This window comes from Eumetopias jubatus, unplaced genomic scaffold (genome assembly GCF_037043125.1).
Source record: "Eumetopias jubatus isolate StellerSeaLion01/CBP00866 unplaced genomic scaffold, mEumJub1_p1.0 scaffold_16, whole genome shotgun sequence".
In the NCBI taxonomy this organism is placed as follows: domain Eukaryota; kingdom Metazoa; phylum Chordata; class Mammalia; order Carnivora; family Otariidae; genus Eumetopias; species Eumetopias jubatus.
The window spans coordinates 26,057,409-26,201,587 of record NW_028274822.1 but is presented as its reverse complement, the minus strand read 5'-3'; positions in this window follow the sequence as shown (position 1 = coordinate 26,201,587).

Sequence of the window (144,179 nt, the reverse complement as noted above, 5' to 3'; positions counted from 1 at the left end):
GTTTGAAAAGATAATTTTCGGTACTCGGCTCTGTGAAAAGTTTCCCATAAAAGCAGCAACAGATAAAGGTGCCCGCCCCCACAAAACCGTTTTAGTAGGATCTTCAGATCCCTTTCAGAGTGTGGGGAAGGGAACGGGGAGGAGGGCAGGGCTACCAAAAGGAAAAACAAGTCCCCGGGCCTTGATTTGGCCTTGGTGACCAGGAAAACATATTCTTTGAGGGCACAGTCAATATTTGATTCGCTGAGCTTATCAGCCAAGCCTCGACCTGCGGGGAGAAAGGGCAGAGCCCAGCACAAAACCTGGGATGCTGTGTGAGGCATCCAGGATGAGGGCTGGGCAGGGGGACAGCTGTCCTGGATCTCCCCTGGGTCCGAGGCTCCTTGCAAAGAGGCCCTTGAGAAGTGTTTGCTTGCCGCAAGACAACTTTCTTGGATGTCTGCACCAAAGCTTTCAGATCCTGACGCTCTGGCAAATTTGTGTTTTTGACACATACACGGTCAACGTACAGGTTTTCCTCGGTCTGACACAAAACCACAAGCCATAAAGGAAAACAAAAAGGGATGGATTTGATTAAACAAAAGTCAAAAACTTTTATGTCCTAAAGATAACCACAGTGCAAGTTGAAAGTCAACAGATGGGGAGAAAGTATTCGTGCTTTATGTAACAGACATATGTTTACACCTATGGTATAAAGAGTTCCTGGAAATCGATGAGGAAAAACATCAAGTCTAAATGCCCGCTAAAACCACTCACCCCACTCAATCTCACTAATAATTTTTTTTAAACATGAAAACAAGGGTTAGGTGCACATGAAGAGATAACGGGGCCTTAGCGGAAGGGCCCAGACGAAAAGAATTAAAAACATGAGATGTAGTCATCTGTCCTATGAGAACTCGGGCAGAGCATGATCCCTGTCTGGGGCAGGTTTCTAGTTAATGTTTCAGTGGGAGTTGCATAAAGAATGGTATGGGTTGGTGTTGTGTTTTTTGCATCAAGCGTTAAACATGGCTTTGTAGACCTTCCCCCTTCTCTCAGCAGTTCCGGGATGTTGATGGCACTGTTCTCCACCACCCTCTGCATGCTGGAAGACTGGAAACAGAAGTGTTCGAGGGTCCACTCTCCAGCTGTGCGATCGGAGAGCACGGAAGGGAAGTGGCCGAGCTGAGACCCTCAGCCGCCCTCGGTAAGGGTTACGACTGCTCTGGGGCCCTGGCCCTGTCTCCTCGGGGGTCTGGCTGTGCCAGGAGGGCTGCCGGCCAGATGGCTGGAGGGGGGTGAGGAGGAGTGAGCAAGGGTTAGAGAAGAGAAAGGTGAGGTGTAAGGAAGGAGCACCAACTTTATATTCAGGTGGCTTTGGGTTCGAATCTCAATTCTACCACCTCCTGGCTGTGTGCTGTTGAGCACATTATGCCGTCCCTTTGAGTGTCAGGCTCCTCTTCCATAAAACGGGCACATGCTCCCCATCTCCCCGTTTCCTTGTTGTTACCCGTCCCACTCAACCGGACAGACTTCAGAGACAGCCTCACCCGGCTGTTACTTAACTATTTCATGGACTGGACCTGTGTCTCTGGAGGGGGCAGGGACTCCGGAGGTCAGAGACTGCTGGACTAATGCCAGGGACCTGTCATGGTCACTTTTGAACTTCCAGCCCCTGGCCCATTGCCTTGTACATGAAAGGTACAAAATAATCCCTGCAGAATGAATGAATGAAATTTATGGGAGAGGAACCAGGAGTCAGGAGGGTGAGGTGATACCCTACGGGCCATACAACTCATTAATTACCTAAAGAGCTGTGAAGTCTTCTTTCCTTTTTATCATGGCCAAAATGAACAGGACAACCTATAGCCAATTATATTGGCTCCTCAAGTCTCCTGTTAGCTGAGTAAGTCTCATTTTACACCTGTTTTCCCTTATAATAATGCCCATCTCACTCTCTGAAATGTCCTATTGTGGGTGATAAAACTGTCTGTTCTCCCTGTTATGAGGGAGAGCGGAGGGAAGGACTCTGTTTCCCTGACCCCATCTCCTCCCCCACCCCTCATTTCTCTTAACTTGTCAGATATGCAATTAAAATGTCATTCCATTAGCTTTTCATCGAAAGCCCCATGTGAACTCTGCTCATCCCAAAGGCAGCCTTCCCCCAGCAACACCCATGAGCGTTCAGGTCAGCGATCAAGGGTGTCCTCACTGCCCGCACATGCGCCAGTGGGGTTCCTCATGGCCTAAATGCCCTCCACTGTTTCAGCAGCAAGGAGTGTTCCAAATGCACTGCCTTCGCCAGGTCTGTGCAGAAGCAGCACCCCCTCCCACTGGCTAACTAGCATCTTGCCTTCCTATTGCCCGGGAATGATGGACGGGGACTCACTGGCCACAGCTCCCAGTGGGCCTGGCAGCCTCTCCAGAGAGGGAGAGGCAGGCTGAGATGAGAGCTGCGGTCCTGAGGTCCAGCCACCTGGAGAGATGTTGGGTTGAGGGGAGGGGGAGAAGCATCTAGAACAAAAAGAAATGTTCCCCCCAACACACCCTAGGGAGAGCACACCAAACCAGGGACAGCTCCAGAGATGAGTGTCTTCAGATACATTCAGGTTTGCAAGGCTTGGCTGTGGGACTGGGGGGGTGGGGCTGGCACTCCTGCTGGTCCTCAGACATTCAGAGATGGCCAGGAGGAGAAGACCCAGTAACACCTCAGCAAAATGAGTGAGCACCTGGGAGGGCCATCTATACATCTGTAGAAAGCTCCAAGGCCTGGGTACCCAGGTGCCTGCCCCAGAGCCTTCCTAAGTTAACCCACCCTCCCTGGGTTCACCCCATCTTCCATGCCCATCCTCTCTGCATGACACGACAGATGACAGAAGTCACACTTTTTTGTGGCCACAGGGTCTTGCTGTGGTCGCACAACAACATCCCTGCCCCCAGCGTGTCAGGGGGGTATGGTGCTTTCCCACTGGAGGATGGCCCACTGCCCATCAGGGCAGGAACCCTTCACTTCCTGACTCCACAGGGGGTGTCCCCTGGGCTCTGCATACAGCCCACACTTAACTGGCACTTGTCAACCACCCAACTGGGAATGGGGCATTAGAACCTGGGGTTGGCGGGTCCAACCCTGCTGGGCCTGGGTCCAGAAGTTCCCTTGGCAGCCGCTGAAGACGGCTTCGAGTCTCCCTTGCTCTCCCCCAGCCCTGCCTGCGCCTGTGGACTCCTGGCCTATACTCCTCCCAGGCCTGGCTCTTAAAGCAGGACAAAGCAGTCTCCTGGCCCCTTCCCTAGGCTGGCCTAGTTTCCCCACAGGAGGGACGGGGGCCTGCTTTGGCCATCTCAGCACCTTCTAGAGAGCAATGGGTGTGACACAGTAAGAGCTCTTTTGAGATCAGGAAGCCAGCCCAGTTCCTTTTAATTTCCTCCTCCCTCTCAGCCCTCAATTCGCCCACCTAAGGCAGGGCCTCTGCTCAGTGAGGAATATTCCGGAAATCGTCCATCGCTAAATTCTGGAAGCTGATCTCATCTCAGTAGTGGTATGGTGGGAAAGGGTCTGGAAAACCCACAGACTCCATGATGAGAAAGACTGCTATAGCACCTTGAGGGTAGGGATGCTCCACCCATTAGCATGGTTCCAGCCCCAGCGTGACCCGGGCAGCCTGGGCTCCTTATGTCAGCATGCAGAATTGCACTCAGGCCTTAGCTCATTGAACCCCTAGCTGCCCTGCAGCCTGGCACAAAGAAGGCGCCATAATGAGTGTCTGTGAATGAATGGAGATAGCCCTACTGGTCATCAGGTTCTGGGCTGTGCACGTGGCCTACTCTATTGGTGAAATGGCCTTGTGAGGCAGATATGATCATTCCATTTAATAGATGAGAAAACAGAGGCCCAGATAGGTGAAGGGGCTTCCCCAGGGACACTCAGCCAGTGTCTGGCCAGAGTTCAAGCTTACTTCCTGTTTCTGAACACTGTGGTCTTTCCGTTTGCATTTCAGCAGCTCGACACTGATTGAGCATCTACTGTTGGTGACACAGAGGCGCAGCATTTGGGGGGGGACTCAGAGCTGAAGGAGAAGTAGCTCCTGCTCCCAGGTCATTCACATTGAAAGAGGCAGATGGTCTTGTTCCCAGCCACCTGCGATGAAGGACTGACACGGCAAGGCCCTGAGGAAGCCGAAACCTACTTGTGCAGGCTGCGGGGGGCGAGGGGCACGGAGAGGGGATTCATTCCGATGAATTGAGAAAGGTATCTGGGAAGGGGTGGCACTGGCTTGGACCACAAAGGCCAGCCGGTCTTGGAGCGATGGGCAGAGGCCGAAGAAGCTTTGAAGAAGTCTTTTCAGCAGCCCTCTGGCGGAAAGATGGGTCTGAGGTGGGGGCTTCCCGGCTCCTCTTAAATATCATGATGCAGGTCCTCGGGGTGGCCACTTGCGCAGGCCTGGCAGAGCAGGCGTGGTGGAAGAAGGGGCTGGTGGCTCGCTGGGAGACTCTGCTCCAGGACCTTTCAGATCTCTCTGCCAGATGAGGGAGTGGAGAGCCGGCATCTGCGTGCTCTCCCTCCTAAGCGTGGTCTGGGAGATTCGGCCAACCTCCTGGCCTCAATCATCAGGAGCCCGGGGGAGAGGCAGATAAGGGAGCTCTGAAGGACAAGTTCCAGCCACCGGGGCCACAGACTTATTATTTTTCCCACACACTTGACTGGCCTGCCAGGCGGGAACATGGGGAATGGCCCCATTGGGCCTGCAGCTGAGGTTGGGAGAGGAGGGAAATGACAGGTCTGGGGTCCTTTGGTAGCCCCTCCCTCAGGCATGTGGCCGGGGGGCGGGGGGGCTGGAGAGGGCTGCGGGGCTAGCTGCCCTCCCCCTTCCTGTCTGCTGCCTCCTCCTGGTTTGGGGGCTTTCTCCCTTCCAGGTCAGCACGGTTCAAGAGGAAGCTCTTCTCGCAGGGAGCTGTTGGGAAGGTTCTGTCGGAGGCCCACAGGCACGTGTTTTTCTAGGGCTGGGGAGTGTGGACAGAGTGCTGGGTGGGGGTGAGAGCCCACATCTCTCTTGGGAGGACTCACGGGAGCACAAACATTAACTTCCTGTAAGCCATTCACACGCTGTGAGACCGTCCCTGGGCCTCGGTTTCCATTTCTATAAAATGGATGCCTTGGAGCCGCCTCTGTCAAGTCCTTGAACAAGGCCATCTTCCTCTTCAACCAGGTGAGTGGACAGATGGTTTACTTCAAGTTTTGTTTGTTCGAATTCCTACTCCTACACTGTGGTTTGAACAGTCCCACTGTGTCAAGGGCACTAGACTTGAGACCTGATTAAGAGAATCAGTAGAACCCCCTCCCCAGCCCCCAAGTACAGGGAACGAAGGTTTGCTGAGCTCCCACTCCATGCCAGGCCCTCTGCCCACAGAAAACATTTACGTTGATGATCTTACTTAATCCTGACACTGGCTCTGGGAAAAGATGGCTATCATCCCCACTTTCCCCAATTTGACAGAATTTCTTAAATTTCTTCAAGTCCTGAAGTGGTTTCCCACCGCCTCCAGGATGAAATCTCACCCCTTCTGCCCAGCACCTCGCCACTCCCCCAGTAGACAGCTCAGCCAGGGCAGCTTGAGCCCCATTCATTTTACTTCCTCAAGCCCTGTTCGGCTTTTCCCCAGAGAAGAGCCAAGACCTGGGGGAGGCCAGGGAGGGGCCCGAGGGGCATAATTTAAGGAGGCCCTCACACCCAGGTGCCAGGGACTGCTGCACTGGCTCAGCCCTGAGGGTGAGGCCTCCTTCAACTTTGCCCTACAGGCCGCACTGGCCCCGCCCTAGTCCCAGCCCTGCCCCTACATCCCTCCTCCAGCCCCAAGGACTGGCCTCTCCTTTGAAGTTCCCAGAGTCCTCCCTGGTGGGGCCAGCCATGATTCCTTGCCTGAGCCTCTGTGGCTGCAGGGCAGAGACCATTTTCCTCTGTCAGTCCTCAAACCAACTGGGTGCGGCGCTTTCACACGTCCAACCTCCCCGCAGCCTCCCCTCCTTCTGCCCTCCTCTGCCCTCTGCTGCCCTCCGCTGCATCAGCCTGCGGTCCCAATTCACCTCTTAGCTTCTCGATGGTTTTTCTTTTCAGTGAAATAATAGGTAGCCATTAAAAATTGTGTTTCCACGTGGGCGAATTCTTCTATAACCTCGATGTAAAAAAGGCTAACTATGAAAATCCAGAGGCAATCAAAGAAAAGATTGATGAATTGACTATATAAAAACAAAAATAATTTCTATGGCAAACGCCATAAGTAACGTCAAAGTTAAATAATGAACTGGGAGAAAATATTTGCCACATATATCATAGATAAAGAAATAATATCACTAGGGCGCCTGAGTGGCTCAGCTGGTGAAGCGTCTGCCTTCGGCTCAGGTAGTGATCTCAGGGTCCTGGGATCGAGCCTCGCGTTGGGCTCCCTGCTCAGCTGGGAGTCTACTTCTCCCTCTCCCTCTGCCCCTCCCCACCCCTTGTGCTCTCTCTCTGTCTCTCCCTCTGTCTCAAATAAATTAATTAATTTAAAAAAAAGAAAGAACATCACTAGTGTGTGTGTGTGTGTGTGTGTGTGTGTGTATAGTCATAAAAACTGAGAGACAACCAAAAGAAAAGTGAACAAAAGTATGGGTCATTCACAAAAGCAATATCAAAGTTATCCTTAAGCATATGAAAAAATGTTCAACTTCACTCATAAGAGAAATGCAAATCCAAACTACCTACATTAAGGTACCATTTCATATTCATGAGTTTGGCAAAAATTCCAAAATTTGACATCACCTTCTGTTGGCAAAGTTGTGAGGAAACAGGGCGGAAAGCAAACCAGTACAACCTCATGGAGGGTTTTCTGGAAACACCTAACAAAACTACTATGTACATCTTTACTCTTGAACCCAGGAATCTCACTCCTAGACATTTACCCTGAGGATATGCTCCCAAGCATCTGGAACACACATGCATGAGCCCTGCAGCTTTATTTGGAACTGTAAGTTATAGCACACCACCTCCACGGTCATCTGGAGGAGACTGGGGGCACAAACGATGGCGTGCACACATGTGGAGTACTGTGTAGCTATGAAAAAGAATGTAGAAGGACCTCTATGAACTCGTATGGAGTGTCTTCCAGGACGTAATATTGAACACCTAAAGAAAACAAGTATAAAAAAAAAAGCATATATGATACAGTATCTTTTGTGTAAAAAAGAAAGGAAAATTAAAAAAACATATATAAAAATGTGCTTATCTTTACAAAAAGCAATAGAAGTGTGAGCTTAGAGGAATTAAGCTGCTTCCCAGCAAGGGGGAGTGGGGGTGCAGGAGTACAGGAGAGAGTGATACATCTTAGTCTGGCTTTTTGTGTAGTTCTGACTTGTGAAAGTGTGTTAATGTTCTACCTATTAAAAAAAATTTTAAACCAATAAGAATGGGAACGGGGGGAAAAAAATCCCTAAACCTGAAAACAAACTGGAAAAAAATAAACCTAACTGTATTTCAAGTAAATCCTCTGACCACACTGAAGGGCAAGGAAAGGAAGAAAGAAAGGACTACTCCAGGCTATTTGTGAACACAGCAGGGAGGGAGCGGGAAGGCGAAGGTTTGTCCATAGCGGTGGTGAAGCCATCCTGATGTAACAGGGGATTAAGCAAACAATTGAATGTGTTGACAGCTTTGAGGTTTTCGCTGTGGAAGGAGGACATAAAAATATGGAATGGGGGGAGACAAGAAGCAGCCCTGCAGGGGTGGATTGGAATTGGAGGTATTAGTGAGGATTGTGATTTGTAGCATATGAATATGTAAGTGTATATACATGTATATGTATGAAAAATATGTGTATGTATGTGTACATACATGCACGTATTTCCTAGTTCTGTCCCCTGAAAGGGCTAAGAAGCAAAGACACCCAGCAGCAGTGGGCACACCCAGAGCCCAGAGTTTGGTCTCTAATATGACTCCCCACTAAAAGGAAGCTGACATTTCAGAGAAATGACTGGTTGCAGGGCTCATTCAGGGAAGGTACATGATGAGCCTGGAACCTCTTGTTATCCCAGAAAGTAAGAAAGTGCTCCAAAACAGGGATGGTGGCATTTCCAAATATCATGGGGGTCAGCTTGTAGAGGTTCCCACTGGTCAAGTCTGGGGCAATTTATGCACCAAAATAATTGAGCACAGTGAGAAATAATAAACTACTGGAAAAACAGGAACTCATCAGTCCACACAGGTAATAGACAAATAAATACCATTTTACTGCTTATAATAGTAAATGTATACTGCCTAAATAGATTGTGCTACTATAGCATGCCAAGGGCTGACTGGTAAATAGAGAGGTAGTGCAGGTGCTGGAAAAGCATAATTTTGCAACCATCATGTTAAGGATTGGATCAGGCAAGAGACATCAATGGATGCTACCCCTGGGGGAATTTGACGAGGAGCAGGGTATTCTCCCGGTTTTAAAGGGTCTCTCTGTAGACTGCTTACTAGTTTTAGGAGAGAACAAAGACAATTACCATGTCGTGGAGAAATAGGTAATACTTTGACCTGGAGATTAAAATCAACATCACCAGTGAGGACCAGTGAGGACCAGGAGGCCCTGCCGATGTGATCGTATAGGAAGAACCTAAGATTGCCTAGGCAGGAGGATCTGGCCAAGACCGCATAACCCGGATCTTACCCCAAGGAAACATCGGGCAAACCCCAAAGGGGGAATATTTTATTGAAAATAAGAAGGGGGCATTGTGTTCTTCAAAAATGTCAAAGTCATAAAAGATAAAGAAAGGCTGTGAAAATGTTCCAGATTAAAGAAGGCCAACTAAATCAACCCCCGCCCCTAGCAGGAATCTGCTACAGGAGGACGAAGTGCTCTCTAAAGAACATCAGGAGGCTGACTGGCAACATTGGAATACAAATGGTAGACTTGTAAATTAGATCCACGTGTGTATTCATGTTACGTTTCCTGATCAACCGTACTATGATTATGTCAGAGAATTTGCGTATCCCAGAGTTTGGGATATTTGCAGGCAAATTTGCCTGCCTATACACGTACTGGAGTATTTAGGGGTAACTTACCCTCCAATGGTTCAGATACAATTGTGTGTGTGTGTGTGTGTGTGTGTGTGTGTGTGTGCATGATAGGAAGAGAGCACACATGGTAAAGGCAGTGGAGTAAAATTATAACAACAGATGCGTCTAGGATATAAGGGTATAAAGGCCATCTTTGTATTATTATTTTTGTCATTTTTCTGTCATTTGAAATTATTTCCAAATAAAACAATTTTAAATGTACATTCCAACTTTTGAATGACATTCCCTTCTCTGCAGGTGCAGACTCTCCTCGGCCAGGGGACCCCTGGCAGGCAGCCAGGACAAGAGGCAGTTCTGAAATCAAGCCATCTGGGAAATGTGGCCTCGAGCAAATGACTTTCCTCTCTGTCTCTGCTCCACCTCTGTAGGGCGATACCCACCTCATGGACTGTTGGACAACTAAAGCACATTACCCTGGCAAGCGCTTAGCTCTCTGGCCGATCAAGGTGAGCTAGAGCTTCACTGGTCTTGTTTTTCATCAGCAGGAACCCTTGCAGGGTGCAGGGCTGGGAGCTGCCTGCAGTTCCAAGAGCCATGGGTGGTCTCCAGCAGGACTGTGAACCCAGGACAAGCAAAGGATCTAGGCCTCGCCTCAGACTGGCTGCCCTCTGGCAAAACTCCTCTGTAGGCAGACGGCCCCACCCCCGTCCTGCCTTGGCCTTGGGAACTTGGTGCCCCTGGTGCTCTTGGCCTTGACACACACTTTCCCTCGCCTACCATCAGGCCTCTACCCTCCCTTCAAGGCCCACTCCTAGAGACTCCCCGGCACCTTGCTAGGGCTGCCCCAGTCCCTGCCTTCAGCTCCTTCTCCTGGGGTGGGATCAGGTGTGGCATTTCAGAATGGCCCATCTGTCCTCTCCCAGGGGAATACCTTGAGACAGTATTGTTCTGGTTAAAAGAACGGTGACCCCTGGAGAAGAGGCTGGGGGGAGGCATGTTTCTTTGGGCTGGGGACTTTCCTGGAGACCCTAAAATTGGCCTTCAGACCAGACCTGTCCTGACAAGGATGCTGGGCCTCCCTCTCCACCATTGCTCTGTCATTTGGAGAAGAATCACTGTGCCACTGTCCCCATGTGCCCCTCCAGGACCACTCTCCACCCTGTCCACTCAGCTCTATGCCCTGGAAAACGACCCCTGTGGACCACAGCCCTGGGTTCTTCCCCCTCTGCACTCTTTCCTGCTGGAAGCTAGTGGGGCCCCAGGGGAGGACAGAGGGAGGGAGGCCAGGTGTTGAATGCTTTGTCTCCCTGTCTTCAGGGGCACACCTCAGGGCACAGCCTAGGTAGGGTAGCCCCCTCCATAGCACCCTCACTGTCTCTGCTTCCAGCATCCCCCCTCTCCTTGGCCCTTCAGCCCCAGGGGAGGGACTGCGCGCCCGTGTTGGGGGTACTGCCCTGGGTCCTGCCCTGGCCTTTGGACTCAACTGTCTTCAAACCACTGTTTTGAGGTGCCACCCGCTTCCCACTGGGCCCCGCCTCAGGCAGACCCCTGTGGAGGGAGGCAGTGCCCTCTCCGTCCATCCGTCTGTCCGTGTGTTTCGTGTCTGTCTGCCTGTGAGGCCCCATATTACCAAGCTCAGTGAGGGGACCCACCTCAAAGCCATTCATGCAGGAGAACAAAACCCAGAGCTGCCACTTGAGGCCTCCTCCCGAGGCTCACTGCTTCCTGCTCTGACTTTATTTCATCTTTCCGTAAGTTACTGTTAACTGAGAAGCATTACAAGAAGAGAATTAAAAGAGAGAAAAGTTGGTGGAGGAATGCCTTTTTTTCCCCGGTTTAAACCTTTTGTTATCAACTCTTTAGGAATCCGTCTCAACTAGAGGAGCATGTGACTGAACATGTTCTTCAAAATTAGCTCCAAGAGACACTTGGGGCTCTTTATTATTCATTCTATGAAAATCAAAATATTAGCTAATGCCTCTCGCATCCTCCAAGCGGGCCTGGCAGCTTGTCTGATGTATTGTCCTACTTGAAAGGGAAGAAGAAGGCCTTTCCTGCAGAGGCCTCCCTCAAGCCCCTCTGCCTCCTGCTCACACAGGGACGCCGTGCCTGAGACCCTTGCAGGCCCGGGCCCAGGCAGAGGTGTACCAGGGCCAGTGGCCTCCTCCTCGGCCCCACCCTGCACTGGAACAGCCCTCCCCCCCACCCCTGCTCCTGAGGAGCCCAGGGGGGGCCTGCATCTGCATCCCGGTGGAGTGGGAAGGCCCCTCCTGGTCCCGGGAGTGTGGTTTCCCACATCCAGAGCCAGACGGGTTTGGAAGGAGGTGAAGGGGGTGATGACTCAGGGACCCCAAGGCTTAGAAATCAAAACTGTTGTGTATGTCTTCTTGGATCCCCACTGCTGCCTTCGTTTCTGGAAGGAATACCACAATGCAAACACATTTCATTTCTTTAGCAGCAACACAGAAATCTGGCTCTCAGTACTCTGAGCTCTAGAGTCACCCAGAGGTGTCACAGTAGCGTTTTTAATAAGGCCCCTAAGAAGACGGGGAGGTTCTTAGCTGGGGAGGTGGGGGAGGAGTTCATTGGCCTTGCAGACCATGGGTGGGACCAGAGCCCCCAGCTGTTGGCTAAATGGCTTCTGTGCATGGTGGCCCCCACTGCAGAGTAGACCAAGTATGTCCCTCGGAGGTGGGGGGGGGGTACTTCCAGCTAGCTGGGAGCAAGGGAGACTACACAGGGCCCAGTGTGGGGGCTGCAGCCAGTCAGAGGAGGCAGAACTTCCCAGAGGTGGAGTAGACCAAGGAGGGCTTCCTGGAAGAGGTGATATTTGACAGATGGCTAAGCACTGGAAGGGAGAGAGGAGAGGGAAGGGCAAGGAGGAATGTGAGTAGGCCGGGTGGGAGGGAGGCTGGCAGGACATGGTCAGAGGTAAGGCTGGAAGGACCCTGACCTCAAGGGAAGGTATTTCTTCTTTCTTTTGTTTCCTTGAGCAATCCTAAATTCGCTATTAATCTCCAAAGACCTATCTTGTTGATAAATGTTGATTTCCCCTGCACACCTGTTCATGTTTCTGATGGAAATGTATTATATAATCACTCCATTCGGCTGGTGATTACCATGGTAATCAGGCACACTTAGTGACAGGCCAACACTCCTCTTGAAAACAAGATTCTGAAGATAGGGGCTTTCATTTCACTTCTGTGGTGCCTGGCGAGTGAGGGGAATGAAGCAGGCATGGGGCAGGTGTGGAGGGATGGGTTCCTTCTCTGGGGAAGTCTTGGCCCACAACGCAGCCCCAAGGGCCCAGGAGGGCTCTGCAGGAAGTCGGGGGGAGAGCTAGACAGGCGGCAGGTAAATGGGGGCAAATCCTGCCTACCTTAGGGCTCTGCAGTGTGCATACAGCTAGGGACAGCTTTGCGGGATCCCAGGTGAAGAGAGGGTCAGAACTACCGGGTGCCCATGATCAGGAGCCTCGGCTAGAATATCATTCAGCCTCCCACCTCCATCTCAGGAACCACCCCTGTGCCTTGTGGAACATTACAAAGATGTTTCTCCCTATTACAGGATTATAGTTTAAGGTCTGCCGAAAGCCCCACGTGTTTGAACTGTGTTATTTAGTCCCGATGCTCTATTTTAAGTTCGCAAGAGCTCTAACCAGACTGTTTGGCTTCAAATCCCAGTTCCACCCCTTTACTGGCTGTGTGACCTTGGGCAAGTTACTTAACCTCTCTTTTCCTTCTCACAGGCCAAGAACAGATTTCTAACGCACAGGATTGTTGTGAAGATTAAGTGAACAGATGGGTGTAAAACGGTTAGCATACGCCTGCCACAGAGTAAGCCCTCAAAGATGCCTGGGACACAGCAGTGCCTCCCTTCTCAGTGAGTGGGGGACAGGGAGGATTGGGGGTACAGCCAGTATCCTGGACTTAGTACAAACATTGCCTCGCCTCCTTCTCCTGACACCCCCACGTAACCCTCTCTGAACGATGAGCAGATGGTGGCCCCCGAACCCAGAACCCCTGCCTCCCTGCCCACAGGATTTTCAATTTCCTTCTCAAAGACATTGGTCTGCTGGCCTCTGGCTGTCCCCCCAAAACTAGGACCTGGCCCTCCTTCTCAAGCACAGTCACCCCCACACTCTAACTGCAGTCCTGGGAAACTCAGGCCTAGTGGGCACCAGGTTCCAGAACACTGACATCCTAAAAGTAGATAACATCTACAGCTTTTAGTCGCTCCTGCAATTGCCCATATATGTTAGATGTTGCCTAATTAAAAACCACCACCACAATAATAGTGGTTGCGTTTCTTGCTCATGCTGTTCCAGGTCTACCTTACCTGCTCACTTTAATAGAATAACTTCTGTCATTAATGGAATTATTGTACATTGCCCCAGACACTGTATGATCCAAATCAGGCCAAGAGCTGCGGGCTCTGCCTTACAGAACCGCCCACCAGAAGCAGCTGACAGGCCATTATTCTGTGTCCTGCAAACTCTGTGCACTGATAAGGAAACCCCACCAATTTGATGCTTTATCTGGTTGCAGGTTGAGGAAAGATATTATTTCAATCAAGATAATGATTCCATTTCTTGGAAGGAAATGAGATTTTTTGTTGTTGTTGCCTCATGGGGGTGCCACCAAAATCTGTCTCAGGTCTGAAACAGGTCATGCGCAAGTTAGAGGATTTTTCTGGCAACCTCAGAGAGAGTGTGAACATGAAGGAGAATAGAAAGGCGGGAGTTCACTTGCAAGAAACACACACACACACACACACACACACACATGCACGCACGCCAGGCCTATGAGATTACAAAGTCAGCTCTATTTGGCCATTTATTGGCATTAGATAGCACCCGTGAAACCAAAATTTGGAAGATAAGCTCACACAGTGTGAGCATGATTGCCTGGATTTCAAGCAAGGTACACAGCCTATGAAGGCGATAATAATAATGAAGCTCCAGAGACCAGACGCTGAGCAATGAAGGGCCTGAGTAGTCAACCTGCCCAGCACCTAGGGTATATTTCCTGTGTAATTTTGTAGACACATGTCCCAGCTACCCCTTCACCTCCTATGACAGGGAGCTCCCGACTGAGGGGACTCCTCCATCACTGACCAGCTCCTATATTGAGAAAGCACCTCTAAATCATGGTAGGGACTCCATAAAAGGAAACCATGGTGAAAATTCACAAGGTGCTGACACTAAGGTGCATCTAAACACACACGGGCCACAAGACCCGTTTCGGCAAGTCATCAAACAATATGCAAATGACATTGGGCAATGAATGCAGTGAGACTGGAATAATTGGAACTAAATAGTGAATTTAGCAAAATTTTACATTATCTTAAATATTTGAGAATTTCAAGCATCTCAAACTCTTTATAGATGATTTGCCTTAATGAGGAAGTAGTAATAATTTGCAATTCTGACATCAATTGTATATGTAGTAACTTTAAACAGTTTGGAAATGTTTGTCAAGTTTGTATGCATTTGGAACATTCCGTTAAGAGCTGATTTGGTGGGTTGCTCTCTCTCTCCAAAGAAAAGGCACACTTTAGCTCAACTACTTCAGAAGAAAGAGCCCCAACTGCTGACTCTTGAGTGTTTTTTTATTTTGTTTTTGTTTTTTATCTTACTGTACCGTATCAGACTCCCCAAAACTTTGAAATCTACATCACACCGTTGTTGGTGTGCATAGACTATCCCTGGAAAGTAATCCCAAACTCTGGTAATGTTGGTGCTCACCAGGAGAGGAGGCAGGCTGCTTGCGGACAGAAGTGGGAAGGGGACTTTTCACAGTATACCTTTTGGTACTTTTGAATTTAGAGTCACGGGACTGTATGACCTATTAGGAATAAAATGACGGTTAAAAAAGCACATACTTGTTTCAGTGAAAACAGACTTTGCTACTCATGATGTCTATTTTAATACCTATACCCTTAAAATGCACCCTTACTACAATGAAAATTACTGCCAAGTCAGGTGAAAACCACATTTGTCTGTCTTCACGATAGTGATGTTCACAGGCATAGAAGTAGATGCAACCGAGGCCCCACTCAGATCCACTTTTCTGGCTGGGACACCTCCTCCCCAGCTGCTTTCACCTGTGATGTTCTCCGGACCCTTGCTCTTGGTCAAGGGCATGCCTTGGAGGTTACACCTGCAGCACCATTCTGGGAGTATGCGGGGGTGAATGAGGGGTTACTTCAGGCCTGCCCCTTGCTGCCAGGTCGCGGATATCAGTGCTTTGCAATTCACATGGATCAAGCCAATGAAAGACACAGGCCCTGGCACATCCTCCTCTTTCCCTGACAAGTATTCCCTAAGAGCGCTCCCTGGGTACAGCACATGTCCCTGAATCCCTGTCTCAAGCTCTGCTTCTAGGGAACCCAACCTAGATCAGCCAAGCAACAGTTCCAAATGGAACCCTCTTGCATCTTTCCAGAGGTGGTAGAAACACACATGAGCCTTCCTCTTTGAGGGTAGAACCATAACCACCTTCCTGCCTGGCCCAAGCTCACCAGTCGACACAATACACCCCATGAAAGCCAGCACAGCAAAATGCTGGCCCGCCAGAACAGAGAGCTCCCACAACCAGACCCCTGTGGGATGACACGAATACTCTTCTTCTCCAGGGTGAGTGAGCAGGAGGCAGGGGCAGACTCAGCAGGCCTGTCCCACAATCAGATATCCAGTTATGTGCAGCAGAGAGCGTGAACATCAGCTCTACCACTTACTGGCTAGTGAACTCGAGAGAAATAGTTATTCCCAGCCTCAGCTTCCTTACCTGCAAAATGGCAGTACCTACAGAGCCTCTGTGAAGCTCAAACAAGACGATCCTGTCAGGCGCGGTGCAAGCTGGTAATGCAACATAAATACTGGTTGTGATTCTTGAGAATTAGGACATGCTAGCTTTCCCTGCTTGTTTGGAAGAAATAGTTACCCTTGGTCAAATAAATAAATCTCAGCTGCCCCTCATCTTGGGCATCGTACCTAGAGCTCTGTATGTGGGAAGCAGCTCCAGAGAAAAGCAAGTGGACATTGGGAGCACTGTCCTGGTGACTGTCCACTTGGAGCTCAGAGGGCCTCCTCACTGATCTCATGGGCCTCTGGTGGCCCTCAGCTGCAGCTGTCTGGACAAGGCCATCTCTCTCTCTCTCTCTCTCTCTCTCTCTCTCTCTCTCCTCTCTCTCTCAGAGATCTAGGGAGGATCCCCAATGTGAATTTCCTATAACGTATCCTGTGTCTGTACTCTTCTCAAACACAACCTCAAATTTGGTGAAAAATCCATGCGGCCACTTTCATGTGAGTCACAGACAAACTGGCAGAAACGCAATTTTATTTACACAAATGAGGGAAACCTTATTCCGTCCTGATGCTTTGCACATTGACCATTCATGAAGCCACTTCCAGCCCTTTACCACCTGGTCTGGCCCAACGTTACCAGCATTTTCTTCCCTCCCCTTCAGAGCCATGTCTGTGACACCCTCCACATAGGCCTTCGGGTGCTCCCATCCTGGCACCTGTTCCTTCCGCCCTGGAATGGCTTCCCTCCTCCATCAGCCTCTCCCAGTTCAAGTCCCCCTGCCCCCAGGAAGTGTGCCCTAACCACTCCTGTCACCAGCCCTTCTGGCTGTGGTGTGTGCACCAGAGTGGACCATACGCTCGTTCATTAGGGTCTTTAATAACCTCATCTGCGGGTTTCTTCTCCTCCCACACTGGATCGAAAGTGCCTCCAAAACAGAGCCTAGGCCACTGTTCCTCTTGTTATTTCTTAGAGCCAGCAGACAGCGCCAGGCACCTGGCGATTAATAATATTCTCAGCCAGAGTAATGGATTGGGTTGTATGATTGCTCTTAGTTGAACACACTGTTAAATGGCCTGTATGAGAATTTGCGGTTCTAAATAGGGCCAACCTATTGAGCAAACTCAGAAGTGTACAAACTGTGTGTGGCTCCAGGGCCAAAAAAATGCACATCTTCCTTTATCCTCCAGGAGTCCTGCTCTCCCCCAAACAACAGCCAACCACAAGGGAGCGACTCTCCTGAGCCAACGGGAGGGCAGAGCCTGGGTTCCAACCATCCACCTTCCACTCCAAGGAAGCCTTACATTCCTGGGTCCAGCCCCACCCAGCCGGACACACCTTCCAGAACCAAAAGCCGATTCCATCAAGGTCATGCCCCCTTCCCCAGACGGGGAAACCCGCCCACTGCCAGGAACAGTGTCAAACCATAGACCTAAAAAAGCAAAATTCATACTCACAAGCAATGACGCCTTCCTCTTAAATTTCAGGCCAGCAGTTTCCCTGCAAACCTGCTCATTTCCTGCAAAGAGAAGAAAGGGATGGAGAAGCATATTAGCATCTGCTCTGGTATCCTTCAGCAGTTTGCTGGCCGACCTCGGGCTTCTGCACCTTCTCTCCTCCTTACTCCACACAGCACTCTCCCCTCCCAGGAACCCTGTGTGCTAGCTGGGTGGGCGCCCCTGGCTCCCCACGCGCCTCCCTCCCCCTCCGCGGCGCCATGCCAGTCTCAGATTGACCACTGCCTTCAATTCCCTGAAGGCGCTGGGCTTCTTCCCACTCCGGAGTGAGGCCTCCTCTTCTGTAGCATGGGGTTGCCTAGCAACCCGGCGCGCCGGCTCGGAAGGCCCTCCTAAATTGGACCTCACAGCACAGGGCATCTCCTTGTACAGCTGCCTGAATCTTAACAATCTGGCTCTGAATAATAACACAATGGTAATTGCATGCATGGGCCCCAAACTACATTTAAATAATGTTCAAGAGCTGACACACACCAACAAAGGCCAGAAAATGCATTGCGGGGGTTGACTGTAAGGCCAGGCGGGACGTTCAGTGCGGGAGGGAGATGACACCAAAGACTTGAGTTAATGACAATGCCAACCTGAACTGTGAATTCCCCTGCCTTTCTGCCTGAGTGTGTCACCACTTTAATGCGCTTTAAGTGAGTTTGGGATCTGCAGAGGCAATTAATGCCCAGAGGTAGTGATGCTTCGAGACAGGATGCCCTTTAGCTCCTCAGCAGCACACGTGGGTTTTTGGAGGGAGCAGGGGAGGGGAGGAGAGAGGACAAGAAGGGAGACCTGGGCATGAGAGATGTCCCTTGGCTTTTATAGTCGCGGCTAAATACATTTTAGAAGGTGGGAGAAAGAACTTGCCGCGTGAGAGCACAGAGCGCTTGCTACCTCAGTGAGGGACAAATTCAACACGACTGATGTGTTTTGGGATGAGAAGTGAAGGCAAAGAGGCTCGAAGCTGGCTAACACGCGGACCAAAGCCGCCCAGCGTGGCGTGGGGACGGCCGTGCACGCCGGAGTCCAGCCTTCGGTCTGGGTGCCTGGCAGAGTGTAACCCGGAGCTCTGCTCAAGGCACCAGAGTCTTAGCCTGGGGAGACGGCCTGCTCATTCGAAAGCCCAAAGCACTTTTTCTTTTAAAGAAAAAAGCTCAAAATCCTCCTGCAAGGGACTTAACCAGATACTTGCATGGCCATGTTCACAGTAGCATGATTCACCATAGGCAAGAGATGGAAGCCACCCAAGTGTCAGTTGACAGGAGAATGGGTAAGCAAAATGTGGTCTGTGCATACGATGGAATATTATTCGGCCATACAAAGGAAGAAATTCTGGCACGTGCTGCAGCAGGGATGAACCCTGAAGGCACTATGCTGAGTGAAATAAGCCAGCCACAAAAAAGACAAATACTGTATCACTCCACTTAGATTGATATCACAGAGACAGGAAGTAGGAGAGAGATCACAAAGGGCTGCAGGGACGGGAGATGGGGAGTCAGTGTTCAGTGGGGACAGAGTTTCCTTGTGCGAAGGTGACAGAGTCCCGGGGATGGCTGCACAGCAACGTGAATACACTTCACACCCCTAAACTACACACTTAAATACGGTTAACATGATAAAGTTTGTGATATATATTTTGCCACTAGTAGTACAACATACACAGTCAACGAGACTTTGGTCCATCTTCACCTTGGAAGCCAAAGTAGCCTGTGTCATTCACAAGCTCAGCCAGGGAGGCTGCCACCAGGACTCAGGGACGAAGTGGACAGTATGACTCTGGGCCAGGGAACCCCATGGCTCGTCAGTGTGGTGTTGGCGCAGCACTGCGTCAGCTGGAGGTGGCTGAGCATTGAGAAACAGGATTTGCTTACGCCCACCTCCTCAAGTCCAAGCACCAGCATCCTCCAGAACGTGGCCTCCTTCCACCCCACCACCAGTCCCATCCATCATGTCCTCTGCCTGCTTCCTCCTCCGGGTGCATAGGCTCTGAGGACACACTCTCACTTTTACTCTATGCTCCCTGCCTAGAAAGCCCTTCCTGTGCTGTCCACCTGACCTGCTCCTCCTCTTTCTAGGGGGTCCACATCAAGGACCGCCTCCTCCATGATGCCTTCCAGATGCTCCCCATCCCGCTGTGTCTGAATGCTGCAGACTGCAATCAAGCATTTGCTTAGGAACTTACATTCACATCCAGAAGTCCTGCCTCTCTTGATACATCCCTGGCAGGACCCCTGCATAGGGACTATCACTGACCTTTTCTGTCTGCCATCGGCCCTAACTCAGAGCTGAGCATACCACGGGCCATCCCCTCAAGGCTCTTGGAGGGACAGCCACCCTGCACCCCTTCCCAGGGACTCTGACCACAACCCCCCTGCCTGGGGTGGAAAGCATGACTGCAGGTTGCCGAGTCCTGAAGCTCCGAATTCCAGGTGGGCAAGTAGGTGCCTCCAGTCACTTAGAGGTGTAACTTGATATGTGCAATAAACAATTGAGCATTTACAGATTTTATTAATTTGGAAAGGTCATTAGAACTAACAGCTTCTCCAAGTGAAAGTGAATAAATAGCGTGGATCGGCTTTTTTTTCAGGGTCCTGAGTTTTTTTCTTGGAATGTGCTTTTAAAACCGCAAAAAACAGTGTTGCAAGTGAAAAAATGAAAAAAGGGGAGAAAAATCCAGGCTCCTGAGGCAAGAGGAGGCCTACAAGAGCTCCAGACAAGCCTCTGCCTTTCTCTGAGCCTGTATCTCCTCATTTGTAAAAGGAAGGAGTGATCGCTAAGCTGCCTCCAACTTAAAATAAAATAAAATTATGATATGAGGTAAGCATGTGAAGTTAGCAACCTTCCGAGCAAACCGTTACTCCCCACCCCCAAGCCTACCCATCCTCCCAGGTGGTGGACACCCCTGCAGCTCTGGGTAGCAAATGTGGGAGTGCCCCAGCAGCCAGGAGAAGGGCCTTAATGATTTCAGGTGCCTTCGCAGACCCTGACCTGGAGGCTCTCAAACCCGACAATCTGGCTGCCTCACTCTCCCTCATTAGATCATTAAGGAACACTCTGGACTAATGACTTGTTTTCTCGAATCTCCAGGAATGGCTGGAAACGGGCCAAAGGGTAGCATCCAGGCTACGTCTCCCCAGCCCTTGGCTCCACGACTGGCCGGCATGGTCTGTCAAGAGCCAGGCCTCTGCGGGCAGATGCTGCTGGTTCTCCCCGAGGCGAGAAGGAAGCAGCATTCAAGAAGAGGGGTCTGGCTCCAGCTTGCTGTCGTGAGGAGAAACAGTTGGCCCTTGACTAGACTGCGCCATCCCACATCCTCCCCTTCTTCCTCGTCGCCTCTTCCTTCTGCCCCAAGTGCTGACAGACACCAGAAGGCGGGAGGCCCACATCGGCCCACGCTCCCACCTCCAGATCACTCATGGCTTTTAGTAGCAAGAAGAAGACCACGTATGAATCAGAACCGTGTGACTCACAACCCAATCCTAATATTAACATTAGCGTTAGTAGGAGTTAATATTAACGAATATTTGTGATACCTTCTGATTACGAGAGTATGTTCCCACTCGTTTGTCAGGCAGGTAGGAGAGCTTCAATTCATCTATTGAGCACCTGCTATATCCCAGGGTCTTTGCTACCCTCTGAGGATGCAGACACGAAAAGGTGTGTTTCCTGCATGCAAACTCCCACCAAGATGGTTGAAAGTCGGGAACATGGAGGCACAGGGAAGCTGAGTAACTTTCTCAGAAGTAGTGCTTTCCCCCACTGTTCCTGCAGGGCCCGTGAGTTTAGTATGAAATTGAGCCTGCACAATGTCACCCAGGAGGGACCAGCCAGAGGACAGCATGGCCTGGGGACAGTGAGGGTTGATGCCCAAAATGAACCAAGGCCCGGGGGTGTCAGGCCACAGTGGCCCTGGACGCCACAGAGGGGCAAACCCTGGACTGGGTACAGGTTGGAGCCTACTGCAGACATGGCCTTGACCTCTCATGGCCTTTCTGCTCGTTGATAAACACCCTTCCTCTCATCAGAAGGGATGCAGAGACACTGCCTTGAGAGCTGATGCAAATTAATGAAATCTATTTTTTTTTTTTTTTTTTGTCTGCACTAATCTTTGTCTTCTAGGAGCTGCCACAGCGCTTACAATCAGCATGTGACACAAACTGGTATTGTTCTTCTGAGGGTCTTCATTGGCTTTTTGAAAAATATGATGTCCATGCTTGGAGGAGCCCTATAAATCCTTCCATTTACAGCCAGGGCACCCAAGCCCAGAGAGGGCAGATAACTCACCCCAAGTCATGCCAAGGATAAGGGCAGACCAGAACCAGAACCCGGGTCCCCAGATTCCCAGGCTCAGGCCTGCACACACCTGCCCTAACTGGGGGGAGGGTAGGCTCAGGCTGTGTCCAGCCTGCGTGGCTGGGATGGGGGCTCTCTGATGCTGTATGGTGGCTAGCACAAGCAGAGTGCCCTCTCATCCCCTCAATGACACTCGAGGGATCAGCTCTGCCTCCTAGCCTTGAGTCATGAGCCTCACAGGGAGGGGCAGAGGCCAAGAGGGGTGCCCTTGGGGACAGCAAGGTCACAGTCTCTGTTGCAGGGCCCTGTAGCTCTCAGGAGGCCATCCTGCATTTTGGTTTGGAGCTTGGCTGATCCTGCTATGCCACCTTAAGCAAGTGACTTAACCTCTCTCCACCTCAGATTTCCCCCAGCCAAACGGGCAGAATAATGGCACCTATTTCCTACCTCACAGGGGGTGAAGTGAGAATTAAATGAGAACATGGAGGGAACATGCAGCACAGGGCCTGGCATCTGGGTGTTCTCAGGTGTAGTCAGTGAGACCAGATTTCCCCTGGCAGGTCAGCTCCATGAAAAGGGAGACAATCTGGAAAGGCTACACACCAGATGATGCCAGCTATATGGCATTCTGGAAAAGGCAAACTCAGAGACAGTGAAAAGATCAGTGGTCACCAGGGGAAGAGAAGACGGATGAATTGGTGAATCCCAGAGGATTTTTGGGGCAGTGAAACTATTCTATGATACTACAATGGTAGATACACGTCATTATACATTTTCAAAATCCATGAAACTGTACAACATGGAGTAAACGCTAATGTAGACTATGGACTTTAGTTAATAATGACATATCAATGTCGGCTCATCAATTGCAACAAATGTCCACCCTAATGTAAAGTGTTAGTAATAGGGGAGTCTGGGGAGGAAGGCGAGGCTAGGGGGTAGATGCACACTCTCTGTTTTCGACTCAATTTTTCTATAAACCTGAAAGTGCTCTAAAAAATCAAGTCTATTAATTTTTTTTTAAAGATCAACCACACTAAAACACAACACTCAGGGCCAATCTGTACATGAGCCATCACCAAGCCCCCCTGGGCGTCTGCCCCCGCCCCCAAGGGGGACTTAGAGTTGAACCGAGAGACTAGCAAGTTCTCCCAGTGTAAAGCACAACCACATCTTGTGTCCAGCCAAAATATCAGAGGCAGCGTGGGGAGGCCGAGGGGGGAGGCCAGCTGGACCAAGCGCCCCGGCAACCCGGATACCTCTGGCTACGGGGCGGTGACTCAGCCTTCATTTACTCTTCTTGAGCACCCACCCTGTGCCTGCCTCACCCTCCCTGCCTTCCAAAGGGGGATCAAAAAGAGACTCAGCCCCTTGCCCACAAGCCATACCCCTCCCCGTCTTTTCCCGCCATCCTCCGCCTCCAACACCAATACCGTAGGTGCTCAATAAACATTTACAGAATTCAGTAGTGATTATCCGTATGCCTTTTACTCTCCTCGTGCAAGGAAAGAATCTGACTGCGAGCCTCCCTAACCCCCCAGCAAAGTATTAGCTGAACAGAGCGAACAGCAGAATTCAGGCGGATGTAACACACCACGGGGGAAACATTGTGTTTGGTCATGGGGACCATCATCCACAGTCCAGACAGCGTATCTCTGAGGGGCCTCCCCAAGAGTACCTGGCACACTGGCCCGCTCGGCCCTGAGCCCCCAACTAGCAGAATGCACAAGCCTCTACTCCACCTGCGAAGGACAAAGAGGCCAGTGTGCCCTGAAATGGGGTGGCAAGTATGTGAAATCACCTCCAAGCAGCCTTGGTGGGCAGCAGGGAGGTCGAAGCAGAATGAAGGCCCTCGGCCCGGGGGCACAATATGGGGGTGCCTCGGGAAGCGTTGGAACCGAGGTCCAGCCCATCCCACCTCGAGCAACAGGGCAACAAGCAGTCAGGTCTGGTCTGATTCTGAGAAAGGAGGGGAGTGTGTGTGTTTGTGTGTTGCTGGGAACAGCATCCTCTAAGGCAACCGAATCCTCCTTCAGTCACTGCTTTGGGGGTCATGGCTCCTTAGAAGTCCGAATTTCTGTGACCTTAGCCTCAAATCTTAAAACACTCCCAAGAAGGAGGGAGGGCCGAGACCAGAGCCAAAGCCAACAGTAGGGCCTGGCCTGAGGAAGCAGGGGAGGGGAGGAGAGCCTGTCCAGGGATCAAAGGCCCAATCTCCCTGGTCAGGCTGCCCGGCCCGGGCCTGGCTGTTCAGTCATGCACATTTTATTTTTTCTGGCCTCAGGGAAGTGTTCCTGGGGCTGGGCAAATCTGAGCAAGGTCTGCCAGCAGGGAATGGCCTGGAGCAGCTGAGAGAGTGGGCAGTGGCTGCCCACAACCACCCGCTGGCCCCCAGCAGCCCTCTGCCCGACTGCCAGGGTAGGAAGGGGGAAGGTGCCTGCTGGGCTGGAGGTGGGGGGGGTCCTTCCCCCTGCTCTCTGGCTGGTGAAGCAGAAGAGATTCTCAGTCACAACATGGGCAGGCCAAGAAAATTCAGTTTTATAAGAGTGAATAACAGTTCTTGTTTGGAAAAAGGAAAAGGTTTCTCTACCACAAGGAAAAGAAAGCAAGCATGTTCAGTCTTCATGTCCACTGGGCGCAAGGCAGCAGAGCTCCTCCCCTTGCAGGGGCGAGATGAGATGGGGGCGTCTCATGGGCTTAACAAGATGGTTCTCTGTGCCTGAGCTCACTGGGGGTGGCTCTCCCAGCCCGGCCTGCCCGGTTCTGCTGTCAAGTGCGGCTAGGATTTTGAGGCTGGCGGTGGGCAAGCGTTGGGAGGGGGAAGCAGAGGGCAGGGGGAGCACGGCCTGGTCAGTCTGAGCAGGGAGTGATACCAGACAGATGATGGTGGCATTCAGAGCTCCAGACAGCAAAATGGGGAGGCAGGCCTGTTCTGTCTTCATGACCACAGGCTTCCCCTTGACGGCGGCGTCTCCTGCCTCTTGGGTCTTGCCCCTGGCCCTGACCTGATGCCCTGAGTCCTGTTATGCCCTTTCCTTCCTCTAGCTAAACCTGTTTTCCAGAAAGTTCTATCTCCACCTGGTGTTCATTGTGACGGAACTTAATGCCAGCTTCCCTTTCTCTCAGAGAAAAGGCATTTCCAGCCCGCCCTCAGGTGGGAAAGTTGTAACCCCCAGGAAAGGGATTTATTTCACTTTTTACTTTTGAACTCTACTGTCTACTCTGCCTCACATTGACGACGAATACGTAAATGACCTACCCGAGCCAATAATACCGATGCAATGTGGATGGTGTAGTGGGTGTTTGGAAAGAGGACAGGGACGCTTACAGCAGAAGGGACGCCGCTGGGAGAAGGCTGCCTCTGCAATCGTCTCCTCCAGCTCCTGTCCCTTACCTTCTCGGGCCACTCCCACCCAGCATGGAACATGGGTAGGGAAGCCATACGTTTTATTGTCCCAATAGGGACACTTTTGAGAGTGAGAGGGGATACTATTCGTGATCTAGGGACAACAGGCACCAAGGGGTGTTCCTAGTCAACCAGTGTGTCACCCAACCTTTGGGGTTTGGGAAAACCTAGTCAGAGGTCTTCTCTAGAGCTTCCATGGCATCATTTAGGGAAGAGAGGTCTGCCTCTACCACGCAGCTTCCCCTCTTAGGAGGAGGCATCAGAAATGATCCTGAGAGAGGCCACCAGGCCTATCAGGGCCCAGAGGAAACGTGACATGTATCTGTGTGAAATGCAAGCACTTCTCTGTCTGGCCCTGCCAACCCTCAAGGCTCCCCACTCAGATCCTTGCAGATCCCACCTCCTCCAGGAAACCTGCCAGGATTGCTCCATTTCCCTTAGCACTGTGTGTGCGTGAGAGAGAGAGGGGGAGAGAGAGAGAGCACAAATGACAAAGGAAATGGGATACAGTTTTAATAACGGGTGAGTCTAGGATATAGGGTATCTGAGCTCTGCAGGCAGGTGGCCATCTCCCCACCAGTCCATTGGCTCTGGAGTGCAGGTACCACCATGAATCCTTTGTCTCTGGAGCCTCCTGTCCACCCCCTCTCTACCCTACCCAGTACCTTGATTACAGAGAGCCTCTGATTTAAAGCTGCTGGGAAGAACTGAGTTGAACTGAATGCCTGCAATTTCCCCCTTAGTGCTAGGGACCCAGGGCTCTGGGAGGGGTCCTGTAGCCCTTCGGGGGTTCATTGATTCTCTCGTGTCAGCTTATAAGTCATCTTCAAGGCAAATACTCCTGAATCTCTGTGACCACTGCAGACTGTTCATGGTGCCATTTTTGCAGTCCTGCTGGGTGGTCATTTTTGGGTAAGAGTGTCTGAAATAAAATCCAGAAAGGGGCTCAAGAAGAACTCTATTTTCATAGCTGGGGGGGGAGGTGTGGTTTGGCCAATGAGCCTGGGTGAGAACCTCCACTTACCCCCCCAAAAATCCCCCCATATCTTACAAAGAGAACAAGGCAATCAAGACTAAGTGTAGCGGGGTGCCTGGGTGGCTCAGTTGGTTGAGCGTCTGACTCTTGACTCTTGGTTTCGGCTTAGGTGGTGATCTCAGGGTCGAGGGACCGAGCCCCGAGACAGGCTCTGCACTCAGCAGGGAGCCTGCTTGGGACTCTCTCTCTCCCTCTCCCTCTGCCCCTCCCCACTGCGCATTCTCTCTCTCTCAAATAAATGAATAAATCCTTAAAAAAAAAAAAAAAAAACTAAGTGCAGGAGGATGGAGCACTCAGTAAGTTTAGGGGGTAACTGGGGAAGGCTTCCTGGAGGCAATAGACAGTAAGCAGAGGCTTGAAGGAAGGGGAAGATACCGACCGTAGGGGCAAAAGGCAGTCTAAAAAGAGGAGAGTCCGAGCAAAGATGGAGAGACAGAAATGGGCGCAGCATAATCAGGGCAGTGAGTTACCAGGTCTGGCTGGAGCAGATGGTGTGTTCAAAGAGAAATAGCAGATGCAGCCCTGAGGACAGAACCCCAAATGCCAGCCACCTCCAGGCTTGAGTCCCTGGCAACTCTGGAATCACCCCGGCCCACTCGGATAGTTGTGGGGGTGGGGAGTAGAGGCTGGACTGAAGCTTCTTGCTCAGGCCCCCAGGGAAGCATCTGGGAGGGAGCAGAGGGACTGGCCTGGGCTGAAGCCATCCCTGACTTCTTCCCTGGCTATTTCCAACCCTGCCTTCTCTGGGAAACCCAGCCAACTCAGCATCTGTGGCCCCGGAATGTAATCTCGCCCTGCATACCCCTGATTCAGAGGGGTGGGGGCGAGTTTCCAGGGGCTGAAGGCCATGGCAAGCATGCCCCGGGTAGCAGCCCTCTGAGCTCACATCGCACGTCTGCTTGGACACTCATTCACCAAACTGTGGATGGAAAAGCCAAGGCCTTTTCTTTAACCTCGCACCTCCTGGATGGAATTGTCCCTATTGTCTTTCTTGTACAGGTCACATTCCTACAGCCTTGCCTACAATTTCCAGTTACCGTTTTTCTAAATTGGAATGAGAAATTAAATACACTGGCAAAATAATCTGAGTGCCAAAGTCTCCCTCGATTTAATGGATATTTCCCCGACCTTTCGGAGTTACTTCATTCACACCTGACCCAACCACATTTTGGAAAAACGACTAGTCTTGTTAAGTCTTTCCAAAGCTTTAACTTAGTGTTCATTGAAAACAACTCCCCCCCGCCGACTTTTTGCTATGCTATTTAATTAGTTTGTATAATACTTAATCAAATTGCATAATTACAATAGCAAGTTCCACCGGCATAAACAGGTTTGGGAACTAAGCCAGCTGCCTCTAGGAAAGCATTCAGCTCAGCTGTGGGTGCACAGGGTGGATATTTGGGACAGCCATCTTCCTGCCCCACCCAAGTGTCCTCCAGCTGTGGGCATCAGTCAGAGACAATGAAGAGAGAGCCGGGACCCTGGCAAGATGGTTGACTGCATGTCGAGAGCGTCTAGTGCTCCTCTTATCAGGAGACCCAGGTGAAGGTTAACTCTCCAGGGACTAAGGACCTGACGCTGTCCTGCCCCCGCCTGGGTCCTCACCTCCACCCCTGTGCTGAGTGGGCCCTGCCCCTCTGGCTGCTCTCCCCGCTTCCCCTCCCACAGCGCGGGCTTCTTCTCATTACAGCTGTCTGAGAAGGATTTGGCAAACTAACTCCACAGCTTTTGTGACAGGTAATAGCCAAATGCACCACCCTCCCAGAGGTCATGGGAATTTCTTACACTGAGATGAGCTTCTAATGATATCATCTCAGGTATCTGCGGTAGGTTGGCTGGGGAGAGACGTTGGAGTCAGGGGAATGTCTAGAAATCATCCCTCAATCACACAGTCTTTCTGAGGCTGTGATTTTATACCATGTCCAGCTGAGTCACAATAGTGCACACTTCCCCTAAGAAGATGGGGCTATAGACTCACCTCTGCCTTCTATTCTTCATGTTTCCAAATCCCTTACATGGCATGGGATGCCATCCCCCTTTTAACCTTCCTTATCAAAGTCATTTTCCCTATATCCAGGCTTCCCTATTTCACAGATCACAGAGCAAACCAACCAACCAATCAATCAATCTCAAGTATTAGCAGGCATATACAACTCATAAGAGAAGAAGTACTCTCCAGAGGAACACATCTGTAGTGGACATTTCCTATTTTGAGCCATTCACCATTCTTTGCTCCTTCCTCTTGGTAAGAGAACCCCCCAATTCCTCCCCCAAATTACCCCCTGCTTTACCCATAGACAGTGTGCTTCAAGGGTGGTCATGGTCGGCTTAAGCCAACTCACTTAGCTCAGCAACTTGGTCATGGTGACTGGACAAATTCTACGATATAAGATGCAAGGAGATGTTTGCTGGGGACCTCTTGGGGAGAGAGCTCCATATTTAGAGATGTGGAGGGTGCATGCAACGCCTGATGCTGCTGCAGCTATTTTGTTACCGTGAGTTCAGAGGGCAATACTGAGTTACAGAAAAATGGAACTGGAGGCTTGAAGAAATGACTTCTGAAGATCACCCTGCTTCTGGACTTTTCATTTACTAAGCCAACACATTCCCTTTTAGTGTTTTTTAATTGGTTAAGTTTAAAAGATCAAACTAATACATATGTATGAGATGAAAAATCAGAGGTAATCAAAGCCCAACCATGAAAAATAGCAGTCCCAGCTCCAACTCTCCCCATACTGAGTCCCGGTTCCCAGAGATACCACTCCCAAATGCTTTAGCTCTCATACGTTCTTTACTGCCGTATTTCTAAATAACATGCTGTGTTCATCAGCTGGGGCTGCCATACCAAAATGCCAAAGACTGGGCTTAAACAACACAGTTATTTCTCACAGTCCTGGAGGCTGGGAAGTCCAAGATCAAGGTGCCAGCCAATTCGGTTTCTGGTAAGAAAGCCCTGCGTCCTAGCTTGCAGGCAACCAACCACCTTCTCGCTGTATTCTTAGTAGAGAGTGAGCTCTCTGGTACCTCTTCTTATAAGGACACTAATCCTATCAGATCAGGGTTCCATCCTAATGATTTCATTTAACCTTAATTACTTCTTTACTCCAACTATAGCCACACTGGGGAGGGGGGGTGAGGGCTTGAAAATATGAATTGGGAGGGGTACAATTTATTTCATGGCATATGCTATATGCCACTATTTCTGGATTTCCCACTTTGGGCTGTTGCCTGTTAATACCCCATAATGGAAGCTAAGGTTTTATCTCTCTTATGCCACCTCCGCTAAAGACACATTTCTGTTCTCTGCATCTTTCCAACAGAGTGACACCACTACTTTTGCTTAAATCAATTGTCAGTGTTTCCAATGTTTCTGGCTGTGCAGATACTGCTCACGGATGAGCCACCTGATAATATTTCTTTTCTTGCATTCTTCCCCCTAGTATTAAAAATGGCTTTCTATGTACCTAACACTTATTAACACACAAACTGACTTCCAGAGTTGTTCAAATCCCTCCTCGAATAGCTCAGTGCATGAGGAATCTGTCAGTTCCTCTTTGGTCTTGGCGGCGGTGGGGGGGGCGGGTAGAGAGTCATTCCATCCAGAGTTCCCCACCCTCCAGTCTGGAGCTGAGCCTTCTGCACAGCTGTCACCTGGGAATTCTTAATTAAATCCCTTGTTTCCTGGATCCCATAGTGCATTCATTTCTATCGCTACTGTAACAAATTGCCACCAACTAAGTGACCTAAAACAACATGATTTATTATCTTATCGTTCTGGAGTTCAGAAGTCTGAAATGGGTCTCACCGGGTTAAATCAAGGGGTTGGCAGGGCTGCATTCCTTCCGACGACTCTAGGAAAAAGAGGATCCGTTTCCTTGCCTTTTCTAGCTTCCGGAGGATGCCCACATTCCTTGGCTCATGGTTCCTTGCCACCACCTTCAAAGCCAGCAACCTTGGGAGAGCCCTTCCCCTACTGCATTACTCTGACCTGCTCGCCTGCCTCCTTCTTTCCCTTCCTAGGTCTCCTGGTGATTACACGGGGCTCCCCAGGACAATCCAGGATCACCTCCCACATCAAGGTCAGCTGATTAGCAACTGTCATTCCATCTGCACCCTGAAATAGCCTCTTGCCTATAACTTCACATTTTCAAAGGTCCTGGGGATTCAGATGTAGACATTTTTGGGGGTCTATTCTTTTGTCTCCCACATATACCATTCTTGTTTGTGGCTAACTCTCTTGTGTCATTGGTGCAAATCTTCCTCGAGTACTTTGCTGAGAAAGGGTACGTAGGAGGGACATCATCTGAGACCATGCCTGTCTGAATCAACTTCATCCCCTCTCCTTCCTGATAGCCTGTTTGGCTGTGAACAGAAAGCTAAGTTGAAACCGCTTTTCCTCAGAAGGCTGAAGACATTCTCCTAGTGTCTCCTAGCTTCCAGGGATGCTGCTGGAAAACCCAATTCTGGTCTGTGCCCCACCTTTTCTATACAACCCACTTTTCTCCTCTCTGAAAGTTGTGTGATGTTTATCCCTAGCATTCTGAAACTCCACAGTCACGGGCCCTGGGGCGAGTCTGTTCCTGGTCACTGTGCTCTGGAAGTGTGCATCCCTCAGGCCAGGGAACCTTCACGAATTGCTGTTTCCGGAAGCCCTCCCGGCAGCCCTCCTGGATTGAGCTTCTAACATCCTGATTTTTTTTTTCTTTCCTACTTTCTACAGTGTTGTCCTCATTTCCTACTGACTAAGTCCCTTGACCCTACCTTTAAAATCTTCTACTGAACTTTTAATTTCTGCTATCATATGTTTAATTTCTCAGAGTTGTTCCTTATTCTTTTAATATTCCTTTTTTACAATCCCCTGCTCTTATTTTATGGATGCATTATCTCCTCTTCCTTCTCTGAGGACCTTAATTACACTTTTATTCAAGTTTTCTTCTGCTCCTAGATTTGACTCTACTAACTCTAGCTTTTTTTTTCTGTTAACTTGTTTTTTTTTTCTCTTTTTCTCTCTTCTTCTCCTATGTTACAAGTTTTCTTTTTAACAAATGCCAGGTAACGCTTGGCCATATTAATATTTAAGAGTGAGACACTAATAAGTTGGTGATTTCTCTATGGGGTCATGTCTTTGGGGGACTGTATGTATGCATGCACATATACACGCACGTATATAAACATACATACAATACATACACCTTATACATCTACACACACGTATATATTCACACATACATTTGCACACATACACACACACATTCATCCATTGTATGAGGAGGGCTTTTTTCCTCTTGGGCCCATCAGTTTACGCTTGCGAGGCAGCCCTGAAGCCACCCTGCCCGGGGCACAGACACGGGGCTCTCAGTAATCCAGTAGCAGAGGTGCTGGAAGTCCCACCGCTCAGGATGCAGTTTTTTTTTTTTTTTTAAGATTTTTATTTATTTATTGAGAGAGAGAGAGAGAATGGTAGAGAGAGAGCATGAGAGGGAAGAAGGTCAGAGGGAGAGGCAGACTCCCCGCTGAGCAGGGAGCCCAATGCGGGACTCGATCCCGGGACTCCAGGACCATGACCCGAGCCGAAGGCAGTCGCTTAACCGACTGAGCCACCCAGGCACCCAGGATGCAGTTTTGAAATGAATTCTCTGGCGCCTGGGTGGCTCAGTTGGTTGGGCGACTGCCTTCGGCTCAGGTCATGATCCTGGAGTCCCGGGATCAAGTCCCACGTTGGGCTCCCTGCTCGGCAGGGAGTCTGCTTCTCCCTCTGACCCTCTTCCCTCTCGTGCTCTCTATCTCTCATTCTCTCTCAAATAAATAAATAAAATCTTAAAAAAAAAAAAAGAAATGAATTCTCTCATTTTGAGTTAAGTGCTCAAACTTGCTCCCAGTTGTCTCCGAGTCCAGAACTTCTCTGGGCCCTATCCTTTGGGAAAGCAACCTCTAGTCTTTGACCAAGGAGGAGAGGAGAAGTTGTGGGAGGGGATCTGTGGACTGATCATCCATTATGCAGATTTTCAACCAGTTCCCATGTTTTCAAACCCGTTCCTCACCTCACCTTCAGAAGTATCTTTTAAAATTCCTGCTTCTGACCTGTTTGAGAGTTTGGGGTGGGACCAAGACTGAATGCTTCTGGAGGCTTCTTCTCACTACCCCTGCTTGGGTTCCAGCTGTCCTCTCTGCTACATGAGTGAACATCCCCCTATTGACTTCTCAGCCTCCACAGTTCTTACTGACATTTCTCACCTGCTTCCCTGTCCTTGTGGAGTTGGGCTTTGTCATTTTCCCTAAGGCCATGGGTATGGGGGATGATTAGAAAGGGGACAGAGATAAATGTCTATGGCCAAGTCACCACATTTATCTGGCAGGCTCTCCTTGATCTTTGGGATGCTCTAGGTGGGGTTTCCGGTGCGTGAACCAGACCGCATCCTGCGTCTCTCACCACTGCATCGTGGCTCCCTGCCACACTGCCCAACCCTGCCTGGGCAGCAGTTCCTAGCACTGCTCACTTTGGGGTTCAGAGGCCCCCCTCCAGTGCTCACACTGCCCCTGATGGCAGCGCCAGGAGCTTCTAGTAAGTTCTCCTTGCTCTTGTTAACAGCTCTCAGCTCCCACTCCCACTCGAGGTGCTTCCCCACTCCAGCCGCATACAGGAAGTGGAGGCCCCTGTCCACAGCAAGCAATGCCTCCACCTTGAAGGCACAGGGATTTTCCAAGAGTCTCTACTGAGGGGATCCGTCAGATCTGTCAGAAGAGCCACCAAAGAACACTTTCATACTCGCAGGTGACACAGATTCATCCACATCTCCCTTTCAGGTTCACACGTCAGAAAGTCCCACCCAGACACAGTCTGAGACCACACTACGTGTGCAGTGCTGGTGAACTGGGGAACGGCCCAGTGTGGCCAGTGCTCCTAGCGCAGGCGACATCCCTGGGCAAGATGAAGAGGGTGGATCAAACCCTGCCTGAAGGGACAGACTCTTACTCAACGCCAGGCTCATCCAAACACCACCACACCCACCATAGGCAGGGCAGGGACGACACAGCTAATGCCACGGGCCCCAGGTGTAAAATCTAGACCCAGGAGCCGGCTCCTAGCTGGCTACTGCAGTTTTCTCATAAATAATATTAAAATCCCCTGAGTCATGAGGATAGAGTCTTCCAGCAGAAAGATGCCGGTTAGCAGGAGGTGGATCCTGTTATCAGAAATACCCTGTCTCCACAGAAGCCTGGCCCAGAACGGCCATCAGCCTCGCTCTCGTGCCCACTCAGCCTCTGTCCAGGAGCAATCTCAATCCACAGCCCTGTGGTCCAAGTGGCCTCGGGGGCAGGCAGAAAGTGGGTGGGTTCCCTGTAGGGCAGTCGACATCCAACGCACGTTCCCCCCCCCCCCACCCCCGATCTTTCCTCTTGAAAAGCAACACATGTGTCTCCTCCCCTGGGGGAGCAGCCGGGGTGGGGCTGCCTCCTCTGGGAGCCCAGCGCAGGTGTGGACATGCTCAAAGCAGGACAAGCTCATGCCCCCGTGCAGGTGAACGTCCCTCTCCCTACAGCCTAACACCTCAAATCCCATTCAGCCCACCCAAGGCTCTGTTATTAAGTATGTCATTTTCATGAAGCAAATCATCCCCCCTCCAAGGTGCCCCCTCTTCCCCAGGATACATGACTTATCTGTTCCTCAGAGATTCAGATCCTGAACACCAGGCATGCTCAAAAGGACATTTACCTATTTTTTAAATGATTATTTTAAACAACAATGATAAAGGAAATCCCCACCCTCTCCCGACAGCCATGCCTAAATGCCTAGAAGTGCATTCACAAAATAAAAATCCAGGGGACTGGCAGGCACAGAGGGGATCATTTTGTATCCTAATAAACGTGATCAAATCTCCTTGTTGGCCATTCCCATGATGATATCACCCCTGACTCCAGCCCCGTCCACACTCTAGCAAATTCTTGACAGAGCCCCGGTCACGACTTTGGGTTTTTGGTGCATCTTCTTCCTTCCCCTTTCTGGAACCCTGCCTCTCCTTCCACCTAACATCCAGGGGCTCTGTCTTTCCTCATGCCCCTTCCTTCCATCTTTTCCAGAGTCACTTCCTTTGTCTTGGCCCTCAGGCACCTCTTTCTTTTAAAAATTCATTATGAAATATTCTAGACATACAAAAAGGCATAAAAATACTGTACAAACACCTGTGTACCCGTCACCCAGCTGCCTGTTTAAAAGGCAGCTCTTCTTTACCCTGGGCCAAGGTCCCTCACTGACATCACAGTTCCTAGCAGTCTTTGTTCCATTTTTTTCCTTGGAAAAAGCCCAGGCTGCTGCATAAATCCAAGGCATCCCCAGCTGTCACCTAGACTCTCTGTATTAATTCTTTCTCTACCCTTTGTGGGTGCAGCTCCCCCATTCTCCAGCCTGCCCTCTTCCTTTGTGATTTGACCGCTTCCCCATCCCGAGGCGGGGCTTGCCCAAGGTCCCCGCCTGGTCAGAGGTCGCCAGCAGGTCAGTGGAGAGCTGGGAGTTAGAGCAGGGATTTTCACCTGGGTGATACCCCAGGGTGGGACCACATGCTTCCTTCCCATACCACTTTGTGCATCAGGAACGGGGTGCAGGAGCTGGGGATGAGGCGGGACAGGGGGACACTCTGCCTTCTGTGGTCTTGCATTCTCTTGGGGACAACAGTATGTGCACAGAGGCAGCCCAAAGCCAGGTGGGCAGGCTGGAACCTGGGGGTGGTGTGTGGGCGGGGGTCCACCTGTGTAGTGAGAATGGAAGCTGCTGAGGCTTGTGGAGGTTGAGAAAGATTGGAGCCCGAACCCCCTGGGCAGGGGGGTGGAGATTGAGAGAGACAAAGGGACAAGTTGAACCTTCCAGGTGAGAGAAGGAGAATTAGCTGAGACAGCTGGGGGTGAGGGCAAGAGTGGTGCAGAGAAAGGGAGCCCAGCCAGGCCGGAAAGGCAGGCAAGATGAGCTAGCTGGTCAGAGACTTAGGTGGCAGTGGGCTGGGGGGAGGGGGGTGGGTGTTGATGCTAAGAAAGCTAGGGCACCCCACCTCTGCCAGGCCTGCCCTTGTTCTCAACTATGGTTTAGAGGAGGGTATGTGTGTCTGTGAGCCCTTTGTCACTGCTTCCCAGCCCTGCCCCACCCCGCCACACACAGCCCCATGGGAGGATGCAGAAGGGCAGTGCCAACAATTGACCATGTTGTTGACATTGGCATTGCCTGAGCAGAGTCACCCACAGCCCGCTCCAGGTATCTCCCGTGGTACCTAGCACCCATGGCCCTCTGGGGAGAGGGTACCCTGGAAGGGTCCCCCCCAAAACATCAGGCACACTGGGAAGCTGGCCCCCTCCTCACCACCCACCCTACTCTTCCCCTGCGCAAGCTCTTACTCAAGACCTACCACTCCCATGACCCTTCCCAACACTCAACTCACACTGATCTTTCTGGCTAAATATATACTGTTCTTACGGTTCCTACTGCTCGCTTGGACACTGGTCATGAATGCTCCCTTCTCGACTGTGAATAAGGTAGACCCTCAGAGCCGAATGGCACTGTAGAGAACAACTAAGTCCCCTTAGAATTTCACTGGGAGCAAGGCCCATGTAGAGTGGGAAGGCACATGTTGGAAGGGTTCAAGCTCGTTGGTGATAGAGCCAGAACTTGAACTCAGGTCTCCTGACTTCAGTTTAGGGACCCCTCCCCTTTGGGTGGCTTGGGCTTTGACTTCTTATCGATAGCACAATCCTGGAAGATAGAGACTGTGCTGTATGCCTTGCCTTATCCCAAATTGAGGACCAAGCAAAGGGTTGCCCAGATTAGGACCTTGGTGAATATTTGGTGATTGGTTGTGTTATGTGTTCCAAGGCCTAAAATAACCTCCACACACCCACTCCTCAGTGTCATTGCCACCCTTTCTGCCAACATAGCCCGGTCCAAGCCAGAGCCTCCCACAGAAACCTAGCTGAGATCCCTCAGAGGAGGGGAGAAGGGTGGTGTAAATTTCCTCTCCTCCAGGCCCACTGGTGATTTTCGTTTGCTCTGTTGCCTGAATTCTCTTAGCCATTAAGCAAAGAGACAAATACCCATTTTAATGCTGGCAAGGGACTGCAAGCAATAAAACAGAAAATCAGCTTGAGAGTGAGGTGGGAAGCAAGCTTGAGGGGGTTTATGTCTACCTCGGGACCAGTGATCAAGGTCTCCAAGGTCCCCAGGATATGCCTCTTTCCCTTCCTCCTGCAGTGGTAAGATTCTCAGGACAGCCAGTGAGTATTCATAGAGGCATAGCATTCTGCAGAAGGGGCTGGGGCTGTCCTGCTCCAGCGAGTTTACCATTTGGTAAGACATGAAATAGTAAATGAAGTTACCAAGGTTGCTGGATACACGGTCAATAATAAAAAATCAACTGTATTTTCTCTAGACTAGTAACAAACAAATGGAAGACAAAGAATTTTTAAATAGTAATTAAATAGCAACAATGAATACATACATACATACATACATACATACCTAAGAAAGAAACCCAATAAAATATAGCACAACCTCTATACTAAGAAATATATAACAATGCTGAGAGAAAGCAAAGACAATGGAGATACCGTGTTCATGGATTGAAACAACCAAAGAACCAATAGTGTTGTCTGTTTTCTCCAATGTGATTTATAGATTCAATGCAAGTGCAACAGATTTAGCCACATGCTTGTGTAATGTGTATGTGAAACTGAGTGACTTAAAAATTACATGGAAATTCAGAGGACCTAGAATAGTTGAGACGATAATGAAGAACAAAGCTGGAAAAATTTCACTACTGCACATCAGGACCACTACCATAAAGTGTCAGTAATAAGGCAGACTGTTATGGGTACAAGGATAGTAGGCCAATGAACAGATTCCAGAAGCAGACACATTCGTGTGTTGTCACGACAAAGGCTCCACCATAATTCCGTGAGGAAAGAGTGGTGTTTAAATAAATGCCGCTAAGTCAACTGGAAACTGTATCAAAAATATAAACCTTTATCTCCTCTTCACACTCAACAAAAATTAATTTGAGATGGATCATAGACCTAAACATGAAAGGTCAAACAATAGAGCTGCTAAAAAAAAACATAGGAGAATATATCTTCATGACCTTGGGTAGGCAAAGAGTTTCCTTAGACAAGGCAGGGAAAGGACTAACCAAAACTGAAAAAAAAAAAAAAAACACAACATATTAGATATGATTAAAATTAAGAACATCTGTTAATCAAAAAAAAAACACCATTAGGGGATAAAAAGGCAATCCCTATAGAGAAGTTATATGGGTGAGAACTGACACCTAGAATACACAGAGAAAGCCTGCAAATAAGAAAAAGACAGACATGCCAATTAAAAAGTGGGAAAATATTTGAAGAGACACTTTACAAAAGAGGCTATCAAAATAGCCAAGAGACACATAAAATCACGCAAATGCAAAAATAATACCATAGTGACATACCACTACACCAACCAGAATGGCTAAAATAAAACATGGACTCTTAAATGACTAGTAGGAATGTACATGTATACAACTATATACTTCAAAAAAGTGATTGGTGATACCTATGAAAAATAAATGTACACGTACCATAGGACCCAGAAATTCCACTCGTAGGCATATCCCCAATGGAAATGATATTTATATAGACCAAAAAAATATCAGTAAGAATGTTCATAGACTTTTTTTCCCCAAAATGTTCTCAAACTAGAAGTGACCCATATGCGCATCAACAATAGGATGAGTAAATAAATTATGGTACGGTCATACCATGAATACTATACAGCAACAAAAAGGAATGGACTTCTGGCATAGTCTACAAAATGGAACTCTCACGGATATCCCGCCAAGGGAAATACAAAAGGAGTGACTGGGGCACAATTCCATTTATATGAGTTCAAAAGAGTAAAATTATTGTATGATAATAGAAATCAGGGTCTTGGATATACTTCAGAGAGGGTACGTGCCAGATGGAGAGAAGATGCAACCATCTGGAAGACTTGGGATGCTCTTTAACATGGTCATGGTTTGATTATAAGGATGTTTGCCTATGGAGAAATTCTTCAAGCTGTACATTTTAGATTTGGGCCCCTGACCAAGAAGGTCGGGATGGGGCCCTGGAGAGGGGAGCAGGTGTGGGAGGGTAGGACGACAATGGGAAAGCAGGAGAAGAATAAGGTGATACTAATCAGGGTATAACTGGGGGTGAAAGCTGGCCTTGGGTGACCTTCCCTGTGCCCAGGAGCCCTGGGGGATGGAGCAGCATTGCAGTAAAAAAGTTAATGCATCAAGCGTCAGTGGCAAGGATAAAAGGCACCTTTCACCAGCACTTCCTTCATTTTACAAGAGAAACGAACAAGAGTGGCTTTTGGGGGGGGGTCATCAGGCGTGGCTGCCACCCTGTGGTAAACACACACACACACACACACGCACGCACGCACACACGCACGTGCCACTGGGAATGACAGAGGTCTGATGCTCTGGCCCTGGTCTGCGTCAAGTGGGGCTCTAGAGGAAATTCATAAGGTGCGTTTTCTCTTCTTCCTTTTTTAAAAACCCCAATCTGCAAACTCACTTCTCTCTAACTTCTACTCATTCCCCAAGAGAGAAAGAGGAGAAAATATCTTAGTTGGCGCCAAGCCTGGAGCCTTACCCAGATAAGAGAGATGTCACTTTACGTTGCATTTAATTCCTGCAGGCTCCTTAATGTCTCCACCCACTACGTGTGGAATTTGTCACCTGCGCCAGGAGGCCTTTGTCAGCACTACTTTTTCATCTTGGCCAGATCGGGAAGCCCCTGGCAACTTGGGCTCCCCCACCCTCCCCCACCCGCCATGTCAGACCCTTGGTGGCAGAAGGATGGCTTAGGTGTACCACGTCCTTACTTGCGCCTCCTTACCCCCACATAGTTTGAGATTTATTGATATTTGTTTGCTTTTAGCAATCCGGCAATCTGGTTTTATCCCCCACCCGAGCCTAGTCACTTCTATTAGGGTGGCTCTGGAAGTCTGTTATTTGGATTTGCTCTCCATCTGTCCTGCGCGGAGTGTTGCTGTTCTCCATGTTAAACTGTTTAAAAATAAAGTCGAAAAAGTAACAACTAAATAGATGACAGCCTGGCAAAAACAGCAGCTGTTGCCCATAAGGCAAAATAGAAAATATTCCCCTGGATATATTTATATAGAGATGGATATTATAGAGTAAGAGAGAGAAGAAAGAGATCTCATTCGATGCAATATTGTTTAACCCTCTCTGATGCCGAGGAGGTGCTGCCTGTTTCATGCTGATGCCTGTTACTCAATTCTTGGGCTCCCAATGTGAATGTACAGCGTCTAAAGAGTCTGAAGAGGCAGCTGGTGTCTGGGAAGCTCTGTGAGGTGAGCGTTTGTATTCTGACACCAGGTACAAGTCAGATCCAAATCGAATCAACAAGTCCAGATGCTGGAACGGACACAACAAAGAATTTCGTATGAATTCTGCCCTTGACAAATGTTAACATTCGGTTGAGTTAACATGGCAGAAACTTACCAAAAGTTTCATTTAAAAATCCAAGTCATATGACACCAAAAGCACAAGTGACCACAAAAAAAAAAAGGACTTCTTCAAAGTTTAAAGTTTTGGGCTTCAGTAGACATCATCAAGAGAGTGAAAAGACAAACCACAGAACGGGAGAAGACATTTGCAAATCATACACCTGCTGAGGAACTTATGTCTAATATATAGAGACATCTTAGATCTCAAAAATAGAAAAGAGCACAACTTTTAACACACGGTCAAAATATCTGAGTAGACAATTCAAAGAAGAGACCCAAATGGCCAATAAGCATACGACATCATGAAAAGATGCTCACTGTCGTTGCCCATCAGAGAACTGCCAATGAAAACCACAATGAGACACCACTTCACACCTATTAGGATGCCTAGAATCAAGAAGTCAACTAATAACAAATGTTGGCAAGGATGTGGAGAAATTGGAGCCCTCATGTACTGCTGGTGGGACTGGAAAATGGTGCAGCCACTTTGGAGAACAGTCTGGCAGTCCCTTGAAAGGTCACATACAGAATTACTGTATGATCCAGTAACTCTACCCCTATGCATATACCCAAAAGAAATTAAAATATATGTTCACACAGAAGCTTGCCCATATATATTTATAGCAGCATTATTCAAAACAGTCAAATGTGGGATCAAATGTCCATCAATTGATGAATGGATAAATAGGATGCAGTATATCTGCACAGTAGAATATTATCCAACCATAGAAAGGAATGATGTTGTAATACACGCTACAACATGAATGGACCTTGAAAACCTTATGCAAAGTAAAAGAAGCCACTCACAAAAGACCATCTATTCCACGATTCCATTTACATAAATGTCCAGATAGAGACAGAAGGTAGATTAAATGGTTGCAGGGGGCTGGAAGAGGGAAGTGACTGTTTGTGGGTATGGGGTATCTTTTGGGAGTAATGAAATGTTTTGGAATGAGATAGCGGTGATGATTGCACACTTGGTGAATATGCTAAAAACCACTTAATTATGTTTTAAATGGGTGAACTGCATGATATATGAATTACGTCTCAATTAAGCTGTTTTTGAAAAATCCATAAAGTTTATATAGAGAAGCAAAAGACCCAGAATAGCCAACTCAATATCGAAGAACAAAGTTGGAGGACTGGCACTTCCTGACTTTCAAGACTTACTATAAAGCTATGTAATCAAGACAGTATGGTATTGGTGAAAGAACAGAGAAATAGATCAGTAGAAGAGAATAGAGAGCTCAGAAATGGACCCACATAAATATAGTCAACTGATCTTTGACAAAGAAGCAAAGGTAATACAAGGAAAAAATAGTCTGTTCCACAAATGGTGCTGGAACAGATGTACATCTGCATGCAAAAAAAAAAAAGAATCTAGACACAGACCTTATACTCTTCACAAAAATTAACTCAAAATGGATCATTTTCCCAAATGTGAAATGCAAAACCATAAAACCTCTAGAAGAAAACACAGGAGAAAACCTAGATGACCTTGGGTATTGTGATGATCTTGGGAATGGTGACCTTCAGTACGGGGATGACTTTTTAGATACAACACCAAAAGCATGAGCTGGACTTATTAAAATTAAAAATTTCTGCTCTGTGAAATACAATGTCAAGAGAAGAAGAAGACCAGCCACAGACTGGGAGGAGATACTTGTAAAAGCCACCTATGATAAAGGACAAGGATTCAAAATACACAAAGAACTTTTACAACTCAATAATAAGAAAATAAACAGGCTGATAAAAAAAAATAAGCAACAGACCCGAACAGACAACTCAGCAAAGAAGATATACAGATGGCAAGTAAGCACAAGGAAAGAGATTGAACATCGTATGTCATTAGAGAATTGCAAATTAAAACAACAAGATGCCACTATACACTTATTAGAAAGGCCAAAATCCCAAACACTGATGACCCCAAATGCTGGTGAGGATGTGGGGCAACAGGAACTCACATTCATTGCTGGTGGGAATATAAAATGGTACAGCCACTCTGGAAGATGGTTCGGTAGTTTCCCACAAAACTAAAAATACCCTTACCATATGATCCAGCAATTATGTTCTTTGATGTCTATCCAAATGAGTTGAAAACTTATGTCCACACAAAAACCTGCCCAAGAATGTTCATGGCGGCTTTATCCAAAATTGCCAAAACTTGGAAGCCACCAAGATGTCCTTCAGTGGGTGACGGGATAAATAAACTGGTCCATCCAGACAATGGAATATTATTCAGTGCTAAAAAGAAATGAGCTACCAAGTCAGGAAAAGACATGAAAATTAAATGCATATTACAAGGGAAAGAAGCCAATCTGAAAAGGCTACATACTGTAGGATTCCAACCATATGACATCCTGGAAAGGCAAAAAAAAAAAAAAAAAAAAAAAAAAAAAGAAAGAAAGAAAGAAAGAAAGAAAGAAAACGAAAAAATCAGTGGTTGCCAGGGTTAGGCGGTAGGATGCATGAGTAGACAGAGCACAGAGGATTTTTTAGGGCAGTCAAATATTACTCTGTAGGATACTGTGCTAATGGATACATTTGTCCAAACCCATAGAATGTACAGCACCAAGAGTGAACCCTAATGTGAACTATGGACTTTGGGCGCTAATGATGTGTCAATGTAGGTTCATCAGTTGTTACAGATGTACCCTCTAGTGGGAAATGTTGATGATGGGCGAGGTTGTACACGTGCACAGGCACGCGTGCGTGCATGTGTGTGCGTGGATGTGGAGACTGCAGGCATATGGCAACTCTGTACTTTCTGCTCAGTTTTGCTGTGAACCCAAAACTGCTCTTAAAAATCAAGTTTATTAATTAATAAAAAATCTGAGCCAAGAGAAGATATGAGGCAAGTTAGTTTTGGATTCATTGCTGGATGGCTGGTACAGCGGGTAAGGCAGGAGGTTAGAGCAGAGAGAGCATCCATCCCAGACAAGAGAGGAGAAAGGGTGGAATTCGGAAAGGAGAGTTAATCCAGGTGTGGGCCAGGAGAATATAGGTCAAGTTCAGGGGTGTCCCAACTGCTCCCCTCTGCCCCCACAGCTTAGACTATCACCAAAGCTTCGAAAGTCTCTGAGACCTGACTCCAGCCAGGCACACGGTCTGGCCCCGATGCACATAGGAGGGCCTCTCCCCCCAGCCAGTGGGAGAAGCTCTGCTCTGCAGTTCTCCTGGCTTGCCCACTAGGCTCCTTTCTTGTCCCAGGAGGAGGATCCAGTCCTCCCTTTGCCAAGAGAGAATGTCCCCTTGTCAGATGAAATAACCTGGTCCCAAGGATAAGGAGCTAGCCTGACTCTGACTCACTGATTGTCAGGCGCTCTTCAAAGCAGCCCAAACACAGCATGAATGAGGCAGACAAGAGGCCTTGCCACTTGCAAGGACGGGGAAACAGACAAGAAAGGCCACAGCAGAAGTGTGAAGTGCTCTGTGTGAAGTGCTCTGCAAAGGACCAGAGCAGGGTGGTGCTGAGCTGGATTGGTGGTCAGGGAAGGACCAGGCGACATTTGAGTGGAGACCTGAATCCTGAGGATGAGCAGCCTATGAGAGCAGAACAGCATTGCATCAGCGGGAGCAGAGACCTCTGGGAGGAAGGAATGAGGCCGGTGTGTCAGAGGGGCAGAATGCAGACCAGGGCGGCTTCACACCCTGGACACAATCCTAAATGCGTTGTCATCTAACGCTCTCCATCTCCAAGGCCTTGGTGTTGGACTACACAGGTGACTTGACTTTGGTTTCTCTACCTCCAAACCACCCAGTGTTGGGAAGTTAACTCGGCCCAGAGAGCTTGCTGCAGAAGAGCCCTCCGCCGTGGCTTTGCTCGCTCCGGGGGTGATGTTTGCACAACTGAACGAGAGCATCCTGGCTGGCATGGCACAGGACCCACTCTCGCCCTGGAGTTCAGCATCTTCGGGGGCCTCTCCCATGGCCACTGGGAGACAAAAGGCTCTGACTCGACCACCTCCTGATAACACCTCCATTTTTGTTAGCACCTCATCGCTTTTGACATTAATGACACAAACACCTTAACTCTATCACCTCTGAAAAGCAAGCGGCTAAATTGTAGACAACCAACAGCAATGAGAACAGGGCACCAAGAGTGGGAGCTTTACCTAAATGTGTTAACCTCGCTTGGGGTGCCGGTCCTGACATTCTGAACTAAAAGCAGCAAATCCTATGTGGTGAAAAGAACACACCCAAGGATTTGGGCCAGGAGGGGAGCTGGCACAAAAGTACGGGGAGAACTGGCTAACGGGCCACGTCAGGGCGCAGGAGTCCCTCCCCCAGGCTGAGCTTTCCAGTGTGGGTGGCCCCATGCAGCTGTCAAAATGCAGGGCTGGGGTGAAAAATGGCCTCCAGAATGCACAGCTGGGACGATGTGTGTGGCAAACGAAGGACCAGGTGAGGCAAAAGGTACCGCTTTCTTTTCAGACACGCATCAGGCCGTCCGTCGGGGGCAGCGGACGCTGTGTGTGGGCACCACTGCACAACGGCAGGTTGGAAAGCCTGGTGGCTTCTTTTCCTCCACACCTTTTCTTTTTTAATTGTGGTAAAATACAGGTAACATAAAATTGACTGTGTTCACCATTTTTAAGTGTACATTTTGGTGGCATTAAGTACATCCACGTACCATCCACTTCCAGAAGTTTTTCATCTTCCCAAACAGGAACCCTACACCCACTGACCATGAATCCCCCAGGCCCCCTCCCCCAGATCCTGGCGACCAGCAGTCTACTTTCCATCTCTGTGAATTTGACTACTCTAGGCACCTAGGTAAGTGCGATCATGCAATATTTGTCCTTCTGTGACTGGCTTATTTCACCCAGCATAATGTCCTCAAAGTTCATCCATGCGGAAGCACATGTCAGAATGTCTTTCCTTTTTAAGCCTGAGTAATATTCCATTGCACACGTAGACCGCTTTTTGTTTATGCATTCGTCCACCGATAGACACCTGGGTTGCTTCCACCTTTTGCCCGTTGTGAACAACACCCCTGTGAGCAGGACTGCGTGAGCACCTCTTCAAGTGCCTGCCTTCTCTCCTGTCGGGAATCCACCCAACAGGGGGCTGCTGGATCCCATGGTCTCCACGTCCATTTTTACCTATCTGGTCATATATCCGTGTTTTAAAAACCCAGAACACCACCAGTTTTCTTTTTTGTCTTTTGAAGTGGGTACAGGATAAAACAATAAAATCAATAAATCTCCTCCAAGATTCGGTTAAAAAGACGAGTCCCAATAATCCTGCTCAAGGAATCCTGCTCAACACCATTAGTCAACCAACACTCTCAGGCCCAAAGACCCCTCCACAGGCCCCACCCCCCCACCCCCGCCAGAGCATGGTCGTTCACACCGGATGGGGGGTCTGCCAGTGATGGGGTGGGGGCTCGCCATCTCAGCAGGCAACCGACTGCACGGTGGGCAGCTTTGATGGCTTTTAAGTTCTTTCCCGTGCTGAAGAGAAGTCTGTTTTGCCAGACAACCGGTAAGGAGGAAGAGCTATTCTGTGGATTTGCTTGGCACGAGGGAAGCCCGAGGGGGTAGAAAATGCTGCTCTGGGCTCCACTCACAGTTTTGTTGCGGAGAGACTGACGGCTGATGGGGATGAAGTTATGGAACCACACTGAGCCGTTCAGGGTGGAGTATCGGCAGCCACGCCGCCGTTGATGGGAAGTGAGGGGAGAAAGATGCAGGTGGCAGGTGGCGCTCACTCCCTGGGGGACAGAGGGTGTAAGAAAGGAGACCCCGCCCACTGGCAACCCCCAAACCCAGGTCTCCAGTCCAGACTGGTCTCCAGGCCTTGGGCCCGTTTTCCAGAGTGAGCGGAAATCCTTTCCTCCTGGCTCCCTGAGACGATGGTGCTCAGTCAGAAGCCAGGTCATTCTAAATGCCCTCTCCTCAGCCCCACCTCCATCCGCCCTGAGTCTGCAGAGCCCAGCTCCTGACTTCTGTGGAATCCAGGCCTCCTCTCCAACCCATCACCCACTCTGCCATTAGACCCTCACCATCTCTTATGGGTTGAATTGTGCCCCCCCAAATTCACATGTTGAAATCCTAACCCCCAATACCTGTGAATGTGCCCGCATTTGAAGATAGGGTCATTGCACTATCCTCGGAAATATTCCTAAGACACAGATCTGATGCTCAAAGCACACAGGGGCCTCTCCTAGCATGGAAGCACAGCCCATTTCACAGTTGGTCTAACTGTCACCCGTCTGGTCTCCTCTCCCTCCTCCACTCTGCGTACGGCCCACTGCCACCACACTGGCATCCCCACAGCCCGCTGCGGCGGCCACACCGTCTCTGACACCCCTCACCCTCCGTCTGGCCCTCCTTGTCTACCTGTGAAGCCCCGGTTCACCCTGGGAGACTTCCCCAAACATCCCCCTGAGGGTCACGCACACTCCCCCATCTGCGCCTGTCCATCACTGCGCTGTCCCCACAGCGCTCTGTCACCCTGGAGCTTCTGCCTCCTGGCCAGTGCTGTCTAGTCCAGCCGGACAGTGGTGGCCTCGGAAGCCCAGGGGCCACCGGCTCAGCTGCGTGCCTCCTGTGTCTGTGGCAGAATCGCTCCAGGACAGGGAGTATGTACTCACAACACTGCTAACCCAGAGGGGGCCCCCGAGAGGAGCCACAGCCCTGCCAAACTTGGTGCACCAAGGCAGACAGAGGGGATCAGAAAGGACAGATGGCGCTGCAGGCAGGCAGGCTGCCGTCCCACCACGGACAGGATGCGGGGGAGCTGCACCTGCACGTCCTTCCTGCCCCGGCCCTGCTCTTCCACGGGCCTGGTTTCAAACCAGCATCTGAGTCCAGGCTTTCGGGCTGGTGTGCTGGCCCTGGCAGCGTCCACATTCACCTTCCTCCCATTGTCGCTGCCCCTTGTGGGGTGAGCTCCCAACCCTCACCCTCGGCCTGCCGTCACAGGCCATTCCCCACAGCATCCCTGGTGTTTTGTAGAGAATCAGCGCTCCCAAAGGGCTGCCGAACCAAAACGAACTGCACGACTATGGCCCAGCACACGCCAGGGGCCCTCTCCTCGGGAACACTGTCTCCATCCCCTGTGCACCACGGGGGCAAGGGCAGAAGTGCACTGCATTCCTTGAGTACCCCTCTGAGAATGAAAGCCGCTCCGGGACCCAGGACCCAGCAAGGGTGAAGGGAGGCCTGAAGAAGACCATTAGTGCATGCTTGTCAGAGGGGTAAATGCGTGAAGGATGAGTGAAAGTGTGGGGGTCATATGGCCTGGCTCCTCTCCACACAGGACAGAGAGGAGGTGCCTGGTGAGAGGCCTGTGGGGACTCGGGTCATCAAGGTGTCTACTGGCAGTGAATCTGTGTTGGTTAAGCTAAAAGCAAATTTTCCCCTTATTGCCTTAAAACACTTTATGTCCCGGGCGCCTGGGTGGCTCAGTTGGTTAAGCGACTGCCTTCGGCTCAGGTCATGATCCTGGAGTCCCGGGATCGAGTCCCGCATCGGGCTCCCCGCTCAGTGGGGAGTCTGCTTCTCCCTCTGACCCTCTTCCCTCTCGTGCTCTCTATCTCTCATTCTCTCTCTCTCTCTCTCTCAAATAAATAAATAAAATCTTAAAAAAAAAAAAAAAAACACTTTATGTCCCCTATGTCCTGGATCTGCTCCTCTGAGAACTTCTTTTTCAGCTCAAGCTTTGCTTTACTCCCAACTCCCTCCCGCCTGGGCTCCCCACCTAACAGTCCTCTGTGTGAATTCCTGCACCTCACCTGGGCCTCAGCATCCTCTGCCCTTCCCTCAGGCCCTGGCCGGTGGGGGCTGCCTGGTCAGGAACTGCACTTAGGCCTTGAAGGCTGCTGCCTGATACCAAGAGTGGAGGTCTCAGCAAAAGGCACATAGCAAAAACCTATCACCCCCTAGGCCCCTGACACGTAGTGCCCAGCCCCCTCACCCCATTCCTATGTGCTCACCGCATCTTGTCTGCCAGCCACCCCCCTTTCATAACACTAACAGCCCCTGCCACAAAGCCCTTTCCAACAATTGTCTCCTTCGACCCTCGTGCTTGCGACTTGACCGGGGCGCTGGGCGAAGGTGCCAATTCTCTCTTGAGGGGCATGAGCAACACACTGTCGAATCACTATGTTGGACACCTGCAACTAATATAACACTGTATACTAAGTACACTCCAGTTTGAAAGAAAGATTCTGATTCTCCCTTATTTGATAGATGCAGCAGCAAGAACTGGAGGGTGAGCCGTCTGCCGGCAGCAGCCAGAGCCAGTCCCCCCATTCCGCAACCCATTCTCGCTGCACTGGACACACAGCTGCCTCCTGCCCTCCCCGGACACTGGCCCGATCTCCGCCTCCCAGCCAAATCTGGCCTCGTGAGCTGGAGAAAATAGGAATGATGATGACAGCAACACTAACATGTGACGAGAGCAGGGCGACGCGCAGAGCCCCCATCTGAGCATTTGTACGCAGTATTCATTCATTCCTCCTGCCTCCCTGGGAGGCAGGTTCTCCCATCACCTCCCTGTTCTGGGCAAAGACACTGTGGCACACGGTCTCAGTAACCGCCCGCCCCCCCCCACCCTCCCAGGCCACACAGCCTGCAAGCGGTGCAGAGAGTGAGGTCCGGGCGGCCGGTTCAGCTCCACGTGGCCATGCATACCCAGGGACTGATAACCGATCAGGGCTTGCTCAGGCCCTGCATTTTTTTTTTCTAAGATTTTATTTATTGATTTGAGAGAGCCTGAGTGGGGAGGGGGGAGGCATAGGAAGAAAGATAAGCAGACTCCCCCGCTGAGCAGGGAGCCCGATGCAGGACTTGATCCCAGGACTCTAGGATCATGACCCAAGCCCAAGGCAGACACTTAACGGACTGAGCCACCCAGGTGCCCCTCAGGGCCTGCATTTTAACATGCAGCGACGCTTTCACCTGTGGAAGGAGCACCTCAAATAGTGGAAAGGCAGGCGTGGTAGCAGGATGGGGAAACAGAGCTAAGGAGTCTTGCACACCGTATCCCCCTTCCTTAACCATGGTGGCTCAGAGCACTGCAGCAACAGTGACTGCATCCGGCGCTTGTTTGGATACTTGGTGTCAGAGCAGAGCGCGGGATGAACAGAGAGAGACGCAGGCCGGTAGAGCTGAAGGACTCTGGGGATAAAGAAGAGGCACCCAGTGTCCCGACGTAGCCCCAGCAGACAGCCTGGCAGCTTGGGGTGCTGGCCAGCATTTGTCCCACGAGTTTCTGTGGTCTACAGATGTGGCACTGAGCCTTGGGGCCCCTCACCAGGCCCATGGTCTGCTGCTGCGGGGCCCGGGGCACCAGACAACATGTGCTCCTAGACCAGAAAGCCAAAGCCCTGCTTCACCCAGTCCACGTACGGGAGACGTGCTCGAGAAGGTGCCAGACCAGAGCCCTCAATCCACCGCCAGCCCCGGCTCCCTCTCAAGTCCAGCACTGCTAGATTCACTCCTGGTCGGGCACAGATCTAGGACAGAAAGGAGATGAATTAAGGCACATCCGCCTCTTGGCTGAGGCTGGAATCCCAGCACCAGCATCTTGCCTCTTGGGTGGGAGCCTTGAATTTGCTCAGTGATGCGGGGCTGCAGCTCAGACAGTGGTGATGCTTTACCTCCTCCCTACAGACATGGGGAGAGCGAGGTTGTTCTAGGGAACCGAAGGGGACGTAACTGGAGCCCAAACTGCCGCGGGCGGGCCCCATGGAGCTCCAACGTCACCTGCATGCAGTCCTGAGGTCCCCGGTGCCCAGGATCCCAACCTTCAGACTTTTGCATCCAGTCCAGTCTTAAATCCAGGTTCAGAGGGTCTCTGCCCAACTGCGCAGGAAAGTAAATAAGCCAACCAAGAGCTCCCAATGAGAGTTTCAAGTTACTCAGTGCCCGGTACTTTGCTATGTGCTTTACAGGTGTTAACTCATTTCATCCTGGGATTAACCCAACGAAGTGAAATAGTATTAATAAGTCCACCTTCCCGCTGAGAAAATGGAGGCCCAGAAGGCCTAAGCTGTTGGCCTCACATGTGAAGTAGGTGGCAGAACCCGGGTCTGAGCCTCCTGCCTCCTACCTCTGCCCCTAGCGTCCTGTCTTCCCTCTCTCCTGCCCTCTCTCCCGCCCCTAGCAAGCACTCCTCGAGCCCAGGCTACGCTCAAGGCTGCCTCTGAACCAGGCCAGCTTCTGCTCTGGATGACCAGGGGGGTGCGGACTGACCGCCCAGGTGCAAGATGCTTGCCCAGTGAGGGACCTTGGCCTCAGGCGGGAAGAAGGAGTGGCAGGAATAACGGCCTTGTGTGGAGGGCAGGACTGGACCATCTTTGTCCGAGAGTCTTCCACATGTAAAAGACATTTCCATGTCTATTCTTTCTCACCAACCCCAGAATGTAACTAAGGCTGATGGTTGTGGTATCATCCCCATTTCTCAGACGAGAAAATCCAGGGTTGGGGAAGCTGGGGCTTTACCCAAAGCCTCCCAAAGCTGGTCCTGGGTGCCTCCCTTGCACACCATGTTCCCAGAAGGAAGGCGAGAGCCTCCCACACAGACACAGGGCACCAGGAACATGGGGGCACTACCAGAGGTTACAAGCAGCACCCTGCTCCAGAACAGTGTGAGAAAGTATCTCCTTTAGCTTCTTATCACCCCGCAGGACCTAGCAAGCAACCAGCTCTGGCAACCTTGCACCCTGTGCTCTGTTGCCAAAGAAGAACTCCAGGAGAAACAGCTAGAAATCTGAGAAGGGGAGGAGAGGAGGCCAAGGTGAGCTACAGCATCTAGGTCCAGAGGGTCCCTGCCCAGCCCTGGGCCAGCAGCACTTAAAAAACACACCAACAAATCCTGAAGACTACATCAATGGTATAATCCCAGCCCAGTAACTGCCCATGATTCCACACTGGGCCCTGGACTAAAGAGCTTCTCGGCTTCCTCGGGGCAGAACTGGAAGATGGTATTACATCCCCCTTGCAGAGGGGATTTAAGAAATGCAGCCTGGGTCAGCACAGAGCTGAGTAGTGTGGGTGCCTGGTTCCTGACCTGTGGGTGATGGACCTGCCCCAGCAAAGGCCCCCAACCAAGGAAGAGGTGTCAGGATAGAGGTGAGGGATTTCACCACAGGCCCCCTTCTTCCAGCCACCACCACTGGCACATCCTGGCTCTCCCATACATCCAGCCAGCACACTGAGGAACAGCACGTGTTTAACAGAAATGGCCAAAAAACTAGCCTTTGTGGGAATGGGGACTTGGGGGTAGGACACTTACTGGATCGAGAATATTTTTTCTACTTGAGCCCATTGTGATGGGCTTGTCACTAAGGACCCAGATCACACATGAGCACACATGAGGATGTGTGTGTCGGAGGGGTGGGGGAGGTGTCCCTCCTTGCTTCTTCAATGGGCGGACCAAACAGAGACATGACCAGGAGTCCCACGTCTTAGTCCCAGTTCTGCTACCATGACTTTGAGTAAATCACTTAGCCTCCTTGAGCCTCAAGTCTTGCATCTACAAAATGGGAGAATTGTCTGTTCTCTCCTCCAGTCCATGTAAACAGGTGGGTCTCAGGAAAAGGGTCTGTTTTGGAGACTGCTGTTTTGTTGCCTAATAGTGGTTCTCTCCTTATGATTTAGGAACCTGGATGACTTAGAAACCTGGAGAATTACATTTCCAAGACAACCTGGCAGATAGAGGTGGCTAAGAGGACATATGCTGTAGTTTCTAGGTGGGACCACAAGACAGGTCTTTAAAAGTCATGATAGCTGGAGCTCCAGCAGCCATCCTGGACCACGAAGGTGCTAAGGCAAGGACGGTGGAACAGTGTGACCAAAGTCCCAGATAATTGTGGATATTTCATACTGGCTCCCAGTTGCCTGCCTCCGGGATTCCTTTACATGAAAAACAAACAAAAACTTTGAAATTATTTAACCCACTGTTGTTTATGATCTCTGTTGCTAACTCGGTCTTCCAAGTGATACAGGGCCTGCATGCATTTACACTAGTGACCTGTTTATTCAGTGCACATGGGTGTAGCATTCTGCGTCAACTCCACAAAAGTCCACAAAGGTCACAAATCTAGAGCCAAGGAAGGAACCTCAAAACACAAGATCTGATTCATAAAATTGAGAACTAAATGCATAGGAGGAAGGAGCTGCCATCAGCACAAGGAGAGGTGAAAAGCCTGTGACAGAAGGAAGCCATGCATGGATGCAGGGGCTGCAAGACAGGGAGGGCCTCACAGGAGGGAAGGAAAGCAAATGAGGACAGCAAACACCCCAGGGGCCTCAGCTCCGGGGCAAACGTCTCCACCCATGATGTCAGATTCCTAGGGCACCACTGTACTTCGCTAACGCGAAGTGTGGTAAAAACAGAGTTTTCTAGAATGGTGTGATGATATGACAGGCTCTATCAACTAGGTCAATTCCTAAATTATGGTAGCTGGACAGAGTTGGGTACCAACGCCTGTACCACTGCTAAGTAGCTGTGGACAAGTCAACTAACCTCGCGAGGCTCCTTTCTTCATCCGCGAATTGGGGATAATCATAGTAATTGTTCAGAGTTGCTATGGGTTACAGATAAAGTATATAAAAATACATATTTTGCACAGTGCTTGGCATGTAGTAGATGCTCAATAAATAATAGCCACATAGCCTAATACATATTCTACCCAGTCAAGGGCAATTATAATGAAATCATTAACCTGGATTCCATACACTCAGGCAGGTACTTTTATTGCATACACGGGCAAAACCTTTCCAACAGACTATAGGCTGGCCTCGTGCCATGCTTTAACCACCAGATTGCAACAAAAGTGACTTGTGTGACTTCTGAGCCTTGGGCTCAAGAGGTCTTACAGCCTCCATTCTCTCCTTCTTCAAATGTTACCCTTGTCACAGGAAGACACACAAGCTAGCCTCCTTAAGGATGGGAGACACATGAAGAGAGAAGCCCAGTTGTCTTGGATTGTCCCAACTGAGCCCAGACACGTGAGTGAACCCAAACAACACCCCACAGAGCCCAGCCCCAAATGCTGGCCACAGAATAATGAACACAGAAGTGCTTATTGTTTTAAGGCATGAAGTTTTGGGACTGTTTGCTACACAGCTGTAGGTAACAGATAGAGGTCAATCCAAGAAACATCTCCAAGGTGTCCTGTGAGCTTCTCCATCTAGGCTATGATGCAGTGACAACCCCAGATGGCTACCCTCTCCCTCCATCTTGGCTCCCACTTTCTCCCAACATCTTCATTCTAAACACAGACACGCAACAGTCAGGATGCTAGGTTGTTAAGGAGCTGGGGGCTCATCTCTCCATCAAAGGCTTCTAAACACTGGTAGGGCTGGAAGGGGTAGATTGGAGAAGCATCTAAGGCCAACCCTGTCTTCTTAAAATTGAGCAAATGGAGGGCCAGGGATGTTAAATTGTATGTGCGTGATTCTCCTCTCCCCACCTGGATTGGGAACACCAGTGGTGGGTAACTCATGCATGTCCCACAGCTTCGCATCGTCCGGGTACCACCTGGGCCCTCACCCACAGTAGGTGGCTGGTGTATGTTCCCGGAGAGAGTGACTGTCCTCATCCGCCTAGTTAGGATTCTACTCTGGACCCCTAATGCAGAGCGACAGCCCTCCCTCTGTCTTTAGCCGCAGAAGAGCTCCCATCCAAAGAGCCCTGACAAGGCCATCTGGGCGAGGAGGGGTCAGACAGCTGCTTGGGAACTGAAGAGCAGTGCATTCCATGGACAGCTGGAGGAGGGTGAGGTGCTGCTGTGTCCGGCAGGAATGCTGCGGCCGCCTGACATCTGCAGCACCCGGCAGTTCAGAGGGCACCTGTGCAAACTTCCTCCCACCAATTCTCACTCCACCCTTGTGGGCAGGTGCCTTTACCTCTGAGACTTAGTCGGGGAGCCAGCTGGACCCGTCCTGTTCCTTTTGGCTGGTTTTCTCATCACTAAGGAGAAAAGGTGGTCTTGCTGGCGATGTCCTCCACCAAACACTAGGAATGATCTTCAGATTTCATCCACCTGTTTGCTCCTAGTTTCTCTCTTGCATTGCAAATGATCCCAACAGCGCCAATGGTTGTTCACATTGTTGTTGTTTGTTATTATTATTGCCGGAAACCGACAGTGCTAGCGAATAAGCTGATCACCTTTTAGAGTTTGGCTAATTCTTTCAGACCCTAGTTAAACACAGGAGTTCTGTTTTACCACAAGGATTTTCACTGGACTAGTCTTAGCCCTCTAGTAATTAAAGAGGGTAGAAAAAGAAAAGAGTATTAAAAAACAGCAAAAAGAAGCTGCCTGGATGGTATAATATCTGCAGAAGGGTCCCCCTTCCCTGTCTTTGTCCCCTTCCCTCCCATAGCAAGAGAGCAGGAGCTGAGATCGAACATCTTGCCGAAGGGGACATTTAAGGGCACAACTTCTTATTCCACACGTGAAGCCCACCTTGGACCGTTGCTGGACAAGGGTGGACCAGCCCTTTCAGGTGCTAAATATAGCAGCGAGAAAAGGGGAATGGGCCCCAAGGAGAGTGCGGGATGGCTGAGAAGGTGCTGGAGAGAGTATCTGGGAACTGGGAGCCAGAAGATGCTCCAGCCTCTCTGTGAATGAAGAGTATGAGCAATGGTAGATGGATCCGGGGGTTCTCCATGGCGGGGCTCCTCAGCCGGGGAGAAGGCCCAGCAGGATGGCAGGACCTCAGGCAATAAACAGTAGTAACAATCATATGAACCAACAGGCACTTCACTCACATCCTTGCATTTCACCTGTGTGGACCTTGGTCTCCTCATCTGTGCCACCGGAGGAATAGGCTAGAAGTTGTGCAAGGCCTTTTGTTGCTTCTGACCATGGGTGACTTTTTTAAGGGTGGGCCCGGGAAGAAATCCTTTCCCAAGCCTGCCTCTGGAGGGGAGGGTTTTGCTGGCCACCGGCTGGCACAGGGGGCACCGGGTCCGTGCCCTGGGAAAGGGTGATGGGACCGCCAGCCTTCTGCTAACGGGTGGGGCCGGGCCTCCTATGTCTTTGGCTTCCCTCCCTCTCGCCTCCCCCCCCCCCCCCCGGCAGGCCCCCTCCTCACTGCCCCACCCCACCCACTGGCCTGACAGCCGATGCCGAGGGCGGAGGCCACAGCAGGAAGAACAGAAGCAGCCTTGGTGTATTGTGGTTGCCTCCCCTCACCCACCCACAGCCCTTCCTTGGAGGCCAGGAGTCAAGAGGCTCAGAGCAGAAGTAAAACCGAAGATGGAGGTGGTTTTCCAGCTTTAGAGGACATACAACGCACGCGCACACACTCACACACGCAGTTACACACCCACACTCACACACGCAGAGATACACACATACAGATGCACATATGCCCACACATACACGGTTACACACCCACACATTCATCTGCACGTGCGCACACACATATACACCTACATATACGTATGCCCCCATTTATATGTGCTCACACACACACATTCTTACACACACAGACCCCGATGCTACCACATACTCAGACACATTCCCACGCTTTCTCACACACACAAACACGCATGTACTCTAGACATATCTTCCCTCTTCCTTCATGCCCCGCCCCCACAAAAGGAATCCATCTGGCTTTCCAGTGGCAGCCACAGAGCTCCAAACCATCTGGAAACATGGGCCCGGAAGAGCTGCGCCAGGCTGGAGGCAAAGACAGCCGGGGTCAGGGGAGGGGAGGGCTGAGAACTGGGCAGCTGCCAGATTCCAGTCCAAACAACATGCCCGCTCCCCCTCACATCTGCCCAGCCCCCACACGGCCCCTCACGGGCCCTGTGTCCACCTGGGCATCTCCTGCCACCCCCACCGTCGTCCTGTGGTCTGCTCCACCCGCTCTGCCGCCCAGGCCACCCCAGCACCCACTCTGGTGATGTCTAAAAACAGCCCCACGGTCTAATTTTAGCTCCAATCTTCCCTGGCTATGGTTGTGTGGTTTCTAATTATTTTATTCCCAAGATTTACCTTGATGGATAGTTCTACATTTTCCAATTTACCGTACAGTATCTTGTAAAGTGCCCTTTAAAAAAAAAAGTGTGTGGATTAGTCCATGTTGTTAATTTTGCCAATCCTAAGGAGAAATCTGCAGATAATCACCTGCCCTAGAAGCTCTGATTCAATCCTCATTTCCTTTAATACTAATAAAATGGACAGTTCATTTATAAGAAGTTCCCTAAAAGAAGGTATTGAAAAACATTATATTTCTTTTAAAGTTGTTAAAGGGCATAAATCCATTACTCAGATAGAGATCGCTTAATAATTTAATGCCTTTGGCTTGGCATTGTTCCCGGAATATTTTCACTTTATCTGTCTTTATTTTCAGGTTGGAACAAATTGAGGAATAATCAGCTCTGTTGGCGGGAATTGTCGAGGATCCCCGGGAAGGAGCAGGGAAGAACTGGGGGGTGGGAGGGCGGGCAGCCTCCCTCACAGGCCTTCAGTCAAGAGCAGCATGACTGTTGCGCACTGAGCTGGGTCCAGGGCGAGCCAGCCTTACCTTTGCCTTTGGGCCTCCTACACATTGCCCAGCAGTCTCAGCCTCCTGGGAAGCCCCGGAGCTGCATGGGAGGCGCCGACCCCACCTCCCTCCTTCCCTCCCTCCACCCAGCCCGGCAAGCAGGTGGGAGGGTCCACAGACAGAGACTTTCAGCAAAGGGGATTAGTTTGCATTTTCTAAATAAAATCATTTACATGATGTATTAACCCAAACCCATAATTAAAATCATTAACGTTTCTTTGTGCAGATTAGCAATAAAGAGAAACTAAGTGCAGGAATCAACATTCCTTCTTACAGGCTCATCAAACGACTCCCCCTGAAGAAGGCTTAGAGGCTTCACCCTGCCCACCCGCTCAGCACAGTGCACTGAGTTGATCCCCTAGTCAAGGACCCTCAGCTGACTTGTCTAGAACTGCCTGGGGAATGTCTGCCCCAACCCAGCTGGAAGCTGCAGAAGAGCAGGGACCAGGGGGCTTGGGATGTAGCCCTAGATGCAAAAGGAGGACGATTGAGTTTAAACCACCCCTCTCTAACCGAATCCCTGTTTCCTTCCCTCTCTGTTCCTCAGTTTCCCCTTTAACATGATGCTTCTAGTCTCCTTCCAGTTCCCCAATGCCAGGGCAGGTGTCCTACCTTGTAGGTAGGACAGATTTTTGGCCATGATAGGTATTCAAGACATGTTTGTTGAAGGAACCATACCAGACTGTGAGGGGATGGGCTTGGGGAGGTGGGGACATCACCACTTCCTGTGCAGGGGTGTGAGCCATCAGTGGGCAGAGCTGAGGAGCTACTGATGCTCCACGGGGAAAGAGTGGCCCAAGGCCAGCAGCATGGAACCCCACTAGGGTGTCCCCACCTCTACAGGCCCTGCCTGTGGAATAACCTCATCTAGACTCAGGACACAGCAGCAGAGTTAATTAGGCTGCTACAGGAAGGGGAAGCAGGGAGACCTGGCAGGCAGGAGGCCCGTGATCCAGCCTCCTCCCCCAGGGACAACAGCCAGTCCCCTTGCACAGGGGAGCACACCTGGTGAGGCCAATGGCCACATGGACCAGAGCCCAGGGCCGCTGGATGGGAAAAGAGGGCTCAGTTGTCACGTGGTGCTCCTGGTGGGGAGTTTGGGTCCAGGGAAACCTTACCACTGCTATGGTTACCACAGTCCTGGGCCATCTGTGGTACTGTAGGCACAGAGGGCTCACCTTTATTGAGTCCCTAGGTTTCTGGAGCAGTTCTAGATGCCGACCTAGGAGCTGGCTCTCTTTTCTTTCCAGGTTGGTGTCCTGGAGGGGGCATACTTTAGAATGGGACAGCCATGGGCTGGAATCCTAGCTCCAGAGTTCACCAGCCATGTGGCTTTGAACAAGTTGCCTAATCCCTCTGAGTTTTGGTTTTCTCACAGGAAGGGTGAGTAGAGCCTGACTCCGGATCGTTAGGAGGGTTCAATGAGGTAAAATGTGAAAACGTCCGCCATGCTACATGGAATGGAGGCCTCTATTAAAATCACCCAGTATGGCCAGTTAAAGATGGCCACAAATTCTTTAATGTTCCTTTAGTCAGGAGGTGGTTTCTAATCCTTTCTGCTTGAATATGAGCTGGCCTGTGACCCCCACTCAACAAATGGTATGTGGAGGAAATGACATTCGGTGACTACCAAGGAGAGATCATAGGAAGCTTTGCAGCTTCCACAGGGGGTCTCTTGAGACACCCTCCTTGAGAGTCCCCAGCCACTACCTAGGAAGCACAGCTACTCTGGGTTACTATTCTGGAGAGGCCACGGGCAAGGCACTGAGCCCAAACTACCAGGTGACCTTGCTGCACTGGGTTGCCCCACCCCACCCCCCAATCCATGTCTACCCGAAACCTCTACATGTGAGCTTATTTGCAAATAGGGTCTTCCTTGCAGATGTAATCAAGTTAACCTGAGGTCATACTGGATTAGGGTGGGCCCTAAATCCAAAATGGCTGGTCACTTATAAAAAGAGGGATATTTGGACACAGACATAGAGACACAGAGGGAAGAAGACCATGCAAAGATTGAGGCAGAGATGGGGGTGAGGCATCCACAAGCCAAGTAAAGCCAAGGACTGCTGGCAACCACCAGAAGCTAGAAGAGGCAAGGGGGGACCCTTCTCTAGTTGCCATTAGAAAGAGCGTAGACCAGCCAACACCTTGATTTCAAACTTGTAGCCTCCAGACTTAAAAGAAAAGAAATTCCTGTGGGTTGAAGGCACTTTCTGCTATTTTGTTACAGCGACCCTAGGAAACTAATCTACCAACCAGGATACCAGACCTAAGAGTGAAACCGTCTTAGGCCCTGCCTCTGGACCAGACCATCTACCAGCTGAGTACCACAAAATGACCTCAGTTGATGTCACGGGGAGCAGCAACATCATCCAGCTGAGATCTGTCCAAATTCCTGAGCCACAAAATCATGAGAGACCATAAAATAGATTGTTGTTTTGAGCCATGAAGTTGTGCGTAATGAGTTTTGTAGCCACATCCAAAGAAACACACAGTAGGTCTGTGGCCAAACTGAAATTAAAATTCAGGTCTCCGGTCTCCTACTTCATTCAGTGTGACTTTCCGTTCTACCATGCTCTCTCCCCGTCAAACACTGGTTGTTACTCTTCTTAGCTTCTTACGCATGCTCCTCCTAAGTCTTACCTCAGGATCCCAATGACGTAAAATGAACTGAGGACAGGTAAATGAGATTTCATCTTTGTACACTTTCACCATGACCCACCCCCTAGCTGAGTGTGTTGGGAGTGCCACAAACCAGGCGAAATAATGAAAACAAGCAAGGAGTAGGAGGAAGGGCGTGACGGGGGAACAGGTCTTGAGGTGGGGGAAGCAGGGATACTGAACGGGAAAGGAAAGCTCAGCTCGTGAGGGGCTTTGAATGCCACACTGGGAAGTTCAGATGCAGGCACACAGTAAGTACCACCCCCACCCCCACCCCCACCCCCGGACTCCAACAGGAAGGCCGGTGAGCCGCAAACGGCCAGGGCGATTTCACTGCCTACATCACCACCCCTGTTCTAGCTGGCTGGACACCACCTGCTTTCCCCAGCACTTCCCAGCAGTTAAGGACACTTGTGAAACACTTATCTGTACTCAGAAACCCAGCCGCAACACAAGCAAATTGATAGCAGTTTTGAAAATCAAGGGCTGGGTATTAAGAGCCATGTTGTTTTCAAATGAGTCTTCATGGCTTCCGGGAGAGGACTAATGTTCATCTGTGATTCTGCAATAAGAGGAAATGTTTGGCTAAATTATCTCAGCGACTGCAGGGAGATGGGAAGCTGCTTGTGGCAAAGGCCAACGGCCAACAAGATGCAAAAATCCACTTAGGAGATTCCCAACATTGCCACCTCAGAACCTCCCAAAATGGGGTTGGCCTCTCCTTTCAGGATGGTGGGTCAGCTCCATGCACACACGTCATTATCCCCACTCTGCTGTTTCTAATAGCAATCTGTGCCAGTGACAGTCCCTCCCCCTGTATCAGTCTCCAGGGTCATTGATCGTAACACAAGAGCCTCAGTGGAACTGCTTACAGATGTTTAAGGACTCAGAGTATCTTCCTTTCTTTTCCTAATCTCAATCCTACTCGAACCTCAAGACCTAGCAAAAATCCCTTCTTCCTGAAATTCTTCTACAACTCCGCTGGTCCACAAGCAGCCTGGTTTCTGACCAGGTGGCAGATTGTTTTATAATATCTCTATTGTCTTAAGCAATCTTTTACAGCTGCCTAAATATATTTTTAATTTATGATTTTAGTAAAAAGTTAGATATACCAAAGGCAGAAAACAACTGGAAAATAAACATATATAAGATGAAAAGTAGGTCTCTGCCCAACCCTAACCCCCAGTCCTCTTCCCCAGAAGAAACTATTATCTAGATCCTAGAAGGAAATCAATACAATTAAGTTAATCCACACTTTGGTGTAAAGACCAACGTCAACTCTCTCAGAAGCCATGTAAGCTCTTATCTGGATATCTGTCCTCACAAACTTCAGCCAGGGCCTTGGCCATGATAGGGCTTGATAAATTCCTGTTGCTTACATGTATCAACATTAAGGAAACAGATAAACTTAAAGCTCAGGAAAGCAACAAAGGCACCACATAAAACCCTCTCCAGCCTCAGGGAACAGAGGAGTTCGGGCTCTTGTTTCTGCTGGAAGAAAACTTCACAGAAGAAATAACATTTGAACCGGACCTTGAAATATGAAGAGGAGATTACTATGTGGAAGGGAAGGAGGGAGAGCTTCAATGTTTTAGGCTGACCTACCTATAGCAAAGATGGCGGTGGGAGGGAGGGGACCAGTCCAATGAGGGCAGTAGGTGGGATCTGCGAATAGTGAGGGTCAACTGCAGAATTTTAAGGTGGGATTAGATTATGAAAGTATTAAATAAGAGGATTTCAACTCTATCCTATTGGAAACAAAGAATCTGACAGTTCCTTCTGGGGGAGTTTGGCCCAGAGAGCCTACATCAGTAAAAGTCCAGGCAGAAAAACAAAGCCCATGTGAGGTAACTCCACAGAGGGAATTCAATATGGGGGATTCATTATAAAAGTGTTAGAAGGATTGAAAAGCCAAACAGAAGATGATGAGGTAATTCAGAGATTAGCAAGAGCAGGAAGTTGCGACCACTCCAAGGGATGGAGGGGAAAGGGGGAAGGTGGTGTTGCTGGAGCTCAGCAACTGGAACTGTGGGCTGGAACTGGAACTGAGGACTTAGGAAAACCACAGCCTTTGCTGGAGATGCGGCCCAAAGCAGAGTGTAGGCAAGAAATATTCTGGCTTCTCCCCTCCCAAAATTCCTTCAGTCTCCATTTAGTGTATTTCATTGACCAAACTTAGCAAAAATCCAGTTGCCAAGGGAACCTGGGGAATTCAGTTTGAAGGGGTCATCCCTCTGCAATGTAGCACAGAGAGGAAATCAGCAGAAAATGGTACAAAGAACAAATTAGCAAATGACAAGGACAGCCCATCAAGGATGAACTATGAGGAGGAGCAGAATGGCTACTGAGAGCAAGGAGACCAGCTGGAGAACTCATAGAATAGTGCACACATGGGGATGTAGGACTCCAAACCACAGAACTGGCAAGGGGGAAGAGAAAGGGAGGAGGGGACTAGAATCCCAAACAGCCAATAAATATAAGAAGAAGAGATGCTTAACTTCAGTCATCAAGGAAATGAAAACAAAAACCGTGTTATACACGCATCAGAATGGCAAAAATTCAAAGACCTGATAATACCATCTGAGAGGGTGAAGCAATGGTGCATATAATTTTGTATGCAGTCTTTGCCTGCTTGTGGGAGCATATTTTGATATAACCACTTTGGAAAAAAAAGTTTCATGTTATCTAGTAAAAAGGAAGATGGGCATACTCTATGATAGACAATCACCCCTAGCTATATAGCCTATAGAGATGTGTACCACACAGTTACATGCTAAGAAGATTTATAGCAGTTTGTTTGTATTTGTCCCAAACTGAAAATAACCAAATAGCCAATCAAGAGTAGAAGTAATTAAAAAAAATTAGTCTATATTCTTATATATTCATACAATGGAATGCAGTAATGAAAACGAGCCCAGGGGCACCCGGGTGGCTCAATCGGTTAAACATCCGACTCTTGATTTCAGCTCAGGTCATGATTTTAGGGTTGTGAGATCAAGGCCCACGTCAGGCTCCATGCTCAGCAGGGAGTCTGCTGGAGATTCTCTCTCTCCCTCCTTCCCTCTCCATCTGCCCTTCCCCCACTCAGGCTCACACACTCTCTAAGATAAATAAATAAATCTTTAAAAAAAAGAAAAAGAAAAAAGAAAATGAGCTACAACTATACACAACCAAATGGATGATTCTTCCAACATAATGTTGAGTAAAAAACAAGATCTGAAAGAATACATATATAATGATTCCACCTTCTTTAGGTTCAACGTTAAGCAAATATAAATGATAAAAATGAAAATATAGTTGGTAAAATAAAAGTAAGGAAATTATTACCATAAAAATAAGGTTAATAGTTACCCCTCAGGGGAGGGGAAGAGTTTCTAGGGGTTCTTGACATTGATGGTGGTTACCTGGGTGTTGCATTATAACTTCAGGTTAAATTGTATTACAAACTTTATTCAGTTTTCTATGTGGTATATTATGTTTAAAAGCAAAAAATAAAAAAGGACGGAGGGACAGAGGAAGGAAGTGTTTCAAGCGCCTTTTCTCATAAAGCTACCAAAGGATGTGTTCCATTAAAATAAGAGAGCAAACCGAGAAAGAAGATAACGGATCCAGGAAACAGGAGTTCCAAACAGAAGACAGAAAAAGAGAATCTTTAGAATGATGGTGAATGATGATCTCAGGCTGACAGCTGTGCCCCAGAGAGCAACCATAAAAGAATGGAGCCGGTCAGAAGCCTCCAGAGAGATTTCAACAGGAGATGAAGTTGACAGATTGTTTGATATAATAAGAAGGATTGGGAAGATATTTACTCAATTATGGGAACATCTGGATCTAAATTAATGATAAATACACAGGAAACTAACTAAACAAACATATAAACAAAACCAAAGGTAATGATTAACTCCAGGGAAACAATAAGTTGTATAAGAAAGGAATCGTGGAGTGTACTACATAGTTCAGGTGTGACTAGCATACATGATTACAATAATGTACATATTTATCCAACCACAATTATAATGTAAGGATGGGGATATGGGAAGCTTGTGTTTCTGGTGTGGATCTAAGGTAAAGGGAGCAAAATCATCATTCTCTACAGAGGAAACTCAATAAATAATAATGTTTAAAATAGGAAAATGAAAAAGTAGCTGCAAAAGTACATTACTTAGAGTCAGAGAAATTAAAATTTAAAAAGAAAGCAACAAACAGGAAAAAGCTGCCTGTCTCTGTCAAATGGGAAATGAGGTAGCATGGAGAGAGGACTGCTATTTTTGTAATAAGTCATATTAAACTCTTTGATTCTTTAAACTATGGACACACATATATTAATAAGAGCTAAAAATAAAATTAAAATCAAAAGGGGGTAGGAGGGACTATGTCTTGTTGAGGGTGTACACTGAAGGCAACATCATCAGATGCCTTCAGTCCCGCAGCCTCTGCCTGGCCATCTCTGCCCCAGGACTCCCTCAACTACAGTCAGAGTCAGGATTGAGGCAGGGACAAAGGGTACCAGGCTGAACTGACCCTGAACACAGATAGGACAGTCTTAAAAGAATATCAATATATTCAATACATTAAAATTATACCAGGATGAGTAGGGTTACCCTAGGGCTGCAAGCAAGAACTGCTTCATACAAGTGTCCTATTAACATGGCACAGCATACCAAGACACTAAATAGGAAATGCATTTTATAATTTTGATGCATACTTAACTGATATTTTATAAAATTCAACAATCATTTCTTTTGTTTTTTGAGAGAGAGAGAGGAAAGGGAAGGACAAAAGCAGAGGGAGAGCAGGGCGCCTGGGTGGCTCAGGCGGTTAAGCGTCTGTCTTCAGCTCAGGTCATAATCCCAGGGTCCTGGGATCGAGCCCCACGTTGGGCTCCCTGCTCGGCAGGGAATCTGCTTCTTCCTCTCACCCCTCCTCATGCTCTCTCTCACTCTCTCTCTCTCAAATAAATAAATAAATCTTAAAAAAAAAAAAAAAAAGGAGAAGAGGGAGAGAGAGAATCCCAAGCAGGCTGCATGCCCAGCGCAGAGCCTGACTTGGGCCTGATCCCACAACCCCGAGATCACAACCTGAGCCGAAACCAAGAGTCAGATGCTCAACCAACTGAGCTACCCAGGTGCCCCAACGATCATTTCTAATAAAATTTTAAGAATAAAAAACTTCTTGTTAATAACATAGCATCCATTTTTAAACTAAATTAGTAATAATTCCTCTAAATTCCGGAACATGTAAGGATGTCTGCTACTATCATCGTCACTGAAATATCAATAAAAATATAATTCTTTAACATTGTCTTGAAAGTTCTTGTCAAAAAACAAGAGATAAAGATGGCATAAGGGAAATAAATATCGAAAAGGAAGAGATAAAAAAATGTCGTTTGTATATGATGTGATTATATACCCAGGAAAATCAGCCAAAATGATTCAAATGTAAAAATATCTAGTGATCCTGTTAAGGTGTAACAGGTTGTTTCTCTCATGCTCTCCCAACTCCAGTGGAGTCCCGTCTCGCTGAGTTTAAACCTGGTGTCCTTACAGGGGCCCCAGAGTATCTGATGACAACCCCCATTCTCCACCTCCACTGCTCCACTGCAAACACAGGGCTTCCTTACCTCCTCAGTATGCTGTGGGTGCCCCCCATCTCAGGGCCTTTGCAAAACTTGCTGTTCCCTCTGCCACCTCATTCAGGTCTCTGCTCAAATGATACCAACTGACATTAGTCCTCTCTATGTCAAATGTCACTCTGTGAATCAGCCTTTCCTGAGCTCTAAGTCTTTCCTTTGTCTTTATTTTTTCTTTATAAGATTTACTGCTACTTAACATATTAGTTACATAGTTGCTTATTGCCTCTCTTCTCACTAGAATGTTAACTCTAAGAGGATGATGGAATTTTGTATCTTTGGAGCCAAGAGGGATATCTGGTCCATGAAAGGCATTTGTTAACTCTGTGTTGAATAAATGATTAAATGAAAGGCAGACAAAATACTCAAAAGATCCATAGAGGAATTACTTTTTCTTCTTTGGAAAAATAAAAAGTACTCACAGATGAAGAAATTGACAATCCCCATACATAACAATATCAACCTTCTCCATAATGAAAATCAAAATTAAAAATAGGATAACAGACTAGGGTAAATATTTGAATCAACAAGACAAAAATGATTAATTCTTATGGTCTATAAAGAGCCCACTTAAATTTATAAGAAAAACACCAAGACCATAATACCTAAATGAACAGATAATTCACAGATAATTCAATACAATATAAACAAAAACACATTGTGAAATAGTAATATTCACTAGTAAACAAAGGCATGTAAATTAAAGCAAATCGGGATACCATTTCATCTGTCAAATTATCAACAACAAGAAAAAATGTTTTTGTTAACTGCTATTGAAGTTGAGATAAAATTAGGAGATGCATTCCAGAGTGATGACACTATATTAAATCATGTTTTTGGAAAGCAATTCAGCAATGTAGAGGAAGAGCCATATAGATGTCTGTGTCCTTTGCCAGTAATTCCTCTATTAGGAATTATTCCTATGGAAATTCAACAGCAGCAAAAAGCTATTTGCAAGAAGATGCTCACTGCGGTGTTATCTGTAAAAGCCCCAAACTGAAAACATAAACGGCCAACATTAAAGGGAATGGTTTAATAAATTACAGTACCTCAGCACAATGGAATATTATGTGGCCATTAAAATGGTAATTATGCATGTAGAAACATGAAAAATGTTTATGATCCACTGGTCATTGAAAACATACAGAATATAAAATAGTAGGTATGTACCATGCACAAAATGCCCAGGATGTGTATACATTCATAAGATAATATATAAAAATAATATAGCCGTTAGATTGAGGTTAGAATTTTATAGTGAGTTATAAGAAATATTATTTTTTAAACGTTCTCTTTAAGTTTCCACCCAGCAGCTCCCATAATTTCTAACAAGTTAAATGAAAGACTCTGTGCCTGAAGCAATACTTTATAAACTAGCACATTGTATATGTCCCTGTAAGCCTTTATTATCTTTACTTGTATTTACACACCGTAGTAGGACCCCTCTTACCACTGCTTTCAACACCCCCTCTGCTACGGCACATAGTGGCAAACATGCAGAAATATGTCAAATAAATAAACAAAACCGTGCTCAGGCTAGAGCAAAAATGACTCTCATAAGCACTCAGGCCACCTGCTGATAGCTGGTGGCGCTTGTGTGATTTTTGCCTGGGCCACATATTTCTCTTGTACCTCTGAAAGTTTCTGGGTGGAGAGAGATCTCCATTCTGCCCAAACAGGAACACACGGTCTGAAAACCCAGTGGGGAGTTGATTCGGCCACCCTCTTAAGCCAAGGACACATGCCCAAAGGAATTTCCCCATCCTCGTGCAGGCGAGGCAAGGAGACCCCCTAGTCGAGGCATTCTGCTCCCCTGACAGCCAGAATGGCTTGATGGCACAGAATGGGGTGGAGGTCCAGTGTCTTACTTTCTTCCTTTGTAAAAATGCGGATAATGAAAGCTCCTACGCAAGAATAGCACCACACAAGAATTAAATGAGTTAAAATCTGCCAAGCAAAGTGAAAAGGACCTCGCATATAAAAAACACTCACACTATGTTAGTAATCATTGTGTTGTTGCCCCTAGGTGGAATTCACCCCTCCCTCCACTCTACTCTATTCTGTACACAGACCTAATAAAGAAACATGGTCCCAAACCTGGTATAGGACAGAACCTTTTTGTATGATGTAATTCCTAACCTCCTTCTGGGAAGAAATTAGCGTTGATAAAATGCTTAAGCAATTTTCTGATAAACTTTAATGAGATTAAGACCTTTTCTGGGAAGCCAGTTACCCACCCACTCAGCTGACTGTCAGTCAGAATGAAATGATCTGGAAACAATCCTTCTTTCTTGTATCCAGTCTAAGAGTGATAACCTAATCATTCTGTTTTCCTATAAAATTTTTCTGTGGGACAATCTCTGAATAGGCTTGCTTAAGCCTCTTTTCCTTGTGACCTACTTAAACTAAAATTTTGATACATGTTTAAAATTAAATGTCTGGAAGAAATTAGCAAACCTAACAAACAAAGTACATAAAATAGCTTATGGCATTTATTTGTATTCTTTTCTAATTTTTCTTACTAAGTTAAGGCCCCTGGAAGCAGGCACCATACTTGGTTTTACCCAAATTTTTACCCAGAACTTAACATTGTGACTGATACATAAAAGATAGTCAATAAAGGTTTGTTAAGATAATAAATTAATGAAATTACAAATAAACCTTTAAAAACAAATGAAGAGAGCACTTCTTATCCAGAAGAATAGGGACACTGTATTATAAAGCACCAAAAGATTTAGATTCAATTGTAGGTTCAAAACTAGCTTTTAGCTGTGTGATTTGGGGAAAGGTTCTTCACCTTCTTGAGCTTCCGTGTTCTCATCATACTATGGGGCTAATAATGCACTGTAGACCTGTCAAGAGTTGGGACAACTTACATACACAGTGTAATACAATGTCAGGTGCCTTAGGGCCTCAAAACATTTTACTTCCCTCTCTTGCTACTGAATCTCTCTGTGACATTGAGAAAGTCACTTCCTCTCTCCAGGTCAGATTCCTCATCCATAAAGTGAGATCTAAAAAAAAAATCCCTCACATGCCAAGAATGTCAGGACAAAATAAGATAATGAACATAATTCATTCATGTTTTCAAAAGTAATTAAACCTCAAGGAAGGCTTCTGCTTTTAGCCAAGATGGAGAAACAGGGACCAGATTTACCTTCCTGCTTGAAATAATCAAAATACTCGGCAAAACCCATGAAGCCTATGGTTTCAAGACACTGCGCATCAAGCAATAAAAGACAGTGATACCTGAGAGATGAGGAAGAAAATATGTGAGTCCTGCAACTGCCCCAATGACAGCCTCGAGGGAGTATCCAGGCCACAGAGCAGGAAGGTGGAACTGAGGCAGAGCATGTTCTCCCTGAGCCTATGAAACAGAGCTGAGTGAGAGTCCAGCAAGATCAAGGCAGTTCAAGTTCGCAGACAGAGGACCAGAGAGAAGAGAGTTGCACAGACAGAAAACCCTAGAGATCTACAGAGAGGTCCCTCGTGGACTCACCAGAATACTGATCAGGACACACATATGAGGAAAATGCCCGAAGCCAGAGAAAGAGCCACCCAAAAGGGCTAGAGAAAACAGTTTCTGACACTCACACATGGGACAGAATAGTGCTATTCACGCTGGTCAGACTGGAAAACCCCATAATTCGCAGGGCGGCATCGGTTAGCGTGCACAGAAAGGTCTTAACAGAGAGATGGGAAACAATTAGTCCTAGACTATATGCAGATTTAGTCCCACCTAACAAATCTTTAAAGTAAGGTCCTATAGGATCAAACTCTTTCCAATAACTTAATTGAGTCCCAGAACAAAGATCAAAAATATTTAAAGAAATGCAAAAATATTCAGCACACAACATGATTAAACTGATATCCAATAAAACACCTGATATCCAATAAAAACTTACCAAGTCTGGAAAAAAAGCAGCAAATTATGACCCATAATGAGAAGGAAAAAAAAATTAATCAAAACTGAGCAAAACTAACAACAGAATTTAGAATTAGTAAAGGACAATTAAACAGTTACTATAACTGTATTCCATATGTTCAAAAAGTTAAGATATAAAAAAGACCAAAATCAAATTTTTGGAGATGAAAACTATAATGTCTAAGATGAAAAATATACTGGATAGGATTGGCAGCAGACCAGACCTTGCTTAAAAAAAAAAAGAAAATAAAAAGAAAGAAAAGAAAGGGAAAAAATAGGGAACTTGAATACATAGCAATAGAAGCTACCTAAAAATAAAAACAGAGAGAAAAAAAGAATGAAAAAAAAAATGAACAGAGCATCGGTGCATTGTGGGGATCACCTCAAGCAGACTGATATATGTGTAATTGGAGTCCTCAAAAGAAAAGAGAGTGGAAAAAAATATTTGAAAAAATAAGAGCCGGAAAATCACTAATTTGATTAAAAAATAGAACAGAACAAAACTATACACTCACAAATCCAAGAAGCTCAACAAATCTGAAACACAAGGAAAGTATGCCAAGACACATCATATTCAAATTGTTCAGGACCAAGAATAAACTGAAAACCTTAAAAGCAGCCAGAAAAGAAAGACACATTATATTCAGAACAACAAATAGAAGGATTACAGCAAATTTCTCACAAAAAACTAAAGCAGACAGAGGCATCTGGCTGGCTCAGTCAAAGGGCAAGTGACTCTTGATCTTGGGGTCATGAGTTTGAGCCCCAAGTTCTGTGTAGAGATTGCTTAAAAATAAATAAATAAATAAATAAACTTTTTAAAATAATGCAGGCCAAAACAGTGGAGTGGGATCTTTAAAGCACCAAAGGAAAAAAAAAATGTCAACCTAGAATTTTCTACACAGTGAAAGTATCTTTGAAAAGCAAAGGTGAAATAAAGACATTTTCAGACATACATAGCTGAAAAAAACATAATCAGCAGGCCTATACTACAAGAAATGTTAAAAGACATTCTTCAGGCAGAACAAAAATGATACCGGGGAGAAACATAGGCCCACACAGAGCAATGATAGTATTGGAAATGGTAACTGAATTTATAGCTTTATTTTAAAAGGTATTTGAGCATACAAAAAATAATAACAACGTAGTATGGGGCTTATAACATATGTAAAAGTAAAATATATGACAACATTAGCATTAAAGCCAGGAGGAGAGAGATGGAAATGTACTACTGTAAGGTTTGTATACTCAAAGTGGTATAATGTCATCTGAAGGTAGACTGCGATGTTAAAGATTTATATTACTAACCTGAAAACAACTATTAAAATAACAAAGCATCACAGATAAAAAGTGAACAAAAAAGATAAAATGGAATCATAAAATGTAATCCAAAGGAAAGCAGGAAAAGCAGGAAAAATGGAACAGAGATGGAATGAATAGAAAACAAATAGGAAGATGATAGATTTAAACCTACATCAATAATCATACTAAACAAAGGGGTCCAAACACTATAATTAAAAGATAGAGATGTTACAGTGAATAAAAAAGGAAGACTCAGCTGTATGCTGCCTATACAAACCCACTTCATTTATCTTTATTTATTTATTTATTTATTTATTTATTTATTTTGAGAGAGAGAAAGTGATCAAGAGAGAGCTAGAGAATCTTTTTTTTTTAAATGTTTTATTTATTTATTTGACGGAGAGATAGCGAGAGAGAAGCAGGGGGAGTGGGGGGTGAGAGAAGCAGGCTTCCTGCTGAGCGGGGAGCCTGATGTGGGACCCGATCCCAGGACCCTGGGATCATGACCCGAGCCGAAGGCAGACGCTCAACAACTGAGCCACCCAGGCGCCCCGAGAGCTAGAGAATCTTAAGCAGGTTTCCTGCCCAGCAAGGAGCCAGACAAGGGGCTCAGTCCCACAGCCCTGAGATCATGACCTGAGCCGAAATCAAGAGTCAGACGCTGAACCACCCACTGAACCACCCAGGCGCCCCCAAACCCACTTTAAATATAAAAAATGAAATAAATAAAAATAGAAAGATCAAAAAAGATACGCTATGCCAATACTAATCAAAAGAAAGGTAGAATAGTTATATTAATGTGAGACAAAGTAAATCTTAAACCCAACTACGACTAGAAGAATGAAGATTATTTCATCAGGATAAAGAGGTCAGTTTATGAGGTAGAGGACACAACAACCCTAAATGATTGTACACCTAATAGCAGAGTTTTAGAAAACTTGAAACAAAATCTAAAGTAGAAAGGAAACCTTAATAGCCAATACACCTATTAACATAATTAAATTTAAAGTTAAAAGCCTTCCCATAAAGACAATCTAGAAACATACCCATACATATATGAACAACTGATTTTTGACAAAAGTGCAAAGGCAATTCAGTAGAGAAAGAATAGTCTTGTCAACAAATTGTGCTGGAACAATTAGATATTCACATGTAAAAAAAATGAACTTTGATATACACCTTGCACCATATAAAAATTAACTCAAAATGTTTACTGTCCTAAGTGTAAAACCCAAAACTATAAAATTTCCAGACAAAACCATAGCGGAAAATCTTTGTAACCTTGAGTTAGGCAAAGGTGCCTTAGATATGACACCAAGAGCACTACTCAGAAAAGAAAAAATTGAAAACTTGGACTTGACCCAAACTTAAAACGTCTGATCTTTATAAGACCTTGTTAAAAGAATGAAGACAAGCTGTAGTCTGGGAGCGATATTTTCAAATCACACATCTGATAAAGAAGTTGCATCTGTAATAAAGAACTCCCAAAACTCAGTAACAAGAAAATAAGCAAGGCGTACCCGGGTGGCTCAGTCAGTTAAGCATCCTATTCTTGATTTTGGCTCAGGTCATGATCTCAGGGTTGTGAGATCAAGTCCCACATTGGGTTGCATGCTGGGTGTAGAGCCTGCTTAAGATTCTCTCTCTCCCTCTTTCCCTCCCCTTCCTCCCCCTTTCCTCTACCCCACCCCCCAACCCCTCCCACTTGCACTCTCGCTGCTCTATCTCAAGAAAGGAAGGAAGGAAGGAAGGAAGGAAGGAAGGAAGGAAGGAAGGAAGGCAGGCAGGCAGGCAGGCAAAGCAACCTCCCCAAAACTGGGCCAAAAACTTGAACAGACACTACATCAAAGAAGATACATGAATGTCAGATAAGCACATGGAAAGATGATCCACATCATCAGTAAAAAGGGAATACAAATTAAAACAACAATGAGATGCCACGGTACAACAATTAGAATGGTTAAAATTAGGAACACTGAGCATACCAAGCATTGAGGAAGACACAGAATGGCTGGAGCTCCCAGACACTGCTGCAGGGAGTGGAAAGTGGTACAACCACATTGGAAAACTTGGCATTCTCTTTAAAAGTTAAAGATATACCTACCACCTAATCCAGTCATTCCACTCTCTCTCTCTCTCTCTCTCCAAGAGAAATGAAAACATATGCCTACACAAAGATTCATACATGAATGCTAGAGCAACCTTATTTGTAATAGCCTCATGTCTATCAGGTGAATGGACAAGCAACTGTAATATATCCATACAATGGCATGTTACTCAGCAATAAAAATGAATGAACTATTGATACATGATCCAACATGGGTTAATATAATTGTGTTGAGTGAAAAAAAACAGATTAAAAAAAGTACATACTGTATGATTATATTTATATAAACTTCTAGAAAATGCAAATAATAGGTAGGGATGGAAAGCAAATCTATCACAGAGCATCCCCTGCTCCATGGGGATGGGGAGGAGCAGGAGAGTATGATGACAGAGGGGCACGAGGAAACTTTTGGGGTGAAGGATTTATTCATTATTTTCACGATGGTACTGATGTCACAGTAATACAATTGTACACTTCAACATGTGTAGTTTATAGTATTTCATTTATACCTCAGTAAAACTGTTACAGACAATGAGCACTGCAGTGAAGAGGGGCTAGTATCAGCTCCTACTGGGTGTCTAGCAGAACAGAGCCAAGGCAGACACCAGTAGCCACCACACAGAAACCAGTCTGAGCCTCCTTCCGGTCAGGGAGACATTCCTCGCCTCCCACTTATGATCTCTGTGACTCATATCTGGGTGGGAGAACGGCAGGAAAATTTTTAAGCCGGTAAAACCAAAGCAAGAAACACCAGCGAAGGCCAAATTAGCTGTCACACCGTATCTGGCAGGCGGTTTGACTTGCTCACCCCCTCCCTGACCACCCACTTCCTCCAGCAGATAGCAAAGAAGCCTGTTCTAGGACTAGAGGGCTGGCCTCTCTGCCCGCTCGAGAATCTTGCTTTCTTCTTCCTGCAAACTGCAAACCATTCTCCAGAAACACACAAAATCATGATAAAAGGCAGCAATGTGGCCTCACACCGGGCTTTAATGGGCAAATCTGTATGAACAAGGGCAAAATGAAGGACAGCAAGTAAAACACTGAATTAAAAGCCACTTAAATTAAGAATTCAATAGCATCCACTTAACTAATAAATAGTATTCCTCTTTGCCATTGATCGACTCAGGATTGTAATGAAGAGTTCCAGGGGCAACAGCAGAATGTCTTAATTCATGGTATAAACGTCACCAATTCTTGGGTTCCTAAGATTGAATGTGTCGGAGAAGAGCAGCATGGAGAGCCCGCAGGAATTAATTCTTGGAACATCCCTGCAGGGTCAGCATTATTATACCCCGCTTCTAGGTGGATTTAATATCTCAAGTGCTGGGCAGGGCGCCGTTTGCCCGGGGGGGGCTCCGTAATCATTATTAAGTGATGATGGGGTACTGGGACTGGAGCTGGAGCTCACACTAGATCGGCTGTCTTATTTATTTCCAAGTTAAGAGACTGAACAAATGTAGTGTTGTTATTATCATGGTGATGATTATTGCCGTAGTGTATAATAACAGCCCAGAGCTGCCAGAGCTATGTGGCAAAGACAGCACTAAGTCACAGGCTGCGGAAAGCCGCTTTCTCACAGGACAGTGTTTTGCAAAATAAGAGTTCATTTGAAGGATGCCTCAGATGCCTACCTTAGACTCCCACCCAGCAGTTCTGCTTGACTTGCAAACGGACCCTGGCTTCTCACTGCCACTTCTCCTTGGAAAGTGAATGTCAGGTGGCTTCAGTCTGAGTCTGACGGCCTCCCCAAACACTGCCCTAAGCAGGACACGGTGGTCCTGAAAAGGCATTGGGGGGGGGGGGGTGGCCGCCTTGAATCTTCCAAATTGTCATAAAGGTCTATTTCCTGCACCAAATGGGAGAGAATGCTTTGGACCAGTGTCATCTCAGGTTTGTGTGAGTGGGGGTAAGGCCGAATGGCCGGAAGGAAGGTACAGAGGGAACAAAGGTGGTTTTCTCCCTCCTTGGGCACATTTGGGGTGTGTCTGGTCACAGGGTTGGGATTCCTATCCCGGGAAAGTCCCACGGGCGTGTGAAAGAGCGTGAACCTGGACAAGAATCTAAGATAGGCTTACAAACATTTTACATGATGGTCTCAGTTCACACTTGAGGAAATCGAAGCTCAGAAGGACAAAATGACCAGCTCAAGGCTACCCAGCTGGAGGAGGGCAGAGCTGGATGGGGGCTCCTGGGGTCTTAGGGTCCCTTCGGTCCCATCATGGCTCCAGTCCCTTGGTAGGGCAGTGAAGCTAAAGGATGAGACACCTGAGAGGTGACAAGCAACAGGTGTGTCTTGACCATTTACCATGTCTCTACTCTATGGACAGACACTATGGAAACTCCAGGGCAAAGACTTAGTGACCTGCCTCAGAGAGTTTACTTTCTCACTGAGGAGGTAAGGCCTACTCCCAGGGAACACTCCAAGAGAAACATCAGGCAGTATATAAAATCAGGAATCACACCGACCATGTGAAAATGCTAAGAGATGGCACCAGAAGTACCTTCTTTAGGGTGACTCCTACGGATCTACCTCATAAATAGATAACTCCAAAATTGCTAGCCTATGCAAAAACATGACTCAGCCTTTCTTTTCCCTTGGATGTATTCAACAGAGAGGGACACCAACCCATCTTGCACTAGAAGATGCAAGTCCCTCTCACTGCATGCCACTAGCTTTTGTTTCTAGGAATATAGCGCCAGCCTGGGGGGAGCTTCAGGCTCCACCAAGGCCAAGCCCCCAGAGCACATCCCGGACCACTCACAAGGCTTGTCAGTGCCCCACAGCCCGCCTCTGCTGGTGCAGAACCTACTAGCTGGTCCCCCTGGAGAGCTGTCCACCTTGGCAGTGACTTCCCAGTCCTCCTGTGGCACTACTGTCACCCCACACACCCACTGGAAAGCCGTCTGTGCCCCACACATGGGCCACCTCCACCTGGCCTGGCCCACGCTTTCTTCTACCCTGGCCTAGAACTGCCCCAGCTCCCACAGGAACCCTGTGCTCTGGCCTGACTCGATCCCTCACCATCTCACAAACACAGTGCTTGGAGGATGCTTCCCCCCCATCTTGCAAGTCCTTCTTTTCTCTCCATCTTGCTAAATCTTACCTGTTCTTTGGGACTGTCCTCCATGCCCAGACTGCCACAGTTCACATGGCCCTCTGTCCCCTGGGTCCCTAGTACCCTTGCAAGTGGTACCACTCACATGGCACAGCATCACACCATATTTGGCTCTGCACCCACAACCCCCGAGTCACCAGAGTTAAGGATTAGGGGACTGGAACAGACACAAAGGTAACTTAGTTGCTCCTTCCTTTCTTTCAGATGAAGGAATAAAGAAACTTCAAAAATGGACAGAAGGCATGCAGCTGAGCTCTACGGCAGCCTTCGAATGACCCTCCTGCCCTCCCCCTCCACCTCCGCCAGCAGAGTCCTGAGGGGGTGAGCAGTGCAGCAGCACTGGTGGGCTGTCTGTGTTCTAGCCACTGAAGGACTGTGCCTCTTCAGTCCCGGGGCTCCTGGGTGGCCATAAAGCTACCAAAAAAAACTCAGCCAAAGGGAGCAAGGGACATAGACAACAGGCAAGAGGAAATCCAAGTAAACCAACATACAAGTAAGTCATCAAAGATATGCAAATGAAACCACTCAAGCCCCCCCCAAATGCAAAGTAAGGCAATAATGTACCACTTTATACCTATAAATTAGCACAAAACAGGGAATCAATAAATCAAATGCTGGTAGGACTGTGGGGAATTGAGAGCATCCAGACATGGCTAACAGCATTCAGATCTGGTGCATTTGAGGAAAATATTTAGCAAAGCGTATTAAGACCCACAGAGATCTTGGTGCCCTATCACCGGGCAATTGTACCACTGGGATTTCATCCTCAAGGAGTGAACGGAAATCTGCAGCCCCACGCTTGCTGAGTCAGCACTGCTTTAGGCCAGTGTGTGGGTGACATCTCTACAGTCAATTAATGAGCCAGTCTTTGTCCGACAGAACATTAGCCAGCCTGGCTAACATCAATTACAGTCGAAGGCTGAGCTGTAATCATGGGACAAATCAGACTGAGCTGCTCATTGTTTAAAATGACCGCAGAATCAAATCACCTGTATGAAGAGAACTGGGATAAATCAGAGAGAAACAAAGGAAGGAGCGTTCGCCGCATGGCCCTTCCCATGGCTGGCTCTGTGTCACACCACTGGGAAACCACAGCCCCACTCCCCCAGCTCGGCTTGACCAAGGACCTTCTGGGGTCTTCTTCTGGGTGGCTGGGTTCCAGCTGTCAGACACAATCCTCCTGGTTTCACAGAAGGGGTGAAACAGCTTTTCCATGTGCCGGCAAGCGGTGCTTCGAGAAGCTCGCTGCTGAGGTTGGGATGAGGGAAGGCGGGGAGGGCTACCGCCAAGTCACCATGGCAACAGTCTCCCTGGCATCACCCTCCCCCAACCCGGCCATCCCCCACCAACTGGTCTGCTCACACGGGGACCATGACTAACTGTTTCTCCTTGTGGCAGACACTCCCCATGGGCTCGTGCCCGGGAGCGAGCTACAAGGGCGGCCTGGAACCCGCTACCTTCACAGAGGGCTTCGAAAAGCACTCTCTACCTGTTCCCTCAGTTCAGCCCACCAGCAGAACAAAGAGGAAGGCCGGGGCACAGAGGAGAACCAGACCAGCCCCTGGGGGAGCTCAAAGAGGAGCCAGACCCACCTCTCTCCCTGCCTTCCAGGCCTGGTGGTGCCAAATACCGCTTGGTGACCTGGGCCTCTCACTTAACCTCTTTGGTTGAGGGAACAGGGGAGGACTAGACCAGAGCAGGAGTTCGTAGGTTTTCAGGTTAAAAGGACATGTGTAAACATAAAAATGGGTGTTCTGACATATGGTTGCAAGGTTTGCCGTGGTTACGACATTGGAAAGCACCTACTGTCTACCCTCTGTCCACCATAAATCCTCCCAGCTTACCATCATTTCCTCAAAGAGAGAACACTCCACCTCCCCCAAAGTAGGAGGGGCATGATCTCAAAATAAAGAATAATCCTTTAATTGGATAAATTGAGCTTCATAAGAATTGTCTCTTTTTTTTTTCTCGCTTGCCTTCAGACTGGTGCACACCTCAATGATCACTTGTAGGAACCCAAGGGCTGGTGTCTGGGGACCTCTGAAGGGCCAGTGACTCTGGAGAAAGTGGCACAGGGGACATCGCTGTCCCAGAAGCGAACTTGAAGTCCCAGTGAGTGGACCATTGGCACCAAGAACCCAATTGCACCATCCTCAGCAGTTTCTCCAGGTTAACCTCTTCTCTCAGGGGAGTCAGTATCAATGTTCGAAAGGGCTCTTGGCCCAAAGTGCAGGCCCAACCTGCACCCCACCCCTGCAGGGCCCTGAGGTCCCGAGTTGACCTTGTGCACTTTGTGAAGGACAGAACGCTAGGGACTCTGGTTCATGGTAAAGCCATGAACCCATCCCTGGCTTCCTGTGAGGAGCAGGTGACCCCTGGCCCTTTCTCTCTAACACACTGGGACTCAAACTTGCGCAGGCATCAGAACAACGTGGAGGGCCTATTCAGATTCCTAAACCCGACTCTGGGATTTCTGATTCCGATTCTGTGTTCCTGGGGTAGGACCTAAGAATTTGGATTCCCAACAAGCTCCCAGCAAGTTGAAGCTGATGCTACTGGTCTGAAGCCCCATTTTGAGAACCACGACTTCAAGCTGGTCCTTCCTGGGAGCTCCTTAACCTGCCACAAGGCATCTGGAAGGCAGAGGTGGGGGCCAGAAAGGGGCAGTGGGCTGGGACCAAAAGAAGAGGGTGAAGCCAGGGTGAGGGAGTGCCAATGCAAATGTGGAAGTCTGGTGGAAGCTTGACAGTTCCTGAGGCTACAGAATTTCTCTGCAGGGTGCCTGTAATCCCCATTCACAAAGGGAAGTCTAATTTACAACTGTGTCAGTAAACACTGAGAGGCATCCTGGTGTGAGCCTGCCTCCCACAGCCTCAAAGGGCTGGCTAGAGGCACATTGCTAGGTGAGGGGGGACAGAGAGGGGTGATACCTCCTCTCTACCCCAGCTAGACAGCCCATCCACCTGCAGACCAGGCCACCAGGCTGGGTGCGGGCTGGGGGCAGCTGCCCTAAACCAGGGAGGCTGGGGAGCCCACATTTCCATTTTCAATTCCTCCCTGTCTTTGGCTGATCGGCTGTGCTCTGCTGTGCTCAGAATCTCAGTCCCATCTGAATGGAACGTGCACAGTTTATTCTTGCCCAGCGTCAAGGCCAAACCTGAGTTATGGTCCCTGCACTAGGAATGAGGAGGTCTGCTGGCCCAGGTCATCTCTAGAGTAGTGGGTGTAATGGACCTTTCCCCATGTGAGGATCGAATGAGTGCACGTGGCCCAGCAACACCTGTGGTCAGGAGCCCGCTAAATGACCACCATCTTCCCTTTGATCTCATTTTGGATAAAAAGACATGACCTTATTTCTGCAGCTGTCCCGACAAAGGTACACCTTGTGAATCTCATCACGCCAACATCAGACAACCCCCCCATGAGGGGCGCCTCCAAAATCCCATATTCCTCAAAAGGAGCCAGACCATGAGAATAAGAGAAAAGACTGAGAAACTGTCCGAACCTGGAAGGAGGTGCAGCCCGTGATTCTGAACTGAAATGTCTTGAGACATTTAGCAAAACTTGATACAGGTCTGAGGATGAGAGAGTAGGAGTGTGTCCATGTTAATGTCCTGATCTTCAGGCTGTTCTGTAGGAAAATATCTTCGTTTGCCCGAAGTACACGCTAGAATATCGTAGGGTGATGAGGCAGCAGGTTGGCAACTTACTCTCAAATGGTTTAGGGAGGAAGGAGGTGGTTTGTGCTGTATTTGTAACTTTTTTGTAAATTTGAGATTGTTTTAAACTAAGAAAATTATTCAAAAAATAAAAGTGAAATAAAGAGAAGTTTATGTGCTTATACTCAGAGAGGTTTAACTGGTCTGGTGGAGGCAGGACTCATTAACATGTAGGCCTTCCCATCCCAGGACAAGCCCTCTTCCCGCTGAGCCATGATGGGGGGGCAGAGAGCATCCAGGAAGCACTTAATAAGTACTCTGGAAAAGGAAAGCATCTTGGGTTCTAGTCCCCATCCTGCCTTTAACCACAGGCAAGCTCCTTTCCTTCTTGGCACATTGGTCTCTTCATTTGTAGAATAAGCAGGTGGGGCAGGAGACTGAGGTCCTTAAGCAGGGCTCTATCACACCTGAGATGTTTGGATGCAGGGGGTGGGGGGTGGGGGATGGAGGGGGTGGAGGGGGTTGAGGGGATGGGGAGGTGGAGGGGGTCGGGGGCTGGGGGGCGGGGGGGTGTAATGCATCCATGATCCCACACAGCCAAGACTTGCCCTGCATCCAAGCACCGCACAGCAACCATACTTGGTTTTGTTCACCATTTTAGCAGGAGTTATTCACCATTTTAGAAGAAACCTGGTCACAAGAGCAATGCTGCTGTCGGCCGAGCTGCCCACACAAGCCACCCGTGTGACTATGCACGGGGCAAGCTTCCGACCCCTGCAGAGATCTTCACTATGTCTCGTCCTGCCTGAGCACTGACTTAGTGAAATACTCACAGTTTTATCACAAGTTACTTTCATTTCTCTCTTACATTACCATTAGCTTTACAGAATGGATTTTTAAAAATCTTATGCATAGGTAGGTTTATATGTATTCATGAGTTTCATTCAGGCTACGAGATATTTGTTACCTTGTATGGCACTGGGTCAATAGTGGTTGAGACCTACTGTCCCGTCTAGTGGGCTCCACCTTATTCTATTAAAGGGTTTGTACTGAGAGACATTTAAATTATTTGAGATTATCCATTTTTCACTCTTGCAAATAAGCCCACAGTAAACATCTTGGCACCTGCCTCTTGGGTACATGATTAGTTTCTAATGTAGGTCAAATTAGATCAATGTACAAGGTCTTTTCCTTCTGGCCAAGCCCCCTCCAATGCTCACCAGCTACTCCCCTCAGCACCATAGACACCAACGTGATGGGAACACTTCTCCTCTTTTCCTTTCCTTACCCACGCCTTTTCACTGTCGACAACTGACCAATCCCTGGCGACAGTTCACCCAGCATTAGAGAAGGCACGTGCTCACCATTTGACAACAAGGCCACTAACACTGATCAGCAGGAATACTGCATGGCCGGGCACAACGTGCTCAGCGGCAATTTACACAATTTGAAATGCATTTTGTTCTGACAGCAAAGTCTTTTTGCAATTGGGTCTTCATGTTTATCGATATGGTAACCAAGCCCAGAGGAACAAAGGAAACCAAATTCTCCTTCACACTTGCACTCACATTGGCTTTTCTCCAAGGACTCTGCTGAGCACATCCTTCTGTGGTTCGCAGGTCAAAAGGTCTTTTAGATTTCCAGCTTCTGAATGTCTCTTATCTATTATGTGTGAAATGTGAGCACTTTCCACAGGCCTGCATTCAAGACATAGCCACTTCAGCAGCTGAGGCTGGGATGAGGGAAGGCGGGGAGGGTTACCGCCAAGTCACCATGGGCAGACCATCCAGCAGATATTTTCCATAGGTGGATGAGGGCACATTTGAGGTGAAATATTTGGAAATAAGAAGCCATACACTTGTTTCAAGCATTGAGTGGCCAAGTTCCACAGGACACTTTTCACAACTACAAGCACTTTGTTCATGTATTAATTTTGTCCGGCCCCGTTTTGTTCATTTATTGCTTTATTCACATTTATCTAGATCTAGATCTAAACGCCCAAAAGAAAAGTTTTGCACTGGACACTTGCTAAAAATGGTAAGACAGGTTTGATTCAAGCTACTGTGGTATGGAAGAGAGACCTCAGTATAAAACTGGGCACAATTCCAAATTCAACAAAGACAGCTGGGGATGTGTAGTCAAGGAGCAGAGTAAGGGGGCCAATGGGTGGAATTTACTAAGAGAACTTGCTTATATATCAAGGGTAGGGGGATTCTTGCTAAAGGCAGACCAAGGACTTAGACAACAAGGATGGGGATGAGGAATTTGATCAGGTATCTATCAAGGGTGATCAGATATCAAGGCTCTGAAGGATTCTTTGCTAAAATTGGGCTGGGCAGACCAAGACTGAAGGCTAGTCGAGAAGAGGCTCAGAGGAGCCTGATCGAAGCCTGGTCAAGGAGGGAATCCTTGTGAAGACACAGATATATAGATGTGGGGGGGGGGGTATAGCTTTAGCTGGGAATATGGATGTACAAATGGATATTGACATACATATATAGACATATACATATAACCAGGCACCATGTTAGAAGCTGAGGATGAAGTGGTGGGGGAGCAAAAGGCCCTGTGTAGAAAGAGCGCAACATAAGGAGTGTCTCCGCGCTGGGTACCAATACGGTGTGAGTAGACCAGAAGCACCGTGATCAAAGCATGAAACCCACAACAAAGATGTTCAAATCTCAAATTACAGGGCAACTGAATTTATGGAGACAACCAGGACCAATTCAGGAGATTCCTGGGAGCTGACAGAAGGAAGCTCACAGATTGAAGGTAGAAGTCACTCCGATGGGTAGACGATTCTGGCAATGTTTTATTCCTAGGGTCATTTCCTTCTGAGCCTCTGTCCTGGAGGTCTCTAGTCCACACTGGAGGTTCACTAGACTGTTCCGAAGCTGGTGAGGAAAGACCAACTGTTGTCCCAAAGATCTCACAATGGTCTCCAAAGTCAATGGCCCCCAGGGCTCAGAGCTGCCCCCTCCCCTTACTAGTTAGGGGGGTTAAGCTTCTTAGAGAGAGCTCTCAGCTATCCCTATAGCCCTGGCCCCTTTGTTCGCAACGGCAAGACGAATCACCTTCCTTCTCATGGGGAAGGGGCCAAACTGGACCAAACTCCTTAGTAACATCCTACACCTGAACATATTTCAAAGAAACGTACCTAGATGCTTTAAAACTATCTGTGAAGAAAAACTATTTTATACAAGCAAAGAACAGTGAAACAAATTTACATATAGTTTGTAATAACTGCCCATGATAATAGTATTAAGTAAAAGCCACCAACCAAACCAGACCAAACCAGGTACGTGCCAGTATCTACAGTATTACCTCCTATGGATATAAAAGACATTAGAAAATGTCTGGCAAGGGTCCCATTCAAGAGGATGCTATATGTTCATGTTTTGTGTCAGCCACCCTGCCAACACCCCCAAATATATCTTACAGCAAAAACTAAGAGAATATAGCCATATTTAGCAGCAGGATTTAGAAATCAAACAGGAAAGCAAGTAGTGAGAAGGGCTGATGCTGTGGGCCTGGGAAACATGGGGTCCCGCAGCAGAAAGAGGCTACCGGGAGTCTAGGACCTAGGGTGTAAAGCCCTCACACCAGGCAAGGGGCCAGAGCCGTTGCTTGAAACCAGGGGTAGGTGTCCATCCCCTGCTCATAGGAGGCAGCTCATTAGAGCTGCTTCTGACCACTCTCTGGGGCTACACTCCATGAAGCCAAGTACCTTGGGAAACTGGAGAACTCAGACACAACCTTACACTAGGATCTGAGCCAGGCCAGCCACTGGCTCGGTGACTGGATCTGCAAAATTCCCAACATAAAAGCACATGGGAGCCATGTGATATCAGTAGAGGACCAGATATTGCCCCGAAGGCCCCAAAGAACTCGGGTAGAGGCAAACACAAAGTCACCACACAGAGAAGAGTGAGCACTGGGCAGAGGAAAGAAAAGTAGCCTCGTGCTCAGAAGAGACTGTAAAACACAACGAAGGCGAGGAAAGGAAGGAAGACAGCCAACAAAGTCCACAACTGGAAGAAGAATGGACCCGAGAAGAAACAAAAATGATAGAAAAATCTGGAAAATAAAATGTAAAGCTTCATCCCTCAGTATCCACAAATACAGAATGACCACTGTAAAAAGAAAAAGAGGGGCACCTGGGTGGCTCAGTCGTTAAGCATCTGCCTTTGGCTCAGGTCATGATCCCAGGGTCCTGGGATTGAGCCTCGCATCGGGCTCCCTGCTCGGCGGGAAGCCTGCTTCCCCCTCTCCCACTCCCCCTGCTTGTGTTCCCTCTCACTGTCTCTCTCTGTCAAATAAATAAATAAAATCTTAAAAAAAAAAAAAGAAAGAAAAAGAATTACCAAACAGTAACAAAGAAACAAAATAAAAATAGCTCTATATGGAAAGAAGCCATGAAATCATGAAAGTTAAAAGTAGGGTCACTAAAGTAAAATGTAATAAATTATAAAATCTATACTGGACATCAGGCTAATATAAATTAGTGAGTTATAAGATAACATTAGGGAATTTATCTAGAATAAAACATGGAGGGATGGAGATTTTAAAAACTATGAAAGTTAATTTAGAGATACAGACAGTAGATGGATAGGGTCCAATGTGTCTTAAAGACATCCCCAAAGAGGCAAATGGAAGGCATAGTGGAAAGCAATGTTCACAAAGGTAATAGCAAAGAGTTTCCTAGCTGTGAATCAAAACTGGAGTCACCGGATTTAAAAAGTATTTTTTAGGACAATAAAAAGTCATGAACAGGAAACACAAAAATAAATGCACGCCTAGACAAAAAGTAGAAACAGCGAAGAGTATGAAAAATAAAGGGAAAATCTTTTTTCTGTCTTTCCTTCTTTCTCTCTCTCTTTTTTTGAGAGAGAGAGGGAGAGCGCACATGAGCAGGGGGAGGGGCAAAAGCAGATTGAGAGAGAGAATCTGAGCAGGGAGCCAGACAATGGGGCTGGATCCCAGTATCCCGAGATCATGACCTGAGCCAAAGGCAGACACTAACCGGCTAAGCCGCCCAGGTGTCCCAAGATTGTATTTTTTTAAAAGGAAAGGGTAGCCTCTTAAAAATAAAAGCCCACCTAATCTACAGCTTTCAAATCACGAGAGGAGAAAAAGTAAATAGCAGAAATGTGATGAGTCCAGCAGGAGGGAGAGAAAACAAATAAAAAAGTTATAAACAAACAATATGAAAAACCAGGTAGCAGAAATAAGTCTATACCAGTAATCACAAAAAATAAAACTGGATTGAAATCACCTAGTGAAAGAAAGACATGCCCTCATATTGGGTAAAAAAAGAAAAAAAAAAAATCCTGCTAAATATTGTTACAAAGACACCCAAAAGCAATTCAAAGAGATTGAAAAGAAGGTGCTAGAAAAAGACAGTCCAGGCAAGTCATAAGGGTAAGATAGTGGATCTCACACTGTCAGTGTCAGACCAAAGAGAGAGGGACAGAGGGGTAAATATAAATAAGGTTTTTAAAAATAAGATAAAAGCTCACCTCAAGAAGTTAGTAAAACAGCAACATATTAAACACAAAGGAAGTAAAAGAGCTGTGGGGTGCGTGGGTGGCTCATTCGGTTAAGTGTCCGACTCTTGGTTTCGGCTCAGGTCATCATCTCAGGGTCTTGAGATCAAGCCCAGTGTGGATGCCCTCCTCGGGCTCTGGCTCAGCAGGGAATCTGCTGGTCTCCCTCTCCTAAGGTCCCTCTCCCATCTCATGCAGGGTTGCTCTCTCTCTCTCTTTCTCTCCCTCTCTCAAAGAAATAAATAAATCTTTAAAAAACAAAGTAAAAGAGCTGAAATAATAAAGCTAAGAGCATATATTAATGAAAGAGGAAATTTAATTATCAAAAGATAAAGCTAGTTCTTTGGAAGACAAATCGTTAGCAGGAAAAGGAAAAGTGGTAAGACAAAAAAACTAGTAATGGGATTTAAATGGAGATGTCTTGACAAAAACAGTAGATGTTTCTTAAATCAAAAGAGAAAAGATTAACTGAGTTAGAAAAACACAAGCAATTTTCTTTAAAAATACGTAAATGATCACAACTGATTCAAGAAGTAGAAAGCCTACATACAAGAATAACCACAACAGAAGCTAAACTGATGTTTAGAAATCTGCACCTCCCTCCCCAAAGGCACAGGCTAAGAAGGTTTTGTAGGCAAGTTATGCCAAATCTCTATGGAATAGCTAATCCCCATCCAAAGTATACTGTTTCAGAGAACAGAATAAGAAGGAAAACTAGCAAGATGATTTTATGAGGCAAGCATAACCTTAATAAACTGCAGGATAGCAAAATAAAAGAAAATTACAGACCAGTCTCCCTTATGACAATACATACAAAAATCCTATTTAAAATAGTCTCAAGTCAAATTTAACCATGTGCCAAAGTTATATCAGGATCAACTACAGCTTATTTTAGAAATGTAAGAATGTTCATCATCAGAAAATGTATTGATATGCCAAATTATGAGATTAAAGAGGAAAACATGTATGATCAACTTAGTAAATGCTGAAGAAAAAGCATTTGACAAAATTCCAGACCTATTCATGATAACTTAGCAGATTAGGAATAGAAAAGAACTTCTTTAATTTGATGAAGGTGTTTATTAAAAACAAATGGCAAACATCATATGTAACTGTGAAACTGTAGTAGATGTATTTCCATTGAAGTCAGGAGCCTAACAGAAACACCACTATCACCTGTGCTATTCATCACTGAATTCCAAGTCCTATCCAATGCAATAGACAAGAAAAGCAAAAGTGTAATCATTGGAAAGAGACAAAACTCCCATTATTTAAGATGATATCATTGTTCCTGATGCACCTAAAACCAAGATGATAAAGTAATTCGGGAAGATGACAGAAAGGGCATAAAAGAAGATTTGACCAAATGGAAAGGTATGTACGGGGTTCATGGATGAGAAGAGTCAACATAGAGATGCTAATTCTCCCCAAATCCATCTGGAAACCAATGCATTTTCAATCAAAATGCCACGAAGGTTACCACTTCACACCTACTACTTCATACTACCTAAGAATGTAAAATGGTGCGGTCACTTTGGGAAACAGACCGGTAGCTTCTCAAAAGGTTAAACATAAAGCTCTTACCTATGTTTAAAAGGTAACCATCTGACCCAGTAATTTCATTCCTAGGTATATACCTGGAAGAAATGAGAATGTGTGTCAACACAAAAACTTGCACACAAATGTTCACAGCAGGGTTATTCATAATAACCCAAAAGTGGAAACAACCCAAATGTCTATCAACTCAAATGGTTAAACAAAATGTGGCATACCCATACAGTGGAATGCTATTCAGCCCTACAGAAGGAGAGAAGTACTGATTCATGCTATAACATGGGTCAACCTTGAAAACGTTATGCTATGTCCACTTAGCAAGACACAAAAGGCTACATGTATGATTCCATGTATATGAAATGCGGAGAACAAGCAAATCCATGGACACAAAAGTAGATTAGCGGCTTTTAGGAGCAAGGACAAGAGGGAATGGGGGATGACTGCTAATGGATATGGGGTTTCTTTTTGGGGTGATGAAAATATTCCAGAACTAGACAGTAGTGATGTTTGCACAACTTTGTGAATATACTAAAAACCAAACTTTAAAAGAGTGAAATTTATGGTTTGTAAATTGTATCTCAATTTTTTTAAATTACCATCAAGGGTTTCTGTGGTATGTGATGGAGATCATAAAATTCATATGGAAATATAAAAAGGAAAAAATTGCTATGGCAATTTTCCCCCCAAAAAATACTGGAGAGACTTTATTATATACGTACTTATTTAAAAACTTAGTAATAAGACTTGCATGTTATTATTATAGGGGTAGACAGTTAAACCAAAAAGAATTAGCAATCCCAGAAAGAAATTCACAGATAGATGTGAAGCTGGTATATGGCAACCTTGACACATGATGAATCAGTAGGGATAAGGTAGACCTTTCAATCAATTTACCCATAAATGAGAAAAAAAACTAGATTGTTACCCCATGAGGTTTAAGACAACAATGAAATTCCATTTCACATTCAAATTAGTAAAAATTCTACAAGAGTTGTTATGTTTTAGGAGGAAGGGGAAAGAATTGAAAAGGGCAGGAGGGTTCATAGGTATCTACATTTTATTTTACAAGGGAAGAATCCAAATCAATATGAAATGCTAAGATTGATGAATAATGGCTCATGGTTTATGGTAATCATTACAGAATTTTTCTGTACATTTCTACACATTTGAGATAATCTCTCATTTTTAAATTCCATGCAAATATTACCTGCAGGACAGATGCCAAACTCCTAAGAGTATTTTTTCGCAGAGTAGTGAAAATGTGGATGATTTCCTCCCTGTTTCTGTTTTTCTACATTTTCCTTTTTCTTCCTTTCTTTCTTTTTCTTTCTTTCTTTCTTTCTTTCTTTCTTTCTTTCTTTCTTTCTTTCTTTCTTTCTTTCTTTCTTTCTTTCTTTCTTTCTTTCTTTCTTTCTTTCTTTTCTTTCTCTTTCTTTCTTTCATTTTTTTTTTTTTTGGATAAGCAGGTGGTATTTTGCTAAGAAGAGAGAACGTTAAAACTATCGAAAGGGAAACAATACACTTCGTCACTGCTATCCCGCTAAGAAACTCTCATCGTAACTTGAATAAAGGATAATTTCTGTAAATGTCATGGCTTCTTATACTTTTCATACCACTTCCATTTGTCTGTATCATGACAAGTGTGTGAAGCAGATAGGCAAAGACTCATGATAAGTTGTTTTAGTTACACTTGGTTATTAGTGATGGAGCTGAGTCAAGAACTAGTATTTTAAGACCCTTAATCTCATACTTTTTTGGCTACACCAAACTACTACCTCTTAACAGTCCAGATCGGCCCTTGGGATAAATGTATACAGCTACTCCCAGCTTTCAAATAGTTATGCTCTAGGGTGCATCTGTTAAATCAGGTATTTCGAATTGGAATCCCATTTTCTCACCAAAACAGCATTATGGTAGCCAAATCAGATTCACAGAAGCCACCATCTCCACCCTGACGTCTCTTGTAATTGCCATCTCTACCAGGATGATTCTCCAGGCATCCCAAACTCTGCATTTCTAAAACTAGGCTGTTTATATTTCATCCAAGCTTCCCCAGTCTTCCCGACTGTGGTGAGTTTGCCTTGGTCCACACAGTAGTAGTAGGAGTTCTCCCCGACTCATCCCTCCTCCTCCTCAGCCACCATGTACCCACCCTTGCTTGCCACTGTTAGGGTCTAAACCTTCACCAAATTCTGGTGAGTGTGCCTCTAAAATATATCTCGGGTCCATCCACTTGTCCCCGTTCTCCTGTCCCTAATGTGCTCCAGGCCACCACCCCTTCCCCCAAACTCAGTCACTCATCGGACCCTTGGCAAGAACGCAAAGAGCAGTCTGGTCTGCCAGCGAGGGCCCGGGCTCTACTGTTTGCGGTGCTTGTTAGGTCAATGGGCATCTGCACTTGTTCTGGCTAAAGAGCTACTTGCAAAAGTGTCCTCAGCAACCCCCACCAGGCACACACACCATCTCTTGTCATAATGCTGTCCATTCACTAACCTTTCCTTTCATAGAGCGCTCCTCTTGGGTCCTTGTCATTTCCACCTTGAAGCCAAAGTTATTCCTCTTAAAGATCAGAAGGACTTATTGCATGGAAAGAACCACAAGTGAGCAAAAGTGTGACTTAACTAAAAGAAAGCTTCAATCTCTAGCAATGGGAAATGAATTGATTAATACATACCAAACCAGCCCTAACTAAACTGGTAGAGTGCTTACATGAACAAACCCTGCAAAAATATATATGAATGCCCCTGACCAGCACCCTGGCATTCTTCCTATCCCTGTGGTTTTCTAGAAGACAGCAGATTACTCGTCAGTATGGCTCCCCTCTGTAGAGCCCAGTGTTGCTGCACTGCTGTTCAGAGCTTGAGGATGTGCCTTCATGGGGGAATTCTGAGGGTGTGGATCACTCAGTTCACTGAGTTCCCTGTAGGGAGAATATACCTCGCTTAGTCTCCAAGCCCTGCAGAACAGAATGCCTGACCCAGAGTTTGTGAAAATGAATCGAGTCCAAATCTCTGACTCAAAGACAGAAAAGGTGGTGCCTAGGAAGGTCACGTGACTTGCCCAAGATGACACAGTTTGATTCTGACGGAGCTAGGATCGCCTGAGGTCTCCTGACCCTCAGTCCGCACTGTTACATGCATTCGAAGGGAAAAACATGTATTTCATACTCTCTCCCCTACACTTGACACCCTTTTCTAGCTTTCAGCGACCTAACTGGTCACATCGCCATCTTCCAAGAAGCAGACACACAGCGTGGAGCACTGCAGCAGGACACCTTGGTGAGCTTCAGCTTTCCCCCCTCAGCTCCTAATGATACCACGTTTAAAATCAATGGAAAACTGAAGCCCTTTAAATTCCCATCATCTGCTAAGCAGCATTACAGGGAGAACATCAAGCAACAGGGACCAACAAACTACAGACCTGTTTTCTCTCTGCAGAGGCAGGTCTGATTTTGGAAATTTGCTGTTGGAAACACCTTAGGTCTGGGAATCCCATAAATGGACTCAGGATAAGGAAGAAGGAGGAGGGAAAGACAGATGGACTCTGAGGAGCTGGAAGAGGACAGGGCACATGACAAGAACTGGAACCACCATGGGGCACTGGGTCCCCAGATTTGAGAACCCGAGATGACTTCCGGAGTTCTCACATTATAAAAATTCTCCCCATACCTCAACCCTTCTCATTCCTGCTCTTATTTTCTTGCTTCTGGCTATGCAAGTGATCCTAACAAGGCTGCACACATGTTCCAAGATCACTCTAAGCTTTTCTGTCCCCCAAAAGAGTGCAAACGAAATAGCTATTCTCTGTACATTTTGAGGATTTGAAATTCACAGCTATGCCGAGGAAAGCCTGGGCTTCTAATAAGCTGTTTCACAAGGTGCGACGTGCAAGTTGCATAATGAAGTACAACACAGGCTGGCGAGGACACACGTGAATTTGGGCAAGAGGTGCTTGGGGTCGGCCCTGCTTCCCAGCAACTTTTGAGTTTCCTTCAACAGAAATCAGGCAGCATTCCCTCTAGTGAGAAATTTGGAGACAGACATCTTAGGTTTATAATGAACAACAGAGTCCTAGAACTCATAATTTATAGCCACAAAAATAGCACACACGTTTTGTTTTGTTTTTATTTTTTTTTTACTATTTTATTTTTAAGTCAACCTCCTTTTTTTAAAAACATTTTTTATTTTATTTTGTTTTTTTGAAGATTTTATTTATTTATTTGACACAGAGAGAGAGAGCACAAGCAGGAGAAGCAGCCGAGGGTGAGGGAGAAGCAGGCTCCCCGCTGAGCAGGGAGCCCAATGGGGGACTTGATCCCAGGACCCTGGGATCATGACCTGAGCCGAAGGCAGACGCCCAACCGACTGAGCCACTCAAGTGCCCTAAATCAACCTCCCGTCTGCCAGGTGGCACATCCTCTTTCGGGTCACTGGGAGCCCAGGGGAGCAGGCGTGGGGTGAGTAGAGGAGTATGGGCTCAGACATGAAGATGGCTGTTGAAAACAAGCGATTTAGGTATCTCCCCATGACAGATTATTTCCAAGATGCCACAACAATCTCTTACCAAGAGGTGGATGATATTTCCTTTCCCCTTAATCTGGACTGGCCATGTGCCTTGTTTTGTTGGACAGATAGAATGTGGCGAAAGTGACCTGGGCTTGACGTGACCTTGCAGCTTCCCACGTTCACAGAGGCAGGTTCCAGCCACATGAAGAAGTCAGGCTGTTCTCCTACAGAGAGGGGCCCCAGCAGAGAGAGGTCTTGGGGAAAGAAGGGCCATGAGACAACCAGGCTGTGTGGAGAAGACTGAAGTTCCCAACCAAGGCCCCCCTCGACAAGGGAGTGGTGCCATCTTGGATCCTCCAGCCCCAGCTGAGTGACCCAAATGGAAGAAAGTAAAGCTTTCCCCCAGTGAGTACTGCCCAAATTCCTGACCCACATGATAATGAGGAAATGGTTGCTTCAAGCCGCCATATCTGGGGATGGTTTGCTATGTATCAATAGGTAACTGAAACATCCACCAACTGCTCTCTGCTCTCAACCAGTTCCTTACAGGCTGTTCCCTGAGGCACTGTAATGGGTTTTGGTTTTGGTTTTGTTTTGTTTTGTTTTGTTTTGTTTTTCATTTTGCTTCTGTTTTCTTGTTTTGTTTTGCCTTTTATCAGCTGGAGCACCTTGCTGGGGACAGTGGAAATTGCCTTGAGACTGACAGAGCCCTTAAACCTGTCAGGAGGGGAACGGCTTGCTGGCACATTATCACACGTGTGTCACACATGTTCAGAGGGAAGAAGTCCACGGGGCCAACCCATCCCAGGGTCCAGAGGGAGCCTCACAGAGCTGGCGCCCCCGCCCATCCCCTCTCCTCAAAACACAGACCACTGTCTCTTCTGGGAGAGAGCTTCTCTTGCGTCACTGGTGAAAAATATGCCCTAGAAGGAAATCCGGTACAGCCAGTACTCACGAGCCTTGGTCCCTCTCCAGTTTGCAGTGACAGGTTGGCGGATCTGCCTGCCTGGATGCGTCAGGCTCCCTGCCTCCCCACAGTCATTTCATGGTCAACATGGCAAAAAAAAAAAAAAAAAAAAAGGAAAGGAAAAAGAGGCTGTACTGATTCTGCACAAAGCTTCAGGTGGGGCCAGCATCCCCTCACATTTGGTTGCAGGCAGATCCTGCAAGACGTAGCTGCTTTTTATCACCAGGGAATCGTGTCCAAACTCCACTGGGGGGAAAAAAAGCACCTAAATAAAATGAAGACAAAGGACCACACGAGGCCTGGAGTGGTTCTGTCTTTTGGCACCAGCACCACCTGACTTTTGCAGGGGAGCAGGGGGGGCGGGGAACAAGGGGCAAGTCCCCCCAATGACCTGCACTTGGCAGCTGCTAAAATGGAGACACCATCAGTCCTGAGCCTTGGACAGCTTCCCCCAGGCAGCTTCGTGGGCAGAGGCAGCACAAACCCAGGCATCGGGAGCATTGGCCATGCAGATGTTGCCCTAGGCCCATGTTCCCAGAAGTTGGGAAGAGGGAAGAAATGAACTCTTGGAGGAGAAGTGATTGCCCCACCTCTGCACAGAGTTCCCTTGGCACCCTCACCTATACACAGGGTTTGAGAGCTTTGAAGAAAGGAAACAAGGGGACACAAGGCAGTGGCTAGGGACAAAGCCAGGACTGCAGATCAACAGATGCGATCCATGCAAGAGAGGCTGGCAGAGAGGGGAAATCAGCTATGATACGAAAGAACAATCGTTGTTCCACAAATGTTTATTAACCACCTGCTGTGTGCAGGCACTGGGCTAGGTGCTGAGAATAGGGTGGTAAGCAGGACACACGTGGTCCTTCCCCAAGGAGCCCACATAATTATAGTGCACCTCCCGGAGGTTACTGCTGCTGGGGTCAGAGAAGGAAGTTTGGGCAGGAAAGGCACTGGGGAGGCCAGGGAAAGTGGCAGCACACAGCAGCGTGGCCCCCGGAGGCTCACCCAACAGGCAAGGACCCTCCTTGCTCTCCTCCTAGGAGTCCTGTAGCTTCTCTGTCAGTGCCTTTCCATCCAGCATGAACTGGGTTCTGGCGATATTCTCATTTGTTTTATTTTATTTTTTAAAAAAGATTTTATTTATTTGTCAGAGAGAGAGAGAGCGCGCGCAAGCAGGGGGAGCGGCAGGCAGAGGGAGAAGCAGGCCCCCTGCTGAGCAAGGAGCCTGCCGCAGGACTCAATTCCAGGACCCTAGGATCATGACCTGAGCCAAAGGCAGGCCGTTCGCCAACTGAGCCACCCAGGGGCCCCTTTTCATTTGTTTTAAACCGTTGCTTCCATGAAGCCACTAACCTGCTCAAAAGCATTGTATGACAATCCACCACCTATAGAATAAATACCCGAACATTTTGGTTTGGTTTCTCACACCCTACATAATCTGCTCTAATCCATCAGAACACACCTGGAATAAAAGATCCCCATAAAGGGACCCACCCCCATCTCTGTTCATGGTCACCTGTACAACCACATGACTAGCTCCACTCCCAACTCTGACCACATTTACTACTATATTTAGGAATGTCTCCACTTCTATATATGAACTGTAAATACAAGGGTCTATGTATTCATATGGTTATGCATACTTGGGCCAGTGGTCCCAACAAAGCAAGATATGAGAAATCTAGGAAAGGCCCCAGGTCCAACTAACAACCAACCCCCACATGGTCTGAAATTCTCTAGTGGCTATTATTCATTGATTTAAGCATTAGCTTACTGGGCAATTTTTTTTTAAGATTTTATTTTTTAAAAAAGTAATCTCTACAGCCAATGTGGGGCTCAAACTCACAACCCTAAGATCAAAAGTCACATGCTCTACCTACTGAGCCAGCCAGGCATAGTAGGCAATTTTTTTAAATTAAAAATGCTTAATATTGGGACGCCTAGGTGGCTCAGTCGGTTGGGCGTCTGCCTTCAGCTCAGGTCATGATCCCAGGGTCCTAGGATCCAGCCCCACAGCGGGCTCCCTGCTCAGCGGGAAGCCTGCTTCTCCCTCTCCCACTCCCCCTGCTTGTGTTCCCTCTCTCACTGTCTCTCTCTCTCGGTCAAATAAATAAATAAAATCTTAAAAAAAAAATGCTTAATGTTGCCACCCAGTGATTCCAATTGTACATACATAGCTAACAAAAATCCTAATGATCATTCACCAGAGGTTATGTACAAGAATGATCCTGGCAGCGCTGGCTCTAACAGTCCCAACCTCGAAATTATCCAAATGCCCATCTACAGTAAAATGGGTGAATGATGTTACTTTCACATAACAAAATGCAATACGGAAACAAGAACACACAAACTATAACTACTCACAGCAATATGGATGAATTCCCAAGCATAATGTTGAGGGACCTAAGGCAGACACACAAAAAAAAACAGTGCTACATGATTCCATTTATATGAAGTTCAAACATAGTCAAGACTAAGCTCTGATGTTAAAAGGACAATGGCTACGCCTGGGAGGTAGCTTCTGGAAGGCTGATCATATTCTATGTCGCGATCTAGATGCTGGGTTCATGAGTATATTGCTGTTTGAAAATTGATTGAACCACACACCTATAATGTCTCATATTTTCTGTGTATGTAGTACTTCAATAAAAAGTTTACCCTAAAAAAGGAAAAAGAAAAAAAAATATTGATGAGGGTACACAGAAGTTGACACTTTCTTACATCCGAGAAGGCAAATTAGTATAGCTTTAAGGGAAAAGAATCCGGCAATGTGTATTAAAACCTTTAAAAACTGCATATCCTTCGACCTAGTAATTCCAGCTCTAGAAATTTATCTTCAGGAAATGAGTGTGCCGTGGTTACTGTCACAGAATCATTTGTAAAAGAGAAAATATGAAAATAACCTAAATGGTGAACACATGTATACTTGCAGCCACTAAAATATCTTATAAAATACTTAATGAAAGGAATTCAGGAGATTTTAGTTTCTTCTCTCTACTTTCTATTGTTTTCCCCAAATTTCCTACAATGTATCACATAAGAATACCCATGCAGAAATTAACAACTTAATTAAGCATTCATTCAACAAGTATTTCCCGAAATCTTCCATTGCTAGACACTGAGGATAGTAATTAATATGGTTTTAGGGCCTGCTCTCAAGAATTTTAGTCTAGTCAGACTTGAAGGTGAATATAAATTATTCATAGCTGATGCAATTGGAAGAGCAACCAATCTGAAGTCAACATACATGAATTCAATCTCAGCTCCACAATTTACCTTTTTTTTTTTTTCCCAGCACCTTGGTAGGTAAGGTCCTCTGTCTATTCATCAGCTCTTTCATCTGTAAAATAAGTATAAGAAGGGCTCTCCTGGCTACCTCACCTTGATGTATTCAGCTGCAAAGGAGATTCCACTAAACACGCTCTAAAGACGTAAATATCACCATCAAGTTACCCTCTATGTCATGAACAAAAGGGGAACACACATGCTCTCTAGTTCTATTAAGAAACATTATGCCCCTCAGCTGTCCTCCTGCCTCAAGGTTAACTTATCCTGCCCTGAGCCTTGCTCTTGATGCCAGCATCCCTGATAGAGTGACTGACTACTGGTTAAGGCAGAGGGAAGTGCTTTTTAATCACTGAATTCCAGCTGCATTGAATGGTGGTAGAGAACGTGGTCTGTATGATATTGATTCTTTGGCATTTGCTGAGACTTCCTCAGTGGTCTTGTCCATGCTCAGTTTCTATAAATGTGTGCCTGAAAAGAAGTAGTTTCCATTTGCAGGATGCAGGGTTATATATAGATCCATTGGCTGATGCTTGTTACTTGTCTTGTTTGAACCTTTTACAGCCTTACACGTTTGTATCTCCTTGATCTGCCTGTTTCTATAAGATGTGCTAAAACATCTCCTATAGTAATTGTGGATTTGTCCTTTTCTTCTTTCAATTTCTGCTTGCCTTATTTTGAAGCTATGTTGTTAGGCACATGAAGATGCACGATTATTATATCTCCTAGGGGACTCTCCCCTTTATCAGTAAGCAGTGATCCTCTTTTTCTATTTATGCTTTTCTCTTTGCTTTCTACATTGTTATTAACCTTGAAACACCAGGTTGCTTTTAATGCCTGCACGGCATATTCCCTTTCAGCCCTTGGCTTTCAATGTCTTTGTGTCAGAAAATTGTACGTATGTGCCTTATAAAGAGTATATACCTAGATTTTGTCCTTTTTTTAAAAAAGTTCTTTTTTAATATGAGACTTTCTGTCTTTAATGGGCGAGTTTTATCTATTTGGAGTATGATATCAGCTTGGGGTTCCATTTTTTTTATGGGTAAATTTTTTTTGTTTTTGTTTTTCACTCCTGGCACTTAGAAGATGGCACATTGCTTACCGGATTCCCTGGGCTGGTGAGCAAGCGTTCACAGTTATCAGTTCACAGAAGAAAGTGACTTTCATGGCCCCTGCCATTAGTTTCCCAAACAGAGGGACCCAGACCTGAGCTCCCCTCTTCTTAAGGGATTTAGAACCTCAGTCTATATTCATTTTATCCTAGATCAGGTCTCCATACTTGTGAGGCCTTTGGCATCAGCTCTTACTATGCTCAGGCTTTTAGTCTCTCTCCTGGCAATATCCCTTTCTTGGTTTGAAGCCTGGCCTCAAAATACCATTTTGTTGGGTTGAGATTGTTGTTATCCTGGCCATCTTGGCATAGGACATCAAGATCAGGTGTGTGTCTGTGTGTGTATGTCAGGGGGAACAGGAAGGTTTTACATTAATTCCTTGTCAGCTAGATCCACCATGGTAACCAGACATAAGACAATGAAATAAAGACAGTAGAAAATATCCTCAAAGTGTTAAAATGACTGACACCCTAGAATTGTGTACCCAGAAAAATGATCCTTTAAGAATGACAATGAAAGGAACACTTTTTCAAAAAAACTGAAAATGAGAGAGATCACACCAACAAATATGTAATGAAGGCATTTCTAAAAGATAAACAGGTAACTACTTAACGATAAAATGTTCAATTCACCAAGAAAATATTATAACAATTCCAAATTTGTATGTACGCAATAAAATATCCTCAAAACATGAGGATATTTGAAGAAAAATTTGATAAAAGAACAGGTAGAAGTGGGCCAGACACAGCAGTAGACTTGGAAATTGAAAAACTCTTCTCACAGTAATTGACAGATCTAACAGATACAACATGCAAGACTATAGGAGTTTTGGACTTTTAACTCTGAATGATTGAGTTTGATTTAATGCAAAGCTTTGCACTCCACATTAGCAAACATATATTCTTGGGTTCACATTGAAGAATTTTAAAACCTGGCCAGATATAAAGCAATATCAAATAATCCCAAAGAATAACACAGTCCATGTTCCTTGATTTTAATGCCATTCAATTAGAAATCAGTAACAAAAGATAACTAAAAAAACCAAACAGAAACAAAAATTATATTTGTAAATATAAAAATACTGGTTGAAGACCAAAATCATAACAGAAATTTTAAATACTTAAACTGAATGATAATGAAAAGACCATCTATCACGTTTGTAGGATGCAGATAAAGCAGTATTTAGAGGGAAATTTATAGCCTTGAATTCTTATAATAGAAAAAAGGTTAATTAATAATGAACTAAGAAAAAAAATCAACAGAATAAAACCAAAGAATATAGAGAGGGGAACAGAAAAAGAAGGAATTGACAGAACGGAAAATACAATAGAGAAAGTTAAGGGGTGCCTGGGTGGCTCAGTCAGTTAGGCATCTGCCTTTGGCTGAGGTCATGATCCCAGGGTCCTGGGATCGAGCCCTGCATCAGGCTCCCTGCTCAGCAGGGAGTCTACTTCTCCCCCTTCATCCCTCTCTCCCTCTCCCTCTGCCCCTCCCCTGCTCCTGCTCTCTGTCTCTCTCTCAAATAAATAAAATCTTTAAAAAAAAAATAGAGAAAGTTAACAAAGGAAATAGATGTCTCTTTAAAAGACTAGCCTCTGGGGAAACTGATTAAAAAGAGAAGGAAGAGAAGAAGAAGAAAATCAAATAATATTAGGAAAGGAGGGAAGCTAACCTCAGATACTACGACTTTTTAAAGATCATAAGAAAATAATATGAAGAACTTTAGGCCAATATATTTGAAAACTTCAGTAAAACGGACAAATGCCTAGAAGAATATAATTTAGAAAAATGGACTCTAAAACAAATAGAAAACCTGATGAGCCTTATAATCGGTAAATACACTGAATAAGTAACTTAAAATCTCCCCAGACACACACAAAAAAAGAGGCCCAGATGGTTTTGCCGGCAAGTTCTATCAGACAGGCCCGGAGTAAACCATTTCATCTTCTACATAATCTTCTTCAGCATAAGAAAAGAAAGCCTATTTTGCAACCCATTTTGTAAGGCTAATAAAAACCTCAGACCAGGAACGTCTAAAGAAGGAAAATTACAGGCTAATCTCCCTCATAGATAAAGATCCAGAAAAGCTAAAGATCCATAGATACACCAAATACAGTCATATATTTTAAAAATATATTATATATCATCATCAAATTGAATCTTTCCAAGGAATTGGGAAGAGTAACTCAGCATCAGAAAGCATCTAGGGTAATTCACCAGAGTAATGGATTAAAGGAGACCAATCATATAATCATCTCAGAAGAGGGGGAGAAAAGCATGTGATACAATATAATGGTTTTTCCTGAGTAAAGTCTTAGCAAGCTAAGAACTGAATGGAGCCTCCCTAACTTGGTAAAGGTTATCTAACAGACTACAACCATCATACCTACTGGTGATATACTGGAAGCATTCCCTTTAATCAGGAACAGCACAAGGCTGCTGGTCATGAAATACTATATAGCAGTCAAAATGAATGAACTTGATGTTTATGCAGCAATATGGGTAGGTGTTTTATGTGCTTTGGTCCCCTAATCATGTTAAGGCTCAGTTTCCACATGGGTTAAAATAAGGGTTATAATAGTTATGCTAGCACCTTCTTACGGGATTGTTGCTTCCCTAGGCAGGCAACAGGGCCTATTGTTGGAAAAAGAAAAAGAACGCACCCTGAGCTGGACCATTAGTCATCTCTGTGCCCAGGCCAGAGTCTCCCGGGCCTGCACGTTCTTCCCTACTGAAGGAAAACAAGGCCCCATCACCTCACCTCAGGGAGTGTTTGGATGATCGGGGACTCCCCCTCTCCTGGCTCCATGGGGCTGCAGCCAGGCTGGCCTGGGCAAAATCATATGTGGCTGCCACGGGGTCTGAAACCCCTCCCCTGCCACCTGCCTTGCCCTCCTCCTCTTCCTCCAAAGCCTGGACAGACAGTAGCTGAAGGTCAAAAGTCCTGGCCCAAGATGACATAGCAAGTATTTATCACTTCTTAGAAATTGTGAAAACAATATTCTCCAGACTCTTTAAAATGAAAGACTCCTCAAGTAGTATTTATTCATTTGGAAACTCAAAAACACGGGCTGCGTGTTATCATTTCCCCAGTTGAACTCTAGGTAGTCGCTCCAGAATTTTCTGCTCTCAGGACAAAATCCAAAGGAGCCCTCAGTTTGGTGCACTCAACATCGTCAGTTAAGAAAGTACTTCCAATAAGTTTAGAGGCTTTGGCTGAAGAGTATCTGGCTTGTAAACAGGGCACTATAGCAGCCTTACCACGAATTAGCTAAACCTTTCTAGAAACAGATGCCTCCCACCCCAGCTCCTGTCATCTTGACTCCTAGGTGGTCCCACAAACTCAGGGAGAATAGCATGGGGGCGGGCTGGGGACCCAAACCTCCAGGGATTTTAAAAAAGGAAAGACAGTTGGAGCTTCCTTTCTCCAGTTGGCCTGGATTCAATGAACCAGAAAAGCTATTCCCATAAAAAGGCTTCTTCCCCTAGGGGATTAAAATTCAAGGGAAACTCGGAAGTAAGTTGGCAACAGCCCCAAAGAGAGAGCCAAAGGGGAAAGCTGGAGGAAACCCAGGCCCCTGAAAGCCACGGTCTCCTCACTCACAGGGATGGGGGGCATCTGGACCTGGCTGTTACGAAAAATCATCGTCATGTTTACATAGCATGGCAAATTTGGAAAGTGCTTTAAAATCATTTATATTCATAGACCCATAACTAATGAAAATATTGCACCATTTCATAACCATAGCCATTATGATCCCTGCAGTCCAAAGTCTTTCCAGTGCTCTTGACTAAGGAGTGGGGTCACTGTTGGGGCAAGGAAGGGACTGGCAAGGAAACAGCAGGTAGGGGGCATTGGTCAAGTCTGGAGGCATATCCAACTCACACCCTATAGGACACAGACATCAGCTATTGAAAACTCTAATGGAGACTCAGCCTCTTAAAAATTACTACGTCTGTTAAACACTCACAAAGTCTCAGTCACTGTACACACGTTCCCACGAACGTTCATAATTCCTCTGGGAAGCAGCTCAATCCTCCCCCACCCCAGTTCCATGGTGGTGGAAACTGAGGCACGGAGCGGTTAAGTCATTTGCCCAAGAGCGTACCGCTAGTGAGGACAGATTGAGGCTTGGGATTAGACCTGTCTGACGACAAAGCTTTTCATCCTAAACTGTTGCCTCTCTCAGTCCAAGCTACCCAGGCCCACTGACGTACCCAGGAGAGAAACAGCCTGTACTGAGGCAACTGCCTCCCAGAGGGGCCCAGTTTCACACCAGAATCAGCTACATAGGACCCTGCTCTATTCTTCTACCACCCTTCTCCTGCACCTGACCTCTCCAAGGTGAAACAGCAGGTGGCAAGAGAGAAGGAGAGAGACAAACCCAGAGAAAAGATACGGGCCACATCCCATCTCTTTTGCAGACTCCAAACCTGGGCAGGAACCCCAGAGTGTGGCAGGGGAAGGAAAGATCTGGAACTGGACACTGTATGAGATATTGAGGCTTGGGTTTTACACTGTGTGGGATTTTTCAATACCTAAAAACAAAGCCATTCACTGATACCTGGGTGTGGCCAGAAGAGCTGGGGGATCCCCAAATAAGGAGGAGGGGAGTCAGGAGCACAAATAGTCTGAAGAGTGAAAAAAACAAGTATGAGTCGTCAAAGGGGAAGAGGGCAGAACTAGAAGAAAAATTGTAGCAAGGGAACCTCTCCCCTCTTCCCTATGATGCGAAGGTGCAAAGGTCTAGGATATTTTTTAAACTCCCCTAAGAACAGCAAAATGACAGCCTGGCCCAAAGTGGCGGTGCTTTCTTGGCAGGGTGCTACGGCCATCTCAGGAGTCATTAGGAGGGACCAAATGTGCACCTCCTTGGAGAAGGGTGAGCAGGTTGCTCTGGGGTTTCTGAATGCACTGCCCCCGCCCCCCCGCCCCCGGGACCCAGAAAGACAGCGGTTGCAGAGGCCAAAGACAGGGCTCAGCCATCAGCAGGTGCATCGGTGCATTCCAGCCCAGATCTCTGAATTAATCACCTGCAGGAGGCACAATGGGCAGATGGGAGGGAGTTGCAGTGAAGGAGTCAAACCAGCAGCCTAGGCAGCTGCTAAATTTAGCCTGGTCCCCAAAGCAGGACTTAATTAAATTAATCCTGCACACACACACACACACCCCTCCAACCCCCAGGCCCCATTCCCAGGTGGGTTTTTTCTGTTTCTAGCTTGGCTCACATTATAACATGGGCCTCCAAACGTTGATCCCCTTGACAGGTGCCCCAGGCCAGCTCCTCTGGTGCTGGTGCTGGGAAGGAAGCGCAAGTTCCCAGCTGTCCTTGCTGCTCCTGCAGCATTGGGTGCAGTCCGGAGCAAGCCATTCACCAGGCTGTGCCAGGCAGACAGCTCTCCACCCGCTGCAATGGACCTAAACGGATACAGCCCCGCTGTATCCCTAAATGGGACAGGACCCTCACCTGGGAGCAGGCATTCTGCTGACCTGCCCAGGCTCCAGTTTCCAAGTGGCCAAGGCTGAACCTGACCTGTCGTCCGTCCTGATGAAGAGGGCTTACTGCCTCCAGCACCTGCCAGGCGGTCATTACAGAGGATCTCAGAGCAGCCCCAGGGGCATGGCAGGGAAGGTGGTCATTGCTCCTGGTGTCCGTGGAGTGAGCTATTGGCTTCCAAAATCTCCACTCAGATTCCTTCTCTTCACACCTGTAACTTCCCCAGCACTCAGCACCCTCCCATTCACCATTGTCCTTTTCATTTACATAACCTAAGCCACCGAATAGGAATTAGGCCACCCCAGGGCCTGGTCTCCACCCACTGCTGCTGGAAAGCGGAGGGTGGACAGTTCTCTGCTCAGGCCTCCTGCTCCTCCTGGCAAAATGGGACGTGAGAAGGCAGGCCCAGGGTTGGGCACGTAAGTCCCCATCACTCAGGAGGCTCTCTAAACTGCTCTTGGGTCTCCCTTCCTCCTGCACAGGGGAGAAGCCCAGGTCTCAAACTCCATCATGCATCAGGATCGCCTGCAGGCTTGGTAAAGAGTGCCAAGGCCCCACCCCAGAGTCTCAGCTTCAGCAGGCCCAGCGCAGGGCCTGAGGATTTGCATCCTAATAAGTTCCCAGACGGTACTGATGCTGTGGGTCCAGGGACTTTGAAATCAGCTGCTCCAATAATGGCTATCATCACTCCCCAGGGCTTACACCTGACAATTTTTCAGACTTGCTGAGTGCTATTTTGTGGGGGCAGAGGACCAAATTCCCGGTCCCAGGTGACCTCCAGTCCAGTGCTCCTTCTGGAATGCTTCCTCCGAGTAAGTGAGGAGGGTGGAATCCTGGGGTGGCAGGAGCTGGAAGCTTCTCCCTCCTCTGGCTGCCCACAGAGTAGCTGGCCTTCGGGGACTCAAGCCCCGAAGATTCAGGCTATTACGTGTTTAGCCTGAGGGAGTCGGCTGCCAGCAGCAGGAGAGAGTCACGGGCTGAGTGGGCGGTGGGGTGAGGTGGGTGGGGAAGGAGTCTATTTCTGAGAAATGAAAAATCTAGGAAGGAGTGTTGTGTTGGGTCACTTAGTAACATGGCCCTCGTGGCATAAATCCTCCTCCCCCCGAAGAAGCAGTACCTCGAGGGGAAGCCATGTGCAGACCAGTGCTTTCCCTCCAACCCAGAGCCCTGATGGGACCTCCTCCCCAAGAGAACTGTCACCTGGAACCTTCCCGAGCACTCTCCACCGTCCCCACTCTGGTCTCCACCTCCCCGCTCAGGCCGCCAACCCCTGCAGCGGCGGCAGCCTTCTGGACGGCTGGGAGGTGGCAGGAGGGCCCAGAAGGGCTCCCCATGCACCGTGGGCTGCCCTCCTGCACCCTCAGAGAGCCGCTCCCAGGAAGGGCTCCTCATGGGGGAGCCTCCAAGGGTCTCTGCCAAACACTTACCATGGAGTGCCTAGCCTGAATTCCAGTGTTTCGTGAATCTCTCCCCCCTACCTCTTATGTTTTTTTTTCTTTAAAGTTTTTCCTTTTGTTTTCCTCTCCCTTCTCTATTTGCCTTTTCTTAACTTTTGGACATAATTATGTTATTTTTCAAAATTAGGTAATACAGGCACGCGGCCCAACATCCAAACAGCGTGAAAGAACACAGAGGGGAAAGAAGTTTCTCTCCAGCAACGCATGCCCGGTGTCCTGGGTCTCCTCACAGAGGGGACTGTGTCCCCCGCGTCCCATGAGTCTGTGTGCCACAAATATGTCTTGTACACAGACAGGGGCTTGCTCCATACGCTGCCCTATGCCTGGCTTTCTTCCTTTACGTGTTCGTTTAATGACAAAATATTTCAGGTGTATTGGCAAACAGTGAGTCATATATAACAAACATCCTCAAACCCACCTCCAGCATCGTCACGTCTTACAGTTATGCTGTTTGCATTTGGATTTCGTTTTTGGACATAGAGCATCTCATCTGCCGTTGGCGCCCCGTGGACCTGTCTCTCATCCCGGCCCTCCCTCCTCACAGTGACGCTCTCTCAGGCACGGGCTGCTTATGGTCTCTCACTTCCCTCCCTTCCCTGTCCCCCTCTCTCCCCGGTGCCCAGTGGTTTTAGAGCTGAGTCACCGTAACCAAGGAGGCGCTATGAGAACAGCGACTGGGCACTGCTGCAGAGCCAGGCAACTGCAGAGGGTTGCAAACCTCAGACCCCCCCAGTGGTATTGTCCCCTTCAGTCAGAAGTCACTGCGAGTGGCATACATCACGGCTAAAAATCAATGCCTGCTAATGTCCCTGCAGGAAGGCAGAAAAATTAACTTCATGAATTCTCCTTCTGTTTACACACTCATTAGGAGGATAAAATGTTCGTAGGGTTGGGTGAGGCTTTTTGCTGCCTCAGAGGTGGTCCTGCACAAAAATGCGTACCTTAATTTTGGCGTTGGCCTGGGTCACTCGTCCGATGCCTATGGCAGCTACAAAATGCCAACTGCGGCTCTTTTCTTTACGGTCACTAAGCGCTCTAATACCCAGGTGAGAGCTGTGAGTTGGGACTACCTTGCTTGTCTCTCTGTAAACTGGAGCTGGGGACAGACCTGGTCTTGTCCATCCCACTGAGGACAACGGCCTTTTCTTGTTGGTGGGGATGGCTTCGAGTGCTCACCTGGGGGTCTGTGGCTCAGAAGGCAGCCCAGTGCTCTACACCTAACTGTTTTAGGCCCTCCTGGCTTGGCCGGCCACCCTCAGCCTGGAAGCCAACCCCCAGGGACCCTCCAGCGTGTGGTCAGGTACTCTGCCCCAGTTTCCCTGGCCGCTGCTGGTCCAGACCAGTGCCCCATCAGTTCCACCCAGAGCAGGGGGCGCTCTAGAGACAATCCTCGTCCTACGGTCATCATTTCCACCTGAGGCAACAGAGACCAAGAGACAGAGAGCCAGGGGCCCAGGGTGCTCAGCGGACTGGCCCCATGGGAGCCCTCCAAGGGGCCAGTGTCCCTTAGCAGAGCCACGCCACAGCAACCGCGGGCCAGGGTGGGAGCGAGGAGTTCTTCTCCGTCCCTGGCCCTGTCTGGGCCCCTTTCCCCTGCTTGCACTTTGGTCCCCGGGTCCCTTCCCAGCTCTGGGGATTTTTTTTCTCGAACACTTGGGCTCTTATCAACACCTGCCCTCAAGAAAGCAGAACCTAAGAACAAAAGCAGTGACTCTGTGTGTGTGTGTCTTTTTTGCACTGCAAATGTGGCCAAATAGTTCTGAATTAGGACCTGGTTGGTTGCATGGTTTCTGAGGGGCGGAGAGGCCTTCCAGGCTCCCCCACTCAGCCTGGTCGCCTATTCTCCTGCTAAAACACAGATGTGAGTGTTCTAGCCCTGTCCCTGCCCCAGAGGTACATCCCCCAGAAGTCCTGACCCAGAGCGGGGAAGGCCAGGTGGGTGGAGGCGGGGTCAGAAACAGTGATCCAGGAGGGCATTGCTGGGCAATGGGAATGGAGGGAGCATGGCTAAATGAGAGGATAGGCTCTCCTGGGTCTGTGCAGCATGACCTCTCCAAACATTTGATGCTCAGCACTCAGGAGGGCAAAGAAATGGGCCTCCACCATCGTGGGGCAAAGGGTTTGTGTTTCCCTTCCGCTCACTACATTCTCACAGCTCCCTCTGGCACCCATGCCCTGCCACCAACACTAATAAGAGTGACTATGCTTTACATCTGTGGATTCTTCTGACTTTGGAAAGCATCTCAGCATTCATTACTTGATTTGACCTTCACAAAGCTCCTGTGGGGTGGATTGAAAAAGTATATTCTCGGCCTCTTTTTGCATCAACATAAGAAAAGTGACAAAGAAGTTGAGGAGGTGAACTGGATTTGGAAGTTGGATCTGCCCACTACCAGACATGGTTCTCTCCCCGACTCCACCCTGGACCATCCTGGGAGCTGTCATTGGAAGGCCACGACGCCAACCAAGGGGAGAGACAGGAAGAAAGATGGACGAGGTGAGAGGTGAGGGTGGCAAATGATGTGGATGGGACAAAACAGCCCCCCTCGTCCAGCTGTGGGTGAGTAGGAGTCAGCCAGGTCAGAGGCAAGATGGCGGAGGCCAGAAGGAGGATGAGGAACACACCGGGCAGAACACAACATGTGCAAAGGCCCTGTGGGGAATGGTTAGGGTGTCGATGCTACACCTATCTTCCTGCACATTAACAGTAACTGACCTTGGATACAAATTCTTTATGTCACATCTACACCCAAAATGGATTTGTGGCCACTTATGCAAAAGTAACAGATATTTCAGGCTAAAGGGAATCCTAAAAGACCACTTACAGAGCCAAAGCCTTGCACAGGAACCCAGGGACCCTGCTGTTACCCACACTCTGGTTGAGAAGGCTGGGGCAGGGCCTGCGAGCCTGCATTTCTAACAGGCTCAGGGGCCGCTGGTACTGTTGCTCTGAGAACCACGCTTCAAGGAGCAAAGCTGGCAACAAGGCACTAGAGCCCTGGTTCTAACTTGGCTGCACATTAGGGTCACCTGGGGAGCTTTTAAAACATAAAGATGCCTGAGCCCCACCCAGCCCAATTGATCAGACTCTCTGGGGGCGGGATCTAAGCATCCGGAGGTTTTTAAAAGCTCCTCCGGGGATCCTAATGCGCAGTCAGAGCTGAGAACACCAGGCTGGATCTTTCCCAGTTTTAGGGGTGTCCATCATCTCTGCCTGGCAAATGGGTTGCGAACACAGTCTCCCTCATGAAACCAAATTTTGCCAGCAGGGAGCGTGCAGGCTCTGGGATAGGAAAACAGATGTTTCTGCCCCAAATAGGAGCCATACGGTGTCAGAGCTGGGCATCTAATTCAACCTCATCTTCCAGCTGAGGCTACTGAGGTCCTGAGCCCACCCAGGTGGTGAGTGGCAGGGCCAGGACCGTCCAGACCTCTTTCCACACTCCCTGCGGATGTTAAGCAGGACAGGTCCCCAATGAAGGATACGGGGCTGGATGGGGTGGGTGGGTCAGGAGGAGCTGCAAGGGGAGAGAGACATCCAGAAAGGAGATGATGGAGAAGAACGCTGCGGGGGGCGGGGGAGGGAAGTAGGTAGAGGAGGCTACCCCCAGTTCCTTTCAAACCACAGTATTTACACCATGGCAGTTCTGCCTGTACGCCAGACAGGCCTGGCAGGCCGCTGGGAAGCAGCAGACGGGCAGACACAGGCCAGGAGGAGCACAGCGAGGGTACAAGAGAGGGAATGCCAGAGCAGGGATGGGTCAGGTGCCCACGGGGCCACTTTGCCGCAAAGCCAGGACCCACCCGGGCTGAGGGCCGCCCTCAGAGAGGGCATGGGCAGAGCATAGCCTGGGCCAGGCTTTTAGGAAGTTTCCAGAAAGTGAAAAATGTCCTATACTTGACCATCCACTGCACATGCCCTCGGAGGACCCAGGTGTGTTCTTTACTGGTCACGAGTAAGGAATGCCATCCTCAGTCTGTTGGGGGGCACCCGGGCACCTGTGGCAGATGAGGAAGGTGGAGGGACAGGACACTGAGCCAGAAAAAATGTCAAAGGACAGGACAGCTGGCCGCAGGCCCTGGGAGGGTTGCGTGTGCAGAAGGGGACCAGAATGGAGAGTCATGATGAGCGACTGGGGAGGCAGCAGCAGGGAGTGGGTGCAAAGTGTGGCTCAATGTCACAAACAGCTCCCTAGCAGTGACAGTGAGCCGAGGGTGGCATCCGCCTTGCAGCACAGTGAGTCCCCGTGCAGGAGCTATCTGAGCAGAGACCGGCACACCCGGCATCCTGGAGACTGTGGGAAAGGCGACTGAGCAGTGGGAGGTGGGGTGAGAAGCCTTGGCTGTTTTCTCCCAGACTAGCCAGCAGGAGCACCCTGATGTTTGACCTCAAGGGAATAAAGACTGGATTCACCAGAAAACCAGCTCTATCCCATCTAGAGAAGACAGGTTCACTGTGCCATCTCTCGGCCTGTGGGGGAAACCCATGCTCAGCCCCGAGGTGTCTGAGAATTCTCAGGGGTGTACATTTGTCACTCCTTCTACCTCTGCTTTCGGGCTTTTGCAGAGTTCCCCTCCCTCCTCCACCAGTTGAGGATGCCCATTTAGCTCTGTCCTGCGACCCCCCCAGCCGGTCCTTGGTCTTCCTCCCACGATGCCCCCATCATTGCACACACAGGCGGGGTCGGGGGGGGTACATGCCACTGGAGATTCAGGGCTCAGGAGTGCGCAGGGCAGCAGGAATTTTAAACTGCAGAGCAGATATCCCCTGTCCTCAGACACTCCCTTGACCATCTCCAGTAACATAATCCCAGGCTCTAACCAAGGTCTTCCCGCTCTCCCTTCTTTGCACTGTGATTCCTGCTCTTCTTACACAGAGGGGTTCTTCTTTATATATATAGTCTTTCTTTTTCTACTCATGCCCTCAAGGCCTCATCTCTCACCCAAATGACCTATCAAGATAGTTCTTAATGAAAGCAGCTTCTTCCCCAGGAGAACCCCAATGCCAGCAGGTAAAATAATTGTTCTCTTTGCCACATGTTCGATAACAGAGAGCCAGCCCAGTCCAGCCAGATCAATGTCCACTCTATGTCTGGTGAGCTGGCGTGGACTGGCTGCATGTGGATGCTCGAGTCAGAACCTCCCCGGTGGGGTTCTCTCAGGTGGGATCTCCCAGTATTCCTCCAGAGGCCTGCCCCAAAACACCCCCACGCCAGAGCTGACTTCCAGGCACTCTGGCAGCTCAGACAAGTCCCAAGAGAGCTCTGGACCCAGCAGGTGTCTGTGAACCATTTATTTGAAGTCTCGATCTTCCGAGCTGACGTGCAGCTGTGTCCCCCGGTCTAGGGTCGACAGGATCTGTACCCCCCTTTGCAGCCACAGAGCACACACTCCAGGTATAGTGTGCGGTTTGCAAGCTTCTGGTCCTGCCAGGTTTCACTGGGCTAGGAGTAATACCAGAAAGGGGAGAGCGGACACAGCGTCATGCTGGCGGCTCGCGGTGTGTGGGATAGGCCGCCAAAGCGTCCAGCTCCCTTCTCCCTTGCCTGTCTATCCCTGGGGGTGCCTTCACATTGCATCTGGGCAATGGGATCCACCTGCAACCACCATGGAGAACACATCTGTGAATTTCTTGAGGTCTGTGTAGGTGAATACCCGGCGATACAATTGTTTCCATCTTGCCTCTTGACCTGCTCTCTCATTAGACTGGAGGAGAGAAAGAAGTTAGGCCAGTCCCAACAGTCTGCCTCTAAGTGATCCAAAGACCCAGAGCAGGTAGTGAGTTCACAGTCACCAAAGACTCCCCGCCCCACCTTTGACGAGATCTCAGATATTCCGACAGCTTCTTTTATCCCAAGGACCTACGAGGCAGGGACTGTGGGAAGTAAAGAGCAAATAGACAAAATGCCATGTGGTGGACAGCAGGGGCCCAAGGATATCCTCTGCCTCCCCCAGTACCTTGCCAAGCTACAAGCAGGTTCTCGACACTCTACAAGTTCATTCCCGTTAGCATGAGGGGTTGACCCTGCTCAAAGACAAAGTACCGGCAAGGGATGGGGATGTGCCTTTCTCGGGGCCATGAGAACAGAGGTAGAGGTGAAAGATCTCAGCAAGGCCAGGAAGAATGCTGGAAACCATGCCCAGGGTGCCTGGGAGGAGGCAGAGGTGAGGCCACAGCACCAGGGACAAGGCCCCCATTCCAGGCTTGGCTCCACTGCTGCTCTGTGAACGTGGGTTCACTCAGAATCCCCTTTTGCAAAGTGAAACCAAAAATAAACTTAACGTGCTCCTTGCAAAGTGGAAGGTGGCCTTCTGGGTCATCTTGTCGGGGAAACGTTCTGGGATAGAGTCGCAAGACATTACTCTGTCCAGGTACTGCTGTCAGCCTTTTACCCGTGTTAACGCATGCCATCCTTCCAAGAGGCCAGAGGTCGGAACTGTGACCACCCCCATTTGGCAGATGAAGATCTTGGGGCAACCAGCCCAGGATCCCACAGCCGGCTGGTGAGTAGCAGGGCCAGGCATGAACCAAGGCAGTCTGGATCCAGAGCCCACACCTTGATCATCACACTCTCTGTGCGCAGGGCCTGCGAGCACAGGGCACAATCCGGGCTGCCTGCTCCTCATGATCTAATCCAGCGTACAAGGGGTACGGCGTGTCCCCAGTCACAAAACAGGGGCAGCCTCCCGTCCTTACTTCACTGAGACCAGAGTAACTGTCTAGATCCATTTTAAGACTGCATCCGGAAAGTGGTTCTCCACTTCAGTATTGGGCAGGCACCTGTTGTTAAAAAGATAGTCTTGCTAGATTTGATTTCTGGCACCAAGACTTCATTTTAATCCTCTTCAAGACAAAGCTAGTTTTCCTTCTGACGCTCTACAGGCCTGACACCGCAGGGAGGGATGAGGCGCCCAGAGCCTTTGTTACCTTTAATTAGGTGTGCTCTCATTGATTGATTGATTGATTTTCTTCCCTGAGTTGCAAGAGAGGACAGCGCCCCTGCTCCCCAGGTGTGCAGGGCCTGCCACCAGAATTATAACAAGCACTAAGAAGGCCCAGCACGCCATTCCAGGTCTGCCAGACCTCCACCAGCTCCCTGTCAAACCTCAAATTGATTCTGAAATTGCTTTGAGGACGTAAAGTGGCGAACAATTTGAAACCCATGTAATTATCTGAGTAGCTGTTGCTGGGTGACCTGGCCATGCTGCCCGAGACCAACTGAAGAGGCCAGAGCTATAGGGTTCCACAACGAAACGGTTAACGTGGCTGGGCACCTGTGACTCAGGCAGGACTGACCTACCCCGAACGTGCTCAGCTCCGAGGCCTGGAGTGTGGCAGCTCAGTGGACAAATTAAAAGGCAAACCCTGGAAATTCTGCCCAGACCGCGGCTTTGAGAACAGACTATGGAATCAACTGAGAATCTGGAGAGCACCTGCCGTGTGCCCAGCTCCAGGAGAGCCACACGGTGGGCAGAGGAGTAGGCGGAACCCTCATGGGTGCTATGTGACCTTAGTGGAGAGAAGACCAACAGGGGGAAAATGTCAAATAAAAACGCACTGTTCTTTGCAGAACAGGACATGTCAACGCCCAGATTTAGTGGTAACGCTCCAACCTGACAGCTGCAGGGAAGCCTGCATGCCAGGCGAGGCTAAGTGCTTTCATGCCCTCCGTCACATGTGCACAGACCTCCTAAGGGTGTGGTACAGACCGAGACACTGAGGCTCAGAGAGCCAGCCGGTGTCACTGGCCCGGACACCCTTCGGCTCCCCCGGCGGCATACGCACGAGTGACGAATCTGCAGGAAACAGTAAGAAAGCCATTATGCTGTGTAGCCTCAGCCCACCTGTTTTTGAAAAAGAAACTCTCAGAAACACATTCTGGAGAGAAGAAAACCAGCTCCTGAACTCTGGGTATCACCATGGTTACAACCCCAAGATTTTTATCCCTTAAAATTTCTGTGAACAAACATTAGTTCCAAACAGAAATTCAGACTTCAGCATGATCCTTGTGCTGGCGACACCTCAAAATCAAGAAATGGTATTGGATTTGGTGAGAATTTGTTTAAAGACAATCCGCACACTTTCTTAAATGGGCCTGCAGAGGGGTGACCCCTGCCGGAGGCCCCCTTCCTCAACCTGTCCCGGATACTCCCAGACTCCCAAGATCTCCTCCCCGACCCCCAACACTGGCACTTTTTGTATCTCTAGTTTGCACAGTGGCTGGGAAATAATAGGTGCTCAATAAATATTTGCTGAATTAACGAATGATCCGGTACTCAGGGGCCTGGCAGTTCTCTGGCTCTAGCATGGAATCCCACATAGCTGCAAAAAGTAGATGTGCTGGTCTTATCACACATCAAATCTCCTCTCCTCTCCCCGAACAGAGGCTATTCAGCTCTGGCTCAGCAACCATCCCCAGGCCCCTAGAAGGAGCAGGCACCCCCTCCCTCAAATAATGCCAAGTTTTATGCGGTGCTGACTTCCTAGCTGGTGTTCACTGCACACGAAAACAGAAAAGCAAAGGTTCTTTGCAGCCCAGCATTAAAAACCAACAAGAAGTAGCCCCAGAGGAAAAGTAGGTGGGGTACCTTGGACAGATATGCACGTTGCACCGGAATTCCTTTGAGGCATACAGTATAAAAATGTAAGCCAGTGTTCCACGGAGCAGGCCTGGCAAGAGATGATTTGCCAACTATCTGCCACCTCCTGACCACCTTCCCTCCACCCTCCTAAGGAATCTCATGCCTGGCACAAGAAACAAACAAGGGGCTTTACTGTCCCTGTAATTGCTCCAAATCCCATTAATTACATGGTAAGCCTCCAACAATAGGCCCGCTGCCTGCCTTAACACAAGCTAGACTTGGGCAGATTTGGGGCCTCCCAGGCCTCAGTTTCCACCCTGCTGAATGACGGGTTGATGAATGCTAAGCACCCTTCAGGCTCTGCTTTCTACACCTCTGAGCCTGAAGAGCCAGTGGCCTCCTCATATGCCCAAAGGCACAAGACAACTAATTACTGCTCACACTGTCACCATAAAATGTCAAAACATGATCTACAAAGATGGTGGGCTGGAATCGCAGAGCTTTCTTTCCTAGCTGAAAAGGACTTGCCCTGGCCAGGCGCCGGTGAGGCCCAGTGACCAGACTCGGGCCGGATCCCTTCCAAGGGGAACGGCTTATTATCGTGGATTTATTGCCATGCAAGCCTTCTAAGCAACTTACAATGCCGTAGGAAATGGGGTAACACCTTGAAATTCTATTACCTTCCTCTGTAAGAACAGGTATCCCTTCCTTTATGTGAACGGCTGTCCTAGAAGCCATGTAGAGACTACATTTTTGGTACTTTTTTTTTATGGAGCAGGGACTCCTCCAATTCATCTTTTTTAAAAGGAGTTGTCTTCAACACCCCATGCCAAGCTATCCCTTTTCTCCACTGGAGCTTCTGCATACTGGTTTTGGATAAGGCAGGAGGTACCCATAAGGTATCAACAATGTACCCATGTCACCATGAGAGGCCACACACACGCACACGCACATATACACAGTTACTATGTAAAAAAAGGCACTCTGGTCGAGCAGGTTCTGACCAGCTCATGTCCCTCCCCACCCCCTGCTCCCAGGACTCCCACCCCCAAGAGAAGGCAGGGAGGCCTGGAGTCAAGCCCGCTTCTTAGACCTACGCTTCCCCATCTATTGTTCCTCAAGAGGGATTCTACCGGCCTTTAGGGCAGCATTAGTCTCTGTGGTGGTCATGCTCAGCCCTCAGCCGTCAAATGCCAACTTCCTCCACGCCGCTGGCCATTCTGACAACCAATACCCTGCCCCTTCCCCATCCCCCTACCCACCCCCTCCAGCCCTGCTACATGTTTCCAAACACCCGCTGCGTGCCCAGCCTGCCCGGAGCCCTCCTGCCTCGGTTTCTTGATGGCCATTCCAATTGTCCTGCCAGGTTGGGGGCTGCCCTGACCCCTGGCCATTAGGCTGGGCCCTCTTGGCCAGAGTTCCCAAACTGCTACCTCTGGCAAGGGATGGGACATTTTTCTTAACTACTGAACCATCCTAGACCAATCCTTTTGTGAAATAAAATAAAACTGAATTAATAGACAAACAATCATGTGCTTGGCTGTTATGGCAATGTCAAACTTCAGTACAGGTTTCTAAATGCTTTTTCTTCATTTCTCCCTCTCCTCCCTGCCTGCACTCTCTTGCTCTCTCTCTCACTATCTCTGTCACTATCTCTGTCTCTCTCTCTCTCTCTCTCAAATGGATAAATACAATCTTTTTAAAAAGAGAGATTTATCCTCCCTGAGCAGGGAGCCTGATGTGGAACTCAATCCCTGGGACTCCAGGATCATGACCTGAGCCAAAGGCAGACGCTTAACCAACTGAGCCACCCAGGTGCCCCAATAAATAAAATCTTTAAAAGAACAAATAAACAAGCCCTCTGATGCATGCTCAAGTTTGAGAACCAATACTTTAAGCAGCCCCCTTCCCTCAAAGTCAGCTGGCCTGGGACCCCAAGAATCCGACCAAAGTAAGGTCTACCTGAGGATTCTAGAACTTTCCAGGCCAGGTCTCTGGTCATGTACCTTACCCCACCTGCCATGACATTAGAAGAGCCCTCTGAGGCTTAGAGGCCTGTAGAGATGAGCAAAAAAGGGTGAAATTTAAGATCGTCGGAGCCCCTCCCTGCCAGGAAAATACTCTTTAATTAGGGCCAGACTCCTGGAGATAACCAAGGGAGGCTTGCTGAGACCACTAGTCTCCATTAGCATTTTCCCAAGGGCTACATCCAGGTTATGAAATAGGAGGGCTGTGTGTGATTTGCATCTAATTTGCATATGCCTACTTGGACTGCACTCTCCTCTCCAGCAATTTTCAACAGAATTACGATCTTTTCTAAGAAAACCACTGCTGCCCTAAGGGTTGTTACTTACCATTTTTCCTGCTTTCTCCTCCTCCTCACTCCCCACCCCCTGACAAATCCACAACCCGAAGCACAAGTGTTAAAAAGGCAGAGAAGTACAGAAGTGGGGACGGTAGCTTCTTCTCATAAAACGTGGCAGGAAGCAGTCAGTCGTTCCTGGTGGGGCTGTGTGATGACCTGAGCATCTCCTTCAGGAAGAAACTTCCAGACTTGGGCATTTCACGGTCCTGTCAAACAAACATTTTTAAGGGGCTGAGGGCCAAATTTTCACTTTGCCATCATCTTCTATCTCCAGAGTCGTTGTATAAGAGAGTGCATCTTATTACCAAAGATATTAGAAGAACGTCAACACACAAAAAATAAAGGACAATCCCTTCAAAGGCAGTAAATTTCACCTTATGAAAAACTCACTGTTACGTTTCCTTTTCTCACTTCTTCCGAGACCAATATCCGAATCCTGGCTTCGTCTGGGCAACTTCGGACTTCGGGGTCCCACCTCTGAGATGGGACAGTGGGAGTGATCTTGCAGGGACCTGGGAAGAGCTGCAAACGTGAAGTGCCTGGCAGAGAGCAGACACTCAACCTGGTGGCTCTTTCCCATTATCACTGTTCTTTTTAAATCACAGTTGAAGCTGCTGTTACTGTTACTTTGTTGTTGTTTCTCGGCCCTCCTGAGCAAGTGAAAAACCATTCCTCCCACTTCCTGTTTCCCCGACGACTCATGAAGGCCTGGATTTTAAAACCAGAAACGTAAGAAATGGATTCAAGTTGAAAAAAAAGAGCTATGTCCAAGAGTGGTAAAGAAAGGCTACTGTTGGAACACATAGCCTTTCTTTCTTTCCTCGTGCTTACAAAACTGAGTGTGAGAAAGACTTTTTTTCTTTTTTTTTTTTTTTTCTCCTCCAAAGGATGGCGAGCAGCCTTAGGTCAGAACGCCCAGGAAAGGCTCTGTCCGCAAGCCCGCAGGCCGGGGTCAGCAAAGGGCTTTCCTGAGTTTTTCTTCAGGACATGTTTTTTGGCACATCTGCCTCAAAGTGAGTGGGAGTCTACTCCCCTGCTCTCCCCACAGCCCAGGTCTCCAGGCGCTGGTGAGTCGGAGGTGGGGGCACATACCAACTGGCAACACAGGCTGGTAGCCACAGTGTTCTTTTGCAGGGTGACCTGGTAAACACTCCTGTCCTCTGCATTATTGGTCTTCCTAAGAGACACATCAGCAGGCTCCCCGGCTGCCTGATTCCAAATGTCAACACGAAGTCACTGCCCCTCCGTGTGATAAATTAGCGCCCCTCTTTTCAGCCTCTTTGGGCAGTAAATTATGTCATGTGCAGGCTTTAACAACCATTCCAAAATTAATTCCAACAACAATAGGAACGTGGGGATTTCTGGCACCTGTAGGTCAATACCCTGTGGCACCTCTGACCGCCCTCGACCCCCCTGCCCGTCCAGTGAAAAATCCAGGATGAAGCATCTCTTTTGTGTGTTCCCAAGGCACCATGGGCTTCCTCAGTGTAGCATACCTCCAGACAGCGTGGGTGCCGGCTCTTTCTCACCCCACGGCCTCCCCCAGATGAGAGCTGTGACCACGTGACCTGTCTTGCTAACCACTGGATCTCCCAGGGCCCAGCACACAGCAGGTACATGGTAAACATCTATCGAGTGAATAAATCAAAAAATGAACGAATGAAATTTATCCGTTTTTTTGCCTGAAAGACACACAGGGACCATTACAGCAGTTCTCAACCGTGAGCAGGTTTGCCTCCCAGGGGACATTTGCCAATTTCCGGAGACATTCTGGGTTGTCACCAACTCAGGAGTCGGGAGGGTGCTACTGGCATCTACGGAATGGAAGCCAGGGATGCTGCTAAACATGCTACAATGCTTAGGAAAATCCCTGCACAACACATGAGAAAATTGAGGTTCAGAGAAGTCAAGTAAGTTGTCCAAGAACACACAGCTCTTCAATAGCTGGGATGAGATCAAAACTAAATATGTCTGACACCCAATCTACGGTCTTACCTTGTGCCCGACAGGGAAAACTAGAGAGCAGTAGGGATCCCAAGGCCTGCGTGGCTGATGGTGGTTATGCCATTGAATTTTGTCTTCATTCTGAGTTTTACTCATTGATGAGATAAAGTAGAAAAAGTAGCTACCTTGGACCAAATGTTTCTTCCCAACATGACTGTTTGGATTCCCGATTTTCCTCCAATGAGTCACTCTCTCATGTTAGGGTGCGAATCCGTACTTGTGCCGATGCTCTCCCACCTGCTAGAACATCCTTGGCTCCCATCTGCTTGTCCAGTTCCTATCCATCTCTCAAGGACAGCACGAGGGCCTCCTCCTCTGTGGCGCCAGGTCTGACCCCCTGAGGAGGGAGTTACCACCTGACTTCCACCAGAGCCACCAAAGGAGCTCTCAGGCAAGTGCCCAGCTCACACAGCTGGGTTTCAGCCACATCCTGGAGTCCCCAGGCCTCTCCTGCCACTTTCTTGCCTGGCCCTCGGGCTCCCTGTTTCCAGCCTGTGGGATCTCCTTGAGGCTGTCCAGGTTGCAGACACACTAGTTCATCCCACCCCACCCAGCACTGGCCTTGCCCCAGGAGGCTTGTCCAGTGCCCCTCCTGGCCTCGCCTGGTCGTCACCCCCACACCGCAATTAGCCATGTCACCCACTGTGTCACGACTCCATCTTACTCCTCCAGCAAGCATCCAAGTGATGACTTCTATACCATGGTTGAACACCCACATGGCTCTTTATATATACAGGGCCATGTGTGCCAGCCCAGCTTCTGGAGGCAGGGTGTCTCTGGGTTCAGATCCCGGCACTGTTGTTTTCTAGCTGTGAAATCTTGGGCAAGCTACTTAAATTCTCTGTGCCTCATATGAAGAGCAAAGGAATATCAGCACCTACCCCGAAGTCATGTTGGGAGGATTAAATAAATAAGGAGCTTAGCCAAGCACCTGGCACGTAGGAAGTGCTCCACAGGAATCAGTTCTGGTCATATCCCGTGCCCTGTCCCTGGGAGCTCATCTGCACCTAGGCTTCAGGGACAGTATCCCAGCAATCACTGGTCCAGTCGACGCTAGTGTTGGGTCAGACGCTGGGGCAGTGGTGGGTAGACAAGCTCTTCCGTGATGCCATGGGGCAGGGGTGCCTCGGTAAGTAGCCTTCTTGAACACAGACGCTGATATTCCATGTAGTTTCTTTGCTCAATTCCTCCTGTCATCTCGTCTGACATTCTCATGGCTATCCAAGAAGCTCTTGCACACATGGTTCATCTGATCCTCCTTTTGCTACAGTTAGTACTACACCCATTCCTTTTTGTTTTTTAAAGATTTTATTTATTTATTTGACAAAGAGAGAGCACACAAGCAGGGGGAGCAGCAGGCAGACAGGAGGGAGAAGCAGGCTCCCTGCAGGGAGCCTGATACGGGGCTCAACCCCAGGACCCTGGGATCATGACCCAAGCCAAAGGCAGACGTTTAATTGACTGAGCCACCCAGGCACCCCAACCCCCATCCCTTTATAAGTGTGGGCCTCAGGCTCAGAGAGGTTAAGTGGCTTGGCAAGGGTCACACAGCACTCACATCTGTGAATTCAAAGCTAGGCTTTCGGCTTCCCAGGCCATTTGTGGCTCGCATGCCCCACTCCAGGGGACACCATTCACAAACCCCCCTAGAGTTGTGGAATGGATCCACCCTGCTCCTAGCAAGGCCCAAAGGCCTCAAGCCAGGGAGAGAAGAGAGACTACCATGAAAGAGCCTAAGGCAGTGGTTCTCAAGCCTGCTTGAGAATTAGAATCACCTGGGGAGAGGATGTGGAAAAATTGGAGCCCATGTGCACCGTTGGTGGGATTGTAAATTAGTGTAACCATTATGAAGACCAGTATGGAGATTCCTCAAATTTTTAATTACAAAAAATTAAAAATAGAACTACCATATGATCTAGCAATCTCATTGCTGAGTATGTACCCAAAAGAATTGAAAGCAGGGTCTCAAAGAGATACTTACACACCCATCTTCATAGCAGTATTATTCACAATAGCCAAGAGATGGAAGCCACCCAAATGTCCATCAGCAGATGAATGGATAAGCAAAATGTGGTGCATACATAAAAAGAAGTATTATTCAGCTTTAAGAAGGCAAGAAATCCTATCACATGCTACAACCTGGATGAGCCTTGAGGAGATTATGCTAAGTGAAATAAGCCAGTCATAAAAAACAAATACCGCACGATTATATAGGAGGTATCTAAAGTAGTCAGATGCATAGAAACACAAAGTAAAATGGTAGCTACCAGGGGCTGAAGGGAAGAGAGAATGGGGAGTTGTTGTTTCATGGGTATAGAGTTTCAGATCTGCAAGATGAAAAAGTTCTGGAGATCTGTTTCATAATAATGGGAATACACTTAACACTATGAACTGTACACGTTATGTCTTTTTACCACAATAAAAAAAAAAATTTTGTTTTTAATTACATGAAAGTCCCTTGCTTGGGCCCCACCCCAGACAAATTAACTCAGAATTGTGGAGTGAGCCTCAGGCAGCGAATGTTTTCCCTCCAAACCTCCTCCCCCAACCCCCACTCCAGCCCACTTCCCAGGGAATGAGGTCAGCCTGTAACCACGGCTCTATCTCCTTGCTACTCAAAGTCTGGTCCTTGGACCAGCAGCCCTGGCCTGGAAGCTGATTAGAAATGCAGAGTCTCAGTCCTGCCCCAGACCTACTGCACCATAACCTGCATCTCATTACAGTCTCCGGGGCATTGGTAAGTGGAACAGGTCCCGCAGAGGACAGAAGTCACACAAAACAGAAGGGTCCCTCTTGGGCCCAGTCCCATGTGGGGCCATCTCTCTGTGGGTGAAGTTGCCAGATTTGGCAAGCAAAAATACAAGATGCCCAGTTAGATTTGCATTTCAGATAAATGACAAATGATTTTTTTTTTGTATAAGTATGTCCTATGCAATATTTGGGATATGTACACTAACCTTTTTGTCATTGCTCATCTGAAATTCCAATTTAACTGGGCATCCTCTGTTATAGCTGCCAACCCTACCTGTAGAGCCCAGTGAAGGGGGAGAGAGGAGACAAGTGTGTGGGGTCCCCGCAAATAATGGCCAAGAGCTGCTGTAACTAGTTCAGGGGATGACAGGTAGCCCTGGGTCCCCATCAGAGGAGCAAGACCTAGCCCTTCCAGACAGCCCCTTTAGGAGGGTGTCTCCAACTGAGATTTCTTGGAGATCAGAGGAGGAAGAACCCACAGTTGTCCCCTCCCCATCAGGCCAGCCCACCCCTCCAGAGGTCGCTGCCAACTGGGAGAAGGGTTCAAAGCTGCAGGCCACCCCAAGTACTAGCCCTGACCCTGGCTTTCATGTTTAACATTCTCCTGGGACTTCACAAGCATGCAGGCAGGCATTTTTTTGCAGCCAGCAGCAAAGTCCTGAGCAGGGCTGTTAATGGGTATGGCTTCCCTCCGCTGCCCCTCCACGTCTGCACAGCCACTTGGGATGAAAGGAGCCCTCTATGGAGGGCGTGGTGACCATGGGCCTGGCAGCCCTCTTTTCAGGCTGTCAGAGCCTACCGTGTCATCTGCCTGGGGAATGCCTTCCAGAGTGCCAATTAAAGTTGGGACAAATGTGTGTGATTGCAGAAGCCAGTTGCGTTGAGACACTGGGAACACAGTGACTTCTGCGTAAAGCAGGTACCTGCAGAGCTGACCTTGAGAAAAGCACCAGCCACTTGTCAACAGTTGGAGATCTGCTGGGGGTCAATTGGCACACCAATACTGAATTAGGCTCACAGGACTCGGGGACTTTTGAAAATTCAAAACCCTAACTAACAGGCCACAGGAAAGACTGAAATTCTTCGGTAATCTGGTGCGGAAGGCAAACCTAGGATATCACGTGCTTGGATTCACAGTAACATGAAGGTAATCCCCACAAGGGCTCCTGATGTACAAGGTCATCCCATTTTGCTCCTCCTCCCCATCCTCCCCACCCCCGCCCTGTCTGAGTGCGAAGAGCAGTGGCCTGGTACTCAGGATCCCCCCACTTTGCCATTTACTATCCTTATGACCCGTAAGAAGTCACCTGGGGCTTTGGGACTCAGTTTCCTCATTTTAGGCGAAGTGGGAAGTAAGGAGGCAGACCGGAGCCTGTGTTCAGCCCCGCACTCTCAGTAGGAATGGCAGCTCCTAATGGGCGTGGGTGAATCACGCCCATACGCCCATCTCCAGGGGGCTGCAGAGTTGGAACCCCGTCCGACCCCCACTCCATCCAACTGTCCTGACCTGCCCCTGCCTCTCCAGGCTGGGTGAACTCAAGGCCAGATCTGACAGGGGGCCTCAGTTAGCTTCATGGCCCTCCCCTGCAACAGTGTAACACAAAAGGGAAAGAGGTCTATAGACACCCCTTGGAGACAGGCCCTGTGGATCAGGATAGACTTGCATGACGACTTCAGCACCCGAAAGCCCCCAGCCCAGCCCTGCTCAGGGAGGGTCAGCAGCCCTCCTGCCCCCACCCCTCTCGCCCCTGGAGATTCACATCATCAACTGTCCAGCCCTAGAGACCTGGCAGCCAGGCCCCCCAGGCTTCCCACCCAGACCCCATCACTCAGAGGGCACCTGGAGCCTACACTGGGCTTCAAAATTGAGAACGCTTACTCATTTTTTCCCCTTCCTTACAAATGTAAAAGAATTGGAATTGTTAAAAGAATGTTCTAAAAATCATCATGGAAAATAAACAGAGGAAGTTTTTTAAAAAGACTGGGGTGGGGGTGCCTGGGTGGCTCAGTTGGTTAAGCGACTGCCTTCGGCTCAGGTCATGATCCTGGAGTCCCGGGATCAAGTCCCGCATCGGGCTCCCTGCTCAGCGGGGAGTCTGCTTCTCCCTCTGACCCTCTTCCCTCTCGTGCTTTCTATCTCTCATTCTCTCTCTCTCTCAAATAAATAAATAAAATCTTTAGAAAAATAAAAATAAAAAAATAAAAAGACTGGGGTGGGGAAACTTTGAAAAGAATGACCCATCCATGTCTGGGTTTAGGAAGAAGAGGTTACTGAATTCAGGACATGGGTTTCTGAGGAACATATGCCTGGTGTCCATCCCTGCAACCCCTCAGCCTGGGGAGAAAGCCAGGGATTATAACCCCGGGGAGGTGGCTATGGTATGGTGAGAAGTCCACAGACCTGGTTCTCCTGTGTGACCTTGAGCAAGTTGCCGGGCCTCTCTGGGCCCATTTCTCCCTCTGTAAAAGGGGGTATGTGTATCCACCACACCTGGTCGCTCTGAGAATTGTGTGAAATAATAAATGTGAACATGCCTAACATATAGGAGACACTCCACAAATGTTGTCCTTCCACTAGGTTTGGCTAAAACACTACCACAGCTAGACATCATGACCAAGGTTAAGGCCTTCAGGGAAGCAGGTGCCATCATCATCCTCTCTGACCTGAGGCTCTGGCACAAGAAGGTGCCTACCAATCTGACCCAGGCCTCCAGGTCAGCTTCCCCCAGACCTCAGATTCCAGAAACAAAATGCCCCCCAAATGTTGGGTGTCCCATAGGACCCCAAATGAAGCCCCTGCTCCAAGGATGCCAGGTCCAGAGCCTGTTCACCAGGGACAGGTGCCCTGACCTGACTGTGCAGATGCCTTGTAGGTGGCAGCCCTGTGCAGGCTTTGCACACAACGTTCTGCATAATTCTCGAAGCAGCCCCTGATGTGAGCACTTGTGATCATCGCCCTCCAGTCAGTACTCAGTCCTACAGCTGTGGCGGGGGGGGGGGCGGGTGCAGTACTCAAACAGCAGAGTGTCTGACTCATTGGACCCCAGCCCTGGCTAAAGAGAAGAATCATCTGGGAGGCTTTAAAACAGACCTATCCCTGGGGCCCTTCCCCTGACCTTCTGATTCCTGGTCTGGGTGGGCCAGGGCGTCAGTATTTTAGAAGCTTCTGGGGCTATTCCAGGGTGCAGCCTGGGTGGAGAGTGCTCCCCCTGAGCTCAAGCAGTTCCTTCCCCCTTCTGGAGGATTCCCTGCCTCCCCACCCCACCCCACCTAAGTGCATACACCCTACCAATGGGCCCCCTGCCCTTCCGCAGTGCCACACACCTGCACTCAGCTTGAAGGCTTCTAGGCCCACAGGTGCTCAGGGGAAACTGAGGCTAGGGTGAACTTAATAGCAGTGGAGGCCCCAATGTTTGTCTTTTGCTCTCTGCCGCCCCCTATTGATAGCAAAAAGCAGAACAGGTCGTAGCGTTTACCTAGCCTCCTTTCCTCCTCTCACCAGACAGATCTGAAACCTCCTGCTTCACACATCCACCTCTACTCCCATCCCCCTAGGTGAAGTTTCTGGGCTCCTCCATCCTGCTTGGTTATCAGGTGTCTGGCTGCCTGGGAAGATCCCTCTGCCTTCCGTCCGTAGCTCAGTGAGGCAAGTCCCGAGGAGCCCTTGCAGACCAGCTCTGCTCCAGGCCTGGCAAATGCTGACATGTCAGCCAGGCCATTCATCACACCAGAAGGGTAAAAATCCATGGCCCTGTCCTCGCTGTGGTCAAACCCAACTCACACAAGCCCAACACTGGGCTCAGGACTGAAGCTGCCACCATGTTCATTTATTTGCCTGACCTTGGCCCTGCTGGGTGTGACCCCTGGGGCAGGGGCAATTGTGCTTGGGGCAGCATCTATAGTGTGCTGGATCCTGTGCCCAGCCCTCCAGTTCTCCATCACTTCCTTTAGTTTCTAATGTAGAAAGAGTCTCACCCTTGAGACTAAATACCATGAGGGGGCAGCTGATGGCTAGGGGCTCCTGGAAGGGTCAGCTCTTGCCCACTCTGGTCATTGCATGCCCAGCTTTGCTGAGTGAGGCCCCTACAGTCTCCCAGGGCTCTGGTGTGGAGGGAGACAAACTGCCCTGAACAGGTTTCTTCCTCTCCCAGGCCAAGGGCACTATCTAGCCTGCTCCCCTCCCAGGATCCAAGCCCAAGGGCACAGCCTGTCAGTCTAGGTCCCGAGCCGCCAGCCTCTGGAAGCACAAAGTCCAGAAGCCTTTTTCTTTTCATAGAGAAGAGATGGACAGAAATAGACAGGGACAGACAGACAGCTCTTGGCAAGCATCAGAAGCTAAGGTCTATTTTTCCTGATACAGATTTTCCATCAATTAACAAGTATTTGTGAGCGATTCCAGAATGCCAGTGTGTATATGTGTGTGTGTGTGTGTGTGTGTGTGTGTGTGTGTGTGTGTGCCTGTGTCAAACTTGGATTTGTAACTGAGAGGCATGCAGTGGGGTTCCCAAAGTGCTGGCTGTGGTGGTGAGTGTGTGTGCAAGCAAGCAAGCTCACCCATGTGTTCAGAGAGGGGGTATGGTGCAGGGACAGGAACAAGGCCTCTGGAGCCACACTACATGGGTTCAAATCCTGCCTCTGCCCCTTGAGCCATTCTGGTATGACCTTAGGCCAGTGCTTACTTCTTGTCTCAGTCTTCCCACTTGTTAAGTGGGGCTAATAAAACAACAGAGTGCCTTGCACAAAGGAAGTACTTAGTAGATGTTGGCTATTATTACGAACTTGGCTCTACGGGAGGACCGAAAGTTAAATATTCGTCCACCGATCTTTTTTGTCATCAAAAGCAATGAGCCACAGTGCATGCAACAATGTAGGTGGACCTTATATAATATTAAGTGCAAAGGACTTCAAAGATTATATACAGTATAATAGGCTTTGTATAAGGCTAAAAATAACTACAATATGATACACTTTTTAGGAATACATATGGATGCTATGAAGCTAGGTAAAAGGAAAAACAGGAGAATGATAAAATCAAAATTAAGGAAGACGACTATCTCAGTGGGGAGACACGGGGGTGGTGTGAGGCAGGATCACATGCTTGGATGTAGGTTTTGGTAAATCCTTGCTTTGTTTCAGATGATGAGCTCTTGGGTACTTATTCCATTAATAAAAGTAACTAAATAACTACATAATTAAATAAAAGTAGAGCATGCATAGGCCAAGAGAGAGAGAATGTCATGAGACAGAGACTGATTAAGCCAGTTGTAAGCATCAGTGGTACAAAAGGGGAGAAACAGGAACAAATATATTGAGTACCCATTGCAGGCTAGATATTGTCCCAGGCTCTGGGTTTTAGGCCCGGGAATGCAATAGAAAAACATCCCCACCTTCTTGGAGCTCACATTCGAGTGCAGGGAGATAGACAGTACACACCATACCCAGTGTCAGTCTATGAGTGGCATGGGCAGAAATGAAGATCCGGGAGACAGGAAGCAGGTGGTCTGGAAAGATGTGATGGAGAAAGTGACATTCAAGCCAAGTCCCGGGGAAGAGGAAGGAAGAGGCTTGTCCATTTCTGAGCTTCTAGGGGCCTGAGCTTCTAGGCAAAGGGAAGAATCTGGGCAAAGGCACTGAGGCAAGAGGACCTGAGAACTGGCTAGCGAGGCCAGAGTGGAGTGACCCTCAGGAAGGAGGGCAGATGGGTCGGGAGGGAAAGTGGGGGCCTTACAGGCCACTCTGGGGCCTTTGGCTTTTACTCTGAGCAACATGGAGAACCACTGTTTCTGAGCAAAAGAGGAAACCATCTGATATATTTTAAAAGAATCTCCCTGGCTGTTGCCTTGAGGAGGGCCTATGGGAGGCGGGGGAGGCTAGGATGCTAATCAGGAGGCTATTGTAGAAACCCAGGTGGGAGATGAGGCTGCCAGAATCTGAGAGAACAGAACGGGAGGCAAGAAGTGGTCAAATCCTGGACAGAGTTACGACCCGAGGCTCCCAGGCTGGCAGCAAAGACCAGATGCAGGTCCAAAGAACCTCAAAGCATCATCTACCATAAACTCTATAGCAGTTTACTCAGAGATGCGGCTTTCCTGCCTCGCCCGAAGAGCACCTTGTCAGGTGTAGGGAGTGTGCTGACTGCCTCAGCCACTGGCTCTGGGAAGGAGGGCCTCACAGTCTTTCCCAAACCCTCTTGTAGCCAACCTGACCAGAAACCCTGGTCATCTGTGTGGCCACACAGGCGATGCGCCTTCCCCAGCTGGGGTCTGTCAGGTCCATGAGCCCCTCCTCATGACTGGGCTCTCCCCTGTACCCCAGCCAGGGTTCGCCCGGTGCCCTCAGTAGAGCCTTCAAAGTGACTACACTAACAGAGCCCAGGGAAACTTTAAGTCAGTAGTTCTCTGCCTTGGTTGCCCACTGAAATCACCTAGAAAATTTGCTGGTGCCTGAGTCCCACTCCCAGACACTGCTGTAATAGGTCGGGGGTACAACTTGGGCATCGGACTTTTCTCAAAGTCTCTAGATGATGCTACTACTATGCAGTCAGGGCTGAGAGCCATCGTTCCAGGGGCCTGGGCTAGCCTCCCTGCCCCCACTCCTTACAGGTGCTTCATGCCTACCAACTTCCCTTCTGCCCCAGCTGGTACCTCAACCCCTGTGGGGCACCCTCTGCAGGCCTGATCAACCCTGAGATGAGCTGGGAGCGCCCATCTAACCCACACAGCGGGCTAGGACCCAGGGCTGCCCCGCAGACCTGGAGAGCGGAGCGGACACTCAGGACCACCTGCTTCCAGGGGCCCCGGGGCTGCATCTAAGGCCAGAAAAGCCCCCGTGGCTCAGATACACTTAATCAAGGCCGTGCTGGGCTGGCTCCCCTCCCTGGCTCCTCCCCATCCTTCCTCCTTTAGGACTAGAACTTGGAATGCATTTTTATTAGACTTTTCCTAGGTGAAAATGGTGCTGGCCTGGGGGTGGGGAAGCTGGATGGAGTGTGATTTACACTTTCCCTGAGTCCTCACACCTCCCAAGAGGAGCTGCTCACAGCCACGGGCAGATGGGTAGCATTGCATGAGCTGCTCCCTGATCCATCCTAGCCAGGAGTCACATCTCTGCAGAAGCACCCCAAAATCTCAAATGAGCCAAAGGCCCTTTGGAAAAGGAACAGGGGAAGGTGGGTGCTGCGCTGTCTTAGGTTCTGGCAAAGATGCTACTCAGAAAAACTACTCACACTCCCTGAAGCCCACATACATCTGATGAGGCTGCCCCTGCTCCATTTTCTCTCAGCTACAGATAGCTGTCTGACTCGTCTGCTCTACGTTCTATCTCAGGCTTCGAGCCCTGCTCAGCCTCCAACACGAAAGGCCATTTTCCCCGGATACAGAATTACAAGGCACCCCCGGGCATTTTTAGAGAGGGTGCCCTTCATCAGGTCAGTTTCTGATAGACTTAGTTTGCCCAGGACCCTCCTATAAATGCCATAATGGGATTTCTCAACACTGGCGCTATTGACATTCTGGGTTTCTTTGCTGGGGGTGGGGTTCCTGTTCATTGTAGAAGGTGAAGCAGCATCCCTGGCCTCTCCCCACTAAATGTCAGTAGCACCCCTGCCCCACGTCTACGACAATTAAAAATGTCTATAGACATCACCAAATGACCTCTGGAGGGCGGGGGGCCGGGGGGGGGGCGGATAGGCAAAATCATCCCAGTTGAGAACCACTATGTTACAGCAGTAAGACCAGAACCTCTGGAGGGCAAAGACGGTGCTAGCGACTTCTGCTAGGCAGCTCAGTCCAGGGACCAGTATGGAAAACCAGGCTGTGCATTAGGAACTGTGTGATCTTGCTCAGGAGGCCTAACCTCTCTGGGCTTCAGCATCATGTTCTGTAATATAAGAATAATGGCCAATATGCACTCAGGGCTGGCCCTCCCCTGAGCACCTCGCATGGGTTTTCTCACTCAACACAACATTTTCCCCCATTTAATCCTCACGATATTTTTCTGGAAACGGTATTGTCCCTGTCTTACAGATGAGGAAACTGAGACTCAGAGAGGTTAGGCAACTTGCTCAAGAACACACAGCAAGAATGCAGGCAGTTTGACTCCAGAGGCTGCAGTCTTTGCCACAGTTCTGTTCTCCCTCCCCCCCAGAGGGGCTTGGGCCTGAGACGACCTCTGAAGTCCTTTGTAGTTCCACAACTGTGTCATCCTTCTGATATTGTTGCTGCAAAAGGCATGTTCGCTGGGTGTCCTGTATCCTTTATGTCCCCCTGCCCTGCTCTCCAGGACACAGCCTGCTCATGCTTCCCCTCATTTGCCATGCTCCTACTATGTTCTGAGTGCTGTGCTAGCATCCAGCTGTCAACAGGATATGGAATTTACCCTCTGGTGAGGAGGCAGACATCAAATAGCGCATTAGACTTTTATCTACAACTGTGATCAGGGCTAACGGGCCGGACCCAGCCCAGAAGGCCAGGGGAGGGACCACCTAGCTACTCTCTGATGGGTGTGCAGGGGTTCAACCCATGAGGCTGAGGGAAGCCAGCTCCCAGAGAGAGCAGGGTGCATACTGCCCCAGGAGGAAAAGAACACTGCTTGTTCTAGAAACCAGAGGGAAGAGGCTGCAAGAGGAGGCTGAGGAGGTGGGCAGGCCTCCTGGGTCCTGCCAAGAATTTCTACCTTTACTGTAGAAGCACCAAGAGGCCAGCAGAGGTGACTTTTTCAGATGAGCATATTTACCAGAGCAATTACTGTGTGTTCTGGAAAGATCGGGGTCAGGGAGGCCGTTTGGGCCACGGAGCTGGTGCTGGGGAGGCGCTCTGGGCCACACGACGACAGGGGGAACAGAGAGGAGGGCCAGACTCCAGGGACATTTAACATGCAGACCCTAGGGGAGCAGGTGGGGTGAAGCAGGAGGCCCGGCGGACGGAGCCAACGGCGGTGCTGTTCACAGGAGGAGGGCGCGCCGGGTGTGGACCTGCTGTTTCTGAGGGGTTCTGTGCACAACAACATCGCTGAATGATGGATCCACCCACCAGCTGATTGACTGATAAGTGTGCCCAGACCTCCTTCCTGGGGTGAGGCCCCCGCTGACCTCGGGCACACCAGGGACAGGAAGAGACAGACCACAAAGAAGGCACGCAGGCCAGCAGCAAAGCCCTGGGGAGAGAGCCCATGTAACGAACATGTACGTTATTATTACTGTTACCTTATCAGATCTGACAAGATCATAGTCAAAGGGGGGGGGGGGCGCTGCCACCCGTAATACAATATAAATGGGCTCTCAGGTGGCAGTTGGCTGTAGCATTGATTCTTATTCACTCAGAAGCTAAATCACAGTGCTTATGTGAAACATGTGTGAAATATCCCTTTTTCATGCCCTAGCAATGAAAGGGCTCCACAAATCTCTAGCCAAATGAATGTACTTATGAGTAATGGGAATCTGCACATGGGCATTATTATATTAGCACGTACAAACCAGCTTCATCGACACTTTTTTGATTTCAGGTTAAAGAAAGCATTCCGGCCACCCAGGGAGGTGAAGAAACATGAGCACACGGGCCCGCGCTGAGAAAGTGACACTTCGTTGCGAGTCAGGGCCGGGGAGTTTTAAACTGCCCTTAACACCATTCGGTTGCTCCTACAACCACAGAAGGTCAGGATGGGAGAGCAGGTCAGGCCATTCTGCTCACCTGTGGGACAGAGGAGGGGTGACACTTCTGCAGCCTCGCTCAGCAGCAAATCTGGGACGGAACCCACGCCCTCCCAACCAGCCCCAGCCATGATGCTTTCACCACTGGGCTCAGGATTCCCGCTAACCATTCCAGAGATTTCAAATGTCTAGGGCCCAGGATTGAGTCTCTGCTGAAACCACCAGAGGAAATGAAAGTAGAGACCATTTCTAAAGTCCCAGGTTGGTAGGCAGACATTTTGGTGACTATGGGACGCTAGGGAGCCAGGGGATGGAGTCACTTGGATGACAAGTCATGGGAATCGGGGAGCAAAATCTTGTTCACGTGTCTGCTCATAGATAATGCATAGTGTGCCTACTTCTAGAAAAAGATTTGGGGTGGTTCATTACTTGCACACATGCAACAAAATAGTTCAGCCTGACATCAGATTGCAGAATTGTTTTTAAGAGCAAAAAACTGGAAGTGATCCTAGTGTCCCTCCATAGGGGGCTTGTTCAAAAAAATTCTATCCATGCATCCGGTAACTACTACACAGCTATTAAAAAATAAATAAGAAAATAAATAAATAACTGAGGAAGTGCTCTGTGTACTAACATGGAGACATTTCAAGGACACATGTAAAGAAAGAAGAAAAGCAAGGTACAGAATAATACAGTAGGGTGTATTGTTTTATGGTAAGGTGGAAAACGAAAAATACATATTCAAGTTTCTCCATTTTAGCATAAAGTAACACTGGAAGTAGAAACAACACAATGTCACAAGAAACACATTGTCTCCCTCCTGCCTTCTCCAAAAAATGGATCCTAATACTGCCTTGCCTGGGATCCTACAGTCCCGTGGACCCATAAGTGGAGGGTGTGTCACCAGCCTCCAGCCTCGTGGAGGCTGGGAACAGAGGACAGATAGGCAGCCTGCTGGGGCTGGCCGCAGTGGTCTGGCCTCCCTGTCTCGGCACTGGAGGGAGAAGGTGAAGGCAGGGGCGGGCACCAGGCCAGCACCGTTCAAGGTTGCCCACCTCTGGAGCACTATGCCACATCTGCTCCCCGACTCAGCCCTGACTCACAGTTGTCCCAGCTGCTGACATTCCGTGGTCCCGGAGCAACCAAGCCGCTCTAAGAACTATGTTTACACAATTAGGCTCCTGCCTGTCCATAGCTCCAGCCCACCCCACCCCAGGCCCTCCTCACTGTGTTCCCAGCTTGACACTCCTGCCCCCCAGTTCTGGGGAACAGCGCCCTCACTCAGGATGGCGGCTTTGGCCCTGGAAACGTGCTCTCCTCTCACAGGCTCCTCTCTGACCTGCTCCCAGAATAGGAGGGGCAGCCAACCATCCAATCAATTACAACTCACTGCCACGACCCAGATGTCCATTAGTGAAATTAATTCTAGTCTATTAATAGATGATATCCATACTATAGAAAACCATATTATAAAAAACAAGAGTGATGCATTTGAGTAGTTTTCTTAAAGATATATTAAGTAAAAGCACAAGCTGCAGAACATAATATACAGCTTGATCTGTATATTATGGGGCCATCTGGATCTGTTTTCCAGACCCACAGTGACAATACAGATATAGTGAGGCCGTGCTAGTCTCTGGGTGGGGAGGGAGTATTACAACCCCCTTCGCTTTCTCAGTGAAACACTTGTAATTTTTTTCTTATACGAAGCAGTTACTATTTTTGTAATCTGAACACAGATCTCTCTCATTCCTTATACACTTCATTGGGCTGGTTTGCTAAGCCAGAGGCTCAGAGCAAGAACTCCCCTTCCAACCCTGCACTTCCTGGCAGATGAGAAACTGAGGCCCAGAGAGGTCAGTATTTTCTCACTTAGCATCAGTGAGTGAGTTAAAAGCAAAGCGGGGCTCAGAGCTCCTATCTCCCGACTAATCCCTGTGCTCTTTCCACTACACCATGTGGCCTTAAAATAAAATAAGTGTATACTTGTGGAGAGTTCTTTATGTGGCTGATAGGGGAAAAACAGGGGAAATATTGCCCCCCCACAAAAAAAAGACTTAGCACTCTAAGACTCATTACCTGGCTGCCAAGTCAATACCACCACCATTGACTGATGGAAGATTCCAGACAAGTGTTCATTCAAAGATGAACCATTAACTGTAAATCAAAACCTAGAGTGAGTGCTAAGTTATAAAGTGAATTAGAATAAGTGGGTAAATGGATGGCTGACCTCAGCCCCAACAGCCAGAGCTGGGAGAAGGTACACCCTCTGACTCAGAAAGGCAACAGAGGAATCAGGGAGTGTGTCTCTAATAGAAAAATAGTCCCCCTGTCACCCCAGAAGCAGGTGAAATAGCAGGAGGCACATTAATCAATTAACAAGTGCTATTAAATCTTTTGTTCCACTGGGCTCTGAAGACCCGGCCAACCGTCTAAGGATGGTGGAAGATTCCATTTGGCCGCCACTTTACAACTTAGGAAGGCTTTAACTCATCGGCCTACGGGGTCCTCTTGATGTTCTATAGCCTACAGTTTTTCCGCCTTCATTTTTGTGTCTGAGGAAGCAGTTATCGGACTAGCTCAGGGTTACACGGGGCAGTTTCAGCAGCCGAGCTGGATGCCACATCTGCCAGGCCTGGCCCCACGTGCTTCTCCCACACCCCACGAGCGCAGGGCGGCAGGCCAGAAAAGGGGACCAATGGCTTCGGGGAAAGTAAGGCAGCCAAAAAGCACAATATAAACCAGTGCAGAGGCAGGTGCTACCTCTCTCCCTCCCAGGCCACCCGCATCACGCTTTGGACACATTTTGCCCCTCTGGGAATTCTTCTGAGTATGGTCTGCATGTGTGCGTTCGTACGTGTGAATACCTGACGTGAACAGACACACGCATAGGGTTTTCTAAATGTTTGATGAACTCTTGCTACTCCTTCGAATGGTGTTACATTCATTGCCCATTAAACTCACTCTTCACTATTAAGTGATGTCCGTAGGGCAGGCAATCTCATTATTTCCATTTCGTAGATAAGGAAACTGAGGCTGGGGGTAGCTTTTCAGATGTCTTACTACTTCACAGTGGCAGAAGGGGTAGAGACAAAGACTGAGAGTTGATGAGGATCCACAGTGGCCAAGGGCTCTCTCTGGATCATTTCGTTTCCTCCCCACCCAACCATCCTGGGAGGGAGGTGTGGCGACCCTATCCTATGCCAAAGGACACCAAGGCTCAGGAGGACCCAGTCACTGCCCAAGTGGTGGAGCCAGGACTCAACAGCAGGGCTCTCCGACCCCAAAGCTGAGGTGTGCAGTCACTGTGAAGACCACAGTGGGGGGCAACGTCGTGCCCGGCCCTGCAAAGCCCCTCCCCACAATAGCAGTACGAACAATAGCTTCCCGAGCCTTACCGCGTGCCAGGAGTAGGCTAAGCTCTGCCCACGCAGACTCTTGAGGACAAGGCACACGTCCACATCTCTGAATCCTGGCGTGGCACGGAGCTGGCCTTCTTGTTGACGCGAAGCACCCACCCCAGCCCTGTTTTTCCCTGGTCCTTTTCTTTCATCTCTGCTCTGCCGATTAAAGGACAGTGTGGGCTCTCTGTGAACAAGTGCTCTTGAGTGCTATTCACATTCCCAAAGAACTGCATGCACACCCCGTGAGGGGTGTCACAGCCCCCTGGCCAGCTCTCTGCACCCAAGAAACCAGGCCAGCTCCCAAGGGTGCCTCCAATCCTTCTGCTTCTACTCACGCCACTGCTTCCCACCTTTCCCACAATCCTCACTCAGGTTGTCTTCTCTCGCTGCCCGAAGGAATGATTTGACAGTGATAAACATTCCACATGAAGGCTTGGGTGTCTCTGAGTCATAATTTATTGCTTTGTTTCCGTGGCTTATGCTTTTTTTTTTTTTTTGGTTTTTTTTTTTTTTTAACTTAAAAGGGAGGGCAGGAGTGATGAGTGTGGACGGGATGAGTAATCCCAGCTCCTCTGGGCTCCGGTGGCAGACGGAAACTTAGAGGTGGAGACAGAGTGGAGGAGAGGATGGGAGTGGCTGGGAGGGCCGAGCAGGAGGGAAGCACTGACCCCTGTTCCAGATGGGGAGGACTTGGGCCCCCGAGTCAGATAGTACTGTAATCCAAACAAGGTTTATGTGCTCAGCTGCAGAATGTGGGCGGGCGGAGGCAGGAGAAAGAGAAGTATTCCAACTAAGTGATCCATAACCAACAAAGGGATGGCCCGAGCAAATCACCCACAGCTTCAAGGCCCAGGTCAAGTGCTACCTCCTCCAGGTGGCCTTCCGCAGACCACCCCAACCAAGAGCACTCCCCTCTTCCTCTGAATTGGAGACTTCCATTTGTCCCAAGGGCTAGATGGCTTTGCTAGTCCCCATCACTATTTATTCTCACTGCCTCCCCAGGTCCATCATGAGCTCCCAAAGGGCAGAGAGCTTGTTTTTACCACCTTTTATCTTTTGAGCATGCGACACCCCCAATAGTCCATTCTTGAGGTGATGTGTGCCACACCCTGTATACAGAGCCATGAGCCTCCAAGCAAACACTCATGGAATGAGTTTCAGAAAATGGCACCAAATAAAAATCACACAATTTAACCTTTGGTCTTGGGCTCTATACTGTGTGCAAAGCCCTTTCATAGTCTTGTAAAGTACATGGTAGGTGATATTAAGCTCATTTTACAGATAGGAAAACTGGGGTGCAGACAGTGTGATGATTAATCAATGACTAGTTAGTGAATAGAAACAGCTCTGGAACCAGGGTTCTGACCTTAGTCTGATTTTCCCTGAAGGGGCTGGAGGTTTCTATCTCCTTTGAAGCATCTGACAAATAATTCTGGGGACCACTGCCCACCCTCACCCAAGATGTGCAGCATGTATCAGCCAAACCAAGGCTCCAAAGAAATCTGTTTGGCTTAGTTCAATACAGCCTGTTCCAACCTTGACCTCACCTAGAACTCTTCTGCATGAGACATTTACAGTATTCTGCACTGGGGACATTTTCTATTGACCCACTGTGACTTTCCTAAAGCGGAACTCACACTCCCAGGAGAAGCTGGGTATTATGGATGAAGGGAGGCTTAAACTGGATGAACAAAGCTCTAATGGTGAAATTTCAGGGCTCAGCCTGCTAGTAAGGGCATTTCTTCTTCCTCCTCTTTCTTCTCCTCCTTCTTCTTATTCTACTTTTCATTGTTAAAATTCTGAAACATGCACAAAGAGCATAATAAATCCCTAGGTGTCCATCACCAGCTTCAACAATATGTAACAATCTGCTATTTTTGGTTCATCGTTTTTATCTGGAATATCTTAAGAGAAAATCCCTGATACCATGTCATCTGTAAATACTTCAGTACGTAACACTGCCACAGTATTACACGCCTTAAAAAATTCATAACAGTTCCTGGATATCTAATGCCCACTGAGGACCTAATGTCCCTGATTCTCTCAGTTTGGTCCATCTACAGCAGGTAGGCCCAAAATCAGAACTCAAATCAGACCCACAGAGTGCATTTGTTTGGTGTGTCTCTTAAGACTGTACTAATCGGGCCCCTGGGTGGCTCAGTCAGTTGACCATCTGACTCTTGATTTCGAGTCAGGTCATGATCCCGGGGGGTCATGGGATCGAGCCCCACGTTTGGCTCTGTGCTCAGCGGGGAGTCTGCTTTTCTCTCTCTCTCCCTCTCCCTCTGCCCTGCTTATGGGCTCTCTCTCTCTAGAATAAATCGATAAATCCTTAAAAAAAAAAAGACTATCAATCTGTAATAATTTCCCCTATACCTCCCCTTACCTCCCCCTCGACATCCTATTAGCGAAATGAGGGCATTTGTCCTGAGGTTTTGGTGTGGCTTTGGGGATGGCCTTCCTACGGTGGCATTTTGCATATTCCTCTAGTTCTTGTATAAAATGGTAGTTAGATTTATAGGCTTGAGCAGATCTGGTTCAGCTTTACAGCAAGCAAATATCATGGGTGAGGCTGTGTCTTTCCTATTACATCTGGTTGTCCAACTTTTAGCAAAGCAAATATGGATCCATGGGTTTGGATACCTTTTTGAGCCACTAGACCTCCCCAGTGCCTCCAAAGTTATATATCACATCCTGAATCTTGCTTTTAGATGCATCTCTAACCCACTGGGACTTGCCCATTTTCTAAGATTTCATGGGAGACTCTCTCTACCAAGTTCCAAAATTCTATCAGCAAATCCTTTCTTATTAGCCTGTCTCTGTGTGACTTTTAACTTTCCTTTTTTTTTTTTTTTTTAAGAAAAGATATTTTTAAATGACCAGCCAAGCCGGGAACCCCATGCTCTCTTCAGGCCAGGCCCTACCAGCAACTCTGTGAGCTCAGCTGGAATCCCAGGGTCTCAACAGCCTGTGGATTCCTCCACCCATCTCCTAGAAGATGAGTCAGAATCTCAAGGAGAACAAGAACACATAGTTGAATATGATAAATATGCATCCAAAATTTTTAAAAACCAAATTACACAAATCAAGCTTATTCTGAGAGGTTCATTTTGCCAGGGGTCTCTAGTGCTCCAATCAGCATAATTAAATACCAAGATCTCTCTAGAATTGATTGTGGTTTTCACATTTTTTATCATTCAAGGACCATTTCAGCGGGATGATTTTAAGCTAATAAGAACCCCCAAATTAGAAACTAATTAAGGAGATGGAAAATACAAACGTATTTGTTTTTAGTGAGGCACTATTTTTATCAGAGGAATCATGAAAAATTAAAATTGTTAAATACCCATACGAAGGTTGTCAGTCAAGGGCAATGTGGCTTCCTTCCTCTCCCTGCTGCAAAACTGTAAAGGGATATATCAGAAACTACTCCCTGTGGGCCCCCAGGAAGCAACAGAGAGGCTAATTTTAAAGAACAGAATTACACACTGTTCGAGGTGGGGAGGGCAAGGGTGCTGCCGTAAGACGTCCAAATCTTTGGTGATTAAGCCTCATAGCACCTCTTCCTTTTGAAATGCATGTGCACCTGGCATCACTGCAATACACTTTCTCATACCCATTGAATGGATGAGAACATTAAGGCCCAGGGAAGTTGAGCAACCTGCACGGGGTCACACAGCCAACTTAGAAAGAGCCATGACTACATCTCTGTCTAAATGCGCTTGATTTCGTGAAACATCCTTCCCACTGTCCTCCAAATGTGCCACGGATTACCTCTTAAAATAGATGTTAAGTCACAATGACACTGGTTTGGAGGATCCTTCCTGATTCGTGACAGCTTTGAGAACTCGGTTCCCCGGAGAGGCAGCAGGAAGCAGGAACCAGCTCCTTCGGGGGACAGGACTTCCTGTCTAGAGAGACAGTGACATGGGGACCCACAGGCCACTTGCAGTGAGCATCAGAGCACCACTGACCCCACCACACACAACCAAGTGTTGACCCAATCTTGAAAACCGCACCTCGGTCCCCAGGCCTGGAGTCTCCGTTCGTTCTGTAGACTTTACATCGATTACCCAGTGCAGTTGACACCCACTTACTCTTCGTGTCACTGACCTTCACCTCTTGCTCCTTCCACAGCAGGCCAGGAGGTGATGGGCTCTGCCTGCAGACACTCTCTTAAAACCTCCATCCCTAGGGATGAATTCTCCCCAAACCTCAGTTCACTGCTGCTGTTGGAGGCCTGTGGCTGGAGCAGATGTCCTTCACGAAATAATAAAAACCATACTCCCTATCCTCAGAAAGAGCATCCACGCTCTGTGGCAATGGGTCCCCTTACCCTCAGAGGGAGTTACCCGTATGTCTCTGGCCGGGGAAAGGTAGTAGGTAATCAGGTAGAGATAGACGGGCCTTCGTTTCTAAGGCTGCAGCTGGGAGAATGGAAACAGAAGGGTTGTAGGACATGCAGTTTTTGGAGCAGGATCCCTGGGGTGGGTCCCAAGACACTTGGGATGTCTTAGGTAAGGGGTCCTGGAGTGACCGGCAACCCTCACTCCACTGGAACAGAGCACCTTGGCGGTGTCCAAACTCTAGAGATGAAGGCCTAAGGACCCCAAGATGCCCTATGGCAGAGCTGACTTGGGGGCACAAGCTACCTGCAGGGCCTGCCTCCTCCAGATGACCACATGGAGGTCAGGCCCTGCTGCCGTGGGCTGGGGTCCAGGCCTCGCCTACTTCCCCATTTTTCCTGACTTGCAAAGCCCCATCATTCCCATACAATGGACAGAACTACAGAAATGCCTGCTAGGAAACTTCTGCCAAACTTAGGGGAACTCAAATTGGTTTTCATTTGATTTAGGAAAATAACAAGGATTCCTTCTTGACAGCGAATGTCACAGAGTGATCACTCATTATTGTATGTAAGTCCTCATCTTTACCCAGCAAGATAGAAATGATCAGTGCCACTTCCCACAAAGCCTCTGAAGCTCAGAGAGCTTTAGGAACTGCTTGAGATCAGCCTCAAACCAACAGGTGCTGAAGTCCTAGGACCAGCGGGGACACCCACAGCCGGGGCTGGTTCCCAAAAACATAAATCACCATCTAGAATGAGTGATTCAAGACATCTCAGATCATTGAAGCCAGTTTCCCCAGGGATGCATTACGGATGTGTCATAAGAAGAGGACATAATAGTAAGTCCTGTTGTTAAGCTCAGGATACACCTGGCCTCTGGGTGCTCCTTGACAAGATATTCTAGATTCTAGACCTGAGCTGTCCAGTCGAGTAGCCACAAGCCACTTGAGATGAGCACTTGAAACGTGGCTAGTCCAAACAGAGGGGTGCTGCCTGTGTCAAATACACTCCGGACTTGGAACACTTTGCATGAAAGAAAGAACGTGAAAGATCTCCTTAATAATTTGTCTATTGATTATAGGTTGAAATACTTGGGCCTTTTGAGTTAAATGAAACACATTATTACAATTAATTTTACTTTCTTATGTTTACCTTTTTTTGTATGGCTACTAGAAAATTTAATATCCCATGTGTGGCTTACATCTGTGGCTGGTGCTCAGACTCTCCTAGGCAGCCCTGTTGTAGGACCCAAGGCTTGCCTTGGTTTCTATACCCCACTCACCCTGCCCCGCTCCAAAGAACAGCGCTGGAAGCTGAGGAGGCAAGACTCTCCAAGCATTCCGAGAATGTCCTCTCTTCTCAACGCTTCTGGAAATTCCTGGACCCACCCCTCCCACCCTCTATTCTACTTGGTGCCCATAAAGAACCCCGGGCCCAGCAATTGCCAAAGCACTTGAACACAGTAACCATTTCTGAGTGTTTGGATCCACCTTGAACTACATCTTCCATGGCCAGACAAATTCTGATAACCAGGTTTTCAGAGTCCAGGCCTCGGACCGCGTTAGCAATCACAAGCCCTGGGAATTAGGATGCGTTTCTCCCAAGCTCCTTTGCTCCCACCCCTGCCAGACTGTGAGCTCCTCCAAGGGCGGCAAAATGCAAGTAAGTTCGATGTATTGATCACTTGGTATGGCGCCAGCCGCTATGCTAAGTGTTTTTGCATGTTTTATTTTATTTAATTCTCCCAACCAGCCTGTGAGTAAGTATTGTCCCTGTCCTGAAGATAGGAGCCCGAGGCTCCCATCGTCCTGGCTCTGTCCTCACTGCCATGCTTCTTCCTGTGCCCCGTCACCCCTCCCTTGGCAGCAAAGATGCCTCATACATCTTTGCATTTCTGGCACCTAGCACAGGGCCCAGCACACAACAGGTACTCGGTAATATTGGTAAAATAGGTTAAGAGCTTTTCAGAGATCTGACCCTCTTTCTTGCCTTGATCAGGAAGCATGTTGCCCCTACCTTCCTGAAACCACACACATGATGAAAGTCCTCACACACCACCCTGCAGGGCCGGACCTTTTCCGCCCCTATCACCTGCCACCATGGGGTCAGCCTCCAGGGTCAGCCCTGGCTAGGTCCCCAGTCTAGTCGGAGACATACGGACCACCTTCCCCACTGAGAGGCGGGATATGTGAATGGTCCAGGGCCAGTATGGTGGCATCTGGGGTACCCAGAGACACAGCCCCAGGTACCTGTGGAGTTGGCTGCCTCCCTAGCTAAGCCCCTCCAAGCACAGCCAGTCCCCTGACTATCCTTGCTGGGCTCCCCAGAGCCCAACCCTCCTTCTATTTCCTCATATACACAGGTGCTAAGTCCTGGGCCTGCCTGGTGCTTATGGCTGACCCATTTCCAAGAGCCGGGCTCAGCTTTCTAAATTCCTTCATCTTATTCTTTCTGCCTGATTTAGAACAAGGCCACCCAGAAGTCCTAATACTCTGCCCCTCCCCACCCCTTGGCTTGACCCTATGGATCCTGACACTGGCCTGCACTGGAATGGAATTTGCCACACCCCCTTGGGCCTCCTGCCCCAGGCCATTGGTCCTTCTCCCCCTGCCCTAGTCAGCTTCCCAAGGCCCTAAGCTATTTTTGCCTCAGCCTAGCCTGCGGTTTTCCCCAAAGTGGAAGTTGCCAGAGTGGGACCCTCTACGACGCACAGAGCAAAGACCAGATGACCAATGGGAACAGGCCCTCCAACGGATCAGAGCTCACCTTCAGGGTCTCCAGTCTCACTGGCTCCCTTCTTTTTCTAGCCTCAGACCTCCACCTTCTAGGCTCTGGGGACCTGCTTGATGCCTCCTGCTTGGCTGACTTCCCAGGGTCAACTTCTACATCCAGGGTTATCTGCCAGCCCCTTCCGGTGCTCCCCAAATCCCTACTCATGACATTCCCCAGCCACCCTTGATCATCTCCTACTTGACCTAGCACCCTTGGAGGGATGGAGGGAGCCATAAAGTCCCTTTTTCTTTATTCTACAAGAAATACCAATCCATTGCCTGACCCTGTCATTGGAGAAACCTCAGTCAATCAAGAAGGCTTCCCAACCAGTGAGGTCTCCAGACCTATCCCCCATGTATCCCTGCTTCATGGATATATGAAAGCACCCCCTGCACCCCTTGCTGCCTCTGTTTCCCCATTGGCATCAACTCCCTGCTTCCCAAGGGAGCCAGTGGGGAATAATGACTTCTTGATTTGTTACTTTGAGTTCTTCAAACAAGAGGTGCTACATCTATAAAGGCATCATGCCTTCCCATAAGGCATAGGAAGTGAACCCACCCGATGCTAAATCTTCCGGTGCCTGGCTCCAGCAAGTACATGGGGCAGAAACTAATAACTATAAAGCATCCATCTATCATCTCATCGGGACTTACGGCACTTTGTTTGCATAGTTATCTTTCCAAGGGTTGACATTTTATGTCTACTGCAGGCTGATGTATTCTCCTACCTGCCATATCATTCAGAAAGGATAGATGAGCCTCAGGTTCATTACCTGTCATTACACCGTGTACATGTCGCTGGGGGCCGAAGCATCGATTCTTCTTGAGTCTCCCTGGTGGCGTAGCCCTCCTGACTTGGCGGCTCCAGGTGCAGTGGTCTGCCGCTGACGCTCACTCCTCAGGCCCCGGCTGGGCTCCACGCTATCCCTTCTTGCTTTCCTGGCTGGCCCACTCCTCTGAGCTCCCAGCTGCTTCAGAAGGGACCTGTAATAAGAACAGAGGCCTCTGTCACCTACCACGAGCAGAAACCCATGTCCAAGTTTTAACTGTTCTAGAATTTTCCAGCCATCCTCTTATTGCTCTTTATGATTAGGTCCTGCAATTGCTGGTGACCATACAGATTTTACCTCAGCCAGGGTCTTCACTGCCAATGTCCCACCCACCAGCCCTCAGCGTGCGCGCACACACACACACACACACACACACCCCCTTCATTCCTGTTTTCTTACCTCTGTATATTTTATCTGCCTGAAAGACTTACCCTTCATCCTACCCACTATTCAGAGTTCAGCACATAACACCAACAGAACCTTATTATCCCAGGAAAGAGGAAAGAACGAGGTGCCCTCCCTCCACTGGTGAGATGCACAAAGAGCAGAACCATGTCCACCAGGGACATTCCTCAACTCTCACAGCCCAGGCCCCGGGTGTGAGGCTTCCAGCATGCTGTGGTTTGGAGGCTACAGGCAGGCCACCCACCTGTGGCTTATTATGAACTTTCTTTTGCAGCCCTTGGGCTCAGAGCAAGAGGAAAGTGTGGAGATGCAAGCCTCACTGAGTAAGGGACACAGACTGGCTTCACTGAGTGACCACATCTCCTAGCCAAGACCACGGTCCACACTCTAAGGGGTGCCCAGCATGGAGGTCTGCTCACCTCTGGAGACTGGGTCCCCACTAGCCACAGCCCTGTACCTCTGGACAGTCATGGCCTCCACTTCTGAGGGTGCAAGGGAAGGGTTCCTGCTACCCAGATGGCAGTGACCCTGAGCTCCACCCCGACCCTGGGCTCCTCTGAGCCTCAGTGAACCCACTGCTGAGAAGGGGCTGTGGCAGGTGGAGAGTGCCCACTAGGGCACCCAGCACTACCCCTGAGGGGTAGCACCATGGACAGGGATGAGGGTGGCAGAGGAAGGCAGGGATGCGGGGTCCCATGAATTCTGTAAGCATGATGGTGACAATGTCTTACAACATATAAAATGATGAGCGAGCACCCTTCAAGCTGCTTTGACATCTGTTGGACCTCTTTGGTTTCAGAGCAGCCAACATAAAGTGTGTTTTAAAGATGAGACAGAGCACAGAGACGTTGAGAATCTTGCTAAAGGTCACACAGTAAGTTGGTGAAAGAGCCAAGACAGGAACTCCTGACTCCCAATTATCATTCTTTCCAGCAAGCTGCCAGGTCCTAGGTTAACCTCATGTCACCTCGGGGGTGGCAGTTCAATAGGAGTGGGAAGGGGAAAGGGAAGAGGGACACGCTCGGCCTGTTATGGGAGGGTGGGAACAAGAGAACAATCCTGCCTCTGGCTTCCGCCCTGAGGGTCTGGGAGAGGGAAGCACAGAGAGAACAGAGTGATAAACAGGAAGACAGGGATGTGCAGGCTCCTAGCTAACAGGGACAGCTCAGGCAAAGAGGCAACTGGCTGTGATAAATAGCTCCAGCTTTGGGGTGTGGGGGCTGTGCCGACCTTGAGCTTCCTGGGGCACCTGACTCACTATAGCTCCAACCTCCGAGGCATTTCTGGGCAAGGCATCACCGGGGGTGGTGTTTGTTCATCCCTTGGAACAAACAAGGCAATTGCTATTATTATTTTCAAAAAGCATATACACATTTATATGTTCTTTTGTATATGTGCTATGTTACTAAATAATAAAAATTTAAAAAACACACACACAATGTTCCACCCATATGAAGAAAGATCTGCTCCTCGACAATAGGATGCCTTGCTTGGTTCCAAAGCTGCTCTGCTTCGGTTGACAGAGAGGAAGTAACGACTTGGCAATTCCTACCTGGCAATAGAAGGCAGGGCCAACCAAGCTCCCACCAGAGCAAGCAGCACAAGCCACAGGCCTGGAAACCCAGGAGAGGGAGCAAATCCACGGAGCTAGGCAGAAAAAACGACCCAAACACCAGTGGCAGCCACAGTGCCTAGCGCAGACCCACGTGCCCCCCTCGAGTCCACCACGGACTAGACCTCCAAACATGGGGCGAGGAGAAGAACAGCAAATCATTCCACTGGCATTAGCTCTCTGAGTCCCCGGCAGCCCGGGGGCGGGGGGGGGGGGGGTGGGTGGGTCCTTAGTCAACCCTGGAGCTCTTAAGTGAGCCCTACTACATGCAGGGGATGCCACAGGGGGAGGGGAGAGGAGAGCAAGCTGAACCCTTTAGAAACCAGTCATCGGCCTCTCCCGCCAGTTGCACGGTCACCTGGCAGCGGCAAACAGCTCAAGCTCATAAATTCTTGTTGGGCGTAGGTAGGGTGAGGAGAGGAGCCCTCACCGGCCCTCCTGTAAGGTGGGGCTGAACCACATTCACAGCAGATGGTGCTGTCGCCCTCACTCCGGGATTCTCATTCCTAATTATCTGTGCTGTCAGCAAAACAATTAACCCTCGAAGAAAAATTGCGCCGTCCACTCCCAACCATATGAAAAGGCAATTTTTCCCAAGGACAAGGGACACTTAGGGCAGCGGCAGACGGAAAGTAGGGCAGCCTTGCATTCGGTTCCGGATCTCACTCACCCTGGGCAATTTCGCCATCCTCTGACCTCTGTGGTCTCTGAGGCATCCTGGCAACCCCTCCGGCCTCTGAGCCTGCACTGCCTTTCCCATAAGAAGGTGGGGAGCCCAAGCCCTAGGGCCCGCCTTGAGTCCCACAGTGTGACCATTCTACAAGCCCCGGGCTTTTCCTCCAAATGCTAAGTTCCTTTGGAGCTGAGACCGCTTTTCTGTTTGTTCCTTCATTCATTTGCTCACTTGCTTATTCATCTGTTTGTTCATTCATCCAGTTATTGCGTATTTACCATGTTGCTCCCAGGAGATACAAAGAAAATATCTATTCAGCCTTCTTGACCACTGCTTGGAGGCTTCTTCCCTGAGATGTGGGGAGGGCAGGGGAGGATGGGGCAGGGAGAGGTGGGGGCTGCCAGCCAGGAGCTTGAGCACTTGGCAGGGGCTTGGTTTCAGGCTGTAGGAGGGAAATCCTGTTGCTGCATTTGGATTCTCTCTGAAGATTCGGCTACAGGAAGGCACCCTCCTCTCCCGAGAGCTGAATTTGAGCAAGCCACCTTGGTCCCCAGTGCAGGCCTGCAGAGGGCAGAGAGGTGTGCTGGGAGACAAGCCTCAAGCCCCCTCCAGCGCTGTGGGGCTGGTGACGGCACAGGGTCTGCACTTCCCAGGTGCTAGGTAAGTATGTGAGGCGAGTGGAAAGAACCAGATCGCCCTTCCTTAGTGGAACTGTTTTAAAAGCAAAGGGAGTTTTTACAGGGCTGGGGCATCGTGTTTGTCCCCAGGAGGCTACTCCTTAAGGCCAGGATCACTTGGTCTAGATCATCTATCCTCGCACAATGCCAAGAAAGAAAAAGCAGGGTGAGCAAAAATGATCGAACCTCTGTGGTCAGTGCTGAGCGAGCCTTCAGGGATGAGGCTGTCAGGGCCACATTTTATAGGTTCCATCTGGAGAGGCTGATGGGCTGGCTGCTCTCAGGGAGATGGAGCAAGACCCCGCTGCAGGTGGCCCCATACCCAGCCTCACTTCCGTCCCACTCACACTGCCCCCACCCCCAGCCTGGGGACCTCCCGAGGCAAAAAAGGAAAGCCCAGGTCAGGACATTGCTGGGCACCCCATGGGGCTGCACGCCTCCTCAGACAGGGGCAGTGCTCTGGGCACTGGGAGAAGGAGTGCAGAAAACAGGGAAGGACGGACTGGGGCTGGGGTGGGCGAGGGAGCTGGGGTCCCTCTTCCACCACCATTTTGCCCAGTTCAAGCCTTGAGACATCTTTCCTCCCTCTCCCCATTGCCCGTCTGGCTACCAGCACTTGCCCTCGCCCAGGGCCCAGGAGCACAGGCTCAGATGCCAGGTCCTCAGCATAAAAGGAGTGTGTTTATATTCAAAGTGGGCTGTTGCCCACTCAGAATCTGCCCACTTGAAGGCAACGCATGTGACTGCACCCCCTGCCCTGAGTCCAAGCGGGACAGATGCCAACTTCTGGCTGGAGACATTTCTAAATATGAGCCTGGCACAAAGAGTCAGGTTCCCAGGCCTCCTCTGCCCTGGGAGACCCAGCCAGGATTTTCGAGGCTGCCGGGAGGGAGAGGGCTGGAGGCAGGCAGGATCAGGAGGCAGCCAGCTGAGACAGCCATCAGCCCTGGAAATATTGCCTGCACCCCTCCCGGGCCTTCCAGCCTTGTTAAGGGAAGAGAAAGGATTGCCCTGCATCCAGAAAGTCTAATCAATTGCCCGCAACCCTTGGCAATGGGGACAGGAAAGCCACTGCCTGCTCAAATGTGCACGGATTAAAAATATACAAATGGAATATTTTTCTTCCCCTCTTCTCAACCTCCTGAAGCCTGGGATGCTCGTTAAAAATAGCCTTGCTGTGGTGTGGCTCCTACAAATTCCGATGGCTGGCAGGAAAACTAAGGAACCACTGGAGACAGCACTAAGTGGTTACCCCTGGGGAGTGGGCTGGGGAGGGCCAGGAGAGGGTGCTTTCGGCTGTTTCTAGACACACAGCTTGAATTTTTAACAATAAGCAGACATTACTTTTTTTTTAATGAAAGTTTATCCATTGAACCCTCCAGCTTAAGCTTAAAGCTGAACGTGCACTGACCTAGCCTGATGCTGACTGGCCTGGCAGTGCACGGACCCTCGGCCCCTAGGGCAATAGGTACAAAGCCAGCCCAGAGTCATGAAAAGAGCCCTGAATCCAGAATCAGGGTTTCGGATCTGTAACTAGGTGGCTGTGTGACCTTAGACAAGTCATTGAGCTCTCTGGGTGTTAGCTTCCTTAACTATAAAATGAGATGGACTCAATGCTAAACCAGGTACCTTCTAGTCCTGGTGTTTCACAATTTTAGGTACTGAGGGAAAACATCTAG